This window comes from Prunus persica, chromosome G3 (assembly GCF_000346465.2).
Source record: "Prunus persica cultivar Lovell chromosome G3, Prunus_persica_NCBIv2, whole genome shotgun sequence".
In the NCBI taxonomy this organism is placed as follows: Eukaryota; Viridiplantae; Streptophyta; class Magnoliopsida; order Rosales; family Rosaceae; genus Prunus; species Prunus persica.
Genome location: NC_034011.1, coordinates 27,131,090 through 27,265,824, shown reverse-complemented (window position 1 = coordinate 27,265,824; position 134,735 = coordinate 27,131,090). Strand labels below are relative to the sequence as shown.

At 37.9% G+C, this 134,735-nt stretch overlaps 25 protein-coding genes across 44 annotated transcripts in view; 7 read left to right on the top strand and 18 right to left on the bottom strand.

The window, feature by feature from the left end:
* LOC18783674 (eukaryotic peptide chain release factor subunit 1-3) lies at window positions 1,847–4,506 on the bottom strand. 2 transcript variants are annotated; one of them, XM_007215341.2, is made up of 2 exons: window positions 4,293–4,506; window positions 1,847–3,669 (listed from the first exon to the last, which is right to left on the bottom strand). In XM_007215341.2, the coding sequence occupies exon 2, from the start codon at window positions 3,657–3,659 to the stop codon at window positions 2,346–2,348; it is 1,314 nt and encodes a 437-aa protein (XP_007215403.1). In that variant the 5' UTR covers window positions 3,660–3,669; window positions 4,293–4,506; the 3' UTR covers window positions 1,847–2,345. The 2 variants fall into 2 exon arrangements, with proteins under 2 accessions (XP_007215403.1, XP_020415967.1); XM_020560378.1 differs by lacking the exon at window positions 4,293–4,506 and adding an exon at window positions 4,032–4,255.
* LOC18783739 (acetyl-coenzyme A synthetase, chloroplastic/glyoxysomal) lies at window positions 13,236–20,160 on the bottom strand. The gene is made up of 18 exons (XM_007216970.2): window positions 19,595–20,160; window positions 19,322–19,465; window positions 19,085–19,240; window positions 18,772–18,894; window positions 18,523–18,691; window positions 17,989–18,071; window positions 17,706–17,807; window positions 17,543–17,631; window positions 17,327–17,417; window positions 16,490–16,603; window positions 15,930–16,006; window positions 15,769–15,847; window positions 15,488–15,556; window positions 15,202–15,377; window positions 14,953–15,009; window positions 14,629–14,719; window positions 14,414–14,512; window positions 13,236–14,037 (listed from the first exon to the last, which is right to left on the bottom strand). Exons 1-18 carry the CDS (start codon window positions 20,054–20,056, stop codon window positions 13,852–13,854), a joined length of 2,367 nt encoding a protein of 788 aa, XP_007217032.1. The 5' UTR covers window positions 20,057–20,160; the 3' UTR covers window positions 13,236–13,851.
* On the bottom strand, window positions 20,896–23,814 carry LOC18782285 (pentatricopeptide repeat-containing protein At3g26630, chloroplastic). Of its 5 annotated transcripts, none has more exons than XM_007217037.2 (2): window positions 23,307–23,722; window positions 20,896–22,811 (listed from the first exon to the last, which is right to left on the bottom strand). In XM_007217037.2, the coding sequence occupies exon 2, from the start codon at window positions 22,760–22,762 to the stop codon at window positions 21,428–21,430; it is 1,335 nt and encodes a 444-aa protein (XP_007217099.2). In that variant the 5' UTR covers window positions 22,763–22,811; window positions 23,307–23,722; the 3' UTR covers window positions 20,896–21,427. The 5 variants fall into 5 exon arrangements, with proteins under 5 accessions (XP_007217099.2, XP_020415203.1, XP_020415202.1 ...); XM_020559614.1 differs by having other exon boundaries at window positions 20,896–22,888; window positions 23,307–23,721; XM_020559613.1 differs by having other exon boundaries at window positions 20,896–22,866; window positions 23,307–23,721.
* LOC18784510 (WD repeat-containing protein LWD1) lies at window positions 23,916–25,756 on the top strand. Its single transcript, XM_007215546.2, has one exon. It carries the CDS (start codon window positions 24,231–24,233, stop codon window positions 25,299–25,301), a length of 1,071 nt encoding a protein of 356 aa, XP_007215608.1. The 5' UTR covers window positions 23,916–24,230; the 3' UTR covers window positions 25,302–25,756.
* Window positions 28,073–30,478, top strand: LOC18784386 (glyceraldehyde-3-phosphate dehydrogenase A, chloroplastic). The gene is made up of 5 exons (XM_007217821.2): window positions 28,073–28,287; window positions 28,539–28,655; window positions 28,931–29,235; window positions 29,388–29,632; window positions 29,745–30,478. Exons 1-5 carry the CDS (start codon window positions 28,246–28,248, stop codon window positions 30,245–30,247), a joined length of 1,212 nt encoding a protein of 403 aa, XP_007217883.1. The 5' UTR covers window positions 28,073–28,245; the 3' UTR covers window positions 30,248–30,478.
* LOC18781754 (OTU domain-containing protein DDB_G0284757) lies at window positions 31,089–37,076 on the bottom strand. Of its 3 annotated transcripts, none has more exons than XM_020559617.1 (10): window positions 36,547–36,657; window positions 35,800–35,997; window positions 35,299–35,372; window positions 34,549–34,603; window positions 34,387–34,461; window positions 33,792–33,865; window positions 33,595–33,643; window positions 32,423–32,507; window positions 31,531–31,587; window positions 31,089–31,417 (listed from the first exon to the last, which is right to left on the bottom strand). In XM_020559617.1, exons 1-10 carry the CDS (start codon window positions 36,553–36,555, stop codon window positions 31,371–31,373), a joined length of 723 nt encoding a protein of 240 aa, XP_020415206.1. In that variant the 5' UTR covers window positions 36,556–36,657; the 3' UTR covers window positions 31,089–31,370. The 3 variants fall into 3 exon arrangements, with proteins under 3 accessions (XP_020415206.1, XP_020415208.1, XP_007217757.1); XM_020559619.1 differs by lacking the exon at window positions 36,547–36,657 and adding an exon at window positions 36,356–36,516; XM_007217695.2 differs by lacking the exon at window positions 36,547–36,657 and adding an exon at window positions 36,695–37,076 and having other exon boundaries at window positions 31,090–31,417.
* On the bottom strand, window positions 37,190–39,716 carry LOC18784336 (DEAD-box ATP-dependent RNA helicase 41). 2 transcript variants are annotated; one of them, XM_020559608.1, is made up of 4 exons: window positions 39,522–39,716; window positions 39,279–39,363; window positions 39,057–39,153; window positions 37,190–38,932 (listed from the first exon to the last, which is right to left on the bottom strand). In XM_020559608.1, the coding sequence occupies exons 3-4, from the start codon at window positions 39,124–39,126 to the stop codon at window positions 37,380–37,382; spliced, it is 1,623 nt and encodes a 540-aa protein (XP_020415197.1). In that variant the 5' UTR covers window positions 39,127–39,153; window positions 39,279–39,363; window positions 39,522–39,716; the 3' UTR covers window positions 37,190–37,379. The 2 variants fall into 2 exon arrangements, with proteins under 2 accessions (XP_020415197.1, XP_020415198.1); XM_020559609.1 differs by lacking the exon at window positions 39,279–39,363.
* Window positions 39,793–41,187, bottom strand: LOC18782244. The gene has a single exon (XM_007217641.2). The coding sequence runs from the start codon at window positions 40,637–40,639 to the stop codon at window positions 39,950–39,952; it is 690 nt and encodes a 229-aa protein (XP_007217703.2). The 5' UTR covers window positions 40,640–41,187; the 3' UTR covers window positions 39,793–39,949.
* Window positions 41,931–43,718, bottom strand: LOC18783871. The gene is made up of 2 exons (XM_007215496.2): window positions 42,877–43,718; window positions 41,931–42,803 (listed from the first exon to the last, which is right to left on the bottom strand). Exons 1-2 carry the CDS (start codon window positions 43,465–43,467, stop codon window positions 42,279–42,281), a joined length of 1,116 nt encoding a protein of 371 aa, XP_007215558.1. The 5' UTR covers window positions 43,468–43,718; the 3' UTR covers window positions 41,931–42,278.
* On the bottom strand, window positions 44,019–48,642 carry LOC18782468 (probable magnesium transporter NIPA8). 4 transcript variants are annotated; one of them, XM_020559612.1, is made up of 15 exons: window positions 48,260–48,552; window positions 47,914–48,058; window positions 47,639–47,804; window positions 47,247–47,334; window positions 47,074–47,135; window positions 46,825–46,910; window positions 46,624–46,697; window positions 46,161–46,263; window positions 45,938–46,066; window positions 45,708–45,843; window positions 45,505–45,624; window positions 45,290–45,380; window positions 45,135–45,204; window positions 44,543–44,639; window positions 44,019–44,454 (listed from the first exon to the last, which is right to left on the bottom strand). In XM_020559612.1, exons 3-15 carry the CDS (start codon window positions 47,729–47,731, stop codon window positions 44,233–44,235), a joined length of 1,371 nt encoding a protein of 456 aa, XP_020415201.1. In that variant the 5' UTR covers window positions 47,732–47,804; window positions 47,914–48,058; window positions 48,260–48,552; the 3' UTR covers window positions 44,019–44,232. The 4 variants fall into 4 exon arrangements, with proteins under 4 accessions (XP_020415201.1, XP_020415200.1, XP_007217235.1 ...); XM_020559611.1 differs by having other exon boundaries at window positions 47,914–48,055; XM_007217173.2 differs by lacking the exon at window positions 47,914–48,058 and having other exon boundaries at window positions 45,744–45,843; window positions 48,260–48,642.
* LOC18784279 (syntaxin-22) lies at window positions 51,669–54,778 on the bottom strand. Its single transcript, XM_007215743.2, has 7 exons — window positions 54,334–54,778; window positions 54,060–54,153; window positions 53,780–53,913; window positions 53,558–53,644; window positions 52,995–53,152; window positions 52,777–52,877; window positions 51,669–52,079 (listed from the first exon to the last, which is right to left on the bottom strand). Exons 1-7 carry the CDS (start codon window positions 54,504–54,506, stop codon window positions 52,014–52,016), a joined length of 813 nt encoding a protein of 270 aa, XP_007215805.1. The 5' UTR covers window positions 54,507–54,778; the 3' UTR covers window positions 51,669–52,013.
* On the bottom strand, window positions 55,087–62,367 carry LOC18782967 (ATP-dependent DNA helicase At3g02060, chloroplastic). Of its 2 annotated transcripts, XM_020559698.1 has the most exons (15): window positions 61,288–62,367; window positions 60,943–61,168; window positions 60,530–60,775; window positions 60,168–60,302; window positions 59,924–60,048; window positions 58,895–59,034; window positions 58,499–58,569; window positions 58,054–58,215; window positions 57,752–57,838; window positions 57,326–57,499; window positions 56,759–56,803; window positions 56,159–56,515; window positions 55,858–55,997; window positions 55,583–55,749; window positions 55,087–55,509 (listed from the first exon to the last, which is right to left on the bottom strand). In XM_020559698.1, the coding sequence occupies exons 1-13, from the start codon at window positions 61,950–61,952 to the stop codon at window positions 55,896–55,898; spliced, it is 2,535 nt and encodes an 844-aa protein (XP_020415287.1). In that variant the 5' UTR covers window positions 61,953–62,367; the 3' UTR covers window positions 55,087–55,509; window positions 55,583–55,749; window positions 55,858–55,895. The 2 variants fall into 2 exon arrangements, with proteins under 2 accessions (XP_020415287.1, XP_020415286.1); XM_020559697.1 differs by having other exon boundaries at window positions 55,583–55,997.
* Window positions 63,047–64,357, bottom strand: LOC18783676 (lipid transfer-like protein VAS). Its single transcript, XM_020559404.1, is given in 3 exon segments — window positions 63,047–63,221; window positions 63,223–63,322; window positions 63,611–64,357. Coding segments are annotated over 3 exon segments (579 nt in total). The 5' UTR covers window positions 64,014–64,357; the 3' UTR covers window positions 63,047–63,145.
* Window positions 64,539–70,225, bottom strand: LOC18782601 (potassium transporter 4). Its single transcript, XM_007216972.2, has 9 exons — window positions 69,762–70,225; window positions 68,462–68,702; window positions 68,114–68,359; window positions 67,513–67,563; window positions 67,107–67,367; window positions 66,837–66,889; window positions 66,365–66,479; window positions 66,020–66,274; window positions 64,539–65,931 (listed from the first exon to the last, which is right to left on the bottom strand). The coding sequence occupies exons 1-9, from the start codon at window positions 69,810–69,812 to the stop codon at window positions 64,844–64,846; spliced, it is 2,361 nt and encodes a 786-aa protein (XP_007217034.1). The 5' UTR covers window positions 69,813–70,225; the 3' UTR covers window positions 64,539–64,843.
* On the bottom strand, window positions 72,803–75,995 carry LOC18783983 (nudix hydrolase 12, mitochondrial). The gene is given in 6 exon segments (XM_020558736.1): window positions 72,803–73,144; window positions 73,146–73,421; window positions 73,542–73,691; window positions 73,893–73,976; window positions 74,084–74,198; window positions 75,412–75,995. Coding segments are annotated over 6 exon segments (738 nt in total). The 5' UTR covers window positions 75,483–75,995; the 3' UTR covers window positions 72,803–73,102.
* LOC18783637 (calcium-binding mitochondrial carrier protein SCaMC-3) lies at window positions 82,615–85,784 on the bottom strand. 4 transcript variants are annotated; one of them, XM_020560678.1, is made up of 5 exons: window positions 85,343–85,779; window positions 84,550–85,056; window positions 83,440–84,228; window positions 83,235–83,325; window positions 82,615–83,133 (listed from the first exon to the last, which is right to left on the bottom strand). In XM_020560678.1, the coding sequence occupies exons 2-5, from the start codon at window positions 84,977–84,979 to the stop codon at window positions 82,956–82,958; spliced, it is 1,488 nt and encodes a 495-aa protein (XP_020416267.1). In that variant the 5' UTR covers window positions 84,980–85,056; window positions 85,343–85,779; the 3' UTR covers window positions 82,615–82,955. The 4 variants fall into 4 exon arrangements, with proteins under 4 accessions (XP_020416267.1, XP_007217350.2, XP_020416269.1 ...); XM_007217288.2 differs by having other exon boundaries at window positions 84,550–85,052; XM_020560680.1 differs by having other exon boundaries at window positions 84,550–84,748; window positions 85,343–85,777.
* LOC18783436 lies at window positions 94,802–98,555 on the top strand. Of its 2 annotated transcripts, XM_020560131.1 has the most exons (7): window positions 94,802–95,331; window positions 95,456–95,662; window positions 96,209–96,731; window positions 96,868–96,987; window positions 97,078–97,925; window positions 98,105–98,125; window positions 98,350–98,555. In XM_020560131.1, the coding sequence occupies exons 1-5, from the start codon at window positions 94,909–94,911 to the stop codon at window positions 97,899–97,901; spliced, it is 2,097 nt and encodes a 698-aa protein (XP_020415720.1). In that variant the 5' UTR covers window positions 94,802–94,908; the 3' UTR covers window positions 97,902–97,925; window positions 98,105–98,125; window positions 98,350–98,555. The 2 variants fall into 2 exon arrangements, with proteins under 2 accessions (XP_020415720.1, XP_020415719.1); XM_020560130.1 differs by lacking the exons at window positions 98,105–98,125; window positions 98,350–98,555 and having other exon boundaries at window positions 97,078–98,081.
* Window positions 99,082–103,642, top strand: LOC18782280 (nodulation receptor kinase). Of its 2 annotated transcripts, XM_020560135.1 has the most exons (9): window positions 99,082–100,273; window positions 100,851–100,857; window positions 101,019–101,068; window positions 101,156–101,364; window positions 101,629–101,755; window positions 102,002–102,073; window positions 102,291–102,477; window positions 102,657–102,789; window positions 103,147–103,642. In XM_020560135.1, the coding sequence occupies exons 1-9, from the start codon at window positions 100,222–100,224 to the stop codon at window positions 103,408–103,410; spliced, it is 1,101 nt and encodes a 366-aa protein (XP_020415724.1). In that variant the 5' UTR covers window positions 99,082–100,221; the 3' UTR covers window positions 103,411–103,642. The 2 variants fall into 2 exon arrangements, with proteins under 2 accessions (XP_020415724.1, XP_007216792.1); XM_007216730.2 differs by having other exon boundaries at window positions 100,180–100,273; window positions 100,851–101,068.
* Window positions 103,675–105,514, top strand: LOC18781989 (UPF0496 protein At3g19330). Its single transcript, XM_020560134.1, has 2 exons — window positions 103,675–104,071; window positions 104,195–105,514. Exons 1-2 carry the CDS (start codon window positions 103,957–103,959, stop codon window positions 105,391–105,393), a joined length of 1,314 nt encoding a protein of 437 aa, XP_020415723.1. The 5' UTR covers window positions 103,675–103,956; the 3' UTR covers window positions 105,394–105,514.
* On the bottom strand, window positions 105,479–111,699 carry LOC18781651. 3 transcript variants are annotated; one of them, XM_020560132.1, is made up of 16 exons: window positions 111,616–111,699; window positions 109,612–109,706; window positions 109,333–109,446; window positions 108,980–109,084; window positions 108,758–108,829; window positions 108,455–108,567; window positions 108,082–108,216; window positions 107,797–107,865; window positions 107,503–107,596; window positions 107,291–107,362; window positions 107,097–107,197; window positions 106,842–106,959; window positions 106,451–106,510; window positions 106,207–106,317; window positions 106,019–106,090; window positions 105,479–105,916 (listed from the first exon to the last, which is right to left on the bottom strand). In XM_020560132.1, the coding sequence occupies exons 1-16, from the start codon at window positions 111,662–111,664 to the stop codon at window positions 105,872–105,874; spliced, it is 1,425 nt and encodes a 474-aa protein (XP_020415721.1). In that variant the 5' UTR covers window positions 111,665–111,699; the 3' UTR covers window positions 105,479–105,871. The 3 variants fall into 3 exon arrangements, with proteins under 3 accessions (XP_020415721.1, XP_007215281.2, XP_020415722.1); XM_007215219.2 differs by lacking the exon at window positions 111,616–111,699 and adding an exon at window positions 109,879–110,003 and having other exon boundaries at window positions 105,479–106,090; XM_020560133.1 differs by lacking the exons at window positions 109,612–109,706; window positions 111,616–111,699 and having other exon boundaries at window positions 109,178–109,412.
* LOC18782618 lies at window positions 111,452–117,828 on the bottom strand. Its single transcript, XM_007214863.2, has 10 exons — window positions 117,438–117,828; window positions 116,278–116,683; window positions 116,042–116,178; window positions 115,337–115,450; window positions 115,151–115,234; window positions 114,777–114,953; window positions 114,423–114,579; window positions 113,650–113,810; window positions 113,430–113,556; window positions 111,452–113,269 (listed from the first exon to the last, which is right to left on the bottom strand). Exons 2-10 carry the CDS (start codon window positions 116,593–116,595, stop codon window positions 111,923–111,925), a joined length of 2,622 nt encoding a protein of 873 aa, XP_007214925.1. The 5' UTR covers window positions 116,596–116,683; window positions 117,438–117,828; the 3' UTR covers window positions 111,452–111,922.
* Window positions 120,228–121,266, bottom strand: LOC18782461 (N-alpha-acetyltransferase MAK3). Its single transcript, XM_007215908.2, has 2 exons — window positions 120,730–121,266; window positions 120,228–120,596 (listed from the first exon to the last, which is right to left on the bottom strand). The coding sequence occupies exons 1-2, from the start codon at window positions 121,132–121,134 to the stop codon at window positions 120,384–120,386; spliced, it is 618 nt and encodes a 205-aa protein (XP_007215970.1). The 5' UTR covers window positions 121,135–121,266; the 3' UTR covers window positions 120,228–120,383.
* Window positions 121,388–123,462, top strand: LOC18782473 (cytochrome b-c1 complex subunit Rieske-4, mitochondrial). The gene is made up of 2 exons (XM_007215736.2): window positions 121,388–121,821; window positions 122,502–123,462. Exons 1-2 carry the CDS (start codon window positions 121,647–121,649, stop codon window positions 123,143–123,145), a joined length of 819 nt encoding a protein of 272 aa, XP_007215798.1. The 5' UTR covers window positions 121,388–121,646; the 3' UTR covers window positions 123,146–123,462.
* On the bottom strand, window positions 123,622–125,592 carry LOC18783638 (protein COFACTOR ASSEMBLY OF COMPLEX C SUBUNIT B CCB1, chloroplastic). Its single transcript, XM_020559747.1, has 4 exons — window positions 125,016–125,592; window positions 124,747–124,865; window positions 124,179–124,331; window positions 123,622–124,032 (listed from the first exon to the last, which is right to left on the bottom strand). Exons 1-4 carry the CDS (start codon window positions 125,433–125,435, stop codon window positions 123,843–123,845), a joined length of 882 nt encoding a protein of 293 aa, XP_020415336.1. The 5' UTR covers window positions 125,436–125,592; the 3' UTR covers window positions 123,622–123,842.
* The window catches only part of LOC18782141 (histone-lysine N-methyltransferase, H3 lysine-9 specific SUVH4), a 6,698-nt gene continuing 1,462 nt past the window's right edge, over window positions 129,500–134,735 (top strand). The window contains exons 1-13 of the mRNA XM_020559746.1: window positions 129,500–129,883; window positions 129,980–130,090; window positions 130,190–130,258; window positions 131,000–131,054; window positions 131,245–131,354; window positions 131,618–131,794; window positions 132,529–132,627; window positions 132,801–132,899; window positions 133,337–133,386; window positions 133,480–133,568; window positions 133,969–134,128; window positions 134,260–134,365; window positions 134,486–134,668. Of these exons, the coding sequence (XP_020415335.1) occupies window positions 129,500–129,883; window positions 129,980–130,090; window positions 130,190–130,258; window positions 131,000–131,054; window positions 131,245–131,354; window positions 131,618–131,794; window positions 132,529–132,627; window positions 132,801–132,899; window positions 133,337–133,386; window positions 133,480–133,568; window positions 133,969–134,128; window positions 134,260–134,365; window positions 134,486–134,668 (1,692 nt within the window). The remainder of the gene's footprint in view (window positions 129,884–129,979; window positions 130,091–130,189; window positions 130,259–130,999; window positions 131,055–131,244; window positions 131,355–131,617; window positions 131,795–132,528; window positions 132,628–132,800; window positions 132,900–133,336; window positions 133,387–133,479; window positions 133,569–133,968; window positions 134,129–134,259; window positions 134,366–134,485; window positions 134,669–134,735) is intronic.

The following is a 134,735-nucleotide window of genomic DNA, read 5'->3' as shown; positions in this document are numbered from 1 at the left end:
ATGCAGGACAGCGGTTGCCCAGTGACCCAAACAATCCAAAAATACAGAGAATATAAAGATAAAGCTGTAGAATTGAAGTTGGAACAAAGATAATTGAGTTCTAAGGCAAAATTCCCAAAGAAAGCTCTTTATACTAAAGTCTGAAATTATATTGATAAAAACTTAATACAATAGCCTTTTAATATCCTATTTATACTAGAGTACATCAGCCTAGGATTAAACCCAAAATGGGAAATTAAACTAAATCCTAGTAAAAATAGGAAAACAATTAACTTAATAATTTAATATAGCTAAAACTTAGCCCTTTTTTGCTAGGATGGATGCTCATGCATCAAGAGGTACGCATCGGAAAGAAGAGGCATGTGAGATCGAGGTGGGGCTTGGTTGGTGGGAAGGTGGCTGGGGGCTGGGTTTAGGGTTGATAAGCGAAGGAAGGGGAGAATAGGGAGGCAGCTAGGGGATGGGTTTGCTTTTTTCTTTTTCTTGTTTTATATATATTTTTAAAAAATTAAAGAATTGTTTATTATTTATTTTACCCACATGTAGTCCACATCATTAAAAACTAGGACCCATGTATTCAGGGACGGATCCACATAGGAGCAAGGGTGGTCAATTGACCCCTGCAACTCCAGAATCCGCCACTAGAGGAAGAAAAATTGACCCCTGCAATGGCTGGATGGCTGGGCAATTCATGCCCGCCATCTGTTCGAGGAAATGCCTCAAAGGGTTGCAGCAACTTCAACTTCAGCGCAGCAAGAAGGAGTGCACGCAAAGCGCTTCCTTTTTTTCGTCCAAAAGTCCCTCTTCCTAAAGTGGATATCAGCTTCTTGCTCTTTGCAAAGGGTGGTTTGGGAGAACAGTGTCATTGGGAAAATCAAAGCTTTGCCATCGAATTTTACCATGTGCATCTTTCAGAACAAGGTTGCCAGAATTCAAAAGCTCTGCTCTCTCAACATCAAGGCTACTGGAGTTGGTGCTGGTCTGCCAGACAGTTGCGCCATCCACATCGGTCTCAAGACCAATGAGCCATCTTTTCGAAGCGAAACTCTGGCGCCAAGGCTATTGACAGTTTTGTCTCTGTTAGCCATCCAAACAACTGTTCTGCTTTTAGAGTTTGTGAACCCACATGTGAAAGACTCATCTGGGGAAGTTACTTGATTTAATATGTGTTTTCTCAATTGTTTTCTCAATGAATTATATATGAATGATAATTTATCGTTTTATTTTTATGGGATGAATATTGATGTTTTTCTTGATTAGTTGTTGAGGTTTTTTATTTTATTTTTTTCCAAGGATGTTTAATTTTGTTTTGTTACCTTTAGTTTGAATAAAGGATTTCTTAATAATAAAAATATTTATAGGTATATTTTGTAGAAATTTTTTTTAACCTTTTAAAAGTTGACCCCCGGAAGAAAAATTCCTGAATCCGTCCCTGCATGTATTAAATTACAAAATCACTCTTGCCACGTCATCAAAGTCAACATACTTTTTTATGGAATTGATGACATGGGACAAAGTGGGTTAACAAACCTTGGTCAATGAGGGAAAGTTTTTAAATCAATCAAATGTAATAGTAAAAGCAAATTTAAGATAATAAGCATAAAGTGTTAAAAGTTAAGAGCCCTGGGTGTGTTGAGTACAAATCTGGGTGTGAATGAAAGCTCCCATGGGCATTGAATCAGGAGGATCAAGTTGTAGAATCATGGTTTCTTCTGTTCGGTAAGTTTGACTCATGGTTAACAAATCATGACTTCCTGAGGGCGGTTGGACCCAAAGGCATCTAACATGGAATGAGGTTACACCGTAACAATTTTGTAGAGCCAAAAGCCTAGGCGAGATCGAGATGTAAGGTAACCCCATCAGATTAATTGACTCGACAAAATGTTTGCTAGTGAAAAGGAAAAAATTAAAAAGAAAAGGGAAAATTAATCCTTTATAGTTCTAATATTTCTCATTTTCACAAAATAATTATGAGATAGGGAAAAACTAAAAAGAAAGACACCTGACAGAAAGTTCCAATACCAACGGGTATTTTGATTGAGCCAACTTCAAGCAACCACTAAAGATACACTCTGGTCACGGAATAAACTCATGACCACCTCACAGTTTTCTATGGCAAAACCTGTGAGGAAGTCACGATACATAGCAGGGCCCAATTACTTCAAAAGATGATAAAGGTAGAACGGTGATGAAAGTGAGAGAGAAATATTACCGGAAACAATAACCTATCCCCTGGATGCAGTTTTGAAAGTATGAAGCCATCAAAACTTCAATCCCCAGTAGCAGCAGCAACAAAGATACGCCATACTTGCTAAAGCCTCCCACACTCGGCAGCACCAACAGTTTTAATCAGAATCCTCATATACTTCGCCATCATCAGATAGCTCATCAAATGATCTTATGTCAAGCTGGTAGCGAAGGATGCCTCCAATCCCACCGAATCCTCTGCAAAACTGGGACCCTTCTTGGGATTTGTTGGTTACAAATTCAAGTGTGCAACCAAAGCGCTTGTACTCATTCGCAAACCACTCAAGCAACGGCATCTTATCCTGAACTTCCAACTCCGCAGAGGTATCTGGATCCCGAAAATTGCTCTGGTTGGCTTCTTGCTCTTTGTTCAAATGCTTTATGATAATCTCACCAGTTGCAATGTTTTTCAGCACATACCTAGTGATATCCAGATTTTCCCACACAATTAGGATTTCAACAGCACCCATTTCCAAAGCCTTCAATGTGTCATCTACACCAAAGACATACTTTCCCGTATCCTGGCTGATTTCTTCAAAATACTTGCCAATCAAGCGCTTCTCCTGTATGAACTTTACATTAGATAGAATCTCTGCAGACAGCTCGATAGCTTGATTGAACCCATTTTCTCCCCCATAGGAGACATCAACGACATTCAATATCTTTGCTTGTAAGCGAGGATCAAACATATCCGACTGGCTCAGCTCAGTCTTGAAGTCGGCTGAACCAGCAAGTATGAGTCCAGAAACATTAGGCTGACTGGTGGCAGGGTTGATGAAGAACTGTGTGGCAAGTTCTGCAGTCTTTCTCACATAGTTATGCCGCTTTTCCATCCGAAGACGGGCAAAACGCAAAGCTGACTGCCCTCCTCTTCCATGCTTCTTTGGTAAGTCAACAGTGAACTTGTGTAGCACCTCTCGTGTGTTTCCAGTTAATGTCCCAAAGAGAGTACCATTTCCATCCATGACAATAAAACCAAACTTATCATCAGATTCTAAAAGTTCATTTAGAGCTTCTGTGTGAAACTTGTTATCACATAGATACAGAGAGGCATTTATAGGCCTGAACGGTTCAAAGTCAATTGTCACCTTCTTTTCCTTGCCATCTTCAGTAACAATTGTTCCTGTATAAAGAACCAGCCCATTGGGAGGAACCTTATTATACAGCTTCAGCCTCTGTTGAGCAGAAGTAATAGCACCCAACACGGACTGACGGTTGACCCTGCTTTTGATGTTTGAAGCAGTTCCAAATTCATCACCCAGCATCTTAGTGACCCGAGAAATTTGATCACGTGGAGGCATTATAAGAGATATCATACTGGTGCCATTGCCTCTTGCAGATTCCAATGCCTTGATCAATTTCTTGATCTTCCATATCTCAATGTTCTTATCTGATTCATGAGCATCTGCCATTGCGAGTTTACTGTTGACAGAACAAAAACAACAATATAGCCAACATATATCATTCAATAGCACTCCAATTGAAAGTTAGTTCAAATGAGAGCTCTAATAAAATGAGACAATAAGAAACTTCTAATAATCAATAAAAAAGAGTAAACAAAAAAAGACATAGAAGCATTTTTTTAAGTTCATGTAGCCATATATATTTACTCAAATTATGAATTACCATACTCCAACTTCCATCCTATATTAAAAATAAAAAAAGCCAAGTTTCTTAACATGAACTGAAATTACCACTTGAGTGAACTACAAAAATTAATGTAGGACAGAACCTCAAAAATCAAACATATTGGGTCTTGTTTTGGACCAAAGGACAGGAAATACCATTGTCCAAATATTGCTCCCAACAGTTCCGTCTCAACCTAACTATCTAACTTTGTTTCAATTACGACCTAATGGCATTGTAAAAGATGTTCCAAAAAAATCATATTTTAGAAGATGAACTGATAAACTCTCTGAAATCGAATCGTAGTTGAAGACAACTATGAGAAAAAGAAACTCTCCCCAACACAATCAACTACCATTTAATATAGAGAAATCGAGCAGTGAAAGAAGCTATGGTGATAATCGGTAATAAAAACGAACCTTTTTAAATATTGCGACCGAAAGTTCTATGGCGTCTAGGGTTTTCGCTTTCAGTTTTTGGTCTCACTTTGACTATTACAAAGGCTTGAGGCTTCTTCGTGCCCGGTTTCGTCTGACCAATGATGATGTGTGAAATAATTCCAGGGCAGGCTGTATTTCCTCTTGGTTTTTAACTTCTTTTTAGTCCACCGTCCATTCATGCTGCGGTAACTTCAGTCAAACAATAGAATACGTGTTTCATTCTCCGAAATGAGGTATTTATAATACAAAGTTAAAACCCTAAGGGGTCGTTTGGTACACAGGTTTGGCTTGGACTGGCTTGGACTAAATTTAGTACCATGTTTGTTTCATTTAATTCTAGTCTTAGATGGGATTGCTAATACCGGGCCCACCAAAAACACCTCCTTAAGAAGAAACTACTAATCCCATATAGAAAGGGAGGATTAGTTAGTCCTATGTTTATCAATGTATGAGATGCATATATTATATTGTAATACTAAACATATATTACTATTATTATTATTATTACATACACATATACTATAATGTACATATATACATGTATATACACATATACAAGTATATATATACACATATATACATATATAATATATATAAATACATATAGATATATACACATATATTATTATTATAATATACTCATATACACATACATATTAATATTATAATAATAGCATACATGTATACATGTATATATGTAACATATATTATATTATATATTAAGGTACATATATACATGTATATATATAAACACATATATACATATATAATATATAAATACATATAGATATATACACGTATATTATTATTATAATATACCCATATACATATGCATATTAATATTATAATAATAGCATACATGTATATATGTAATATATATTATTATAATACATATATATAAGTATATATACATATATGTGTATATATTATACCCATGTATGTATTATAATATACATATACACACGTATATAGATATATACATTATATATTTATACTGTATATATTATAATAAATACATATATACAAGTATATACATGTATATTATTATTATAACATACCCATATATATTATCTATTATAATATACATATGTATATGTATATGTATTATACCCATGTATATATTATAATATATAGATACACCTATATACACATATATTATATACATGTATATACGTATATATATGTATATTATAATATATAATATATATACATATATTATACATATATTATATATACATATGTATTTTATAATATATATAATATATGTATATATACATACATATATAATATACATATATACACGTATATACATGTATATTATTATTATAACATACCCATATATATATTATATATTATAATATACATACATATATATAAATATATGTATATGTATTATACCCATGTATATTATAATATACATATGTACACCTATATACACTTATATATATGTATGTACGTTAATATTATTTAAAATATATAATATTATTATAATATACTTATATACATATATACATATATATTATATATATTATAAAATACATATATATATATTTTTGAAAAAATAAAAAAATTATAGTCCTAGTCCAAGCATACACCAAACGCAGGATAAGTGTTATCCAACTTAGACCAAGTCAAGCCAAGCCAAGCCAGTCCCTAAGCATAGTCCATGCCAAGACAGTCCTGTGTACCAAACGAGCCCTTAGGGCTCGTTTAGTACATCGTATTAGACTTTGGATAGGAGTAAATAGTCTATGTCAGGTGTTTGGTGTCAACTTGTATTATTTAATTACCCGACTATTTTATACAGGTTGGGCTTTTAATACTCTCCTTACCTGACTAACTAATACAACTCACACACCCCGGTTTAGATAATACACGCTTAATTATACTGCTAGAAAAAAAGAACACGCGTTCTACGAAAAAAATCAGATGCTCTTTTCATCTTCTTCTCCCTAGGGTTGTTCTCTACTATCTTCTCCACATGTTATTTTCTTCACTCTTCTCCAGGTATCCATCTCTCACTCTCTCTTCTTTTCATACTCTCCAATATGCTTTATATATTTCAAATTTTTAGTGGAAATTAGGTTATAAATTTATTTTTTTTTGGCATTTTTTTTAATCGAATGTTTTCTTTGTATGTGATATAGTGATTCGACATTATGGGAATATTTAGATTGTTGGTATTAAACAGAGTATTGCCAGTTTTCGTCCAAAAACAAACAACTGTGCTAGTGTTGGTAGTTTAATTGAATACATACATACCTGACGACTAGGAGAGCAAAATTACAAAATTAAAATTGTATGAACCTGAATTCTAGGAACCATTTTTTTCTTTGTCAATTGCTATTAGAAAAGCAAAGATGGACTTGTCTATTAATGACCAAATTAAGGCACTACGGCTAATTTTGGAGAAAGCAAGTGATGAAAAAATATTCCTGACAGGCTGACATTGGATGATGCTATGAGAAAAGCATTTGTTCTTCTCTTACTTGGGGTGAGGGAGTTGAGATTCACTATTTGATGTAGTTTGGTTTATAAACAACTTTCTCGTTTGCTCTTATCACCTTAATATGTGATCACTTTGAATTATACATTATTTGGTACCGTTTTTATTAACGTATGCGAGTATGTTGGAATTTTTATGAGATATTACAATTATGATAATGGGTTATATGAAAAAAAATCTTGGCAAAAACAATTGAAAAACAAATCTTGTCATATGAATCTTACCAAAAAAAAATTTGTGTCATTTGAATCTCAATTTTCATTAAAATTATCAAAGATTTTTTATTATTATTTTATTTATAAATAGTCTGCTCTGATGTTATCCGAAACATCACAAAATACAGTATAACTTAGTCATATTATTTATCCGGAACAGCACCAAACGCCTTATAATATTATGGATAAATAGACAGTACTCTCCGAAACAGATTAATACTATCCGACGGAAATTAGTCAGTACAGTCCGACGTACCAAACGAGCCCAATAGGGTTATACTAGGACATAAGAAAAAACCTAATTACATAATATCTATATAAAAAGGAAATAAATAAAATCCTAATATAATAAGAAAGAAATTTCCTAATATGACTAGAACATCTGGTCAACAACACTCCCCCTCAAGTTGGAGCAAAAACGTTACGCATGCCCAACTTGTCAAGCGAATTGTGAAATATACTAGTAGAAACAGCCTTCGTAAAGACATCTGCTAACTGATGAATGGGAAGGAAACAATCTCCGCATCCAACTTTTCTTTAATGAAATTTTGATCAACCTCCATATGCTTTGTACGATCATGTTGTACAGGGTTATGAGCAATTGCAATCGCAGCCTTTATCGCAATATAAATCCATAGGCTTCTTAGGCCCAAAGCCAAGATCTCTCAATAATCTCTTCAACCACAGTAACTCACATACACCATGGCCCATTACACGATACTCGGCCTCAACACTAGATCGAGACACCACCTTTTGTTTCTTGCTTCTCCAAGTAACAAGATTACCACCAACAAACGTAAAATACCCAGACATAGAACGCCTATCAGTAGCTAAACCTGCCCAATCAGCATCTATGTATCCTTCCACATTTGTATGACCATACTTGGAAAACATCAACCCCTTGCCAGGAGTTACTTTGAGATATCTCAAAATACGCGTCACAGCTCCCATATGATCTTCATTATGTGCGTGCATAAATTGACTCACCACACTTACTGCATAAGCAATGTCAGAACGTGTATGAGCTAAATAAATTAGTTTTCCCACAAGTCGTTGATAGCGCTCCTTATCAGTAGGAACTTGATCAGGATATAACCCCAACTTGTGATTCTGTTCACAAGGAGTATCAATTCAACATTCCAAATTCTGTAAGTAAATCCAAAACATACTTCTTTTGAGACAAGAAAATATCATGCTTAGATCTGGCCACTTCAATCCCGAGAAAGTTCTTCAAGTCACCTGATGATTTCATCTCAAATTCGGACGCCAGATATTTCTAAAGACTCTATATTTCTGCCTGATCATCTCCAGTTACCATCATATCATCAACATAAATTATTTAAGCTATCAATTTACCTTTGCGACGCTTCAAAAACAAAGTATGATCCGAATGGCTTTGTACATACCCAGAGTTCCTCATAGATGTAGCAAACCTCCCAAACCATGATCTTGGAGACTGCTTTAATCCATATAAGGATTTCCGTAGTTTGCAAACCATACCCTCCTTAGAGGTTACAGGGATACCCGGCGAAGGATCCATGTATATTTCTTTCTTGACATCAAATTGTAACAGAGGCCAATCATGATTAGCAGCCAAGGACAAGAGTACGCGTACAGTATTGAGCTTTGCTACTGGAGCAAAGGTCTTTGTGTAATCCACTCCATAGGTCTGAGTATAACCTTTTGCTACCAATCTTGCCTTGTAACGGCCAATGGAACCATCAGCCTTGTCCTTCAGAGTAAACACTCATCTGCACCCAACTGCCTTTTTTTCCTTTTGGTAAAGGGACTAGCTCCTAAGTGGCATTCTTGTTTAAGGCTTTCATCTCAACATGCATTGAATCTACCCATTTTAGGTTTGATAGAACATCATGCAACTTAGTTGGCACACATACACTAGATAATTGACACAAATATTATGCATATAACTTAGACAGACGATGAGTCGACACATAATGGTTAATGAGATATTTAGATTTGGCATATATATCAGGGGAATATTGCACTTTAGGTTTACCACGAGTAGTGCGTAGGGGTAATGAATAAGTAGACACATCATTAGAAAGTACCTCATCATCATCAAAAGTTGATTGGGATAGTGGCAGGGTAGAGGGGGGTCTTATATCGATCTCATCTTCACATGAGTCACCAATATCACTGTTACATTCTACTGGCAAAGGGTAAATCTCATCAAGGAATTCAACTGACGACCGGTCGTCACCTTCTGGGCGATTGGTCGGTTTTACACAGACTGTCGTTTCCACTGTACTGGGCAACCGGTCGTCACCTTCTGGGCGACCGGTCGGTTTGCACAGATTGTCGTTTCCACGCAGTCATCACGCATCGTACTGGGCGACCGACCGTCACCTTCTGGGCGACCGGTCAGTTTTGCACAGATTGCTTGTCGACTTGTCGCGTCCTCTAACCGACCGGTCGTTGGCACTCCGTCAGAGATTCGTTTAGATGTCTCTGTACATTCAAGATTTTTCATTTTGAAATCCTTCAATTCACTCCCTCTCTCTCCCTGAATTGGAGAAGAGGAAGAGACATAATACGATACTTATTCATGAAATGTGACATCCAAAGTAACATGTACCTTCTGTGAAGGAGGGTGGTCGCACTTATAACCCTTCTGAGTGGTAGAATAGCCAATGAAGAGGCAGTGGAGAGCACATGGGTCAAGTTTACTCCGTTGATGGGAGTAGACATGAACATAAGTAACACACCCAAACACCTTCGGATGTAGCTTAGAGACCGAAACCGAAGGAGTATGGGCACATAATACATCAAGCGGAGTCTTGAAATCCAGATCTCGACTAGGAGTACAATTAATCAAATAGGCAGCGGCCAAAACACCATGTCCCCAAAGATGGTGGGGAACAGACATATCCAACATAAGGGAGCGAGCAACTTCAAGTAACTGACGATTCTTACGTTCAGACACACCATTATGTTGAAGAGTGAATTGAGTGGTAGTTTGATGAATGATATCTTGATCACGGAAGAACTGGGTTAAGGTATGATTCACATATTCACCTCCGTTATCAGTTCGAAATACTTTAAGACTGGCATGAAACTGAGTAGACACCATAGCACAGAAAACAGGAAGAATAGAGGCAACATCATGTTTATGCTTCATCAAATATACCCATGTTAAGCGAGTGCAGTCATCAATGAACGTGACAAACCAACGAAAACCATGAGAAGTCACACTGGCAGGGACCCACGGATCAGAATGTACTAACTTAGAAGGCAATGCAACTTTATTATTACTCAAGAGAAAAACAGTACGGTGGCTCTTAGCCATTACACAAGTCTCACATTTGAAGCTAGACTCATCACACGAACTAAATAATGAAGGAAACAAATGCTTAAGATAACCAAATAACGGTTGTCCTAAGCGACCATGCCACAGCCAAAGTTGTTGCTTGTCTTTAACACTGCCACCCTAGACTTTATTAGCTACACACCTATTCATAAGACCCGACCCAAATTTCACTTTGGAATCCGAGCTGGACCATGTGCGTGTCCGACACCTGGCGGGTGTCGGGCATGAATGACCTAATTTCCCTTCCTTACAAAGTACGATAAAATAACAAGGTTGACTCCTACTGAAAATTCGGCAGAGTCTCCCCTATAAGTGGATCAATTCCTAAAATTTACACATGTCAAACAAGCAAATATACACAACCAACTGCCAGCATACGTATATAAATACATTCCAACAGTTAAATTCTAATTCTATGGCAAGTTATCAGAGCGACTACTAAGAATTTACAAAATGAGTCAATTCTTTTACAGAAAAGTCCTACATCAGAAAAAAAAAGCGCGGAATGTGGAAAACGGCCCGGTGGTGGATCACTGTGCACGCCTACTGCCTGGGGGCGCAAAATATTGAAAAGGTGAGTGGACCCAAAAACAAAGTTTAGAAAATACATATGAGGTGAGGTGTGGCTGTGGCTGGGTGGTTATGGAGGTTCGGCTGGGGGGTTTTCTAACCAGGGGAAGAAGAGATCGCGGGGAGAGAGAGAGAGACTGAGGTAGAAGAGAGAGAATTAGGGTTTTAAAATTCTGACTTTTTAAATTACCATTGTGCCCTAGGAGTATTTGACCGTATTTTTCTTCGTTAAAGCTCCAATTCAAGCCCGCTACGTGTCTACGGACTCATTTCGTCGTGCTCTACGCAACGGTGTGTGTGAAATTGTCAAATTCTGTCTCGATCAAAAAGTCAACTTTTCTGTACTAAATTATTCTAATGACAAAATTGTCTTTAGTTCTAATAAACTAATAATTAAATATTAATTAAGGTTTGGGTTATTACACCTATGAATTGCTGCAACCGGTAACTGTAAGTAATACAATCCCCTTATCCGTTTACCATGCCCATGGAAAAGTTTATCGTGTAATTGCTATAATTGACCTTAAAATTCCTACTTCAATTTTTTTTGTACATGCTTATATGTGACTGTGTGCATGCCCAGTTGCTTGTTTTTGTCAATAAATCAGTGTTATTTAATCAAGCAGGATCTCATTTACATTTCATGTTACTTGGGAGAGTTTTGGAGTAAAGAATAAATAAATTTAAACTTTCATGGTGACTGAAGTAATGAAGTTAAGTTTACAGGCTTTATTAAAGAAAAAAGAAATATGATCACGACACGAGAACCACTAAAAACAAGAATGGTGATTTGAAATCATTATTTCTATGATATCTAAATCTCTATCAGAGAGCTCATATAGATTAACATTTTCTTTTAACCGTGAATAATGTTATGATTACATTTTGAGGTATGGAAGCATGTCAATTTATGAGACTGCAAGTTCCATGACAAATATATAGATGAGGGCATGAAAATCCCCCAAACTGAACTTATTATTCACCAACCATCTGCGTACCTAGACTCCACCTGGAAATCCCCCAAACTGAAATTCCTTGGCTAATGTTCTTTGCAGATATTCAAAATCTGAAAATCCCCCAAACTAAACTAATTATTAACTCTCTACATTGGAAATGGACCTTACATTTTATTTGTGTTTCTTTACCCATAGATAACACGCAAATATGAGGAAATGGCACCTTTTGTTGTAGGAGTGAAGCGGAATTATATATTTGGTGGAATTTGTAGCATTTACAGCAAATGCATCCATCAAGGTTTGTACCTTCTATGAATCTTTTGTTAGATCATTCGAATATATATTATATATTTAAATGTATAGCAAGGCGGCTATATTGCAATACATGGTAGCCTTTTTCGATTACTTTAATTAATAATTATGTTTTAATTATTATTTTTTAGTGAATAATTAGTATTTAAATATTTTACTAATTTCATAAATTACTGAATTAATTTTAATTATTTTTGTGGAATTATTTTTTATTTTTTTAACACAAAATTAGTTTGTTTAGTTTAATATTTACAATTAAGTAATATCTTAGCCTTATTTAATTATATTAATTATTAATTATGTTTTAATTGTTCTTTATTTAATGAATAATTAGCATTTAAGTTTTTTAATTAATTTCATAAATTAACCTGGGCTATAGTCTAGGTGACTTGATTTTTTACACCCGACACAGGCACACACTCCCATCCCACCAACAGAAAATCTCTTCTTTTTTTTCTTTAGTTAACTAACCCCACAAGTCTAATAGAAAGAAAAACATAAACTAACCTCACACATGTGACACATGCCCCTTTTTAGAAAACACTCATTTCATTCCCTCATAGAAAATTCTTTACCTTGGCTTGAATACCTTCTTTTCATTTTTATTTTTCAAGTTGGCTTGAATGGCTAGATGGACTAAAATGTTTCAATTTTTTTTTTCTTCTTTTGTAATGGATAAATGCTTTCAATTTTTTTTTCCTTTCAGGGAAAAGTGTAATTGCTATAATTGACCTTAAAATTCCTACTTCAATTTTTTTTATGTTGCTAGATTTACATAGGTTTATTTTTTTAAAAAAAAAATTAGAAATTTGGAACTTCTTGTTAACAATGAAATTCACTTGTACAGTCAAATTTTTTATCTTTCAATAGGTTTGTATGTAAGATAAATTTATCCCACCCTATTTTCAAATTATGGATTCATCCCTGTGTGTTCGAATTCCCACATCCAACATCGCTTGTATACAAACTTATAAAAAATATATAGAGAAAAAGGAGAAGGGCATGTGTCAAAAAAAAGGGGCATAGAGGAGAGAGTTTTGCAGACAGGAAATCCGATTCATGTCGTATTTTCATTTTCACCCATCTCTGACCAAATTTATTCCTCTCAAATCTCAACTTTATAAACTTTCATTGTTCTACAATAGCTCATCCTTATTTCGTAATAAGTTTCACTTCTCGAAATTCCAATTCTATAAAGAATTTGTGTTGGCTTTTTATAGAAGAAGAGCAGCTAGCCGACATAGACTACCCACCCATGCCATCTTGGTGCTGAGCCATACCATGTCCCCGGACCCCGTTTATATTAAAGCCCAATCGTGCTTCATGTTGCGCAGGCATCGAGGTGCAGCAGAGTACAACATCGCTATACTATAGCACTTGACGTGCTTCTATTAAAAACGTTTCTAGCGAAGGCGCTTATAAGCAGAAATACATTGCTAGAAACAGAAATACTTTCTACATAAGCAATTCTAAACGTGGCCTGTCCATAATCCGTAGTTTATCGAAACATTAGTTAAAGGAGGACATTCATATAATGTGCTGAGTACGCTGTAAGAAGTTATGGGAAACAGAACCTTCGTGCATGATTTTTTTCTACTGCCTAATCTGATGCAATTGATCATTTTTGGTGAGTGCGTGTCCAAACCAGAGTCTACACATCTGCGAGAGCAATAAGTTGATCGACCACATTTGGATCTGCAAGAGTGCTGGTGTCACCAAGCTCATCTAACTGTCTAGAAGCAATTTTCCTCAGAATCCTCCTCATTATCTTCCCACTCCTTGTTTTTGGAAGGCCAGGGGCCCAGTGGACTTTGTCCGGTGCTGCAAATGCTCCGATCTGAAAAATGTTTATAAGAATTTTACGTACTTGTGGCTACTCATCAATAGCATATGGAAGATACATCCAAACAAGAAGACTGAAAGTGCGATTCATTACAAGGTTTCCAGGCTGAACGACATGTCAGCCAATTCAAATATAGTTTCAGAAGATATCATTATCATTTGTGAAAAATACCACCTTTTTAAAAATAAATTTATTTTTATCTGCATAATCCTGATACCATCCAGGGGTATGATGGCATGGCACAATGGGGTAAGAATAAGTCTTCAAGAATTCTACGCAAGTGTACAAAGTAACCCTAATACCAGCTGGAGTGCCGTAGCATCACAAGTAACAAGATGCAGTAAACTTAAATGCAGAACTAGATATATACCTGCTTTCTGACATTCAGTATAAGGCTTTTCCGGAGTTCTTCGCTGTAAGGTACACCCTCCACAAGAGTAACAAAGGCATATAAACCTTGTCCTTTAACCTACAGCAAGAAAGCAATTTTGTTCAGACATACATACTAGCCACAAGCATATGCTGTTTTTAGTCTGTTCGCTTCAGTATTTTCCCTTTTCTCTTCCTGGGTTCTGCATCACATACCTCATGCTCAACGCCAACCACAGCAGCTTCAGCACACTGGGGATGTGATACCAGAGCAGATTCCACTTCTGCTGTACCAATACGATGTCCACTGCACGCATTATGGTATTATTATTGAGCATAGGCAATAAACATCAATTGCAGTCTTCGAAATTACAAGAAGATGCAAAGATACTTGCGTAGAGGAAGTTAAGGAGGGGAATATCATAATTTAAAATCCTTAAAAATCTACACATTAACAATCCTATTACTACATTTAGCTCACTCATACACATAAAACGTAAAAAAATTATATGGGCAAAGCTTATGGAATCCAAAAAATACCTGACATTGATAACATCATCAACCCGTCCTGTAAGCCAGTGATATCCATCTTTGTCCCTGAGGCATTGATGTGTACAACTTAGCATGTCTTGCACCCCCATATAATATAAAAAACACTCCTAATAAATCCTAACTTATAAACACAAAAAAAAATAAAATTCAAATCTTGTTTTGGAAACAAAAAAACTTCATACATAACTCATATTAGCATTCATGCTGACAAAATTGAAGATTGACGCTATTACTTACCTGCTGCATCCATCACCACTAAAATAATACCCAGGGAAAGGTTTAAAGTAAGTAGTTTCGTATCTTTCATGATCACAGTAAAGAGTTCGGAATGCTCCAGGCCATGAGCTTTTTACACACAGATAACCACTGCACTCCCCTTCAATCTCAACACCCTTCTCATCCACTATGACAGCCTGCAGTTACAAGGAAAAAAGTTAATATGATGTAGATCTTACAGATTCAAAAGTGTAAAAAGAGAACAGTATGAAGATGATGATAAGTATCCATAAAAAGAATAAAAGACCTGAACTCCAAAGAAAGGGAAAGTAGCAGAACCAGGCTTCTGTGGCCAGGCACCCGGTAATGGAGTTATCTGCCAGGTAAAGAAGGTGAATCATTTCAAGTTAAAACGTCAGACCGATGGAAGTCCAGGTGAATGCAGGTATTTATTGGGACATGTGGGGGTGGGGGAGTGTTTAACAAGTAAAATCTCGAGAAATATTCTGATGCCAACAATTACAATTTGCTTGAACACCAGTTAATGGCACAAGAGATAAAAACCATTTAAGAACAGTACTAGAATACCATAAAGCCACCAGTTTCAGTTTGCCACCAAGTGTCAGAAATAGGACATTTTGAATCTCCAACCAGATTGAAAAACCATCTGTGCCAAAAAGGGCTGAGTTAATAATTCTTTTTTAGTACAAAATGCAGCTTTTGGATCAGACAACAAAAGAAATGAGAACCTCCATGCACTTGGATTAATAGGCTCGCCTACACTTCCAAGGACCCGTAAGGATTTCCGCGAGTATCGCGTAACATACTGCATGAAAAAGATGAAGTAGAAATTCAATACACATATAATAAACTTTATGTAAGTGGAATCTTAACCTGATCTAGACAACAAGACCACCATAGACGTATGAATACAACTACTATGTAAAATGGACACTCTTGCAATGCAGATAGTAAATAATGAAGATTATACAGAAGGACTAATTTCTTGATAGGTAATTCATTAAGAAACACCAACGGCAGGGCCACCCAAGTAAACCAGATATGTAAGATAGAGGATTGGCTTTGACAAAACAGAAGGATAAAAATGAAACACGGAGAAAATGACGAGGAGCTTATGGCCAAAAAATGCAGACAACCTAGAACAAACAAATAGAGTAATGTGTTCTTTTCGGACTCTAAATAGCTGTGAACAGCCATCACGAACTTATAAAATTGTCTTGATCAATAACAATATATTAAAAATATCACATCCACATAAATGGAAGTAACGACAGGTTAAATATCTTGCCTCGTCACTATCACGCATGAGGGACCGCACTAATGTGGGGGCAGTATAAAATATGGTCACTTGGTATTTATCAACAATATCCCAACAGCGTCCAGGATTAGGATAATTTGGAGCCTGCAATATATACATGGATAGTAACTACTATATTAAAGGCCAACATTGGAAATCCAATTCAGCAAAAATGATACTAAGCGTATGCACTAAAAGTTACATCATAATCAATACACTGCAGCACTTTTAAAACATGAGATGCTCAGGCATTATCCACATATTGAGATACAACTAGTTGGTGTTCTAACTGTTATTATGTAGTTAACACTAAAAAAGTTCATTTCATGCAATAGTATAATGTAAATAAGTATTTAAGAATTTATATAGATCATAGACAGTGATATATGATTCTCACCATAAGGTAAATTAAATGTTATATTCACAACTAGCCAATTGCAGTTTCATATTTTGCTTCTTCAGGAATTTGAGTCCAAAAGTTAGGCTATACAAGAGGGGCTACTCTTCTTACCAGAAGAATCTCCCCACCCTTTAAGGTTCAACTACCAACAATATTATAAGTCCAACCAAAAACCTTTGGCTAAAGGGGAGAGGTACCAGTAGGCTATAATGCCACTGGGAAAGAAAAAACATACCTTTAGACCTAGCTTTCAAGCTTCTTTCTTGTATAGTCGTTTTTCTTTTCCATTTTTGCCCAAAGGCTTCCAAATGCCAGAGTAGAGATTTTGGCTATGTGCATGCAGATGAATAATTTTCTTTTGACATCTATTTTATGTTTTTGTCGTTAATGTAAACAATAATCTGTGTATTAATCTATCTATCAATTACCCCTTCAAATATGACAGCAGACGCTCCATTTAGCAGGGGTCCATATGTGACATAGCTGTGCCCAGTGATCCAACCACAGTCAGCTGTACACCTAAAACAGAGATAAAGCTTTTTTAGTGACAAAGAAAAAAGTGGGGGGAATCAGCATAAATCAGCTTCTTTAACATGAGAAGATCAAATTAACATTAATGATAAGCACAGGGTTTTTAAGGATACCAGTAGATGTCAGATGGCTTGTAATCAAATGCATATTTAAATGTTGTTGCAGTGTACACCATATATCCTCCAGTTGTGTGGACAACTCCCTAAAGAGACTAATATTAGAAGAAGCCCAGAAAAAAAGAAGGGAAAGATGAATTAAAGTATGGAACATATATACCTTCGGCTTCCCAGTGCTCCCACTAGTATAGAGCAGAAAAAGTGGATCTTCTGCATCAACCCACTCCACTGCACATGTAGTTGGATATTTAGGTATGACATCCTGGAAGATAATCATGAGTCATCAGTCACAACGGTCCATAAAACAAACATTCAAGCCATTTAAAAGCATATGATGAAACACTAATATAGGAAGAATACACAACAGAGCATGCATGTTACAGATAAAAGCACTCTTTCTTTCATGGAAATCTGTATAAAGAGGTGCTAGTACTACTACTAACCTGCCACCATACATCTCTTTCTTCTTTCCATTTGGTACTTTCCTTCTTCATAGCCAATTGATTTTCATAAGTTAAGCATACATCTGCTCAAATAGGGAATCATACATCCATTATACTAAAAAAAGAAAAGCAAATCAATCCTTGGTCTTAGAAAAATATATACATATATATATATATAGAGGATTGGTCTGTTATGGTTGATTACTGTACTTATGGAAACGATTTTTGCAAATAACGTCAGATCCAGACAATCTTAAATCCAAACCTGCCACTCAATGGATGCCCAATAGAATCCTAACAATTTTCTCAACTTTCAGTAAGTTCAATTTTTTTTCTCGAACTAAGTTAAGGTTTAATAAAAGAAACAGGATACCACTACCAAATACATTTTTCAGAAAAAATGAAAAACTAACATAAGGGAGACAATAAATAATATAATGAGGAAACTGTAAAATTAAATTTATCCTATCCTGAGACAGAAGTAATTAGATAGATGTGTGCATAAATCACATAGCAATTAGCAAATTTCCATACCTATAGAAACCCCACTTTGGGATGATTCAATAAGGGCAGCATCAACTATATCTTTCAGGTGGATGACCTTAGAACCCCTTTTAACAGCATTGCAAGTGATTACAACTTTCGGTTTGCAATCCACAATTCTTTGAGCAAGAGATTCTGCGGAAAATCCAGCAAAGACAACCTGAAAGAATGGAAAAGGCTAAATTAGAAAAAAGGAAGAGTTGTGGATGTTGGAAAGCAAAGAGTAACATGGTGCAATACCGAGTGAACTGCACCAATGCGAGCACAAGCAAGCATTGTGATTGGAAGTTCCATTAACATTGGTAAGTAAACCACAACAGCATCACCCTTTTTAACTCCAATATCTTTCAAATAGTTTGCCAGCTGCGAGCAGTAGGGGTAAGAGAAGGTGAGACAATTGATTAGCAATTGACAGAATGAAGACCCAATCTCTTGTTTTCTATTCTCGTTGTTTTTAATGATTAAATTTTGTATTGAGTTTTATGCATGCGTGGGAGTGTGTGCGAGAGAGAGAAAGAGAGTGATAATGTAAATGTAAGGAATAATGATAGACCTGGCAAACGTTGTGGAGAAGCTGGATGTACGTTAAAGTGGCATCAACACCAGGCTCATTGCCTTCCCAGTATAAGGCAATTTTGTCACCAAGTCCAGCTTCAACATTTGAGTCAAGGCAATTGTAGCAGATGTTGGTGATACCGCCCTTGAACCACTGCTCAAAACACAGATGGTGGTCAAAAGGAAGAGGAAAACGAAATCAAAGGGGGAAAACGAAATCCACCACGCAGATCACCTCAATTCTGATATCGCCTTTCCTGACATCGAGATTCTCCAAGTAGACTTGTTGGCCCCATTTCTGTTTCCAATAGAAGCTGGAAGCAATATCCGACCAAAACCCCGCGGGGTCCTCGATGGACCTCTTATACATCTCCAGATACTGATGAGGACGATGATGATAAATTGATAATGGTATTGGTTAAATCAATAAGATTAGATGTTATTGTATGTACAGAAAACGAACAAACAAACAGAGAGAAATGAAAAGAGAGAGCGTTGCAGTAGTTACCTTGCCGGGAGAGGGAACATGAGCCTGGCGGGAAAAGTCGTCGCTGGGGAAGATGAGATCGTTCTCTTCAAAAGCGAGTGCTTCTCCCAAAACGATGGCGTTGAGGTGGGGAATGTTTCCAGCGCCAGAAGGCATTGTGGCCATGGACTCCACATGCCGCAGATGATTGGTTGTGGTAATGTTGTTGGCAGATGATGATTCCATGCCCCAAATCACCTTATTATTACTAGTGCTCATAATGCTGCTGCCGCTACTGGTGCCCCAACCCCAGGATTTAAATCTAGATCTTCCCCACAAAGAAGAAGAAGAAGAAGTAAGACTAAGAGGAGGAGGAGTAGGAGGAACCGAATTTGGAATTGACTTTCTTCTCTTGAGCTCGGAATACGACGTTAGTATGGCTACCGGAGGAGGTTCAGCAACAATTATATTATAATAATTCGTATTGTAATATTGAGCGACCATTCTCCCTGTCTTTCTTTCTGCCTACCCTCCCTCTTGCTACCTTGCTTGCTCAATTATTATAATGAGTTACGAATTATGACTTTTTGCCACCTTTATCTTTTTTTTGTTTTCCACCCCATCAGTCAGCATAACGGATGGTGGATGCTTATCTTCTTTTTTGCCATTCCATTTTTCCAAAATCTTCTCTCTCATCTCATGATTATTAAACAACATTAACCTAAAAATAAAATAATAATAATAATCTATATATATAAAGCAAAAGGCAGAGAATGGTGAAATATTCAAAATACCAGAAAATGTTTTTAGTTAATGCAAACATTAAGAATTGAAATTATTAATTAAATGAGGATAATATGGTAAATTCATAATTTTTCGTATTAAAAAAATTAAAATTAAAAGAAAATTCAGATAATGAGTCCTATTTTTATAGAATACAAATATCCATTATCTTTTTTAATTCTAAAATAAATTTAAATTTTTTTAAAAAAAAAACCTCTCACATGCGCGGAAGAGCGTGCAGAAAAGCTAGTAATAATAATATACTAAACTAAACAAACATTTGGGTCAGCTTTGGCTGGCAGCTTCGTCGTGTCCGCCTGTTCGTTCAATTTGTTCAACTATGCAAACTCAGAGAGTCAGACTCTATTAACAATTTTAAAATTGAAAATTAGAAAAAAAGTGGAGGAGGAAGGGCGGTTTTGTTGGACATGTTTAAAAGATGCGAACAACCTTTTCCTGGGGTGGGCACTGGGCACAACAAGACGTCAAAAATGACGAACGAGGAAGAAAAATAAAAAACAGAGTCGGGCCCTTTGGAGATGTAAGGCCCTTTAGTAGAATTGAATTCTAAATTCTTGACTGTATTAATTTTGTTTTTGTGGGCGAAGGTCCATCAACTACAAACAAACACTCAATTCAAACTGGAGCTTCCCCCACAAAAACAAAATTTTAATTGACTGTATTGATTTAAGAATGGAACTCTCTGTTCAACATTTACCATAGTCTCTTCAGTTCAGAAAATTACTCTCTTCATTAGTACTACAAACTAATAAAGGAAGGAGCACTACAAATCAACGAGGAAAAATTTCAAGATCAAGGAGGTCAAGCCATTTCCGTCCAAACACCTGGTCTCGGTCTGGTCACTTGCAAAGCTTAAGCTTATCATTTGCCAAATCCGTAACCATGAGATGAGAGTCTGGTTTCATATCTTTTTTCAAGGACAATACCTTGTCCTTGGTCTTGGTCTTGGTCTTGCTGTGGCACACATATATTGTTACGTAATCAAAATCCAGTCATTTATCAGTCAGATAGTCAACCCAGATCATACTTGAAGCTCTCAAGTGCAGATACCAACTCAGACTCTTAAGCAATCTAACTCCTCTGCACGAGTGAAAGATGATTGTCGTTATCCTCTGCTTTATATATGTTTTGCTTTACAGGCATGGATTGCGCTAATTTGCATACCTCATCTAACATATCAGCACGGCTATATAGTTCAATCATGCAAGTGTAATGTTCTAAAATAGGCGTAATACCATAGTGTTTACTCATGTATTTGAAATACATACAACCAGCCTCCAGATTATTTGTATGCAAACAAGCAGATAAAACACCTACGAAAGTGATTGCATCTGGCCTTACGTTCACCTTCTCCATCTCTGCGAAAAGGGCAAGTGCTTCCTCTCCAAACCCATGTACACCCAAGCTTGTGATCATTGCATTCCATGTAGCCAAGCTCTTGATTCGCATTTCGTCAAATACTCTCCTCGCGTCCTCTAAACTACCACATTTGCTATACGTATCAATAAGAGCTGTCCCAAGGAAAACATCAAGTTTAAATCCATTTTTAAGAGCAAAGTCGTGAATCCATCTACCCAATTTGAGGCTCCCCAATAGGGTACAAGCTTTCAGCAAGCTTACCAGCGTGAATTCGTTTGGCCTAACATCACCAACCTGCATTCTCCAGAACAGCTCAAAAGCCTCTTCAGGTTGCTGATTTCTAACATACCCATTCATCATTGCTGTCCATGAAACAACATTTTTAGCTGGCATTCGCTCAAAAACTGCTCGGGCAGCATGCAATTCCCCACAAGCAACTAGCCCCGAAATCATGGTTGTCCATGAAACTACATTTCGTACACGCATTTTTTCAAACACCCTGCATCCACAATCTATTTCTCCACACTTGAAGTAGAAGTCCATTAAAGTATTTTGAACAAACATGTCTCTGGAGAAACTATTTTTTATGGATAACCCATGAACCACTTTTCCTTGCTCAAATGCGGAAGAGGCAATGCAAGCTTTGATAACAAACGGAAAGGTGAACTTATCGGGTGGAAATCCTTGGTGTATCATAAGGCTATACAGAAGGAGGGCTTCTTGTGAGCAGCCGTTGATGGTATAGGACATGATCATTAGATTCCAAGTAAAAGTAAGGGGGCCTTGGATTTGATGGAATATGAGATTGGCATAGTCCATTTTCCCATAAGAAGAGCAAAGGTGAATGAGTTTCCTGATAAGTAACTGATCGTGAGAAAGACCATTCCGGATAATCTTAGCATGGATTTGCTTGAGATGTTTGAAAGTGGCGCAATTTTGGAGTAAGGTGAGAGCTTCCTGAGAACCGAATTTGGTTACCCTAGAGCCGGTGAATAGCTTACTTTTGGGGAGAACCTCGGGAGTACATGAAAGGCGTGCAACCATCATAACAGAATTGTCTTCTTTTCGGTACACAAACAAACAGAAGCGTGTCTTTCTGCAAACGCCGAGTGTTAGACCTTTAACAACAGTTCGACCTGCCGATTGCCTGCCTGAGAGTGTGAACGGCAGGAACTATATGAGGTATCAAATGAAGGAATGGAAAATGAATGAGAAACAACACTTGGCTTGAAAAGACTCAAGCAAATTATAGATTCAATATGGTTCCCTTTGAGCTTAAGATCCTAGGCTCCATAATATATCAATGCAACTAATTCTTGACAATTAGATTGGGAGAAGTAAGGTGGGATCTGTTGTACAAATCACAGAGGTAGGGTGAATCCCCTCCCATATCCCATATCCCAAACTCAGAGGTGGGTTTTTGTTTGGGGTTAATGATGCATAGCATACTAATAACTATACTAATAAAATCTTACTCATTCCTCCCACGTCGTTTTCTGAGATCTAAAATGAATATGAATTTTCGGTGAACGTTGGCCCTTATAAAATGTAAAGCTAAAAAGAAAAACAAGAAGAAAGGACAGAATGTTACCTCTCCTTCCTCTATTGCCCAATAGCAAAATCAATTCCAGACTGGGAACTTGGGAAGAGGAGGATAGAGCTCAGTCAAAGTAATACTCGGCTTCAACTTTCGTCTTCCGCTCTATTTACTTTACATACTGCAGATTGCAATTGCATAGCCTTATATCATAATTCATCATCAGCCAAGATGTCTTTTTTTTAACTGAATCTGCATGGCCCATAAACACCATCACCCTCTCTTTTTCTTTTTTCCCCTTCCCCTTAACGAAAACTGACTTGGCCAACCCAGAAAGTGAAACCCGTCCTCCTCTTTCTCCGGCCGGTATTGGATACAGCAGCAAGGTCTCCTTTAGCCGTTTATTTAAAACGCCTGATAATTCTAGGGCCTCTCTCTCTCTCAAGTCTCGACTAGTAGAGATAGCGGCATCATGACCTGTATCACTTAACACGTGACCCATCCGACGAAATTATAAAAGTAACGACATATCATGAGATGCCGTTCAAAGGGAAGGGAGAGAACAATACGTCGTTGAAAATGTAACGACAGAAATTGAAACGATAAGAATTAAGAAACGGCACATAACTTTATTGGTTTTTTTTTTTTTTTTTTTTTTTTTGCTTTTTAGTAAAATTTATAGTCTGAAAAATATTGAGGGATAAGATGAAGAAGGAGAAGGGAAAAATTCGCGACGGCTCTCAGTCTCAGGGCAGAATCAGATAGGTTCTTCCTCTACTGAATTAAAAGTCCAAGGTTAATTTTGCTTCTTTCTGGTTCTGGAAGTCCAAGATAAATAATACTATCCGCAGGAGGAGGGGTTCGGTTAGGCTTCAGGTTTGCAGTTGTTTGGGTGGGGGGCAGGGCAGGGTTGGTGATAAATAATAAATCGGAAAATATTATTATTGGGGAGAGAGAGAGAGAGAGAAAGAGAGAGAGATGGGGGCCAGTAGGAGTAGCGATCCGAATCAGGACGGGTCAGATGAGCAGCAGAAACGATCGGAGATCTACACGTATGAGGCGCCATGGCACATCTACGCCATGAACTGGAGCGTCCGTCGGGACAAGAAGTACCGGCTGGCCATCGCAAGCCTCCTGGAGCAGTACCCGAACCGAGTGGAGATCGTGCAGCTGGACGACTCAAACGGGGAGATCCGGTCGGACCCGAACCTGTCGTTCGAGCACCCGTACCCGCCGACCAAGACCATCTTCATCCCGGACAAGGAGTGCCAGAAGCCAGACCTGCTGGCCACCTCGAGCGATTTCCTCCGCGTGTGGCGCATCTCTGGGGAGGACGAGGAGTCTGACTCCTCCTCCTCCTCGTCAGTGGAGCTCAAGTCCCTCCTCAACGGCAACAAGAGCTCCGAGTTCTGCGGGCCCCTCACCTCCTTCGACTGGAACGAGGCGGAGCCCAAGCGCATAGGCACCTCCTCTATCGACACTACCTGCACTATCTGGGACATAGAGCGCGAGGCGGTGGACACCCAGCTCATCGCCCACGACAAGGAGGTGTACGACATCGCCTGGGGCGGCGTTGGTGTCTTCGCCTCCGTCTCGGCAGACGGCTCCGTGAGAGTGTTCGACCTGCGCGACAAGGAGCACTCGACCATCATCTACGAGAGTTCGGAGCCCGACACCCCCCTGGTCCGGCTGGGATGGAACAAGCAAGACCCCAGGTACATGGCCACCATCATCATGGACAGCGCCAAGGTGGTCGTCCTGGACATCCGCTTCCCGACCCTCCCAGTCGTCGAGTTGCAGAGGCACCAGGCCAGCGTCAATGCCATTGCCTGGGCCCCTCACAGCTCTTGCCACATCTGCACTGCCGGAGATGACTCCCAGGCTCTCATCTGGGACCTCTCCTCCATGGGCCAGCCGGTGGAGGGTGGCCTGGATCCCATTCTGGCCTATACGGCCGGGGCCGAGATCGAGCAGCTGCAGTGGTCCTCTTCCCAGCCCGATTGGGTTGCAATTGCCTTCTCGACCAAGCTTCAGATACTCAGAGTATGAATATATGAGCTGTAACATATGACCACTGACCAGGCAGGCAGGCATTCACTTCACTAACTGCTCCAGAGTCCAGTTCGCCATGAATCCAATATCATTGCTCAGCTCAGCAGCTCTTCTGTCTCAACCGTCAGTCAGTAGTCCTCCTTCCTTCCTAGTTCCCAGTTCCCAGTTCCTAGTCATAATTGGGATACTACTGCCATGCCTTGTTTTGCCCTTGCTCCTTACTTTATTGATGATGATTGATGTCACATTAGCTGAAGTTGAAGCCATATATGCTGCTAGTATTAACTATTGCATTTCATGCTCTTTGCCTTCTAAATTTCTAACGAATATGCATCCTGGTTGATGGTAGTCTTAGAATCCTGCTAATTAAATTTATTGAATTCTAGCTTTTGTTCTTCCGTCTGTCATCTAGATTGCTCAATATTTATTAAAAAATACTGTCATTTCCCCCATTTTGGCTATGCTTTTGTTTCTCTTTTGCCTTGCCTTTTTCATGTGAGAAAGAAGAGATTGCGCGCCTGGGGTAATTCAGACTAAGAATATTTATTGGTAGAAAACTTTATATTGAATAGATTCTGCCTGCAGCAACTTATCTTAAACATTAGCTGATTTGACCAAGCAATCTGTTTTAATGAGTTATGCAAGCATGACATGACAAGTTGCTAGTGAGTTTGTTTCTTCCATTCAAGTGCGTATTAATTTGTGTGGAAGGAAGGCTTCAATTTTTCACGTTGTAGTGTAAAATTACATTCCTACCTTCCTATATACCGAATCGAAGATTAAGTAATTGAGAAATGGAAGATGATTTTGTAAAAGATCTCATATTGATATTTTTTTTTTCAATAGAACATATTGACCATCTACAAAGTGAAAATGAAAAACAACAATTTATGAGGGTTGGGTTAGTAGTTTGAATTTCTGAGTTGGATTAGGCTTAGCTTAGTTGAATTAAATATTTTTTTAATTCAAGGATCTACAATTCTTCCAAGGTTGATTTGTGAGTTGGCTGCAATTTTCATTGTAGACCTACTTTTCAGCTACATTGCTGTGAAAGATGGACATTTTCAAAAGAGAAAAGCAGAAAAACTAATTGGCATCTGCCCTGGACCATACTAAATACCTTTTGAGTCTTTTAGTTCTCTGCTTCTTCGCCTTAAGAAGCTGGAGGCTTGTTTAATTTATGTTTATTTTTAGTCAAGAGCAGCTCAAAAAATTTAGATTGACATTCCTGTGGTCAAGGTCATTGTTGGGTCCTAGACTAATGTGCTTTCAGAAGCTATGTGCTAGAGTGAGGTTACATTATTCTAGATGCAATGAAGTAACGCTTTCAGTTAGTAGAAAACAGTATGTAAAGCTTACTTTCAGAAGCTATGTGCTAAAATGAGGTTATGCGAGCCAGTTCTAACTTTCTAACTATGTGGTGTGGTCTCTGTTGTTTACGGAATCCAATCTATGCATGATGCCTAGGGATTTTCGTCTTTTATGTTGTTGTGATCATAAGTTCAATACAAAAAACCCTATTTTGAATCTCAAGAAAACTCTCTAGATGGATCTTCCGATCTCAATCGCTTTAACTGTCTAGAAAACTGGAAATGCGCCAACAGTAACGCTTTTTCATTGCTGATGCCTTTTGATGTTAGTTTCATTGATACATGAGACAATTACTAGTTCTGTTCAATTATAATTATCAAGTTTACGACGCATTTATACTGGTCTCATTCTGTAATGTAACATGTTGATACAACTTCTGATGGGTTGGGTTGGGTCGATAATTAATATTTGAACTCTATTTCACATAGGCAAATTCGGGAAAGAAGATCTGAACTTTATTGAAGAAAGAATCTATTACAAAGATGTATTTGTTTGGTTACTCACTCTGTTTAGTTGATCTACTTTAATATCAAGTGAAATAAGGTGCCCATAGCCATTGCCGGGCCATTGACTATCACAGTAAAAGTAGGGTCGCAACCGTGTTCGCTGAAAAACAAATGGATGTTTGAAAGCTACCCATCGAAGAGCAAATGGATGTTTTGGAAGCCACCCACTGAAAAACGAATGTATGTTCGGAGACTATCCATAGAACGATCCTCTTTTCGTTTTGGAGTTAGAATTTGTTCGGTGGGAAGCCACTAAAGCTCTATTGCAGTTTCAGTGACCAAACAGTTAGCAAAATCCGTATTGAAACGAATGAGGGTTTGTTGAGGAAAATGTGTTGCAGCTGTCTTTATATTTAACAACAGAACACTGTTAGCTTAAATTATAATAGCCTAATAACAATTAAAAATCAAAACACCAATGATACTTTTCTTTTTCTTTTTTTTCAAATCTTACGCTTTATCTTCTCTTACTCTTTCTCCCCACTTCTCTTCTCCACCTCCGTCGCCAATAGGCCCAACGCACACAGCGTTTCCCCTCATCCGCGTTATTAATGTTTGCCGTTGTATGTGTATGCCAAAGCATAGGAGGGGCAATGCATGGATCCTGACTGGTAGACTTTTTCATCCTTGCAGCAGCTTTATATTCTTTGTATATGTAAGTTGGGCGACTAAGAGAACCAGGCTCAGGCCCAAAGGCCCAAAGGCCTAATGTCCAACATGAGTACAAAATGAAAGAAGAAAGTGAGAGAGAAGATGGGAAATGCAAGGAAAGGAAGAGTGTATAGAAGGAGGAATAGGAGTGGAGGGGAGAGGGGGACACAAACACAAAGCTTTAAACCTCAGCCATTCGTTGAATGATAGGCTATCCATAATCTCATCCCCTCTTGGTTTTATGTCAGTCACTCCCAACACTTGCTCTCTCATCATCTCTATCTTATTAAAATGAATATATAATGACCTTGCAAATTTTCTGACTGTCTTGCTACCACTTCTACTACTGCTTGCTTAAGCTATAGGCTAGCTAGCTAGCTCCATATCCATATCCTCCATCCTCCCTCGCAAGGATGGCTTCGGCTATTCTTTCTGTGGCCAAACCATCTCTTCAGGTTCATGCGGCTTCTGATTTTCATGTGTCACTCATTTTATGAATATATATATATGCATATGCATGCAAGCTCTTTCTCTCTATCTATATTCTATATAGATATATACATAAGTATACATGTATGTCTATGCAAGTGAAGAGTAAAATTAAAGCCGTACCGTCCTTCTTGTGCATTCATTGCTAGTGTTTTATATTGTTATATTGTCATCAACAATCATGTGATGCTCAAATGATAAATTTCTCCATTTCCAGGCAAATGGAAAGGGATTTGCAGAATTCTCAGGTCTCCGGACCTCATCAGCTTGCCTTCCTTTTGGAAGGAAGACCTCAGACGATTTGTTTTCAGTCATTTCCTTCCAGACCTCTGCTGTGAGTACTCCTTTTCTTGTCCTCTTAATTATCCCACCGTCCATTTATCTATTTATTTACCATACCAATATATATATATACATACACGTTTCCATGATCATAAAAAATACTACCACTTAAATAATTATATAACGTTTTAGCACAATGGTTGGTTTGGTTGACCACATTTGACATGGAAGGTTGACTAATGTCATGTCTACTTGTAAATGGTAAATGGTAAATGGTAAATGTGATTGCGTGCGTAATGTGTCCTTGTAATTGGGAACGAATTGAAGGTGGGAAGCAGCGGAGGATACAAAAAAGGGATAGCGGAGGCGAAGCTAAAGGTGGCTATAAATGGATTCGGAAGAATTGGAAGGAACTTCTTGAGGTGCTGGCATGGGCGCAAGGACTCCCCTCTTGATGTCGTTGTCATCAACGACACTGGAGGCGTGAAGCAGGCCTCCCACCTCCTCAAGTACGACTCTACACTTGGAATCTTCGATGCTGATGTCAAGCCCGCTGGTGATAATGGCATCTCCGTTGACGGCAAGGTCATCAAGGTCGTGTCTAGCCGCAATCCCCTCGACCTGCCTTGGAAGTAAGTCCTCCTGTTCACCTGGCTACGAGCTTTGAGCTTCGAGCTTAGCTAATAAACTTGCTAGCTAGCAAACACTGCCACTGCCACTGTCTTTGTCTTGTCTTGCATGATATATAGAATGACGGAATGAATACAAATTCACTGCACTTCAGGGACTTGGAGATTGACCTAGTGATAGAAGGCACTGGTGTGTTTGTGGATAGGGAGGGTGCAGGCAAGCACCTACAGGCAGGGGCCAAGAAGGTGCTTATCACTGCCCCTGGAAAGGGCGACATCCCCACCTATGTGGTCGGGGTCAATGCTGACGCCTACAGCCCAGATGAAACCATCATTAGCAATGCTTCTTGCACCACCAACTGCCTTGCCCCCTTCGTCAAGGTCCTCGATCAAAAGTTCGGTAAGTTACTTTCAATTCACACCACACCACCGCCAGTATGAAAAAGCATAATCAATCAATCAATCAATAGTAATGTTAGGCTAGCTCATGCTTGAGTACTGTACATGGACAGGCATCATCAAGGGCACCATGACCACCACACACTCGTACACGGGTGACCAGAGGCTACTTGATGCCAGCCACCGCGACCTAAGGCGTGCACGAGCTGCTGCTCTGAATATCGTTCCCACTTCAACAGGTGCAGCAAAGGCCGTGGCTCTAGTCCTTCCAAGTCTAAAAGGCAAGCTAAATGGCATTGCCCTGCGTGTGCCCACCCCAAATGTGTCTGTGGTCGATCTTGTTGTCCAAGTCACTAAGAAGACCTTTGCAGAAGAAGTGAATGCTGCTTTCAGAGACAGTTCTGCAAAGGAGCTCGCAGGTATCCTTTCTGTTTGTGATGAGCCCCTTGTTTCTGTCGATTTTCGGTGCACAGATGTCTCCTCCACAGTTGACTCATCATTGACAATGGTCATGGGAGATGACATGGTCAAGGTCATTGCTTGGTACGACAACGAGTGGGGTTACTCACAAAGGGTCGTTGATTTGGCTGACATCGTTGCCAACAACTGGAAGTGATGATCAGATCATCATTCTAATTTTCTACTCGTCATTCCCTCATCATCTCTATGTTTTTTGTTTCTCCCTAACCTCTGCCTTAATTTCTACTTTTCTCTTTTCTTTTCCAATTTATATTTATAATGAGAATATTGTTCAAACCATTTTCTCTTGCTTGTCATCATGCAAGATCGTGTTGATGCAGATGAAGTTTCTAAGCGTGTACTCTTGCTGGCTTCATTATTTTCAAAATCTGTTTCTCTTTCGTTTTCCGTTGCTGAACCCAAAGGTGGCTTTGGGTCGGAGTTGAGTTATGATTTTGAGTCAGCAAATCAGGCACATAAAACAGTAAACATCATAAATATATTGAAAACTAATGGCTGTTTGATAACAAAGGAGAAATATACTTATATTATATGTCCACCTGTTATAATATGAGCGGAGTATGATGTTCATATCTCCCAATCTTATGATTTAGTATAACAAATATCCACTTATATTAAAACACGTGGTACTCAGGTGATACTATATAATTAATCTTAACAATGATCAAAATTGAGTTAGCCATAATAACCCTGAGAATTTTGATTTCTGCACTGCATGTACCTTAATCTAAGTAATCCACTCAGCTTATCAGACTAACGAAGCGATAAGGTGCACATACCCCAAAACAATTAGCAAATGAATAAATTCATCTTAGAGGAGCCAAACTGTTGTAAATTCGTCCTGGCACCAGCCAGGGTCCAGCTTCAAACTCATTTTTGATATTGTATATGTATAGCCACTAATATAAAATACGAAGGGCTGCCCGAAGAATATACTCTGGAGATTCATTGAACTCAGAGCTTCACATATCTGGGTGGCGAAAAACAAACATTGAAAATTCATAGTGAATACTGATCATCTAATTTCACATATAAATCCCCTTTGAAAGAATAATACATCATTGGTCTTACAAAAGAATTGAACAAGAATAATACATCTTCAAAACACTACAAACCGTTTACAGCCGTAATGGCCTAAATAATAATACTAGTATGTATATAAAGTTTCTAATTGAATTCAACATCTTCGGGAACATATGCACAGTGCTAAAATCTTTGAACATCCTGACTGTCATAACTTCAAAAATCACACTAGAAGCCTAGAACAACCAGTGTTTCCTCCTTGGCTTCTGTTGAATTGGAGCATCTGCAAAGACGACACACAACTAAGATATAATCAAAGCCATAGTCCCGCACTTGACCCCTATAAAATGATATTTTTACTGCAAATTAAAAAAAAATTTGAAAATAGAAAAACACCTCGGATTTCATATAGTGAATTGTAATGAACCTCAGACCAAAAACTCAGCCACAGTTCTGCATAATTTTGAAATTGTCAGAATTTGAAATTGAAATAGATGAAAGAAAAATATTGGCAAATGAAAATCCAACAGCCAGTTAAAGAATGTACGCAAAGTTTGTTGATAGAAATGGGAAATGTGATCAAAGGAATTCGAAAATTAAGTCCAATTCCTTGAAGAAAAAAGTTGCCCAACGCCCATAGTTTCATGGCTCTTTCTTGTTATATATGTATTTCCTTTCGTACAAATTAGATTTAAAACATAACTCTTATGCATTAAGTCTTTTCTTGCCATACATTATATTCTCTCTTGCTCGGTCACACCAAGTATCCTAAAGATAGCGGAGATCTTGGTTGATAAAAATTTTAAGCGAGGTATGCATTCTTTTGACACTGATACCATATTTAGGATTACTACTTAGCCTCCTAGAAGACCATAATATGATTCTAAATGTTTCCTAATTCCTTCAGTTCATTTTTTTTCAGATAACTTCCTCCCACTATCAGCCTCTCTTCAGTGATAATTTCATTCAATAAGCTAACATCTTTGATCATGAAACTCTCAATCACCACAAGCAGTTTCCAGGGTTTCAGCCTAGAGACACTTTACATATACATGCCAAGTTTCCACAATACCATAAATTAATGCCTGAGCCATCCTTTTTTTATCAAACCAAAGTAGTTCTAAAATATGAGTCAAAGCCCACCTGTCTCCATAATAGGCAGCCCCTAATCTCAGAACTGGACAGTGCCAGGAGACTAGCGAGTCTTTTATTTTTTATTTTTCTTTTCGGTGATGCAATATTAACCTAATACTATGAGCATAAAAGAGAAAAGATACTTCCATCTTACCACGTTTTGGTGGCTGGTACTGAGGCATAATTTCAATAAAGCAAGTATCTCTGAATGATGTCAAAAGGCAAATCTTCGCTTCAAACTGCATTCAAACAAGCAGGATTACAGAACATCATAAACTACAAGAAAAGACATTGAACAACATGACAACAAGACATTTGAGAAGTTATCGGCACTGATGTATATGTATATCTTCCTAAAATGATATTCTCTAATAATATTTGTACTATTGCATCATTTTCCAATGCTCTTTTTTATTTGTGACTAAAGATTCAATATAATCAAGTTCCATCTCACAACGAAATATTTCCTGTTAAATTGCAAAAGTAACTTGATGCCATCATCAATAAATTTTGATAGATACCAGACATCATATAATTTGGCAAGATATATGCCACATTAACCTACAACCAATATCTATTAACTAATTAGGTCTTTTTTGAATAACCCAAAATACAATGAACCACAATTAATTAATAGAACTAAGTCAATGCCACCACATTCACTCTCTAAAGTAACACAAATGAAAGATTCTTTTTTTTTTCCCATCCCTAACAACATTAAGTAACAAAAACCACAGTGACGCTCTAACATTAAGCTTTTGGGATACAATGGCATCAAAGTTTTGGTTCCAAAAAGGCTTGCGTTCAAATCCTTCATTGGCCACAAGTCATCGTAATGCAGAACAGAGCTGCACATGAGGGGGTGCTAGCTTGATATACAAACTGTTCTCCCATAACTCAATCTTTTGGGGTATAAACAACCTACATATTAGAAGACCTCAACATTGAGAATGAAAAAGCAATGAACCCAGTCTATATTCAACTGTATCAAACCATTGATGAGAGCCTGTGATGCAGAGCCAAGTTTAAAGTGAGACCAATAAGCCAATCTGAGTACCAAACACCACATTATTGAGTCATTGTACTCTTCTTTTAATTAATGCTCTTCACACACGTACTATAGGCCTATTATTTTAGAATTTTATATTCTTCTAGACATTATACAATAAGCTTTGTACTCTTGAGGAAAAAAGAGTTATGACGGATAAAATTACTCATGTTTGAGTGCAAATCAACCAGAATTGAAAATAGAAAAATATTATAAGAACGATATGCATATGTATCTACAGAAAACAATTTCAACCCATTGGGACAACATTAACGGACCTTGTCAGCTGCTGCTTGTAAGGTAACATGATCCCCCCATTCACCAGATCTGTATCATGTGATAAATTAAAAGTGAATACAAATCTCCTCCGCCAGGAAAAATAGATGAAACTAAACCAGCAATTAAATTCATGCATACTCGCAGAAGCTTATTTTATCAAATAACAGAACTACTGACCCTAAACAATTTAACATACTTTGCCATTTTCTTGTAATAGCGTTTGTACTTCATAGGGACATAGCCTTCATACAAAGAATGATAGTCTTTGAGCTGAAAACAGGAAAAGTAGTGCAAGATAAGCAAACTCAAATTAGCCATTCACTTTTTTTCACCTTATAAACTAATGAAAAAGTTGGTGACAAAATGTTGCACTGAAAGGTCATTATAGGATATAGATTCATCATGATAATTATGTTTGTAGAGAGAAGGAACACGGGAAGCAGTGGTTGTCAGCAAAAAACAGTAGCTTTGGAATCCAGGGATTACAGCAATGGTAAAGGTTGTGATGCAAAGGTAGCAACACTGGTGGATGAAGTTTTAATTTAATCAAATATGAACAGCCACAAATAGCAGTGATAATTTTTTTAGTAATCTCTGATTTTTTTTTTTCATTCAATTTCTCGTAATTAGTAATCTCTGATTTTCTCCTCAGTTTCAGTAATCTCTGGTTCTCTCATTAATTGATCTTTCATCTAATATCAATGGATCTCCAGCCCAATTTTCTAAATCCAAATTCACCTTTTAAATTTTGTCCCTCTACAGCAATTGGGTACTTCATAATTACACTCTACCTGTTTCACAATCTCTTTCCGGACATGCTTGTGATACTCTGGAGACTTGTACATTTGATCTGAAAGTGCACGAAACTGCACCCAAAAAAAAAAACAAAGAGAGAGAATAAATCAATATAAAACAAAGGATAATATTACCTATTACTTCAGAAATGCAGATACCTGACAGTTTCCATCACCAGAAACCTTTACTTCGTATAAACCATAGACATGTAACCTGTGAGGAAGTAATAAGAGATTCACTAAACTATCACCCAAGAAGAAGTTAAACAGACGTATATAGAGTGCAAAACAGATATTCTAGTCCACTAAGATGCTGGACTGAGAGTTGTATATCACACTCAATGCCTAAGCCCACAAGGTACATGTGTTTTTCATGTGGGGTAACAAGTCTGGGCTGAAGTTCACTCCAAATGTGGTTCATATCAGAATATCATAATTGCATAAATGAGACACTCAAACACCTGTTAACAAAAAACAAAAAAAAGTAAAAAGAAAAGCAAAAATAAATTCATCTCAGAACTTCCATGTTGAGAATAGTTCTAACTATTATAATACAAGTTTGATTTTTGTACGACCATCCACCCACGGGTAAACTACCCCCTACATTAGCAACAAACAGGTTAAGTTTTAGCCTCAATACATAATATTTACGACTATCATTTGCAGTACTCATGTGGTTTTCCATGAGTTACAAATATGCTTATTTACAGTGAGGTTTTCCAATACCTCCGGCCATTTCCAAGTGTGTGCTTTTACGTTGTTACCTTTGAAATTTGACTTCTTTTACTTAAATTATTTCTCACCATCAACCAAAACGGAAATGATAAAGAAGCTATTTCAATACCTTTAGGAAAGTTCTCAACCACGAAATAACCAGTACATAATTTTTTTCGGAATCATAAAACATACCTCTGGAGAAGCCGTTGATGGTCCAAACTAGCATCACTAATGTTGGGGATGTAGGAATTTATCCGAGGAATGTGCTGTAATTTTAAAAACATAATAATACCATCACATATTAAGACGAGCACCTTTTCCTTATTAAATGGAAAAATTCAAAAGAAAAAGAAAAAGTTATTCCAGCTTAATGAAGTTCTTAAAGACAACAATCAAAGGATGTAGCATGCAATTCTAATTTCTAAAGAAGAATGATTCTATACCGTGAAAACTTTGCTAGCAATAACTTCATAAAGGTGTATTACACTCCATACGTCAATATGCTAGATGCATTAGAGAAATAATATTTTTGGACTCACTAATTGAGATTAAGTTCTAGTTGCGTACCATTGGAGACATTTTGGTAATATTAAATTAACCTATGAATGAAAATAGTGATTTTGGGGGGGGGGGGGGGGGGGAAGAGGGAGAGGAGAAGGGAGAGAGAAAGGGAGAAAAGGAGATTTTCATTACAGGAACAGGTGCCAGGTTGGAAAGGCGTCTAGCAACTGCACCATCTAACTTAGCATACTCTTCTGATAGTACAACAGCAATCATGCAGTCATCCTCAACATCCTGTTGGCTGCTCAGGGAAGTTGAGCTAGAACATTCCCCCACACTGTGAGTCCCGTTCATCATAATGTCGTCGTCTGTTTTCAAATTCTTATCACACTGAAAACAAATACTAGAATGAGCTTATATGCTGAGTGTGAGTAGCCAAAGTTGAAAAGCTGAAAAGAGTCTACAATCATTCAACAAATTTGAATGCTAGGGTTGTGCGTAAGATTGTTGTTAAATAATTGCTATTTATAATAATCGATTGGGCACAGTGTACTGTCAAGTAGGATGGGCATATAATATAGGAGCAAAGATGCAAAGAAATCTTCTTTCTTTCATTTTCTTTTTTCCAAGGTAGGACAAATACACGGTAATATGCCTGGGGATAATCGTGCAACCACAAAGCAGAGAAGAATGAAGTAAAAGAAATGGCTGAATGTGGCTTCTAGGATTAATCCTCAGAATGTCTCACCTCTTCCCGCAATAAAAGAAAGGAAAAGAAAAAAGAAGCTGAAACATACAACCATGGCAGCCACCACGCGCAGATTTTATCAAAATCAATCAACCAAACAAAAAGACTTCAGTATAATTACGCAGAAGCATAAATTGAAACTAAATACGAACATGGAAGGCGAAGAAACAAGAAAAATAAGTTTGATATACCAAATCCATTAAATTAATAATTGCAATCAGAAAGTCAAACAAGTTGGAAACTTTGATCGTCAATCTTGAAATTCTGAGACCAACTGCAGTTCCGATTTTGTTTGGCGTAAAGGAGGATTTGAAACACAATAACCATCAAAATAATTACCTGATGTTGTTCGATAATAAAGAGGGCCCTATCCAACTTCGCTCTTTCTCTCTCGTGAGGGTTGTTGGTTGGTCGATTAATGTACCTTCTTTTTATTATGGCCAAGGCAACTTTCAGAAAGAAAAGGAAAAATTATGGCAAAGGCTTTAAGGCAGAGGCAGAAGAAGAGGATAATACAATATATCTATTCGACTCGTATGCGACCATTTGACAATATAAATTATAATATGCGAATCGATACGAGGCGAGGGTGGGAGAGAAATCTAACCAACCCCCACTGGAACTGGTCACAGGCGAGGCGAGGTCCGATCACTACGCGTCTTCTGTACACACGGACTCCTACCCCCACCCACACCCACCCAAAATACTTACTTGCGATAAAGGGCATACTTCTTTTAGTTAATTTCGATGCTATCCTCCGAATTCTGACTTATGTCACTTTGGTCCCTTTTAATTCCATTTTAATCTCATGATCAGTAAACAATAGTTGTTGAATTGAATACAAGAATTTTTTATTTTCAGTTTGAATTAGCATGAATGACAGAGTCATTCCCATTTCTCTTTCTTTTGTATGTACATAACCGCCAGGACTATACTAACTTAACCATGCCCTGAATTCAGGGAAAACTATTCTTTGCCTTTAGTACACTTATCCAGATACGGACTAGAAGAACATTAGGAAATTTCATTCATGCTTGTGCTTCCTCTTTTTCTGGTGGCCTCCGCCATTGGAGAATGGGCGTGTCACTGTCATATACCGTGAATTAACAAGCTCCCGAGGTATAGCTGCACCAGAAGATCTTAGAATCTCAACCAAATCTGGAAACAAGTTCTTATTCTCCTCACTTACAAACACAATTGCTGTACCCTCTTCTCCCAGTCTAGATGCCCTACCAATCTGATGGACATACTCCTTCATGGAATTGGGCATGTCAAACAGAATTACCTGTCTTACACCCACAAGATCAACTCCACGGCCTAAAATCCCAGTGGCTACAATAACAGGAACCTCACCCATTATAAATGACCTCATTATATCTCTCCTCTCCTTCATGGACTTCTCCCCATGGATTGATAAAGCTTTCACTCCAATGGTGACTGTAATTGCATTAGATAAGAGATCGGCCCCCAATCTTGATCCCACATAAACCACCACAGGTGGCATAAAATGCTGTTTGCTCATCAATATGTCAAACAGCTTTTGCTTCTTTTGCTTCGACTCGACCCAGATAGGTAGTTGCTTCACAACCTTATTTGGCCTGTTGGGCTTGCCAACGGAGACTACAACAACATCTTTTGCCATAGAGCTTACCATATTCTCTATATCTTGGGAGACCGTTGCAGAATACAGTAAAACCTGGGGTTGTGATAGAGCCCTAAATATCTGCATTACCTGATCTCGGAATCCCCTTTGAAACATGCAGTCCACCTCATCAAGACCAAAAATCTTTACATCATCCAGTTGTATATCATTCTTCGTTAAAAGATCAATTAGCCTGCCTGGAGTTCCCACGATGAGCTCCACTCCTTGCTGAATGCGGTGAAGTTGTCTGGCCATCGCATCACCACCAACCACAAGTGCTGTTTTAAAAGGCAAACCCTTTCCGAGCAACTTAGCTTGCTCCTCAACTTGTATACAGAGCTCTCTGGTTGGTGTTAGAACCATTGCTAACGGCTTTTTCCGGTCTCTAAACTGCTCAAAGCGAAAATTTGCACAAAGATAAACAATTGGAACCAGAAAGGAAGCCGTTTTCCCAGACCCTGTTTCAGCAGACACAAGCAAACTTTTTCCACTCAAAGCAGCTGGGATTGCTTGCATTTGGACAGGTGTTGGCATTTCAAAACCTGCAGCCTCTATATTTTGGAGGAGCTTTTGAGGAAAATTACATGAAGAGAAGGACAAGATAGGTGGCGGAACTAAGTCTCCCTTCACATGAATTTCAAGTCTGCTTCTAAGCAATTCAGTCTGGTCACTAGAGAAGAATACAGATCCTGATTGACTACCAGAATCTCGAACATAAAAGCACTCATCAGTAGCAGTTAATCTTTTGGGAGGTGGTAGGTTGACTGGCAATTGGGTGTTGGCAACCCTGCAGAGGACAGTCTGTTTACACTCCAAACTGCAAATGTCATCATCTGTCTGATCGCATATATACTCGCCATAACGGTTACATATAACACATTTAGGCTCCCCTGGAAGAGGTTCTCTTTGGTCTCTTGACCTTTCTTTCACTTTATCTGCAGCATCAGAGAATTGTAAGCAAAAAATGGGGCTTAAATAAGAAAAGAAAGGGGTTGTGCAAGTATTCATGATTTTATTGCAACAATGAATCATGACTACTATAAAGCTCAAATTCAATACCAGTAACTTGATTCCCATATGTTACTACCACTGAACTCTTGCATTGGTCATCATTGCTTGGGTGTTCCATTGTATAAGCTTGATAATCACATGGATGCTGCAATGCAAACCCCAAAATATTACGATTGCAAAAGGATTATTTAGGATATCAGAACAAAACCAACAAGCCATACAAATGTTATAGATTGAAAAATCACAAAACCATGAGATAGGGTTTAGAACCTTAATTTCGGTAACCACAAACTAGGACTTTGTCTTTGTGAGTAGTAGCCAGGCAGTACTAGTAGACTAGTTAGCCCTAAAGCCTCTAAAATCACAATCCAACATAAGAACTAACTCAACCACAATTAAGAATAGAAACCCTAAATCTAAAATCAAGTAAATAAACCAGTATTAAATCAATACAACTCTTTATCAAGTAAAAATATGTAAAGGGAAGAAGAGAAGAGCAATCAACAGGCATACCTTCGCTTTGGCCTTTGGTGGAAATGGAAAACACCAAAGGTTGCTTCATTCATCTACTATGGCCGGATTCACGGTGTTGATTGAGCTGGTTGGTTTGTTTTTAAGAAAGGTTGCTTCCCCATCTTAGTTGGGCCGGCTTCTAGGTAGGGCCTCTAGGCCCAACCTTGTTTCTCTCTGTTTCTATTGGACTCAGGCCCTCCTTAATAATTTTAAAAATAATATTAAAGAATATTAAAAAGTTTAAGTAAAAAACAAACAAACACACACACGCTTCAAGAGGAAATTGCCACTAGGCCCAGTTCATACGATTATATCACATCGTATGAGATATGACGAAGATACACGAGAAAATTACTTTCAACCGTTAAAAAAAAAAATTTAATAATAATGAAAAAAATAGGTGGTTGGTGGCGGCCATGTCAACCCCGTCACTGGTGCCTCTTGCTCTTGAAGGAGTGCTGCTTCTGAATTGTGATTTGGCGGTGGACCCTCCTTATGAACAAGTCTGCCACGTGGTCTATGTCGTCCTCCAGACTGAATGCCTGCCCAGCCTGTTGCTTTGAGTTCTTCACAATATCTATCACAGATTCGAATTGATCCTCCTCTTCACAATATCTATCCACGTCAAGGTGATGATCCCCAGCTTGAGCTTGAGCTTCTACCAAGTGGTGCAAGTACCCATGATCAATATCATGATCAATATCAATATTATCCTCCGAATCCGCCGTCATGTGAATGTGATCATCATCAGTTGGATTAATAATAAGATCAACTGGCTGGTGCTGGTGGGATCTGTGGGACACGACAACATTAATAATATCGTTGTTGCTGCTGCTTGGGTTGACTACAAGTGCGCCGGCTTTGCCCTTGCTTTGGTCTTGATCTTCCTGATGATCATCATCATCAGATTCAGGGTAATGGTGTTGCTGCTGCCCTAGCAAAGCCTGGAGCTTGTGAGAGATGGAGCTCATCACAAACCTCCTGTTCAGCAACGAGAATATAATGATTCGAGTCTTTATGGCTCTGGTTTTGCTCCTAAGGGCCAGAGTTTTATTCTTCGCAATTGAGCTCACTGCAGCTATTATCTGCTTCACTAGTGCAGATACTTTCTTCTTCATCTTTCAATATTAATTTGGTCTTGCGATACTAGCTAGCATTAATCCTTGATATTTCTCAAAGCACAACCCACAACCCAATTGAGACGAAAAGAAACCTCCGATGGGATTCGGATGGAGAGATACAATTGCATACGTCTGGTTTAAAATTTCGTACTTTAAATTCAAACCAAGGTCTACGTGCGTACAAAAGAAAATCACAAATATTAATTAAGATTAATACAGAGAGAGAGAGAGAGAGATGGGAAGCGGAAATTTATCTATTGATGCACTTGATTTGTAGGTAAGTAGTAAACAATGCAATACATATATAATAATAATAAAAAGTAGGTAGTTTGGACGAACGAGTAGATGCAGTACGCGCAAGGGTTTATATAGCAATGGTACGAGTTGCCTGTCCTACCTCTACCGTCCATTAGGGCTAGGCAGAAAGCATCTCTTTTTCTTTTTCCTTTTGGGTCTGGAGTCTGGACTCTCTCATTTTCTGGAACAGAGAGAGAGTGGGAGGAGTTGAGAAACAAAAGCAACGAAAAGAGAGAAATTAAAGATAAAGAATATTATAACGAAAGTGAAAGTGAAAGTGAAAGCGAAAGCGGTTAAAGTTATATATAGACAAGACAAGTGGCTCCATTTCATGAGTGAGTAAAAAAAAGCTGCAAAATCCCAATGTATGTTTGTATCTTAATTTCTAAGGAAATGGAAATCTTGATAAATAAGATTAAAAAGGGGAGCCGATCGAGAGTCGTAATCATACAGGACCATCTAGATTAATAATATCGCAACTTTAGCTCTATTAGTGTAATGACAAAAATATATGCATCCAAATTATTATTTGGCTTTTGCATTTGTAGGTGGGGTGGGGCGTATTTCGACTAATAACACAATTATATATAAAATAATCTTATTTATCAAGAATAGAATAACAAAATAATGATATTTCCGTCTTACATAAGTTGGTGTGGTGTGGGCCAGTGGTGTTGACCAAGGTTAGGTTTAAGTTGGTGGTCCGCCCGTCGTGGGCACTCAAATTTTGTCACACTCCAGTTGCTTAGTCTGGCTGTGTTCCAAACTTCAATGTTCTTTGTACTTTTCCGAAACAACGCGTTTTTTACTTTTGGCTTGTGCGAAACTGAAAATGAGATAAATAGATAAAATGACAAAAAAAAAGACGGAAAAGAGAGAGAGAGAGAATGAGATATATAGGAGGAAGGCACGCGCATGCACAAGCACAACAGCATTTCAAAGGTAAAGAGAAGAGAAGAGAGGATGAGAATTGAGGACCATTAGTTAGAGAAATACATTATTTAAAGGTAAGATCTATCGAGTAGGGTAGGAGGACCATTAGCTGGGTAGTGCAAGCATGGTTGATACAAAAGAAAAGGACGGCCATCGGATGGATGGAATTAAACGTTGCCTGCCGTTCCCATCTCAGAAAGATATTGAGATAATATAATTTATAATTTTATAATTAATATGCACTGATGATGCATGGACGTGAGTGAATTGGGGGGGCCTTTGGGAACATTGTTAATATTATTACATACCATACCACTCCCTCCGGCAGCCAGTCCCGGCCTGCCAGGATTTCAAGTCGATCTATTCTCCGGTATTAATATATACATATATATCATCAAACTAATAATTAAAAAAACCCATGTTCATGTCCATGTCCATCTCCATGTGGGCGTCGTCGAATCCCAGCTGGCGGGCTCCAAGGACCGTAATCATGGTAAGGATGGGGTGGCCATGGAGGATGGACCATCCCATGGCCGGGTGGAGGAGGGTGGTAAGGGTAAGATGCCATATGATCCGCCATGAGCGGGGGAGGTGGCGGTGGTGGTGGCGGTGGATGATAGGTGCGATGACCTGCTACTGCTACTGCTACTAGTGGATCATAAGGATGATGATATTGTGGTAGGCAGCTGCTGCATATTTGTTGATGATCAGCTTGTAACTGTGATTGTGATTGCAAATAATTATTATTATGTGCGGGCGCGGGCGCAGCTGATGATATGTTTGATGTGTAATAATATTCCTGCTGCTGCTGGGATCCGGAACTCGTAATATCAGAATTAGTGTTGTTGAACTTGTGTATAATATCATCATCGTCATCTTCTTCCAAAGTAATTGTGGGGTATTGAATACGCGGATCATCAGTACCTGCACCCTGTCCAAACCAAATTATTTATTAATATATAACCAAATTATTTATTAATATATGATCACTAAAGTATAAGTACCTTAATGAGTAGCTTCAGCTTGTAGGAGAAGGTCAATATCCCATTGGGTTTTTCATCGCTAGTCCGGACCTGATAATTCACATACCTTGCCTGCTGCTGCTGCTGCTGCACTCCTCCAAGTCCAAGTCCAAGTCCAGAATTATTCGCCGGCGACGGTGGGATATGTGGGATCATCAGATCATTCAAGGGAACACGAACCTCTCCTATACTTCTGTCTCCGATTCCCAATATTCCCAGACCCTGATGCCGCAGATCAAAGTGAATCAAGAGCCGTCCATCCTTCAACTGACGATGATCATCATTATGATCAAACTCAAACCGCATCTCGTGATTCCATTCAGGATTTCCATCTCCTTCCCCATCAGTTGGTGTTTTTTTAATTTGTTGCTCCACTACCTCTTCATTCATCTGCTCTTCTGCTTCTTTTACTTTCTTCTCCGCATCATCGCTAATTACCTTCAGCGACACAATCGCATAAACTGAGAGTTTCTGAAAGAAGTTGAAGGCTTTCAGATCTTTGCACGACATGAGTTTGATTTCTAACACCCAATAACGTTGTCTGCTGGAATACTCCATTGATCTATGCTCCATGAATACCTAGCTCAGAGTCAGACCAACCAAATCCTTTCTTCCTTCCTAAGAACTGTGGACTAGTGGATCGACCGATCTCAATCAAAATTATTGTGATATGAATTCATTATATGTAATACTGGTTAACAGTTGGACAATTCTGAATTGACAACATTTACCGCTCACCACCCCTCTAATGCAGGGTATTAGATGCCATCCAAATACACTGGTGGGATCACCTCTCTCAATAAATGTGGTACAAATAGCATTATTAATAATGTTAATATATTATATTGGATAACTGAACTGAATTAGTACTATATTGGTTAGCAGCTCAGCTCTTTATTTTCTCATCTTCTCACCTCAGCTATATGAAGAGTATAGGCATAGATTGCAGAAAAAAGCTCATAATTATCTCGTAATTTTAAGCTTGTAGCCCTCCCAAACATCACGCTCTACCTCCAAAACTGCCAGCGTCTTTAGGTAAAACGTTGTTCCCGCGTCTTTACTACCACAAAACGTTGTCTGTTTGCTAGACTCCTAGACCTCGACCATTTGGAAAGCTAGCGCTATTAAGCATCCGTAAAGGAAGATACTCTCATTTCTTTCAAATATGCGAGTAAGAATATACAATAGCGTGACGAATTACACCTCATTGAGAAAACAGCAATGCCTGAATAAGCGGAAAAATAATGAATCCTAAACATTTGTATTTCTACAAAAGACAATAAAATGGATATAATTCCCTCCTAATAATAACCAATTGAATGCATTTTACTACTCCTATCAAGGGCTCTCAGGAAGCACAGGGCTTGTCTCTAGCATCTTTGTAGCATCTTCATCCATAGAGATCTTAGTCCAACCAGAATTTTTCATGGAGAAAATCTTCGCCCGGTCAAACCCGTTTCCTCTAAAGCCCGTTATCTTTGATGACACCATGGGCATCACAAGGACCGCAGATGCATTAATTGAATCCTCTCCAAATCCAAGTGACAACGCACAAGCAGTCTGCAAAAGGATGCAAACTCATCTCATTAATAGTCAGTCATACCATAAATCTATATATAAGCAAGTTCAACAAGCCAGTTTAGAGAACCTTTGCCTTCACTATTGTATCTGAAATCTTCACCAGGATTCCTTGCACAAATGATCTTGTGTCTCTAATTTGTATATCTTCAGATGGAACAGCTAGCCTGTAACGTAGACGCCGGTATCAAACAGTGGTGAAAATCACAAACAAACAGAATATTCATCCGGCTCAGATTCCAATGAATATGCTACAACAGTGAAATCATATAACGAAAACTGTTCAACAAATAAGGAACGCTGATATATGTGGTCATACAAAAACCTCCCCATCATATTTTGTTGTTCATTCTATTATATTAATATCAAGACAGTGTAGAAATGATGAATGAAAGGCCAGCCTAATGCAAGGAGATTCCTGCCAAAGCAGGGTCTGGGTAGGCCAAGACACAGGCAGCCATACCCCTTTTTTGAAATTGCTAACGGCAAGCCATACCACTGCACCAAGGCATACTCACTATAATCTATATTATAAACCTTGAGTATTGAATCATCATTCAAAGGTTTCCTAGGTGCTTTATAAGAACATAAAAAGAACATAGATAGCTTGAAAATTCAAATTCCATTATTTTTTAAACTGCGTAAAAGAGTGTATTGTGTACCTGCCCGCGTCTTTTGGAATGGTTGAAGACATCACAGAAACTAAAGATGAATTATCTTTGACTTCAGCACCTGAAAATTTGGAGTAAGTTCCTGTCTTGATATTCTGCGTATTTAAAAGTCTTTAAAAAAATTAATAAAAAGCCCATCAAAATACCTTTTGAATCATCAGGTGCCAGCAAAGAAATGCCTACGAACACAGACATCATGCCCAGTATGAACATTGTTGTCCTTAGTGCATTTAATACCTGTTTTAACAACAACAAATAAGATTTCCACGTGAACTTAAACATATTCCAAAGGCAAAGGATAAAAATGTTGGTGAGAGAGAGAGAGAGAGAGAGAGAGAGAGAGAGAGAGAGAGAGAGAGACCTGGTATTCTTGAAAATATACAAATCCTGTACAAATGGAAAAGAATGTCCAAGCAATCTGAAACATAGGAACAATAAGGATTGCATCGAATAATGACAATCCTTCATTCAACCGGGCCATCTGCAGAAGTAGAAGTAAAAAGTATGAATATATAAAAGCTAAATAAAGCACCATCTCCCATGCGATTGCAGCAATTTGCAAACCATGAAATTGAAAGTTGGCTCTGCAATAACTGATACCCAAAATCCAGCTGTACTTAGAAATAAAAGGAGCATGGAGTATGTGAACCAGCTATGTAACTGATAACTGCTAGACATGGCCAAGCGTAGCAGGTTAGAGCTGCCAAAAAAAAGAGGAATTAGAAACAGAAGGCTTGGATGATTTCACCACTTGAGTCACACAAGGAAGACAATATCTTGGCAAGCTAACTTACAGAGATTTTGCAAACAACACTGAGAATGACCCAACAGCACCTGAAACTATAGCATAGGAAAAAGGAAGTAGCATATGCCAATAGGGTCTTAGATCCTGTCCAGAAACAGCATGCAGAAGTTCTCCTCTCCTGTATATCCAGAGATTGGATGAAACAAAAAATAAAGTGTTGGAGGCTTACTAATAAGAATGAAGCAGTCAGCACTTAGTTCTCAGAATCTCACCTGTAAATGGAGTGCTGTAAGGCAACAACTAAAACCAAAATTAGGCAGTAAAGAAGGAATGCAATGTTGCTGTATTTCTCGGCCAGCTGTTCTGGTGTGTATACTGTAATAAAACAAATCGAACATACATGAGTCCATTACTTGTGGATATAATATATTTCATGGTCCATGCTCATCTTCTTTCTATATATTTTGTGTTTGTGGAGAAAGTTTATTGTGCAGCCTTTATATACTACAGCCCTCTCCCAAACATGTGAGGGGTTGGATGCGAGACAGCTGTTGTATACAACATTTGCAGGGAAGATTGTTCTACTTGTGTGGGTGTGTGTGAGTTTGGGATGGTTGCTTCTTGCCACAGGTAGGACCAAAATACAGAACAATTGATCAGATATTCAGGGATTTGGCACAATGCAATACACTAATGAAACTGTAAGCAATTGTGAATTGAAAATGAATCATGTACCAGGTGATTGGTGGTTGCCAAAAGCAACAAGAAAAATGTTCCCAAGAACAATAAAGGCTGTGGCAACCATTACCCTGCAAAGAAAGCTGTCTTAATACACGGATGTACTTAGAAATAGTAAGGTGATAAAGATGTGCAAAATGGATGTATAAATGGTGTTACAGTTATGAAAATCTATTCTCACTTCATATTTTAACGTACTTAACAGTCACCATTTTGTTTAACACAAAGTAAGCAAATGCAATGTTGGATATAAACTGAATAGAACCCAGTGCCGCAAGAAGTGACTGCACAGAAGAATACAAGAAATAATTAGAAAGAACAGAAACAATAAACTTATACAGATAAGCGTCCAAGCTTGTAGCAGATGTTTTCATCTGAGTACTTATCAGTACTAATCTTACTTTCCAGTTTCAGATAACAAGGCTACAAAATTTAGTTTGTACTGACCTGAGCAGCATATCCGAAGGATATGAAATTTAGGCAATTACCAAGAACGAAAAATAAAAAGCCTGCATGTGAAGAATTATATAATATTTAAGTCCGATGTCCATAATCCACCGTGTGAAATAGAATATGAAAAACCTTTGGAACAAATGAAGCACTGCGAGACAAGACTGTACCAACTCTCCATGTCTGAAAGTGTATAATAGGCTTCAAAGGAAGCTTTCCACTTGCTCCTTCACTTTCTAGTATTGAATGTCTCTCTCTCTGCCAAAACAGAAAATAAAAAATCCGACGCTTGCATCATGGTATGAATATGGGGATAAATGCTGTCACAACAGAGTATTCATTCTCTCAATGATTTGTGTCAGAGTAGAAACATTCATCAGTACTAAATTGCTGCAGATGAACACAGGTTGCTAAAATTTGCATTTTCAGACTAGGTACAATAACATTGAGGAAGGAAGGTTATAAATTTGTTTAGTGATAGTTATGCAAATCACAATTTCACAATGGTTCCACAAGAAGGAACACACACACAAAGGAATAGAGTATAGAGTATAGAGTATACCTCATTATGCCCCAATTTCAGAAGGTTAGTTCCAAAGTTGATGGCAATGCTGCCGAAAAGGTTGATGAAAGCTCCAACGACCCACTCCCCCATGGATTAGAGAGAGATGTGAAGCCGTGGCTGCATGCAGTTGAAACCGGAAGTTGACACTCAATCGTTATAAAATCTGGCACAAGAAGAAACGTATAGCGATTGATTAGCAAGAGTAATGCTTGAGGAATTCCCATGTATCGGTCAGTGTTTGAATACAATCATCAATCGCATTGCTTACTTACTATAAAATTTAGAAATGGCTCTGGCATGGATGGAGCTATTGAAATGGAGGAACCTTTATTAAAAGGTAAAGATAGAGAGGAATTGGAATTGCAGAGGCATAATTGAGAAACACCCAAAGGTCTCAAAGTAAGCAAATTAAATCTGCTGGTGTAAAAGATGGCAGATCAATGATCAATCCCGGCGTCGGTGTCGGATGAAATGATTAATATAATCGGCATTTAGCATCAATCCGATAGATCGGGAATCATTATGCGAAATCATGCAATTATTTATTTAAAGAAGAAGAAAACAAAAACAAGAGAAAATAAAAGGTGAAAAAACAAAGTTTGGAGCTCGGGAGCTTACTTGACCTTTCTCGGACAAGTTGAAATTTCGATCGAGGCTAATATTCACAGCGGATCCAAATTCTGAGGCTTGTTTTCTTGTTCGTGTGTTGCTTTCCTCCTTGGGTTGGGCTGGGCGGATGGGGCGTTTGAAATTGATTCCAGAAGATAATCAGACAGATGTGAGATTGGGAGATTTGAGGTTCAGGGATTCCAAGAAAGAAAGAAGAGATCAGAAAGGGCAAATGGGCAATGAAAGAAAGAAAGAAGGAAGGAAGGAATTATCTTATTTTCATTTCCTACGGATGGAAGAAGAAGAAATGAAAAGACAGAAAGAAAGAGTTGTCCGGTCAATAGCCAAGGCGTGATACTTCAGCGCACGCTATTACGACCGTACTCTTCAACTGTCGGCTAAGGAATCAGCTACGCTGAGGCATACAATATAACTGCTGTCATCTGACCGTTGATCATTTTTAAACTTTTGTTTGAGGGGTGGGCTCCACTAACTGTCATATGATTTCGTTTTGGTTCGAGTTGAAGTTGAACTAGGCACCTATTAATTCCATTAAAACCACCAAATTAATTCAACGAAAATGAAGTTCTCCCCCCTCACAGTTTTTATAATTGGAACATCATCATGTAGGTCCTATAAAGGAAAGACATCAGACTTCCTTTTTTTTTTTCTATTAATAATAATAATAATTCATTGCATAGTATGATGTGATGCATCAAATAAGAGTGACAAATTATTTTTAAATCATGTACCATTAATGTGAACACATAAACGCATTCTTAATATGAAAAGGTACACCACCTTATTACAATTAATCATTACGGAAACACTATAAAATTACTCAACGAAAATGAACTTTGCTCATAAACAACTTGAATCCAAAACAGAAAAATAACAAAAGTAAAACAAATTAAGGAAGATAAACAAGGAAAAACCACTCCCTACACTGAAGTAAGATTGTGGAACGGCTGATGAAGTCAGTAACTCGAATGTATCTGTTGAATTTTTTTTTTTTATAAAAAAAACAGCTAAACTGTCAATAACTACATTATCTCAACCTTGGGCAACAGAAACAGGGAGGATCAGAAAATGAGAAGCCTACAGACCTGTCTGCTGGAAAAGAAATATAAACTGTCAATAACTAGTTGTTGTTTGTTGCAAATTTAAGAAGAACAAAAAAACGTCGACAATATAAATGTGAAGAAGTGTGAAAGACAATACCCAAACCCAGACAGAAGTACTAATTAACTATGAAGCAGCACAAGGAGATGGTATTAACGCGTGTATAATATCAGCATATAATAAAATGCTGTCTCATACGTTCTATTCTAGTTGACAACAGTAGATGTAAGAATTAACTGTAAAAAAAATAAAAATAAGAATGTCAGCTGCGATGAGGAACATCAGAATATGATGGGATAACGCGTGTATATATATATATATATATATATATATATATGTGCTCTAATGTCAATGTGTAATAAACTAAACTAAATTTGTAACTTGTTGGTCTGATCTGATCTGGTGTCGCATATTTTATAAGTAAGATGAAAAAAACAATGATGGACTTTGCTGAAGCCTGCAAATGGTAATGCTTTCATGACTGGGTCAGCGGCGCTAGGTAGCTTCGCTTGCAGTCTGTTAAAAGCTGGAAGAATATATATGCTGCATGTACATATATAGGTACCCCAAAATAAATTAAAAAACAATTAAAAAAGAATGTATATAATAATAGCTAGTACTAGTGAGAGCATTTGTGTTGTGAACTTGTGAGTGTGCACAGTGCATGCATGATCAAGTTAAGATGAGTGGCGTCTCAGTCTGCTGACTGCATGATTACTTACTTGGTTTAGCAAATCAAAGATGCTATTTACTATCAATATTCATGCCATCATGCCATGCTAATCCAGTCCTCATTTTTCCTCCATTTTCATCGTCGTCGTCGTCGTCATGGCTCATGGCTCATGCCTCATGCCTCATGGGAATTAATGAAATGAATGGTGTCTGTCTCTTCTTTTGGTCAATCGTGGACCTCACCTTACTGGTGGTGGTCAATCTTGATACAATGGTTGGTTGGTATTGGTAAACCCTTATAAATTCCATGCTCAATTCAATTCAATTCTCAACAAACGAGGAAAATTCTTTCTAACACCACCACCACCTGGGACTGGATTGGAGTATTGTCTTGTCTTGTATACCACTGGACTGGTTTGGAGTATAAATTCCATGTAACACCATATATATACTAACTATATAATGTGGTACTAGTCAGTCTGTAAGGCAACAAAAAATTTCAGAAATAAATAAATGGAAAAAAGAATTGTTTGGTATCGGGTATTCATCTATAACATACCCACTGGATTGTCAATATATAATATATATTAGGTACCGTACTTGTACCAAATACCAGCCAGTTATACTTCCCTGCCCGTTAAAACGTAATGAGTATAAAACTTGGGGTGGTATAGAGAGAAGCCAAACTTCATCTTAACACCCCCCTCATACGCTTACGATTACCTATCTTCTTTCAGTTAGTACTGTAAGCCTATGAGGGAGAGAGTTAAGAAAAACCTCAGACGTCTCGTATATTAATATAAGCCATGTAATTTGTAAACATACACACAAAACACATATATGAATCATATCCCATATATATGATATTGCATATATAGATACATAAATCTCTGTTTGCAGAGCTAGCTAGCTACCCTAGGTGATGAAGCGAAAACAGAAGAGGGGCCGGAAAAGATGAGGAAGCAATTGATGGTTTATATACCGTTGCTGTCCATACAAAATAAAGCCAAAAGATTCATGCGTGGTGTGGATTCCGAGCCAATCAAAATTGGGGCGTTATTCGCAAACCAGCTGAAATTGGCTGAAACCTTCGTGGAAAAGTAGGGGACACTTCCTGTCAATCCCCATGCATTGTTGAATAAATCATAAGTCACACAATATTCCTTTTCTTGTTTTGTTTGTCTCACTCACACCATAAATCACACAATATTCCCATGCATTAGTTGCAACGGAAATAACACTGTTTTGCTATCCCAATCAATAATGTTATGCCACGTGAAAATGTTGTTGCGCTTGTAAAGACAGGAAGGATATGAAATGGATATACAAAAATGTTATTTAAGTATATATTATATTTTATACACTCACTACCCTAAACCTAAACGCAGGCAATCTCAATCATCCTCTGATATCCTCATCCTCCTAACTAGGTCCTCAGATCCTCAAACGAGCCTTCTTCGGGTTTTCCACAATTGAATCATATGACGTATATCTTTCTATTTTATTTCATTTTATTTTATTATTACTATACAAATAACTTCATTGAATCGAACATGTTATATCAGACAACAAATAAGGCAACACATTGCGTACCCATTGTGCCTATCTCTCTTCTCACATGATGTGCACAACCCAAGACCTTGATCATTTCACTTGAAACCAGACAGACCTAATGGAATAGCTGGAAAAGACATCCATCATTTTAATATACACAAACAGGAAAGCATAAACCAAACCGAGAGAAAACCCGCTCTAAAAAGCGAATGAATTACAGAAGCAAAACCCAACCACCATAATACAAAAACAACCAAAATCAGCCTTAAGACAAAAGGCAATCAAACAAAGAGGTATTCCACTCTAATACATGTAAATCTCAACTAAAAGCTGGAGGACTTCAATAAACAAAGAATCCATCACACAAACTTTCTCATGCAGAGGCACATCGTGACTGTATATATGTACTTGCACATTATATGATAAGGACGATGAGGACGACTACGACCACCACCACACAAACCGCCACCACCCACCAACACTGCAATACACAAACTTTGCAGATTTTATACAATTCTACAGACAACTTTGATAGGAAATAAAAAATAAGGGATTATTATAATCAACTTCTAAGAGAACATGGTAAGCTCAGCTCTATAACCTGCAATTGAGTATTACAGGGTGGCCTTGTTCACAAAACTACTCTAACATGTCCCTCTGCTATTATAACAGACAGTCTTCTTGCCACACTAGACAAAAATGAAAGTTTGTGTTTGCATGTAGATTCCTTTTCTCTTTGCAACCTAACGTCTTCTTTCTGTCCATTATGTATTAACCACTAGGCTTCGCCATACATACAGGAAACCTATCATAGGTGATCCACAGACTAAAAATTGCCAACGTAGTATGTATCACAGTCAAGATGGCATGATGAGGGCGTGCTAATTTCCTTTTGTGATACATGAATTCTCTTACAATTTTTGTTATGGCACATAATTCCTGGGCTCATCTGAAGCCTTTAAGAAAATACATGCAGATTTTATTTGAATATAGACTGAATTATTGTGATAGATTATCTGACTTCAAACACATCTTTTTCCTTCACTGAGCTAGCATAACTGCTAAACACCCTGTATTCAGAATGATGGCTTACCAGTAATGTGGCAAGTCAGAAGCTAACTTCAGGTTTTCCACAATTGAATTTGATAGGACGTGAAAGTATACTACTAAGTACTTACCCATGATGATCTGGATTTAACTCCTTTGGAGGCCTTAGCTAGTTGAACTCTGGCTTGGGTCGTTGCAGCAGAAGAGTTGTCAATGTTAGAGTGAATGTCATCTGTAATAATAGAACACTTTAACAGATAAATAAATAAGAGCAAAAAGATCCATGAATGGAAAGTGAAAGTGAGCGATACAATGGAAATAAATCATCTGCTGGGTATCTGGATGCTACCAATGACTACACCCTGCTCATGAACGAGAACTGCAAGGTCCTTGAAAATTTCGTTAGCTTGTCCGATTTGTTCTTCTATCTCTCTAATACCGTGTTCCCTCTCCTCAATTATGGCCTCATTGAAAGAAATCTCATTGTCAAGCAAAAGTACTTCCTGCCTGCATGTGTTTGTTAAAAAACAAGGGTCATTGTAATTCGTCTATGAATATGTCAGACCAATCCATGTATATATGCATGCGAAGATGCTCAAACTATATATGGCCATTGGGTAGCCTATGTTAAGACTCTCAATGTACAAGGTTCATGGAAGCAAGTTTCGACCTTCACCCTCTAAAAAGAAATGAGAAAGCGAAGGCGAAGGCCATGGGATGGGAGCTCCAAGCAGTCCAACGATACAAAAGTTAAATAACCCAATTGAAGAACGCTGGGAACTATTCATCCTTTCTCATAGTATGAAAAGCCAAAAATGGAAGGTGAAGGATGGTTTGGAATTAGCAATGACAGATGAAATAAAACGAAAAGAACAAGCAATGATGATTGAATGCAGATAGAACATTGATTACCTCTTTTGCTCCTGAAGGAAAGGTTGGCGGTGCTGATCCCTGGTGCTGGTAGGTTCCAAATGTTCCTCAGAGGCAGAGGCCGCAGAGCTATAGTGAAAGCACAAAAAAGAAAAACCAGCCAACAAGGTATGGAGGTAAGTCATACAAAACACAATCAGAAATTAGGAAGGTGAAAAGAAAACAAAGAAGATTGTGTTCTTTCGAAAGAGTAGAAATATATACGTTGCTGCTGCCAATGGCAAGGAAGGCATGTAAGAAGACTCGCGCTCAGAGGCGAGCTGCTGAACTTTCTGGAATTCTTGCAATGTTGTTTGGAAATCCCTTGCAAGCTTGGCATCTTCTATCTGCTTACTGGGCTGAAATTATCAACAACAAAAAGATGGATTTTTTTATTTAGAAATAAATAAACGTCAGAAGATGCAGGAAGAACAATGTTAATAATTGCAGATCAAGATTCAAAAGCAGTGATGAGACTGAGAGGGAGAGAGAGAGAAAGACGTACATTGACATTGATGTGGTGATCAGATTCGCTGAGGGCTTTGAGCTTGGCAGACGTATCTTTGACAAGCTCAAGTATGCGTTGCCTTGTGTTGTGTCTGCCATTAGATTAGATTACATTAGGCTCATTGTACTCATTAGTAAGTAAAAATCTTGATTTTTGAGTAGCGAGTGTGTTAGTATAGCAGTCTAACAAGAAGTCAGTGCCGATGGGAGTTTGAAATTTGTGTGTGGGAGAGACGAGAGAGAGAGAGAGAGAGAGAGAGAGAGAGACGCACAGCTTTTGGCGGTGGTCGGGAGTGTCCTTGGCAGTGCCGATGGCATCGACCAGTCGACGGAAAGTGGAAACGGCAGTGTTGATCTGGAATATTCCGGCAGCCACCGCCTGCGACGGAGACGCTGCTGCCTTCTTTCCCCTTCCTCCGCTATTCTGCACATCTTGAAAGCTCATTTTTTTTTCTTTTCTTCTTCCTAATTTGTTAATAACATCACACCTTATTTGAGATTGATGGAATAATAAATGGAATTAGACCACAAGGAGTGGGATGGGATCTACCACGTCTTTGTATGTATCTGTAAAGCAAGTCTGGTATGGTAGCCGTTCCCAAATTTGTTTAAAGAAACTGATGAGTCTTACTGGAGAGAATTGGGCCGACCTTCATGCGGGTCCAGAAGAGTGAGTAGACTGTAGAGCTGCTGCTTCTTTTTTTTCTTTTTTCTTTTTTTCCTAATAAGTTCGAATTTCAAATTCCTCCCCAAATAAAACTAAAAATTTTAACACCTAACCAGGAAGCAGCTATAAGGCTGTAAGACCTCCTTTGCATATAAAAAGAAGAAGAAAAAAAATAGAGCTCTGGCAAATTAATTTGTGACTTAGTGGTAGGCCTCATTCTGTAATTTAGGTCCCAGCTGTCAATTTGGGTACCCGCCAGTCAATGAAATAAGAACCCCTACATACAGAGAAAGACTTCCATCAAACAATGATAGCATTATTTTACTATCTCATTGAGACGCGTGATAACACTTCCACATAACATAACATTATTAGTATCCACATTGCAACTAAATTTTTCTCCTACATACAGGCCCATCCAACCCCAAAACAGAAAGAAGAGAAAAATAGTTGATTTTTAGCTCATTTCTTAGGAACCGAGAAAAAATGGGGAAACTCAGTTTAAATAATTTGTCTGCTGAAACTACACTACAAACACTATACAGTTGACGGCCTTCCTCATGGCTAACTACTTATCTCTTTCAACATTACATGTCAAAAAGCGGGCGTCTTGATTTACAAGCAAGACAGCCATAGTATTAGACTATTAGTCGGACATATGATCCTTCCTTACACAAATAGGATTTGCGTACGCGCATGCGTATGCATGAGAATGGGAATTTCGCTGCCAAATCTGTATCCCTCTTAAAGAGCCACTTGCAGCAGCTATTTCACAAGTAACCTGCCAATGGAACTCAATCAGAAGCACTGATGATGATTTAAACAAACGAATTTGAACAGTACGGTTGAAATACCTCGGATTATTTGCCACTGAACTGCAGACTTGATCAGAACCCAACCCACCAAGGGAAGAAGGAAAACAGTTGTAATACATTCATTGCTCGCATCAATCTGTGATGACTTACGTGACTCGAGCCAGGTCATCTTGGTTTTGCAATACCAGGGAACTACAAGACACGACCTGGAAGCAATGGAAACTGAGACGGATTGTTGGGGCCCATTTTAATACCCAATGCTTATATGCGAGGTTCAAGAGTGGCAAACAATAAGCAAATCCATGATGCAGTACCGTCATTAAAAAGAATTGGAATTATGACCGCTACACAACTAATACTTTATCAGAGCAGGTAAGGAAGCATGAAGTTCAGCCAAACATTGAAAGATCCAATTTAGGAGTTGTTCTCTCGGTAGCTCTAGGAGAAGTTCTGCCTGCAAGAGAAGAGACAAAGACGGAGAAGAAAAGAAAAACGTGATGATCTGTTGGGGAACCGTGTGTAAAAAGCAATAAAAGTCTCTTTTCCAAAACTTCGCACACCTGTCTAAAACTTAAAGAAAACAAAAAGGAACATAAGGTGATGATATGTTATTACCTTGATCTGATCACCCCCAAAAACCAAAGAATTTCGGTGAACATCAGAAACCATTGAATCTGTAATCAGCTTGAAAACCTTTTTATTCATACTTGTTTTCATAAAAACCATCTTTCCTGAAGCATATATCTTGGTTATTCCAAGATCGGCTGCCATCCTCCTCACATACAGCTTCTTTAAAAGAATCTCCATGGAGGGTGGCTCCTTCCCATATTGGCAGCGCAAATTCTCAGCATATTGCATCAAACTCCAGATATCTTTCTCAGCAGCTTTCTCAGCTTCCTGAATTATCTCCATGGGATTCTCCAGATAATTTATGTACTCAGAAGGGAGATGAGGATTTATATTTATATCAATCTGAAAGTACATAAAGCACACCCTGATAGTCAGTCAACCAACGTAATAATCATATACAACTACAAATCCATGTTCCCATGCGTATTCTGGACCATTTGTCAATTTTACTTCAAAGAGCCTTAACCAGAGATACTCATTTCAATCTCTTCTAGGAGTTACAATATGATCTGTTGGAAACTAACCAGCATATATCTTGTTCAAGTGTTTATTTTAAGATGGTACAAAAAGTGATAGTAGAAATACCTCAACGGACCAGTAAGGAACTGAAACTACACGGTGTTCATCAACCTGGCATCAAATAAGAACAAGAAGTTTAGAATTAGTAGCACAATCAAGTTTTCGTCCAAAAAAAAAAAGCATCACATCAAGTGCAAAACTCACATTCCAGACATCAAGTGGGCCTAATGAATAAACAGTTATTACATGTGTGTGTTGTGTGTGTGTGTGTGTGTGTGTGTGTGTGTGTGTGTGTGTGTGTGTGAGAGAGAGAGAGAGAGAGAGAGAGAGAAAGAGAGAGAGAGAGAGAGAGAGAATGTGTGTGTATTGAACACGTAATCAACAAAGTATACTAACTAGGCCCATTTCGACATTAGAACTATTTTGAACCATTGCCATCTAATACATTTATATTTTATACAGTTAGAGCACTGAAGAGATTGCAAAATACAATAGTTAATTTAATAAATTAGCCAAATTGCATGTAAAAATGGAAGCAAGAAGCTAGAAATGATTCACAAAGGACACCTAACCATGATGCACCTTTTAATAAAAGTATAATATTAAACAAGTGGGTCATGAACAAGAAAAAACCTTGGACAGGCTCTCAAAGAGCATTTCAAAGAAGAGATCAATGCCAACATTTCCAACATCCCCTGTTTGTTGCTCACCAAAGATGGTACCAAAGCCTCTGATTCCCATGTCCCTCTCTGCAAGTTGGAAACCTTGCCCGAGTTCACAGCATTCCTCAAGAGCTGCAAGTCTCTCCTAGAGCATGACCACAATGAATGATACTTTAAACACTCTGAAGTAAGAACCAACAAGAATATCCAGAACACAGTACCTAATGGTCTTTAAAGTGTATCTAAAATAGCAACCAACCATGAAAAAGTAGTGCTACATATCATGAAGGGTAACACAAGCAGATTTAAAGAATATACAAAAGTTATTCTCGTGCATTTGAGGATCCATTGACTACTGTAATCAGTAAAACATCAAAGGTCAAAAAGAAAGAAGTACCAGTGCTTGATCAGTTAGTAGTGACTTCTCCGGGTAAAATAAGTGTGCATGAGCTTCCTTATCTGCCCGCCCTACCCTTCCACGCAACTACTACCATTTAATGAAAAGAAAAAAACAGAGAGAACAAAAACTAACAGAATAAGTAAAATGGATAAGGAGTTAGAAAAGCTCAGATACCATTATATTCCCTTGTTTAATACATGAAAGGATTTGAAGTAACAAAGATAACAATTTTAAATGTTAGTCTTCCATATATGTTGCACCATTTGAGAAATATATGAAGAAAGAAGAAAGAGCAAGACCTGATACAACTGTGCAAGGCCAAATTGTTGAACATCTTGAATGATGATGGTGTTTGCATTCTGAATGTCAAGCCCACTTTCTACTATATTAGTGCATATAAGAATCTTGATTTCACCTTGTGCAAATTTCTCCATGGTTTCCTCTAGCTGCTTTGAATATTGCTGAAAAAAATGCAGATATCAGTATAGAATGAAGAGAAAGAAACCCAACTGAGCAGATCCCATCCTAAGCTGTGAAACTTGACGCATATGATATCCTTTTCAGATCCTGATGTATCCTCAATTTTCCTAAGGTTTAAATTTCATCACAAACATTATAAAGTTTAGTTCATAACTCATTTCTCTATGTTAATTGATTATAATGGTTTCACATTAGGCGTCTATATTTGATCTCATAGTAGTTCCCTTTGAGAGATATCAAATGCTAAAGAAAGGAAGAAAGTACCTTCCCGTGTGCAATAGCTATTTCAACATTGGGAAATGACTGTTCAAGAAACTCCATCACTTCTTCAAGTCCTGCAACATAAGAACAGATGTGAAAACAAAAAATGCTGTGGGAAAACCAGCCTTGACATTCCTCTAATTAGCTGTTATTCAGTAATGGAATTTCTCTTGTTCTTTTGACATGTAAGCCAAATGAATCAAAAATCATGAACATGACAATCCTCTTTCACTCTACAGCCTAAAAAAATAGTGATAAATGCATTTGGTCATTAATAACAATGAAAGAAGCCATACAGAGACTCAACGCATAGTTACTGCCAACACAACTGCTACCAAGCAAACACCATACAAATAAATCTTTGTGCTTGACTTTTGTACGAGTGATCAATGAGGTTACCTTTAATACGAGGCAATACATAAAACACTTGGCCACCTCGGTCCAGCTCATGCTTAATTGCTGATAAAACCTTTTCTTTACTGTATGCAGAAAGATGGGATTTGATAGGGACTCTCTCTGGTGGTGGAGTTGAAATCAAACTGAAACAAAGGAAGGACTCATAATTACAACAGTATCAGATTAGGGGACTGGCGAGTTATATAAATCACATCATTATGTAAGACCTACCGTGGAGTAAACTAAATTTCTCTGTCTCTTTTCCACTGTCTATGATATTATTAATTTGACCACCTTTTATTTTACATACAACTCAACAACAAAAAAAGACTTAACCCAACCATTTCAAATTGGATGATTCTCACTAACAAATAATAGTCACTGACAGTGATGAAATTGTGACTACTTATAATATTATTCAGAAAATTCTAATAACAGATTCTTACAATTGATCCTGTACAAGTGCAGCGTATAGTTATTTAATAGACTGGCTTTCCTATACACACATGCATATATATCAGTCCCCTTCTATCGAGGGATCCCTCAAATAATTTTATTTGAGGGGCACCCTTTAGGGTCTCCTACGAATTTTTTTTCAACGATCCAAACGATCTATTTTTTAAGTCTACATTCATAGATCATTCTTGCAAAAAATTAGACAAATCAGAAACTATTTCAACATCCAATTGTGTCCTACAAAATCAATGAACACGGTGCTTCAAGAAAGTACTAAAATTTCAATAACTCAATTGAGTGGTCAAATGATATCGGATTCAAGTATTTTTTGTAGAGATGATCTTTGAATGATTATCTAAAAAATAGACGGTTTGAATTAGTAAAATACAATGTGGAGTGGCCCCTACAAGGGTGTCCCTCAAATAAGCTTCTTTGAGGGATTCCTCAATGGAAGCTATATGTGTGTGTGTATAATGTAATTCGTTAACCAGCCTTGTTCTGAAATTTCCAAAAAGAAGAATTGAAATGGGCATCTAGATCTAGAGATGTTTATAAGTTCAATGACAAGTTCATTACCTAGCATCACGGAAGCCAGTCAAGGCCAAATACAGGGTACGTGGTATAGGTGTTGCAGATAGAGTAAGAACATCCACTGATGTTTTGAATGAAGCAATCTTCTCTTTTTGTTTGACGCCAAACCTCTATAGAGCAGAAAGAAAGTACATGCTTTACGAGAAAGAAAACTATGTAGGTCACTGTAAGGCAACTAGGAGATGATCTAATCTATTGTAGATAGCAGAAAATAGATTCAATGACAAACCTGCTCTTCATCAACCACAAGCAAACCCAGATTATTATACACAACACGACTTCCAAGAAGTGAGTGAGTCCCAACAATTATGTCCAAACGACCATTTTTAATCATGTCCAAATGCTCCTCTTTCTCTGCTCTAGTCTACATGCCATAACAGTTGTGATCAGTCTCAGACTAAAAGAAAATAGCAGTTTGAAACATCTAGGGTGTTTCAGAAACAGAACAAAAAAATATAGTTGGGCTTCAAAATAAGCTAACCAATACGATTCTGAAGTTCAACCAATTATATGATGGTCCTCCGTTGATTTGCAAATTACAAATTCCGGAATGCATAAGATGTATATCATATGTAAGAAGACTTGGCGTACCTGAAACCTGCTCAGAAGTCCAACCTTGATATTTGGGTAGACAGAAAACCGGTCGGAAATAACATCAAAATGTTGCTTGGCTAAAACAATAGTGGGTGCGAGAACCATAGCTTGTTTCCCTGCTGAAACTACACAAAAGATGGCACGCAGGGCAACTTCAGTTTTGCCAAAGCCAACATCTCCACAAATTAAGCGGTCCATTGGGGTTTCTCTCTCTGTCAAATCTTTGTGAACATCAATGAAAGCCTGTATAAGGTGCACGTAAATGTGTAAGAGGAAGAGTCCAGAGAAGGTAGTTTGAGTGATGTACGGTTGGTTGGCAAATGGAAGGATGACAGCAAAGCAATAAGCAAATAAAAAGGCAGGGTGTGCATGGGTGAGAGTTGAGAGATGAGAGTAGTAAGAGGAAAAACCTGTTTCTGATCAGGGGTGGGCTCATAAGGAAACTGAGAAACAAAGTGAGTCATGGCATTAGTCTTTGGGTAGGGAGGGCGTCTTTGTTTGAGTCTATGTAGATACAACTCCATCAAATCAACAACCATTTTCTGAATGGCAATCTTGCCTTTGGTCTTTCTTTTCTCCCATACACTGGTGTCGCTCAATTTGCTCAAAGTGCGGGGCCTTTTGGTTTCGTTTGGGCTGAAAAAAGATGAAAACTTAGATGATAAATTTGATTCTATTGTTTTACATATTCCAGTTTGTTTGTTCTTTGTTGAATGAGTAGAAAGAATGAAAAGGAAGAAAATAAGGAAACGTACAGACTATAACGATAGAGCAAGCGAGAGGCCTGCTTAACAGGAAGCTTAGCCATGCCATCGGCATACTCAATGAAGACGTACTCCGCGGTGGAATTGGAAACGTCGAATTTAATCCCAACGAATCGACCAATGCCGACCTTCTTGTGAACGACGTAGTCCCCAGAACGAAGAGTGTAGGGGTCGACCTTGTAACTAGCATCTCCTCTGAGCTTCTCAAGCCCCCTCTGCTGCTGTTGCTTCACCAACTCTATGTACTTGTCCGCCTCCTCCGAGTCCATCACCGTTCTCGTTTCTCTCTTGCTCTGCTCCCGCCTAATCCTCTCGTTTACAAAGGATATGGCGTCGCCCACTGCCTCCACCGCGTCCCTTCGCTTCCCCTCAGCCCCAGATTTCGGTTTCCACTGCGTCTGCGTCGAGCCTCCTCCTCCTCCTTGTTCACTACTTTGGGTGTGGGAGGGGGTGTACACAGCATTGGGCACCCAGCAGCAAACCTGTCCTCTTCTTCTTCCTCTAATTTTGGCATTTTTGTAGGGATGAAGGCTCAAGAAGACTCCCCAGAGCGTGCTCCCGGGACGCGACCACACCCTAAACCCCGGACTAATTGCAGTTGCCTCTTCCGACCACCTTGAATTTGAAGGGCCAGGGATTGGAAGGAGCAGAGCCATCTCAGACTCCCAGTGGACTGACTGACTGGATAATTAAACAAACAATCAACAACCCAAACTTATCACGTTTGAGGTTTTGGAGGGGTTTTACTTTACTTTCACTATTCCTTTTCACTTTTTCTGCTCTCCTTTGTTCACTTGCCTGCCACAGTGATGAGAGCACGGGTGAAGGCTATTTCGTAGATATTCATATTCCTCTCTTTTTTTCTCTTTTTTTCTCTTTTTCTAAATCTTATAGCATGAAATGAAGCCTGGAAGCCTGATAGCCATGTGGAAGATGCGTACCCACCCACCCAACAGATATTTTTCTAATATGAATATGGGGCTTGGGCCTGCACCGTTGTTCGTATTGGACGGTCCCTTTAGCTTACAACTTACAAGTCGATGCTTCTTTTATCACTTTTCCCTCTTAAAAACTTTTAACCATTCTCCATTAGTAGTGGACTGGGGTTTTTTCTTCTTTTTTATTTGTATACGAGGTATAAACTATAAGGAAATACGAGAGTTTTATTTGTTTTGTTATTGTTTGATTTTTTTAAGTTTTATTTATTTTTGGTTATTTTGAATTTACACTTTTAATTGGATGTCTATGCTAGAGTTTCTTCGATCTTATGTGATCATTTGTGGAGGAGCCCAAGATTGTCTTAATTTTAATATTAGATCGCTCCATTATTGTAATAGCCCTTTGTGACTAGGCTTTTTGGCTGAATTATAAATGTAATTCTAGAATTTATCAACAACAAAAATAAAAACTACAAAAAGATGGGGTTTCTCACACACATATATCATTAGAATTCGAATATAAAATTATTGATCTGCAAGTCAATATATTTTTCACTAGGCTATAGACCTCATTGGCATCAACTAAGATTTTTTAGTTAAATTGAATTTTTGGTCATTCTTCCGTGAACTTTATTACAAATTGTTGAGACTGAATTTCTTAAATTAGATAACCGTTAAATTATTAAACAGACATATTGCGTGTTTGGTGCACTAACTTGCCCCAAGCCAAGCCACACCCATCCATCACATGCATTGATCACCTTTGAGCTTTCATGATCAACGTATTAATTACATTTAGGAGCACTGATCCCTTTGTAATCTTCGAATTTGTATTGAGAAAAAGAAACCCGATACAACTAACAAGAGACAGAGAGAAAGAAGAAGAAAGTGTTTGATTATTGCAATGTGAATTAATGTCTTCCGTCCATGAGGCGGTTAATTGATCGAGAAACTATATTGTATTTGATGCCAGTTAAATATAAGATGAAGAGACAACGATAGAGTTGTGGCCGCCATACTTCCACGAAAGAGCAACGAAAAGCTGTTTGCAGAATTTGGAACGGAGTTCTTGGAATCATTAGGTGAACCTGCAATCAAAGGCAATAACATAAAGCTTACTTATAACTAAAATATTAGTTCAATTATATTGTGTTGTACTACATATGATATGAGTAACTCAATTTGGAGTAAGGACGCAGACATAGGTTTAGTCAAGTTGGTTAGGGCAGACTTTTATTCTGCACCGAGTTTGAATTATCGCTTATATAGAATAATTTGGAGAGGACAAACAGATAAAAGGATATTTATATTGATGGTGGTGTTGATTAATCAGAATGACTATTATAATTAATTAATGTTTGTAATGAATGAATTACCATTACTTGAAAGGCAGACGAGTGGGTTGACACGTTGGCCACATCTTCCTGGCAATTCCTGAGCCTCATTGACATTGATGCCGGCTTGCTCAGCTTCATTGGTGCCTCGGTTGCTTATCATACGACACAAGCATTCAGGATTGGACTTGATCACCCATTTCAGAGGATCGCAACAATTGTCCGGTGGGTGACGGGTTCCATTAAGGTAGTTTAGGCAAGGCGCAAGCCGATTGAGGCAAGACGTGTCGACTTCTTGAGCAGCCAACACTAGTATTCCTTCCTGCGCCACAATGCCGGCAAACACTAGCACCAATAAAGGTGCTACTACCACCCCCGGAACCCCACGGCCGCCACCACGGCATGCCCCTCCACCCTTCTTATCCTCGTCGTTCCTGTTACCCATATCTTATTACTTGCTTTTCTAAGTTTCTTTGTAGTGCGTACTTGTTGTTGTGTCTATTAACAGGTAGTTGAGTTTGCTATATATAAGCAAGCAAGCAAGCAGCTCTCTAGTCTCTACGTACGTACGTACATAGGTGTCTTACTACGTGTGTTTGTGTAGACGGGTGGGTGTACAGATGAGATACAGATGACGACGCTAGCTAGCTTAACTACACCATCGATGATCGATCCCTTAATTCAGTTGGTAATCCAACTTGTGGCTCACTAGTTGACTCTAATTTAATTCTAAATTACAAGTCACTGGCGTGTACGTAGTTACCAAATACACCTATGCTCCTGGCTGAGGCTGACATTTGATGGAAGGCGGTGGTGCTGGTAACTGGCCATTAGATTTAGATATATGTAGGTGAAGCCACTTTTCCAAGTTGGAACAAGAACAAAACCCAATTTTCATAAATAAATAATTAAGCTATTTGTTATATTAGCACAAGTAAAATGGGGGGGTGAAGGGGTAGAGGGAAAAAAATGATGACAAATTTCACCGTCGAATTGAAGTTATGCATGCAGCATGTTGAAAGCCCAAGTGAGTTGCCAAATAATAATGACGATAGATTTCCATGTTATTCATCTATACACGTTACGTTGGAACAAAAGCGCAGGCAGGCAGGCAGAGGCAAAGATGCTTCCAAATGAAATCTGCGATGCGACCAAATATTATTTAGTCCTAGCCTCTGCCTTATAGCATACTTCTCCCATGAGCTTAGACTAATAAGAGACAGCTCCCTATCCCCTAGAATCTCTAAGTAACGAATTCCTTCAAACAATTAGGACTCAGACATAGTATATCATCCCAACTTCGATAAGACTGATGTGAGGAATGTTAAGTGCCACAGCAGGTCCCCTGCAGTTCTTCCTAAGAAATGAATACCCCATATCAATCACAAGCTTCTTCAGATACGACGATGATCTCCTCGCCTTCACATATGAATGCCCCATTATATAAGCCACCCCTGCTTCCTTGGCCTGGATTAAATCCATCAGCTCTTCCCTCACTGCAGGATCCATACCTGGGTTTGAGGGAAGCTGAAACCTTACTTGGCGCCTCCTGATTTGTGGGTTCTCATCATCATACACTGATCCTATACTCTGGAGGGTCAAAGATTTGCTGCTTTGGATGGAGTCGCTCACACCAAAAACCTCTTGCTCATTCGCTATTAAGCTCGAACTCGATTGCCCCGTCCTGGTGCTTATCACAGCCATCCTTCCATCAAATGATGCGCTCTCAGAGCTTGAGAACTGTGGTTCCACTGCTTCCATCTGGATGAACTCTGCTATGCTTTGGATGAGCTGGTTCTCAAAGTCTCCATCATCCCGTTGAATGTCCTTGTACCCATACCTGACGATGCACCTATACATACGGTAAGGCCTTGGACAAATCCGGCCAATCAGAAATCGCTCTTCAGGTGAAACACTTGGAACTGGAACTGATTTTACACAAACAAAAACCAACACCTTGTGAAATGCAGGAAGATTTGTTACAAAGTGAGAGAATATTGCAGGAACTCCTGTTGCCAACTCTGAGTATATGAGGCCTATCCCAGGCACGCGGACTATACCGAGGCTGGGGCCAAGGCCAAGTAACCATTTTAATGAAACTTTGTTGTGCAGATCGTAGTTATACTTCTTCCGCGTACCATAATGCCAGACATACATAACGATCATAAAGATGAACGAGAGAACAAAAGGGACCCATCCTCCCTGAGGCACTTTAATGAGTGCTGCTGATAAGTAGACTCCCTCAATGAACCAGAAGAAAATCAGAAAAACTGCAGCCAGAACCACACTTTTCTGCCAAACAAAGACTATTACAAGTGCCATAAGGAACGTCGTGATAAACATAACCATCATGCAAGCAAGTCCTGAGAACCAAAAGTGAACATTTTGTCATCCTCACTTAATTGTTGAAGGGGGAAGACAGAAAGGACGGGATTCAAAGAAATAACGTACCATATGCATTTCCAATTAAAGTCGTGTCTTGGAATCCAATAGTTATCGCAAGAGTGAGGATCATAAGTATCCAATTAATTTCTGGGATGTAGATCTGCCCATATATATGTTTTGAGGTGTGGACAACTTTGACTCGCGGGAAGCAACCAAGGGCATGACATTGCTTGATGATGGAGAAAGTAGCGGTTATAACAGCCTGGCTCCCAACAATTGTTGCAAGGGTAGCAACAACAAAGACGGGCCAAAATACAGGCTCTGCCAGATAAGGGAGGACAGAAAGAAAAATTACCAACTCAGATATAGAATAAAATTCTGAAAGCAATATAAATGTCAGAATAAACTAACCAGGTATTGAGTCATAGAAACTGTAACGAATGCAGTTGGGATGTTTAGATAGGAAAGCAGCTTGACCCATGTATTGTACTACCAAACAAGGATATATAATGAATGCAAACGCAAGCTGCAAATGCAAGAAAAAACATGCATAATCACTTGCAATATTCCACATACCATTAATACATCATAATGAACAAGGCCTACAAAGTTCGAGTGGTTTAGAGTAAAAATCCTAAATCTTATACTTTCCAAATTTCCGAAAATATGAAACTTTTGATTTTGGAAGGGCATGCAAGATTTCCAAAATTTAGAATCGGAACCGGATTGCATTTTGGAATTCCAAAAGTGAAAACTCTTCTGCATACTTTTATTCAATTGAATTCATTCAATAATCGGCCCTGCGTACCCATAAACCATAATCAACAATGCAGAGCTGAATGTTTTCATTTTGTGCAGAACACAAGAAAAATTATAAACTTACCCTTATCGATAAGGCAGTGAAATGTCCAAGATCTGCAAACATGGCTTCAGTACCTAACAAAACATGGAGATGCCTAACAGTTAGTTTATTTTAAAAAGCAAGCATGCAAGACTCAATATCGAAATTCACGGTTTCAATAACTTCTCATTCCTGAAGAGCTAAGATAAAACTCCAAGAAAAGGGGTTTCATGAAAATAGTTGCAGCAATACAACAAGTAATTATATTATGTATATGTAACAATTTTCCCTCAATTTCCAGATTTAGCATACCAGTTATTGAGAGGAGAATCCCACCAAGAGAAATCCAACCATCTTTACCAGTTTCACGGAAAAACTTGACAATATAGTGGGGCGACAATGCACGAACAATAGCTGGGTTCCAATGTATTGTGTTGTACAGGCCAATGGCAAATATTGATATCAACCAGATTATTACAATAGGTGCAAACAAAAATGCTACCCTGTGGGTGCCACAATGCTGCAGAGCAAACAGGCCAACCAATATGACACAGGCAAGCAAGAGGAGTTCACCTACAGATAATAAATAGCATATTAAAAGCAAAGCAAATAGATGATATGCTGTGAAATATACAAGTATTAATAGGCATCATGAGTTTATACTTTTCATTAAAAAGGAAAAATAAAAAGCAAGGGGTAATAAAGAGAAACTAATTACCATCAGTTAATTTCTCCTCTGTAACTTGTAACCCTGATACTGATGACAAAACTGCAAGTGAAAAAGAAATGCTCAAAGATTTAACTCCTTAATCCATGCAAGTGCGAGAATATGATTTAAAAAATTCAATAATCTGTGTTTGTCTGGAGAAGATGTTTTCATAATGTAGAGCTTACTGCAAACTTAACAGAATTTGAGCAAGTAAAACAGTCACCGTATCAAGAAACAACAGAAAGAATGGAGGATATTGTTTTATGAAGTGGCTCTACCAAATGAATGGTCTGAACATATTTCAAACGTGAATTGTATGTAGCAGACAGTACATGTAAACATCAGGGATCTCACATACAAGACAACTGATTTAGTATTGTCTCAATTTAATTGGATGTCCACAAGAGGACTAGAAAACTTAGTAACAACCTTATCATAAGGGTTTTTTCTTTTCTTTTTATCATCTGTCCCGAGGTTCTGGAAAGGGCATTACATGATAAATACATATTTCTATTCAACATCGACAATTATTGGACAAGAAAATGGCATATGGAGAAACTTTGACTAATATCGGTTTCACAGCACCAACCTTAGTACGGTAGTACCATACCTGAAATTGCTGGAGTGAGCACACCATCTCCTATGACCATGCAAGCTCCTAATAATACCACCACTAGTAGGGCTGTCCGTAACCTTTTATGCTTCTCCAAAAATCTTTTTAATGGGGAAGAGGCTACAACCTGTGATGAGGGACCGTATTTGTAAGCTGTGAGCTCCTCATCAGCTGCTTGTTGGTTGGGAAGTAAACTAAACTTTGCATGGCGGCAAAGCAATGAGTAAAGAGCAAATGTCCCACCTGACATCAATTAGAATGAATATGACCCCCTAGAGACTCAATAAAAAGTAAAGTAAGAGAGTTCACACAAAGATTATATTCAAACTCCAAGTCTCACCACACCTTCACCATTATCGTCAGCACTCAATAGGATGAAGACATACTTCAGCAAGGGTATCAGTGTAAGAGTCCAGAAAATTAAGGAAAATGCACCAAATATCACTTCCTCATTATTATGGTTCTGCAACTTCCCTATGAATGTGCTAGTATAAACATAGAGAGGAGAAGTACTCAGGTCCCCATAAACCACGCCAAGGCTTTGATAAGCAAGTATTAGATTTCTGGAGAGATTCACCCATGAAAGCTGCAAAGCAACAAGAGTTTAATTGGTTAGACTAGCTGGTATCAAATGAATCACATTCTAGCCCAGGGCAGAGGAGAAGAAATCCATATCTAAAATGATTTATGATTAAATCCTTAATTGGAGAACACAAACTATACTCGTACGCCTACTAGTGGATATCAAAGTGATTGACTGAGATAGCATTCCATCAGTTTTCCTCCTGTTCAATACTCAATTAGGCATACACTTGGGCAGAGATATCCACTGATGACAGAAGTTACATGAATAACAAGGCCTACGCTGGTTTACAACTCAGAACAGAGTATATGCTTTACATATATTATTTATTTCAGATTAAGGCTAGAAAGAAACACCAGTCCATGTCAGGAATGTAAAGCCACTCTACAAGTGCTGCTAGTACAAGCATACAAGAAAGGAGTCGGGGTCAATCATGAGGAATAATAGTTCAAAACACGAACCACACTAGCTATTCAAGGGGAACAAGAGAGACAGAGAGAGAAGAAGTAACAAGTATGCATGAGCAATCAACCATCAAATTCAGAAGACTAAAAAATGATATCAAAGTCAAAGTGAAGCAGGGTCAAACCCAAATAATAGATAATGTTTAATTGTAAGAAGCGAACATCACCGGCCAGAGAAATAGAAAATAATAATTGTAATTTGTAAGAGGCCTCAGGCCAGGACAGAGAACACACAACAAGTTGACCAACAGAAAACAATGTATCACCAACCTACCATCTACAATTACAACTATAGCGAAGAATTGGAACTTGAAATTGAGGCAGAACCTATGCGGGAAACAGTAAGAATGCCTAAGATCTCTGAATCACATCTAGTTACTGGTTACAGAGAAGCAGCACATATTACATAAGAAGAAATAAAAAAAATTTGTGGATCGACCAGTGCCCAGTGGAACAGAAACAGAAACAGCAACAACAACAACAACAAAAAGAGAGATTTTGGCATGAAATGAAATGTTTGGATGCGGGAGATATATGCAAAGTAAAACTGAATGTAAAGAAAGCAATGAGTTGTAGAGAGAGAAGAGATAGATTGAACCTGAGGAGGAGGATTGCGGGAAGGCGTCGAAATTCCAGACTCGGGCTCCATTAGCTAATCTTATCTAATCTAATCTGAGATTATCTAAAAGCCTACCCTTCTTCAACTCAACAACTCTCCCTCAAGGCTCTCAAGGACCTCATCAGCTCAACACCTCCTCCCTCCGCAGCTCTCCTCTGTGTGTCTTTCTGTGCGTGCGTGCGTGCGTGCATATGTGAGCCCTGGCTCTTCAATTAAACGCTTATTAAAACTGAACTTAATAATCGCTCACTATTATTATATCTTATTTTTAACGTATTATTTATTTATTATATAGGTGAGGAGAAGAAAGCATTTTATTTAGATTTGAGTAAGAGCTATAGGTAATAGTAAAACCAGAAGAAGACGAAGAAGAAGAAATGAGTTGAGTTCCTCGCTCCAATTCCCATCCAAATCCAAATTGCATCAATTATTATAACTAATCAAGCTTAAAATTTGGCATTCCTTTTTTTCTCATATATTAGGGAGAGGTGAGGTGTGGTGTGGCCTCATTTGACATTTCCCTCTCCCACTCCCTCTGCGCCACCTATTAGTATTACTGCAAGACTATTAGGACGCGCGTTTGGCGCACGTACGTCTGTTTCTTTCACAAATCACACCTGTGAGAAAGACTTCCATGAAACGGGTGCTATTTTTGGTCGATAACGTTATAACATACGCGATAATATTTTCATATTCATCTTCATTTCATACCATACGTCCCAAAGAAAGAAAAGATAAATATATGATATGATATCATCCACAACGGAAGGAAGAGGAAAGGAAGGAGCTCGGCATCTGGGGATTGGGTCAAATCTTCTGTTCAACTCGTCATAATCATTCATAATTTATTTCAGTGATGGAATCATATTCCTCCGATTTTTGGATGTTATGTATCTTATCTATTCAGTACTTATTCACACCCCCAAATTCAAAACGCACATTGATGATGATTTGTCTCTAGTAAAGGGAATTTTATTGTCACCCTTCAATTATTGGAAGGAAATGTTCACAGCTTACCAAAATTAGCCTTTAGTAATTGTCCACCCACCATTCTCAACACAACACATAAACTCCTCCCCAACATGTAAAATCCCCCATTGTGAATGGTGACGGGGCTAGAGAACACGATGGGCACGACAACTGAGCTCCATCTCTCTCTCTCTCTCTCTAGAGAGAGTGCCCCTCTAACGCCTACCAGGCACTTGAGAGCATACAACAAGTAACTCTTCAAAAGACACAGACATGTGAGATATCATCAAAAAAACCACCAGAGAGGGGGAAACCAAGAAATTTCAGTATTCGACAACAAGGTATCCAATATTTTAATATTCGGCAAGAAGGTGATGCTTGGGTTATAACTTGTGCCTCCAAATTTAGATAAATCGATCTAGTTATTGTCTGAAAATGACATATAAATAACTCTTATGTCACTCATTGAGAGTGACATTAAACAACTCTCGTGTTACTGTTTGACAATGACATAAAAGTTATTTTATGTCATTGTCGGACAATAACCAGACTGATTTGTCCAATTTTGAAAATGTCGGATTATTTTAACATTTTATCTTGTGCAAATGACTTTTAATTATTTTTTGTAAAAGAAATTAGCTTTTCCATATTAAACATTTAAGAAGACTATCTTCAATGAACGAAGGGTGGCAATAAAATTTATCATATAATAATTGGTTATGGATATATTCATGATTGGGTCCACACCACACCAATATTATACAGGCCCTATTTTCCCTTTTGTAATTATACGATGCCCACCACATTAACAACATCAATGGGTGGGGACTTGTTATTGACCCATTTGTCCCTATTTTTCTAGGGAGTTCACACCATGGGGTAATAAGCAAATAGTAAACTGTTGCCTAGTTGAGCCTTACGATGAGAAATTTTGAGAAGTGACCAAATATATAACATGTTACATTCCATATTGGTATTGCCCTCTTTTTTGCATTCCTCATTCATAAATAAATAAAGTCTAGAGTAATATATAGGTGATGAGATCATGGAAGGATGAATTGGGCAGATAGACATAGATGAGCGTGAGATGATTAGTTGGAACTATGACGTGGCGCCCCCCCACTCCTAGAATTGTAAGAGAGATAGGATCAAACACGTTTTGGACGCGGGAGAATCTGGTTGGTTGTATGTGGATTCCAGACGCATTATAGGAGCGTGAAGTAGACACACAGGTCAAGTACGCACTTTGAAGTTTGCACCAACAAGAGAATTTCCAGGAAGAGGGAAGGAGCTGACAAAATTGAATTTTTTATGCGTATCCATCGTCATCAGTTCAGTGCAGTTTGAGTTTGATACTTACTTGGATTCCCTTGTAATTAAATTCAATTTCAATTAATTACGCACACTATCTAAACAAGTAACGAGTGTTAATTGAATTGCCCCAGATCTTTAGTGCGCTACTAAATAATTTTTAGTTCAAATTTTCATGATATCTGTGTATGTGAATTTTCTCCCTTTCCAATTCATAACTTCGGCAAAAAACGAATTAACTGGTGATTCGCCAAAAACAAAACAAGTAACTAACGAGTCAAAGCCACTCGCACATGGGCCCGCCTGACTATCTTCTTTTCTTTTGGACTGATGTGCTGATGGCCCTATGTACACAAAATCTGTTGTAGAACTCGTCCTGGCCCAGATTGCAGGGTTCATTTCTTCTTTGTAATGAATTCAGGGAAATGCAACCCATCAGCATACCCTATATTATCTTACATCTAATCTTTGACTACTCTAGGCTAGCTTCACCTTCAGTCAAGGTAACAACTGGTCCAGGCTTAGAAAGAGGAAAAAGGAAACTATGGCTCTGAATCTGAATCTGATCACTTCATAGGCTCTTAGTTGTTGGTCCATCTACCTCAAGAGTTGGTTCTGTCCGATGATCATCATCAATTAGTCACTCATGATCATGAAGCTCTTTATAGGAGCTTCTGAAGCTAATGGTTAGTTGCAAACAAATTAGAAACTTCACAGAGAGAGAGAGAGAGAGAGAGAGAGAGAGAAAGAGCTAATATACATATTAAGGTGATCAGGGATATCGAAATGTAGCTTACATTTATACATAAAATACATATTTTACATCAAGTTGAAGTTAGTTTGCATCTACATACTACATATAAGAAGAAAAAGAAGAAGAATTTAAAAGCTGATAAAAATGAGATGGTTTCACCAAACATTTATGGAGTAGACTGAGATATTGAAGGGGCTACTGGCCTACACTACTGGCAATGGCATAGAGAGATGAGAGTTGAAGCCCAGCAGGAAGAAAGGATGTGACCATGATTCATGTCAATGACTCAATGGCAAACCCCTTGAGAGCCAGGTGCCATGACAATGAACTGATATGACCAGTTGTTGACTAGTAGAAGGCGGCTTTATCTCTTTGCAACAGTTTGAGGACACTATTTGACATTCAGCCACCACATGATGATCTGTCACAGCAGGAACACTAGGCATGGCATTGACATTGGCAGATGCCTCCCCTTTCTCTTCTCCTCCTATCTCAATTTTTCCACCCTCATCATCATCAGAAACTTCCATAACTCTCACAAACTCCTCCAATGCTCTACACATCCATTCGTACCGGCACAGTCTAAATGCCTCCTTTATGTTTAGCTATACATCATAATAGAGTAATTGAATAAACGTACACAAATTAAATCCCTGTGAAATGAATGTGTTCATCTAGAGTATAAGATAGATAGATGTCAGAAACAGTTAATTCCTCCCACTAACCCATTTTCTATCACGGTTTTGCTGCTCTGGCCAGCTCTCAAGCTCTTCAGTGACCTCTAATGCAAACATGTACCCTCTGCAGCCTCCTTCCAGGCTTTCTATTTTCTGGCTACTTTTGCTTCTGAACTCCCAAACTCCCAGAGGAGTTTCCTGAACAAATTAGAAATCCCCCGTGTAACGTGTTAGCTAATTGAAAAAACAAACAAATGGCGAATGAATAATATGTTAATTCTCAACTTTAGGCTAGCACTATACTATATACGTTATCAGTGTTACGTTTTTTGAGACAGAAGAGGCTAGCTAAGTTAAGTTACGGAAAAAAGAACAAATACTTAGGTTAATGGAACATACTCTTAGTGTTCCTTTCACCCCTGCTTCCTCAAAGGCTTCACGGCAAGCAGCTTCTAAGACAGTCTCATCATCCTCCCATCCGCCCTGATCACAACAGAATAATATATAAAAACATGGGCATGAATGCTTTTCAGGATAAAGAAACAAGACCAGCCAGCAGATCATGGGATGGGAAATCAAAGTACACGTACTTTTGGGAACACTCTGTCATCACGGTCTGGTGATGAAACCATAAGAACTTGTATCCTGTTTTCAATATCGCCGTTGTGATCTTCATCGTCTTCTGTCATCCGGTAAGGAATACATCTGTTGCATGCATATATGTACAAGGTGCGTATATGAGTCATAATTCATTTGAAGTAATTGTATAATAATTCAGCCCATAGCTACAAGTACTAGCTAGAAGGCAATCAGTTGCAGCAGCCCAACACAAGCATGATACGTATGTACGCCTGCCTGCTTCTATACATACAATTAGTTTAGACAAACGTCGAAATGCAGCCTAGGATCCAAGTATGGTTTTCTGTACGTATAAATACTTGTAGAAGATCCCAGTTCCTTCCGTTCCTCGTACCATATACGTACCATTGCTGCTTAATTTTAATCTTCAGAGAATTTTTCGTTTAACTATAAGATAGATACTCTTACTGAGGCAGCATTTGGACTACAATGAGACTATGATCCATCGATCATCCATGACGTCTTTGTTTGGTTGGACTCTAACATCCTTTTTCATATACTTAAATTACCTTTCACATGATTTTATTTGTGATCAACCACCAACCACAAACATCAAGCTTTCGCAGACAACATCATCTCTCTTTTTTATAATTAAAAAATAAAATTAAAGCAATGTGAATATATATGATCATAAATTCCCACATAAAGCTGGCTGATCCTGGTGTCCTTTCCGAGGAGAGAAAGGCCAAGATAATGTAATGGGTGATTATATATATGTAATTATCATAATGATTTAGGGATTTAGAATTCTATAAATGAGACAAAATATATCACTCAAATCCAAAAACTTTATTTAAGAAATTGAAGTCATGCTGAGAGGGATTGTTTTGATGTCATCTGTGTAAAGAATAAAATGCAACGCAATATTCTCATATGAGAAGAAGAAGACAATTAATTTACATCATAGAACTTGCCACCTGGAGATGCTTCTCCTCCTCCAGGCTCCTGCACAAAGTCAAGTACGCTAGTGGTTTTGAGACCAGGGATAGGAAGATATCTTTTATTTATTTAAACTTTTTCTTTGGTGATGAGTAAAAAAGATACCTTTTATATTATCATTAAGAAATTAAGAGGAGCCTGACAAGAGATTTTAAATTTGAAGGCACTCGAGACAAAGAGACAAATGGAAAATTGGACTAATGCTGCAACTTATTAAACAAGGAACGATGAAAAAGCATGCCAACAGTAAAGATAAACAATAAGCCAAACTAAAGTGCCCCAGAAAAAAGAAAAGAAAAGAAAAAAAGGATAAAAGTTAGCATGAAAAAGAAGGGCATACCCAGAAACAAGGCGAAAATTGTTCTCGTAGCGTTGCCGATGCCGCCCTGTTCGTGCTATCACAGATGACATGATATTGATATTCTTCTATACACAAACAATCCTTTAAAACGAACCCTGGTTTTGTATGGATTCTGAGGAAATAGAAGCAGCAGTATTATTGGCTTTCATAATATAACAACAAAACTCGATCAAGAACAAGCAACTTCCTAGCGCTCTAAATAACCCCGAGACCAATACACACACATACACACACACACACATATAGGTATATATGTTGTATGCCAAGGGTTCCAACTTCCACAAGACAAGAGCTTCTTCAGATAAGCTAGCTTTTAACGCAGAACAATATTGTTCTAGGGTCCTATCCTATCTGTTATCTATTTATCCTAGCTCTTTTTTCCTCCCACTCACAGAGGCGCGGCTAGGCCAGTTGCCAACTGAACCCTGTTAAATTTATGTATGTATCTTTGTGTCAGGGAAAGAGAATCTACAGCAACAAAAAGAAAAGCAGCATTCTTTTAAATGTTGGTAGAAGAAGAATACAGATAGAAATAATGTCTAATTTCCAAGAAAAAGAAAACAGAGAGACCTGAGGGCCAGAGAGGTTTCCGCGGGACCAGAGCGACGGCATCCATTTATAATAAAACCGTGCCAAGTTCCTTTCATAACGTCCCAACTCCAAACCCTTATTTTTATTACTTTGTTGTTAAACAAATAATTAAATTAGTATGGCGATTGTCATGTGTCCTCCAACTGCCACCTATTTTATACGTGATAACTAATAACTGGTAATTAAATCGGTAAATATATCCATCTTGCCAAGGCAGGGCAGGGAAGGGAAGGGTTTTCTCTTCTGTCTCTCAATCTCAATATGTTTTGTTTGGATGGCTTCGTAGAAACTCTCGATTGTGTTGTGAATTACTTGTACTCAAGAAGAAGTCACGAGGAAATAACAGGACTATCCCGTTCCGTACGTGGTATACAAGTTTTTCTCTTAATTACTTTTCATTTGTTGAGCAGATACAGATTTCTTTGGTGTGACAATTAACTTAAAGTAAACTGATATCATGATGATTAACATCTTCTCCCTCTTTAATTACTACACTTGACAACAAACGTGCTTACCCCTCAAAACCAGGTTTTAGAATTCATTCATGCATGTAATGTGAGCCAAATTCGTAAGTAATAGTATCTGTGCCTGCCTCTCATGCAGATGCAGCATAAAACACAAGGCACCCCGAATTAAAGTTATTAAACACATGAATTATATATATGCACTAATGCGCCTTTTTCCACTTGATTATTTATTTTCCTTCACGAGCATGACTTTGTATGATGGGTAAGCTACGCATGAAGCATCTTCTATTTTGGCTTTAATGTGGAATTTTGGAAAAGGGGAACTTAAAAGTCTAGCTAAAAGCATGCATGGATGATCTAACTTCTAACTTTCTAATGTGACATTTACTATATTCTATTAAAAAGTTGTTAGGCAATAGTAAATATGTTTTAAATTTGGCTTGAAAGAAGAAAAATGAAAGACGAAGCTTCCCTTGTAGCTACTCAAAAGTATCGTTTATTTTCCTTAGCTTTAAGCCTTTAGCTTTAGCTCCTTTTTTTTTGGTCAAGTAGCTTTAGCTACTTAACAAATCATTCAAAGCCTAATCAAACAACATCAATTTATTACACTAATTTTTTAACACCAACACACAATTTATTATTATTTTTGGTATTACTTTAAAATTAAATGGGAATTATTGAAGAATATTTTCAGCCCAAAAAAAGAAAAAAGAATAAGCCCATTCCTCATTAAATTTAAATGTGACAATGACATGATCTGATCCCCACATGTCCATGTGGGGAGCCTGCAGCTCACTCTCAACATTCAACATTCATTTATATATGCATCTTTTACAAGTACCAAATCTGCAAGTTCACCGGCTCAAAGAAAAGATGGGTCTGAATCCTGATTTCAATAAGATATTACAAACAAGGATGAATAGCAGAAAAATACTAAAGAAATTAAACAAATGGCGTCATAATTATAATTATATATTGATGATTGTATTCATTATATATGTACATATGTAATACACACAATAACTCGTGCTAGTTAGATATAAATACTAACTAGTAAGCATGCCTATCTTATATAAGCATATGGGGTGCTGGCGGGTAGAAACTAGAAAATGCTGCTGTTCTTTCTCTGTTATATACCCCCTTTTCTAAATTTCAAATAAGTATCATCATGAATATAGCATTGGAATTTTCAGTGATGTTGCTGGCAAAACTGAATAGCTTCCAATCAAATCAAAGGCATTGATTCTTTTCCGCTGGCTTGTGTGTAGCTGCTTTAATTTGGCATCGATTCTGATTCATCTTCTTTCACTACAACAAAATGTCTTGTGTTGGAAAGATTAGTCGGGACATGTCTATTCCGACAACATTCGTCGGCAAATGTCTATCCCGACAAATATTACATTGGTCGGGAAAGTATATTTTTTTGAGTAGTGTTTATACATAAAATAATAATTAGTAAGAATATGAGGCGCCTTCCATGCTACTGATCTCTATATAGGCTTCTTTTATGGGAAAATAACATATGTATATGTTCGTCAGGTTTTGAACACTGCGATGCTCCTGGCCACTAGTAGGCTATACGTTGGCAGCTAGCGGTTGCTTGTTGGTGAAGGAAATGATGCGAGAGAGATCCAAGCCCTGGAGTGGGCTCGAAAGCTGTTCTCTGGTGATTTGCGATAGGCGTGCCACTACTGGTGATACTCTTCCAGTAGAAAGAGGGAGTGAGGTGAAGATTAAGCCTATTAAAGTGTTGCGCTCTTGTTTTCTTATCTTCTAATCAAAGCCGTTGTGCTCTAAAGAGGGGAGTCTGGCTTTAGATAGGTTCTTTTCTATGCCTCAACGAAGAGAACTTTAATATTTCACCTTTTATGGAATAAAATGCAAGATGGATGATGATTTTAGACTATCATCGGACAAAGAGTACAATAACAAGCCTTGCATGAAAAGTGTTTGATGGATGACATAATATCATGAAGTAATTATATATCCAACATATGCTTAATAGTGGGTACAAATAAAAGTGAAGTTGGTTCCAACAAAACTACAGGAGACTCATTGGACAGAGACAAATTCCATCGGACATAATTGCAATCTACTTGAGACAATGCAGAAGGTATGTCCGATGAGAGTTTGTCAAAATATCTGCAGTCAAAACTTGTCCTAACCATAGATAGGAGTTTTGATTTAAGTGAGCAGGAAATCGAGACCAACTATCAAATCATACCAAGCAATGCTGGCAGAGCATATAGGTTACAAACAATAGCAATGCAATTCCAATCAGGAGTTCTCAACTGGGAACTCAAAGACACGGAGAGGATTTGATTCAAGACTTGGCTTTGGTCTGCTGTGAGATGTTTTGCAAGAGTTTGAGTCTGGGTTACTTCGAGGTTGTCAAGAGTAAGCATATTTTGAAGGCTGTTCAAAATAGGTTTGATTGATTCGTTGTTGGATCCTTGATACTGAGTTTTCTTCCTCTATTTATAGGCTTCAAGGTCTTCAGAAAAAGGATGACTTGATGGGTACTGCTACTTCAAACCATAGAGAATTCACAAGATAATGTGTGATGCCTTTCAAGTTGATTAGGGGAGGTGCTCTTTAATCTCGAACTTTGGGACTGTTCTGCAAGTGGCGCTGCAATAGGCCAGCTCTGAGTTTTTTACCATTCTTTACCTATCAGAGACTGAATATTCCCTGTCGAAGCAGACTTCTTTATTGCTTTGCTAGAAATTAATGCGCGCCACCTATATAAACAAAGCAGTTTGAATTGTTTTTCACCCAAAGCTCAAATTGTTGTTTGTTTAAATGGACTGTAATTAACAACCATTTAGATTGGTTATTAATTCACTTCAGTTGGCTTTAGTTGTAACCTCAGACATTTTCTGTCCGAAATGGGACTATAGCATCAGACATCTCTTATGTCCGAAGAGGGACTGTAGCGCTTGTGTTTGAAACCATGACTATGGCGTCGGACATGTCTTATGTCTGAATTGGACTATAGCTTCGAACACTTGTGTCCGAAACAGTGAATTGTAGAATCAGACACTTGTGTCTGAAGCGCTATTTGTCTCCGAAGCGCTCGTTGACCAAGCGTTGGTCAATGTTTGCAACTGGCTTGTGTCCAAAAGGCTTTTGGGTATTTCTGGTTACAATTTGGGCTTTCGTAGATACTGAATAAGCCCTTAATGGTTTGGGCCTTCAGTTATTTAGCCATAAGACTAGCTTTTTAACTATAAGAATTAACCTGTGTTAATTTTAGGACGAACAGTAGCATGTCATAATTAAGTAATCGAGAATGCTGATGTAAAGCAAATGATTTTATTTCTCCAATTAGTCTTTAATTATAGAGATATTTAGTCATATACCCATTCTTATCACTAAAACTATAAATAAACCCTACACCATTTAATTTCTTTAAACAAATCCAAAAAACGACAGCTGACCCTATTGAATTTAATTTTAATTATTAAATTACTTTGATGCCCTATTGAGTGATTTGGGTTTTTTTATGAGGTTTTTGGGTTGAGTTTGTTTTAAGAAATCAATGGCAGTTTTGTAATTTAAAAGAAGTTAAAAAGCCTTTTTGTTATGTTGTAAATGGACTTTTGGTGTGTTTCTAAAGTCCATTTTATATAGGTTTTTTTTTAAAAAATTTGGGCTCATATATTGAGTATAAAGTGAATCTCCCTTAATTATACGCAAAAACGCAAAAGATTTGATCCATGCACATGAATGAATGAATTGATGCATGTATGTATCATCAACCACTTCTTCCAGTCAAATTATTTAGGGGAATGCTAGCTAACCTTCTCCTTATGACATGCGTCAATTTCATTACACTTAAAACAATATCATTATGAGCAAAGGACCCACTAGTGTAGTGGTTTGGAGTATTTACTCCCTCAGGCAAGGTCCTGGGTTCGAGTCCTAGCATCGGTGTTGTGTGTGTGAGTTTAATATGCTATCGCCCCTTTCAATAGGAAAGGACCTCAAAAAAAAAAAAAAAAAAAAAAAAAAAAACAAACAATATCATTATGCATCACACAAGCTACTTTTAATTTTTCAAATTTACCCTTATTAAATGCATTAGCTTTTTTGTTTCTTTCATTTATCCTATTATTTTGTAACTATTTTATCACCTAAAAAATTAAATAATTAAAAAAAACGTCAGTTTTATTTGAAAAAAATATGTTTGTTTTTTAATTATATAAAAAATGTATGTTTTTCTTTTCAAGAGAGGACGTCTGTTTTTTAAACACAAAAAGATTTTAGACAACTATTGATTGATACTGCTAAGAACATGCTCGAAGGATGATTTTTTTGCACTAAAACAGTCAAACTTGTCTAAGGCGAAAGCTGCACATGTGATGCTTACATAGCCATTATCAATGACCAATAGAAACAAAGAGAAAATAGGAGTTTCATTTCTCTAGAGAAAACCACACAAAAAAATTGACTTTTTTTTATTTATTTAATTTTTTAACAAGGTGGTAAAAAAATAAATAAAAAGATTAGCTTGTTGTAAACTAAAACAAAAGAGTCAATATATTCAATAAGGGTAAACTTGAAAAATAAAAAGTAGCTTGTATGATATATTAATAGCATTGTTTTAAGTGTAAGAAAATTGACATATGTCATAAAGAGAAGAGAGAATATCCAAAAGAGAATGTTAGAGAGAAGATTGCTAGCATTCCCCAATTCTTTATTTAGTCAATATCCGAATGTCAAGTTAACATTACAACTCCCCACCCCAAAGCCAAACCAAAGATTGAAAACACAGGAGGCTGGTATGGAGCCTTTCTTCTTTCCCATAGTCATAAAGAAAAGAATAATCCACGACTTCTATCGTGGCACGCGGATTAGATAAAACATGCTGATGCAGCATTTACTAATAGGGGCAAATCCCAATTGTTTATTTATTTACAAATTAATAGACGACCTATCTTAATTTATCAGACCGACTAATGTAGCTGTGTATCAAAGGAACCAGATGCCGAAGCAACAGCTACTTGCTTGCTAGTAGTGAGTGAGCATATAATATCTCATCTGATATTATGCTAGATAGATACTTACTTTGTTTCTTCTCATTTTTTTTAACTTTGATTATAAAATAATACGGTTACATGCTATATTTTATACACATGTTATAATATAAGTGAATATATTATAATATAAGTACATTTATTGTCCATCCATATTATAACACGTGTACAAAATATATCACTACGTAGTTATACTATCATAGTATTCTATAATTTATCTTATTCCTGTGTTTTTTAATGTATTTATATGATACAAATATTAGTAAGGCGTGTACTTGAGTCAAGTGTATTTGGACGCACTCCGTGGAATTTCATTATCTCATGGCAAAGGACATTTGTTTAAAGGCAGGACACAGGTGACAAAACCATTGCATAAATATAGACGTAAAAGGCAATGAAAAAAAGAAAGAAAGAAGAAGAATAGCGTAAAATCAGCATGGGCCGGGCTATTGTATTAGCCTAAAATAAATTTTGTATAAAAATCGCTTAAACTAGTTTATCAGTTGTAATCTAAGGGCATGCCGTTTGTTGCCTACCAAAAGTGGGCCAACATAATCCCCCCACTAATAGAGGCTTTGATATCATAAAACTAGGCTAAGGCCTAATCCAATTTCCCTTCCCAAAATATTTGAGTACCAATTGTGAACTCAAATTGGGCTGCAAACCTTTCCAGTGGTGTCATAAAAATAACGACAATGGTAGTCTTGTAACCAAAAACAGAAAATCGTACCATAATCGCATGTCGTGAATATCTATAAAGAATCAGGCAGCAGTATTTTCATATCAGGTAGGAGATGGAATGATAAAGATTTCAAACTAGAACACAAGGAACATACAACTATACAGAAGAAAGGTCTGAGAGCTGATTTGAAGCCCAAATATAGATACACAGATGTCTAACAAACAACACTAACAAGTACGAGGTGTTAACCAAGGCAAGGCATCCAGCTGCCACTCAACTCAAGCAAGAATGAGATGGCAGTTTCCCAGCCTGATCGATGAAACCCTGAAGTGGCACAAATGGCTTCTTAAACCTACCATTTAGCTAGCTAGCAGCGGGTGACAGCAGTCTTAAAAAACCATCCTAATCAGTTACAAAAATTTTACATAAAATGGGCAAATGGTTATAACTTATACCAGAGGTATTACAATATGCTCAAGTTACACTATACTTTCAGTGTTACAATACAACAATGCCCCATTGCATATGCATATAAGGCTTAATATAAGTTTTGGGACACCCCAAATTTACGGACAAGCCAATTTTGCCCGTTTAAGAAATCTAATGCTGGCACTATTATTCATGCTATGACTCAAAAAAAATGATTTGATCTATTCAATTAGGAACCTTATTCAACATCTTTATCACGATACCATTGTCAATGTGTCAACTCTATAGTCAATTATTTGGAGCTGCATAATGCTTTTATCCCAGATCCAAACTCTTTTTCATGGACTCATAAACCATATAAGTAATACTTGCAGATGGAACTACTTTAAGGAGATTTGGAAATATTCCTTTGTAGAATCCCCTTAGCCCTTCATGTTGGAAGGTTCTCCTGAATACATCGCCCATTCCTTTATATGCAGTGTGTGCTTGCATTCTGAAAACAAGTAGCAGAATTAGTGTCTGTTTAAAGACACTAACTTGAAACAAGTATCATAAAAATCAATGCATCAAGATATTGTTATTTCCAAAATGCACCTTGTCCTGACAACCTGCAATGGGTACACACATGTTGCACCAAGAGCTCCTGATACAGTCCCACATCCCAATTGCACAAGAGGACCAGGTTCTACAAAAAAAAAATTAATAAATTAATAATACAGCACATAACAGAATGACAGAATTGGGGCAAGACAATAATTAAAGGATGATGTGCAAGCTAATTTACAAATGAACTCCTTACCACCGTCATGCAGAATATATTTCTTGGACATATCTTTCAAGGTTTCATAAGCAGCAAGATCAATGCCAGCATAAGGGACAATCCCAAGTAGAGATGGAACAAGGCCCCTATAAAATGCCCGGGATCCCTCCTGAACCCATATTTCTCTAGACAGATTTCCAAGACTTGGAATTCTTCCACCTTCGCCAGCATAAGTTTGGATTCGTGTTTTAACAAGATCCATGGGATAAATAACAGTTTGTGCCACAGCACCTGCTAAGCCACCAGAAACAAGGCGAGTTGCAGTGCCAATATTAGCCTGATCTTCTTCACCATTAGCATGGACAATAAAATTTTTCAGCATTTCATAAGTGTAGAACCTGATGGCACTTTCAGGAGCCACTTTCAAGACATTTAAACCATTGCCACGGAAAAAGCCCAATAATCCCCCTTCTCTAAATATATCCCTTATTGCTGGCATAATGCGAGCTTGTTTTGTTTGTACTTGCAAAACAACCTTTAAACGATCAAGAGGAGCAGTAGCTGTGCGTGATGTTGCTCCTGCTACTGCCCCAGCAATCAAATATCTACTTGCATGGACATGCTTACTGATGACCTCTGGGATTACAGTCTGCTCCCCAATATCAACAAGGCATACCCTTTCCAAATAATGATAAATATTCTCGATGGTTGCCTCATGAGGGAAAAGCAGAAGAAAATCTCTCCATTCTTCAAATGTTATAACACCATTATTATCCTTATCAACACGCTCAACAAAACGAGCGAGTTCCTCATCATCAATTTCAATTCCTGAAAAAGAGGGGCTGGTGTGGCTTATAGAAGGAAAATAATTTTTGTGACAAGAGTTATATTTGAAGTCTTAAGGGATACGATATGTTCCTAGAAAACAAAAAACACTGATAAACTGAATTATACAATCAGAGAAAGATAGAGGCTATTTACGCTTGACTAGACGGACGTCTTTAAATTTAAGAAGCACAAACATTCAAACAAGTAGATGAAAGGCTTAGTCATGAGAGCTTGAAGGAATGAAGATATAGTAAAAATGAAGAGTAGCAACAGCAGTAGTAGTAGTAGCAGTAACAGAGTCAGTCAATTGCATGGAAATACCTGCCCTTACAAGTGCATCCCAGAGCTCTTCAGGGAGAATGCAACCATTATGTTCGACATCTATGGCTTGAAAGATGCAATAGAGCTCGAGCTCTTTATCATCCATGTAGCGCTTAAATTCTTGGTAATCGACACGGCCATCTTGATTGGCATCGCAGACATTCAACAAATCCTTGGCATACTTGTACTCGGAGGGTATCTGGAGGGCAGAGAGGGCAGCCTCAATCAGGGTGTAGTCCAAATAGCCAATACTTGCGGTGTCAAAGAAGTTAAAGAGACTACGAATTCTGAGCTCCCTCTGTTCCTTGGTCTCTCCCAGGGCCAAAAGCACATGATCCATGGACACAGGGCCACCCTTCGTAACCGGATTGCACCCGTTCCTTCGGCCTGCCTTTTCCTTGCTTTGCATTGCCTCCTCCTCCATTGGCATAACAACTAAACAACACTACTTGTACGTCTATGTCCTTCAATCTCTCTCTCTCTCTCACTCTCACTCACTCACTCTGTCTAATGGAAAGGAAACTTAAATTAAATACCCAATACATATGTATTTCATCCTTTAGTAATAGTATTCGTATATAGCTATTGTTTCTATTACTCTATTATTCTTCTACGGATTAGTTGAGTGAATTATCAAACCTTAGAACCGGTGAAATGCAGTTAAGTTGCACAGAAAGGATGAGGAAAACAAATTCGAATTTGATGGAATTGAAGAATCAAAATTACATGCATAAATGGAAAAGGATTTAGGTCAAAAAAAAATATATCCAACGCGAAGACGACTGAGAATTACCGAGTAGGCAGGCAGAGACGAATTTTCAATGCCGAGGTGAAGGCCCTACGCTACGCCGAATGTGCATAATCGACCGGACCTCATTGCTCTTCTTCAGATGGCCGGGGATCGTCAGCAGCAATATCAGGAAAGAAGAAGCTGCCCATCACCATCGCACCCTCAGATCAGATATCATACGATTTTGTTTCGTGTGTATTCCAAAATTCTACTTTTCTTTCTCGCTGATAAAAACAAATACAAAAATAAAAATGAAAACGAAAATGTGATTGTAATCAAAATCAGACAGACGAAGAACAGAAGGTTGCTAGTGCAAAGCCAGAGAGGATATAGGACTTTCTATTTTCCTGATAAATTTTCTATTTGTTCTTTCCTGAAAAGAATTCTTTAATTTCTTGGGTGTCCACTGTAGCGTGAGTTTTACGCTGAGCATCCCAACGAAGGTGTCAAATACAAAATTCTAAATTTGAATTTCATCTCCCCTGCAGCAATTTGACGTATAATTTCCTACCCCCCACCCCGCGATATGTCAAAAATTAATATTTTATATTCTTTTCTTTTGTAATATCTAATATTTTTAGCTTCTTTGTTACTTTAGTTTTTTATTCAGAGATTTTACCGTTCAAATAGTATTACTCTATGTTTACCCCCAAAAAAGATATAATGATATTACCTTTCACACAAAATAATTATGTATTCTGTAAAAACTCGTTAATCTTTTAAATATAACTATTATCGGGTGAATTCTTTATTCTTTCTACAAAACTAACGTTATCCAAGACAACTAATTCAATTACGTCACAAGGAGTTTATAGGTTGATCAAAAAAAAAAGAAGGAGTTTATAGGATTTTCGGTGTATTTTTTATATTTTTTATATATTTATTATGAAATTTAAAAGCTAAAATCATAGAAAAATAATAATAAATTAAAGAAAATGATACGCGGCAGCTACATGTGCCATCAGTTTTTGTGACTTGTGTCAGTTTTTCTTGGGTAATTCATTTTACACTTTAAAATATGAATGCGATTCAATTGGTGAGTATTGAATTGAGATTTTAAAAAATTATTTAAGGATAAATAAGTCATATAGTATTTAATTATAACTTTTAAATAATTTAAATAAGTTTTTGATATTTCATTAAGATTATTATGATTTTTAAAAGAGAGTTGCGAAATCTATTGATATTCAATTAAAACTTTAAATAAGTAACAAAAAGTTTTATGGTATTTAAAAATTTATTAATTTCACATGATTTTTTAAAATGTGAAATTCGGTGGAATTTTTTAGTGGGAGCTATAAATACCAAGCCCTATCTTAAATCTCACCCTAACCCATCAAACTTTTCCTGTCGAATTTTTTTTTTCTTGTTCGTTCCTCACCTTGATCTGAACGCAAGCAGTTGTGCAGCCATGGTGACCAAACCACTAATGACAACCACTGAGTATAAGTAATGTTCTTTCCTCACATGATGACGAAACCACCAATACAGAGAGCTATCTGCTATTGGGGTAGCCACAACCTTCCTTCCATCCCCATCTCCCTCTGTGTTGCATAATCTTGTGAATTCTCCATCACCTTCAACCCCCCAATTTAAACAGTTGTTTCTCATAGAATTGAAACAAACAAGCTTCTAACATATGTGGAGCAACACACATCTGTTCGACACAATGTCCCAAAGGGCGTGGCTGACTCTAGGTTATACTGTTAAAATAGATTTGATACAAACAAAGGATTTTGACAGATGTGAGAAGTAAAAGCATTGAAATTGTTGGCATTCATCGATGTGATGTATCATGTACTGTATATAATGAGGTCTCAATCACCTCATCAGAATCAAACCCACATTTTATTATCCTCCTTTCAACACTCAGATCACCATATCCCGAACAAGCTCTCAAAATGGAAGGGAATATAAACTTGTTCATGCTGGTTACATGGTGTAACATTTTGTGGTAGAGTGAAATGGCTTCTTGAAAGTAGTGATTCCACAAAAAGGCACTTCACAAGCACACCACATGAAATCATCTAGTTTTGGGAAGGTTTCAAAAGCTTGAGTTGAGGATTGGAGGGACCCGTTTGGGCATAAGATTCGATGAGTTTGGTGGGAGCTTGTGGGTCCTTGTGGAAACCTGAAACTACTAGGTGGGCATGGAGTTTACTTGCAAAATCCATACAAAAGTGCAAGGGTGGCTGCCAAGGGTGAAGATTGGCTTTGTTGGTGTCGGGCTGAGGGAAGAAAGAGTAGTGGGGTGGTGGGCTGCCAAGATAGAAGACATGGAGGGGCATAGAAAGAGTTTTTGTTTTTGTTTTTTTGTTCCTGATCTTTTAAGAATTTTAATATTATTTCTTAATTTTTAAATTATTATTTTTATTGATAAAGATTTTTTTTTTAAAGGAAATAATATTAGCATTTCATTTTTATGGGCCTATTTTTTAAAAAATAATCTTATGTTGACCTTGGAAGAAATCCATGTGGCCCTTTCAAATCTTATAAATCCTATCATAAAAATCTTTAAAATCCATAAGTAAAAAATCTTGATTAAAGAAATACATAAATAAAGTTATTACATTCTACTTAAATCCACTAGACTTTTTTATTCCTAAATAGTATTCTACTTAAATTCACTAGACTTTTTTTATTCCTAAATAGTCTTTTAAAATCTCAATTTAATGCACACCCTTAGTTTCTCTATATATTTCTTAGCTAATTATCTTTGTTTTTGTCGACTTTTGAGTCTTGATAATTGTTTTATGCTTTCGCTAATGAATTTTTGCATTTGGCGTTTCATTAATGAAATTTCGCACTTTTGGAATTCACAAATGAATTTTCACATTCCAAGATTTCACAAATCAATAATCACACTTTGGGGTTTCACGAATGAATTTTCGCATTTTAGTCTTTTGTTAATGAATTATTTTGGGGCTTCATTAATGAAATTTCACATTTTGGGGTTTCCTAAATGAATTTTCGCATTATAAGGTTTCACATCATGAATGAATTTTCACGTTTTAGGGTTTCGCATGAATTTTCATATTTTGGAATTTCATAATTGAATTTTTGCCTTTCAGATTTTAAGGAAATCCCAAAATACGACAATTCATTAGCAAAACCCATAAATGCCAAAATGTATTCGCGAAACCCAAAAAAGTACACTAAAATGAGACAGTTCATTGACAAAATCCAATTTGCGAAAATTAATTAGCGCAACCCCAAAATGTGAAAACTCATTATTTGTTTTTGTTAGTATAAAATTGTGTTGGCATTTCCTAGAACTTAGTATTGGTTTGGAAGTGTCGTTAAGCTGTAGGGTTGAAGCAAAATTGTTGTCTCTGATTTTCAGAAATTGCAGGATTAAAACAGCTCAGCAATCCCCAAATTCCAAAATTGTGACTTAACACCTATGAGCCATTTCATCTGAAGGGTAAGACATGTCATTTTTCATGCACTTATAATATGAACATTTTTTGGAATCTAATATGACTTTATTTCCTTGATTTTAATCAATTAGAATCCATTTAGGAGTGCATCTCATTTAAGCATATTTTGCAATATCTTTTTACTTATTCTTTCTTTCTCTTATCCATAATAAGTTACTTATCTTTTAAAGTAATTTACTTGCAAATCAAGTTGTAATCAAATCACATTATTAAAGGTGTTGAGATATTCTTGGCAGTTGACCTAAGAATATTAGGACTCCTTTAATGGTGGGATTATCATAAATTTCCTTTATTTGGGTTTTTACTTTCTTATTGTTTTGGGCTTCACGTGTGATCTATTGACGTGAGTCTCCTAATTAATCAAGGAGATTTACTTCCATGATTAATTAAGGGTTTTACTTTCCTATTTTTATATAAGTGATAAATCATTATACAATTAGGAGATACTTTCCTAATTCTTGATTATATCTAATTCTTTGTAAAACCCTCATGTAAACTCCTATATATACCTCCTTATGGAGAAGAATAAAACTCAACCTAATACATTCAAACCATATTCATATTTTAGCATAGTATCAGAGCAATCGATCCTAGGTTGCCTCTAAACCCTTATCTCAAATTTCTCATATTCAAATCCAAAACCCTAAATCAAATTTCTCATATTTTCCCCCAAATCCTCTTATCAAAATCCCTAAACACATACCCTCAAATCTTATACACATACCTCTCAAATCCAATTCCTCCATCAAATTCATACATCCAATTCCTGAAATCAAATTCCTCCAAACACAATTATTCACATTTTCATATTACATCTTACTTCTGCTGCGATGTCAGGAACCCTACGATTCTCCCCTTTATTACAGACTCACAAAAGCATGCGGTCAATCCTGTTAACCCGACTACCCGGACTCATGCTTTTATCGCTATAACCAAAGGTTTTACTTTTCATACGTCCTCTCAAAAATTCGCATGGATTATTGACTCGGGTACTATGGATCACATGATATTTGATCTTGGCCAACTTATTAGAAAAAAATCATCCACTTCATCGGTGGTGTCTAATGCTAATGGATTCTGTATTACTTGTTCTATCTTTGAACCATAACTTGTTATCTGTTGCACAACTTACTACTACTTTATGGTGTACTGTAACATTTTGGCCGAATCATTATGTTTTTCAGGACATCCTCATAGGAAAGACGATTGGTTGTGGTACTCAGAGGGGCAAACTCTACTACTTGGATTGGGCACCGGATAGTGAGGACAAGGTTGGTCAAACTTTCACAACCAGTGGAAATCGTTCTGAGGGGGCGAGAGACAAAATTTGGTTATGGCATAAATGTCTTGGGCATGCCTCGTTCGATTATCTTAAGAAGTTGTTTCCATCATTATTTTTCGGTCTTGATGTTTCCAGCTTCCAATGTGATACGTGTGATTTGGCTAAGAGCCATCGTGTCTCGTTCCCATTAAGTTCAAATAAGAGTTTGGTTCTATTTTCTCTTGTTCATTCTGATGTTTGGGGACTTGCTAAAATTGCCACTCCTTCAGGGGCGCGATGGTTTGTCAGGTTTATAGATGATTGCACACGCATGACTTGGGTTTCCCTTCTCAAAACTAAAGGGGAAGTCAGTTCCAGGTTTCAACAATTTTATCAAATGGTGGAGACTCAGTTTCATGGCAGAATTCAGGTTCTTCGTTCTGATAATGGCGAAGAATTTCTCAACCATAATCTTAACCAATTCTTACAAGATCATGACATCATACATCAATGCTCATGCCCTTACACTCCCCAACAGAAATGGGTGGCTGAAAGAAAGAACAAACACTTATTAGAAGTCGTTCGTGCCTCTCTCTTTGGTGCCAATATGCCAATATCCTTTTGGGGCGAATCCGTTATTTCTGCAGCATACCTTATCAATCGGATTCCCTCTAGTATCCTAAATTTTCAAACACCACTTCAAACACTTCACCACCATATCCAAACACCTCCCACCCCAAACCTGGAACCCCAAATTTTCGGCTATGTTGTATTTGTCCACTTACATGATCACCAACGAAGCAAATTGGATCCCCGAACAAAAAAGTGTGTTTTTATTGGCTATACACCTCATTAGAAAGGATACCAGTATTATCATCCACCTAGTCAGAAGGTCTTTACCTCCATAGATATTGAGTTTCGGGAACATGACACATATTTTTCAACAGCCCATGAGGAGAATTGAGAATCCACCACTGCTCCAATTCTCGATTTTTTCCCCAGGATGTTACTCTGCATCGAAGTGACCTGTCGCCAATGGAAAGCAACCAGTCGCCTCCCCTTAGTTCTTCAACTACAGAGACCCTGCTTCAAAATGACCAGTCGCCAGCACACAGAGACCGGTCGCCAGAAAAAAACGATCCATTGTCTCCACGCTGTCAAAATCATGAGGAGGAAATTGAACCGTTTTATGAGATTTTGCCCACTTCAGCTCCAGTACCGCACTAATCACCTGCTGAGGAAGTCATTCAGGTAACATCTTTTCCTAAAACTGATAACACTAATGAAATATCCCATGATGATTTGATTTTAGAAGGCACATAGCCTACATATCAGCTTTCAGAAAGGAAGAACCGTGGAAAACCTCGAGTACAATATGATGCAGATCTTAAAGCCAAAGGAAAATACCCCATCAATAATTATATATCTCTTAGCAGATTATCAGAGTCACGTGTGCACTATGTAAAGCAATTGGCTGACATATTTGTCCCCAACAGTGTAACTAAAGCATTAGAAGACCCAAAATAGAAAGAAGCTATGAATGAAGAAATGTGAGCTCTCCAAAAGAATGTCACATGGGAACTCGTGCCATTACATCATGGAAAGAAGACAGTAGGATGCAGATGGATTTATACTGTGAAACTCAAAGCAGATGGATCCGTTAAAAGATATAAAGCTAGATTGGTGGCGAAGGGGTACACACAGAGATATGTGATAGACTACGAGGAGACCTTTGCCCCAGTAGCCAAGATTAACACTATTGGAGTCCTATTGTCCTTAGCAGCAAATCTCGATTGGCCACTACATCAGTTTGATGTCAAAAATGCATTCTTACATGGAGACTTGGAAGAATAAGTATATATGGACTTACCCCTGGGATGTAATTTAGCTCCTGACAAGAAAAAACAACTTTGCAAACTCAAAAAGTCATAAGCAATCTCCTAGGGCATGGTTTGGCAGATTTACTAAATCTATGAAGAATTTTGGATATATACAGAGTAATTAGATCACACTCTGTTCTTGAAGCGTGATGAAGGAAATGACGCAGAAGAGCAACTGAAGTTGCAAAAGTATTTGTCTCAGGAATTTGAGGTGAAGGATTTAGGTGATCTGAAGTACTTTTTCGGAATAGAAGTAGCAAGGTCAAAAACTGGTATATTTCTGTCTCAAAGGAAATGTGTAATGGATCTACTCACTGAAACATGAATGCTTGGATGTAAGCCTGCTGACACACCTATTGAGATAAATCACAAGTTGTGTGAAGACATGGACCAAAAACCAATCAATAAGGAACAGTACCAACGCCTTGTTGGAAGGTTGATATACCTGGCACACATAAACCAGATATTGCATATGCTGTGAGTGTGGTTAGTCAGTTTATGCATTCGCCCAGTGTTTCTAATAGGAATGCAGTTGATCGGATCTTAAGATACTTAAAGTCAGCCCCTGGGAAAGGATTAATGTTCTCAAAAAATGGAGATTTTGAAGTTATTGAATATACAGATGCTGATTGGGCTGGTTCCAATCCAGATAGACACTCTACTTCTGGTTACTTTACATTTGTGGGAGGTAACCTAGTCACTTGGCGGAGTAACAAGCAAAATGTGGTTTCTCAGTCTAGTGCAGAAACAGAGTATCGAGGAATGGCTCACGGAGTTTGTGAATTATTGTGGATCAGAAGACTCTTGACAGAATTGAGTTTCAAGCCAGAAAAGCCAATGGAGTTGCATTGTAACAACAAGTCAGTTATCGATATTGCCCATTCAACATGATCGAACCAAACATGTTGAGGTGGATAGACATTTTATCAAAGAAAAAATTGAGAAAAACATCATACGCCTACCATTCGTAAAATCAGAAGATCAACTGGCAGATATCTTAACCAAAGATGTTTGTGGAAGAGTATTTCATGACTCACTTACCAAGTTGGGTATTGGTGACATATATGCACCAACTTAAGGAGGAGTGTTGACATGAGTCTCCTAATTAATCAAGGAGATTTACTTCCTTGATTAATTAAGGAATTTACTTTCCTATTTTTATATAAGTGATAAATCATTGTACAATTAGGAGATATTTTCTTAATTCTTTATTATATCTAATTCCTTGTAAAACCCTCATGTAAATTCCTATATATACCTCCTTATGGAGAAGAATAAAACTCAACCTAATACATTCAAACCATATTCATATTTTAGCATGAGCATCATTAGAATAGGAAAATATCTTTTTGATTTTATTCAGATCGTGCAAATCAAGTAATTTGATTTTCAACGTGTTTTCTTTCTTGAAAAGAAAAAGTCTATAAAATAAGACCTTTGTCTTTTTTGTTTGGAGAGCTTTCACGATCATATTTTCAGTCCATAAACTTTGGAAAGCTGAGTTTTTATTTAAGATAAATCATCAAGTGTTCCATGTTTACTTGGTGATTTATCAAATACCTTCATAATTCATATTGCATTGATTTGCTTGTTTGGTGACTCATACGGTTGAGGGCTCCCAAACCGTGGTGGCTGTTTTTCCTCCGGCGTGCTTGAAGCAATTGTGACCAATATTGCATTCAACATAAGAAGTGTCGAAGATCATCCCGTGACAGAAATTGAGTTACGAAGAAGTCGGTAAACATTATATAGAATGTGTCTTGGATAAGTGTGTGAGTACTTCTTGTAATCATCGTTCTATAGTATATTTATGTTGGACTGAATAGTCCCATGGATTTTCCCCAGAGGTGGGGTTTTACCACAAAAAATAATTCTTTGCGTGTTCCTTTATTTTATACACAACACGTTTCAGGATTGATAAGCCATATCAATCCTCCTACCGAAGTTTATTTTTATTTATTGATTATAATTTGAAATTAGCCTATTCTCCATCTATGAATTTTTAGTCATCCTACATGTTATTTCAGTTTTCGAATGAATTTTGTACTTTAGGATTTTCACTAATGAATTATCATATTTTGATGTTTCACTAATGAATTTTTTAATTTTGGGGGTTTAGAAATGATTTTTTGAATTTTAGGCATTTGTTAATGGGTTTCATTAATGAATTTTCACTTTTTTGAGTTTCTCTAATGAATTATCACATTTTTAGGTTTCATTAAAACCCAAAACCCAAAAAGTGAAAATTAATATTTGAAACTCCAAAATGCAAAAATTCATACAAAACCCTAAAACATGAAAGTTCATTCATGAAACTCTAAAATACAAAAATTCATATGCAAAACCCAAAATACGTAAACTAACGAAAGGCTAAAATGCAAAAATTCATTCTTGAAACTCCAAAATGCTATTATTCACTTAAAACACCAATGACTTGTCTGGAGCCCACCACGTATGACTTTTAAATTTCTTTTGAGCCGGTCAGGCGAAATGGTTTTTTTTTTATTTTTTCCTAGAAAAAAAAGGGGGGCTAATCGGCCTTTTTTCCTTAAACCAAGGGCGTTTGAAAAAAAAAACTAAAAACTTAATTGCAAAAAGAATAGCCAAAGTCTGATTTTTTTTATAAATATAAATAATAAAAAAATAGTCAAATAGTGTTATTTCATTTTTACGGTTTTTATCCATCGATGGCGGTGAAACAGTAAACAGTGAAAAAGAAAAGGAGTGAATTATTGGATGGGATGGTTCCGCTTTTACTGTGAGCGTGCTTGGCAAGTGTTGCCACGCAGACATAACACACTTGATTTGACTACTTAGTTGACTTTACTGACTGTATGTCGGGGCAGAAGCCGGGAGGGGGGGTTTATGTCCAATTTCCAAAAGCAAAAGGAAATTTGGAATTGAACTTTATTTTCGTTTTAGTTTTTAGTTTTAATAAGAGGGGTAAAGGAAGAGACTCGACGGCGACGGAGGGTGATCTGATCAACGATGATGGCTTCTCCTTCTCCTCCTCCTTGCGGCCCAAGCCCTGCCGCTGCTGCTGGTTCTCCACCTCCAGATCCAGTCCATCCTCCGTGTACCCCCAGCCCCTCCAAAAGAATGCGCTTCTTGCCTCACATTGATCCCACTTCCACCGACATAGAGACAGAAGCAGAGGCAGAGGCAGAAGCAGTCTCATCCTTCTCAACATGCTTCCACTGCAAAAGGCAAGGTCATTGGGTTAGAGATTGCCCCTTCAAGTTCAATCTCAATACACCCACCGCATCCGCAGCCCCTCCCTCTCTTCCCAACGTCTGCCATCACCCTGAGATTGAATGCAACAACGGCCACGGACCTTGCACTGCTAAGGTCTCCCGAAGCCTCAAGAACCCTGGAAGGATCTATTATGCTTGCCTTCACCTCCTTCCCAATGTGACTCTCAACTCACTTCTTCTTCTTCTTTTTTATATTCATTACTGACCATATGATGATCATTTCTTTTTTATATTCTTCTTCTTCTGTTACTTCAATTAAATTTGAAAATTTGAAAATTTAGGGCTGCAAATGTGGCTTCTTTAAATGGTATGATGAACTCAAGACGAACAAGAATGGTAGTGGAGGAGCAAGTGGACGCCCTCTCAGTCTCAGTCTCAGTCGTTCCGAATACCCCATGTGTTCTTGCGGTGCCGGACTCTGTAGGTTGATGCTGGAGACGTCTGAACCAAATGCCGGTCGATTATACTTTGTCTGCCCTATCACAAAGGTATTATTATGTACACACCATACCCTACTTACTTACCTTCCTACTACTTCACTCATCGTATTCTTCTTTCTTTTCCATATAATATAATTTATAAGCAAGCTCTCTCTTTGTTCATCCCTTTTTGAACTCATTTTTTGTACCTATTTTACTGCATCACATCTCTCATTATTAATCTCATGCCTGCCAGTAATGTAATGTGAAATTATTAACATGGTTTATTTAACTTCTGAGGGCTTGCGTCCGATGGTGGTCGCATCTCTGTTTGGGTACATTTGCGTGGCAAAACTGTGTAAGTCGGTCTTGTTCGGTTCCAAATGCTCTTTCTCCCATGGATTAAGATAAAAGTAAGCATGGAGGTCTGAAACAAATTCATTCATCCGCGCAATGCAACCTGCTATCTGTTCTTTAGTTCTCTAACCTGCTATCTGTTCTTTAGTTCTCTAGTTCTAACTCGCGTAGCTTTTCAGTTTTTGAGTTTTGCATACTTCCGCTTGGTTTTTGTGTTTATCATGTATGGATGTGCATTGATTTCTGGCTCTTGGACAGGGTCATGGCGCTTGCCCTTTCTTCCTATGGTATGATGGTCAAGCAAATACCGGACTCACTTCTTCTCTAGATGAAAGCGAACATGATGGATCTCTCAAGCCCTCTTTGAATTGTCATGAAGTCGTTGAGACTGTAAACTATGACTTGGACGAGAACGATGAACTAAGTTTTGAGCATCCAAACAGGATGACGTTTGAGTCTGCCAAGATTGACAACCCTCAACCTGAACCAACTTTCAATTTTGTACCTTTTGGCCCATCAGAGATTGAAGAAGAACCTCTGTTATGGAGAGAAGAACATGATGATACTTCAAATATGAAAACCTCAACAAATTTTTCAAATCTACAAGTTGTTGTGAGGGAGCATCTCCACAACCTAGTCATGCAGGAGGAAGGTTTATTGGATCCTATAATGGAGAAAGCATCCCATGTTTCTCAGAAAACATCCATGCAGGCTGAAATTCATCATCAACAGATAGAGTTTTGGAGACACAGTTCTGTTGCTGGAGATACACTAACGGGAGGTATCTTCTTCTATATTTCTTTGTTGGAGTAGCTGTCCAGTATTAACATTCTCCTTCTGTGACTTTCTTTTGGTAGAAATTATCTTCCTGCTGTTACTGCTGCATTGTCATTCTGATTTTTCTTTTTCCGGATAAGGTTGGGGGAAAGATGGTACCCATCAAATTTTAGATTTTCAGATATTCGGTTGGTTGGGCCGGCTTGCTTTCACCCCTTCTGGATGCTTAACAGTACCTCCATCCAAGCCTAAGTTTTGTTGTAAGTATGATTGTACATACCGTTTCTCTTTTTATCTTTTCTTCTCCACTTGTCATCTTAGGTTCTGACTCCAGTTCGAATTTCTAATAGGTGTTTTCCCCTCACTTGATCCTATTTTCGTTCCAAAGGAGACATATGGGTCTCATTCGGAAGGGTTGGTTGACCTTCCTCATAGTCCTTCACATTCTAATTTCCATTTATCACCACAAATGTCTAGTGAGGATGATGCTCGGCCTTTGAGTGGTGTACTTTTCGAGCTTTCAGGCATAAAAAATCTTTTGGATCCATTACAAGATAGTGTTGTAACAGGGAAAATTGTGGGGGCACTTGAGCAAGCAGCCTTGCCTATTCAGAATCTGCTGCTCACTCTTCTTGAGTCAATGGATCCACTTCAGCATGAATCCATGACATGGGCAGCGGAGTGCACCTTTGCTGCTTTGGACCATCTCTCTGTTGACTATAGACGTTTTTCTGAGCGTGTAAGGAAGTTCATTGCATGTGCATCATCACTTGCTGAAGTAGAACGGTCCATTCATAATGACCTCTCTTCCAAAGAGCTCATCAAGGTGTACCACAATGAGGTAGATAGGTTTGATAATATTTCGCGCACCCATGGTGATACAGTGGGTGCTTTTACGACCTCTGATCATCACCTACAGTCCCTTCGTAAGGAGGCTTCCCGAGTAAAGGAAATGCTGCTTCAAATTGAGAACCAGCTGTCTCTTTGTGAGGTTGAGACGTCAGAGCTAAAGACTCGAGTGGACGAGACAGCTAAGGACATGATTGAGACTGAAAAAAGGTTGCAGTCTGCAGCTCAGAAAGCTGAAGCAGCAATGGAGCTTTGTCATCAGAGGGAAGTAACTCGAAATGCGTTTAAGGCAGCATTTGAAGAGGCAAGGGTTAAGCTCCGATAGTATGCAGTGATGCTTTACTGCGAGGTTGTATTTCGAGGTCATATTTTATGTATGAGCGTTTCACATTTTGTAAATTATGCTGCTTGGTAATTGTAGAATATAATCAGAAACATATTTCCTCTGTAAATTATGCTTTGCTTATCATCTTCTGTTTGTTGATTTATGTTTTTATTTTTTGTCATGGTCGTCTTGGCTTGGAGAAGGAGGATTGCGGGGACTAACTGGTAAGCTTGTTTGTAAATTGTATATGGCCGCTCAAGTTTAATCGTATACATTACCATTGAATTCAAGGCCTTGATTGATTGTGTTGTCTGTGAGGTCAATAATAGATTAGATATCCACACACAATCATCCGTCCCTCCCGCCCCGTGTTTCCAATTGATAGATAGCTCAAAGCCGCCTCTTTCCGACCCCAACTTTCGTTTCGTTTGCCAATTGTGTCCTGCAGATGGGATCATGTGATGCGCCATTTTTTATGGGACTTGTGGACGCTCCCAACCCAGTGGCGTCACTTAACTTGCGAGATCATCAAGAGAAACACGAAGTGACGAAGGAGCGAGGGCAAACTCAAAGCTTGCTATTAACAAATTATTGAACCGCAATAATTTTAGACGTTGACATTAAGAGATGAAGCTTCCATCTATGGTTCCTCCCTCCTGCATTATCAATATTATCATTATTAATTGATTTAATATCATTGCCATTTTGTTTGGTGTCACATTTTCAGTCGAGGAGATTAAAGAACCTCCAATCATACTCATACTATATAAAATGCAACAAACAATTGCAGCTTCTTCTCTTGGATTGGATATTTTGTTTTTTGTTTGTTCAAGAAGACAAGACAAGAGCCAAGGAAAAATAAAATTAGAGAAATTTGTTGTTTTTTCATATGTAAAGAAACTGAAGCACCGCAACTGCAACAATTCTTAAATAATATTATTAGTAATCATCATCATCATTTTAATGATATTGGTAAGAGGAATGAATGAGAATCCGAAGAGCTTCCATGAGCAAAATAATTAAAAATAAAAAAGGTGAAAGGTGAAAGGGGCAGGAGAGGCGTATAGGTTACCTTTGCCAATGGTTTGTATGTATTTGATTTAAAAATAGTTATGTGTAGGCCTTATTTAATTGTTCAGTAGGAGCCATGTCAACATAGCTGATAGCTGGCTGGCCGGGATAGCAACCCCACAAGACAAGCCCCAGCCCAGCTGATTCTCTCTCTCTCTCTCTCTCTCTCTCTCTCATATTCTTTGTTGAATGCTTTTATATGAAAAGATATATACCGACTGTATATTTGGGCAAAACTTTAACTAACTTCTTGCTGCAGTCAAGCGCTATTCTTTTTTGTCTTTTCTTTTCTGTGTATGCGCTGCTTGGCTTGTGGGTTGTTTTTGTTGTTGTGCCACTGCCACTAGTCTACCAGCAGCAGCAGCAGCAGCAGCAGCAGCACTGTGATTTGCAAATCTGTTTACAGCCAAGATGCCCTGTACTGTACACGACACAAACCGAATGAAATGAAAAACCCTCTCTCTCTCTCTCTCTCTCAACTCAACTTGCAGTAGCAGACAACTATTATTCTGCTTTACAGCCCACACATAAAAGAGAGAAACTAAATTCATTTTAAAAAATTATATAAAAATACAAATACACGCAGATTGACAGACACACATACTCTCTCTCTCTCTCTCTCTCTCTTCTGTTCACACTTCATTTTTATTCTCTTCCTGCTTCAAAATCAACTTTGCTTGCTTGCATGGGGTTTTCTCAGTCTATTTCAACTATCAAAATAATATAAAGGGCTTTATTTTCTATTTAATTTCCTTGTGGGTCTACTACATATAAGTTTATATTGATGAAGTTAAGTTGGGTGGTTTGGTAGAGGGGGAAGTAGTAGTGTTGTCGGCGCAAGGTCACTTTCTGTCGGCATTGTCTGTATCCAACGATGATCAACAGACTGCATTTCCCATTAATTTAATCAAAAATACACCAGAGATAGATGCTTCTCAGCTTCGATTCTGTTTACATTTTGATTTCGACCTGCATATTCATGCCTCTTTCTTTATACTAATATCAACTGCAACTCTTGATCATAACTGGGTTTCTTTACTTTTGATGCCTGCCTGCATATCCTCCTCTTTAGTTGTCCTTAATTTTATTTGGGTTTCTTATCCTTTCTTGCTGACTAACTTTGATTTCCTTGCTGGGGTCTTACCGCAAACAAAAGTATTCCATTTCACTTTCCATGTGGGAATGTGATGAAATTTCATTTGGGTGACAACAATTGTACTGGGAGGCTCATTCGTGTTGTCATTGGCAAATGAAGCTCGAGTTTTTAGACATCTGGCTGGGTTACTTCTCTGGGAGTGCAGGTTTGAAGTTGACTCAGATCGTATTTCATTAATACCGTTTCTATCTAGATTAATCTTCATTTAAATCAGATCCTATCCTAATATGCATGTTTTTCAGTCAATCCAATACATTGTTTCCAGAGTTTGCCAAGTGTACTGCAATTCTATTGTCTTTTGAATGTATATGACCTTATATACTATTAAATCAGTTGGCATGCTATTTTATTTACTTTCAAAGGCTTTAACTTTGATTTCAAAATTCATTGCATTTCTGCCATTTACTTATTAGTCAGGTGCTTTGCGATTTTATTGCTTTAAACTTTCAGGTGTAATTTGCTTATTCTAAAAGACTGCTTTGTGCCTTGCTTGATTCCATTCAGAATATTTCCGAAGAAATTTTACACCCTAGGTTCTCAATCCCAGTGTTAAAACTTGCTGCCCAACTTGTTTTTTAGACATCTGATGGTGGAGCAATAATGAGGGAACAAGAAAGAAACTAGAAAAGAAATAGATATCTAATGGATATAAATGTCGCTTTCTATGCATATCTTCCCCCTAGATTATGATATTCTGATTTTTTGTATCCTCTGTATTCCAGGTTCAATGTATGGTAATTCGTTTTACAATAATATTACCACGCATAGTTGAAGTGGTTCCCATACCAAATGTCAGCGTCTCTTGCAGCAATATTAGGAGGTGCTGCAGGAGCCGTGACTTTGGTGGGCATAACTATCATACTCATATGGTTCTGTCTATCTCACAATAGGAGTGTATCCAGAACTTCAGAAACAGGTTCTTCTGATCCATCTGTTCAAGGTAACTATTAAATCATGTATGTTTTCTAAAGGAAACAAACTTAGTGTAAAGAACAACCTTTTGATTATCTGTTTCGATAACTTGCAGTGGGAAGACATGCTGGGGTTGAGTTGTCAATGCGAGAAACAAGGCGTTTTCAGATGGAAGAATTGTCTCTAGCCACAAAAAATTTCAGTGATACAAACTTGATTGGGGAAGGAAAATTTGGGGAGGTATACATGGGTTTTCTTCAAGATGGGATGCTTGTAGCCATCAAAAGGCGACCTGGAACACCTAGTCAGGAATTTATCAATGAGGTAATAATCACGGTCCTACACTTACAGGTGAAAAAAAAAAATTGTTAATAAAGTGTTTGAAGTGGATTTACAAGTTCTGGTGGCAAATTCTGAATAAGTTTTTGTTTTGGAACGTGTTTTGTCTTCCTTACCAACTTTTCTCTCCTGATGAATTTGATGGACTGGTTATGCTTTAGTTTATTTTCTCTCTTTGAATTCCTATTTATGTTTGTGCACTGAACATTGTCTCATGGGTTGATCTAACTAAACTGATTATTATATCAGGTACACTATCTCTCAGCTATTCAGCATCGGCATATTGTTACTCTGTTGGGTTACTGCCAGGAAAATAATCTACAGTTTCTTGTGTACGAGTATATTCATAGTGGAAGTGTTTCCAGTCACCTGTATGGTAACCCTCTATCCAGTTACCATTTTTTATTTTATGAGACAAAATTATGCTGGTGATATAAATCTCTGCTTAGCATATAAATGTTTCTTTAACTTCATGTGATATGCGTGTCGATTCATTATACATGAAGTATTGTATTTCGTACAAAACCCTTCCATGATTTTGTTGTTACCTTAGAAATTTATGCAATTGCTGCATCTATAATGCTAAAATTGATCATGTGGCTATGTAATTTTTCCTTTGCAGGCACTGGTCAGCATTCACGTAAAAAGCTAGAATTCAAGAACCGACTATCAATAGCTCTAGGGGCAGCTAAAGGTGATCCTCTGCAAAATCAGTGAGCATTTGTGGCTTTCCTGGTATCAGGTTTTCATCTCTTTAGATAAAATATCCGAATATCAGTATTGGTCCCTCAAATTCTTTTGCCAGATGCTGTAAGACTTTTAATTGTTCTAAATTTCCAGCTTCTGATATGTGAAGTCTGGAAGCAATGCTCTCCTATTTATTAGGACTCATTGATCTTCTCTGTTTGCAGGTTTGGCTCATCTTCACTCTTTGAGTCCCCGTCTGGTGCATAAAGATTTCAAAACAGCCAATGTTCTTGTAGATGAAGATCTACTAGCTAAGGTTGCAGATGCAGGAATCCGCAATTTCCTTGGAAGAGTTGATATTGCAGGCCCATCTTCTCAAGTGACTGCTGATGAGATGTTCCTTGCTCCAGAGTATTAGTCTCTCTCTCTCTCTCTCTCTCTCTCTCTCTTTTCTTTTTCTTTTGGAGAAGGTTGAGGTGGGGTTGTGGTGAAGGGTATTGATCTTTTGATTGTCCGTGTTTCATATAACCTTTCAAGTCCCCATAAAGGAAAGTTATCAGTTTTAGCCAGATTTCCATTCACTTTTGCAGGGTGAGAGAGTTTAGACGATTTTCGGAGAAAAGTGACATATATAGCTTTGGTGTATTCCTTCTGGAGTTAGTAAGTGGGCGAGAAGCAGGAGAATTGGCATCTTCCGACTCAAACCAGAACCTGGTTGAATGGGTATGTGCTTGCCTTCACGAAATGCTATTTAAGTGTTGGAATGCCTAGTCACATGATCCTATGCATGCAATTTATGCAATTATATTGGCTTCTCTTCTCTAGATCATTAGTGAAGGACCAAGTTTGAGTGCGAGTTGGTTGCTGGTATACTAGTCATATGATCCTATGCATGCAAGTTATTTACTTGTTTCTGCTGCTTCAAAATATCACTGTTTGTTTGTGTTTTTTTTTTCTTTACTTAAATAACCCGTTATCAGCAATGTTTTGAAAAAGGCTGCATTTTTTTGGTTTGTGAATTGTTGTTGGATGTGTGAAAATGTTAAACTAAGTCGTTTTATGTTTTTGTACTGTATGAAGGTGCAAAACATCCAAGATAATAGCAATGTTTCGTGCATCATCGATGAGAGATTGGGGAATAGCTTCACAGGTGAAGCTATGGAAGGGTTCATACACTTGATTATGCGATGTTTGGAACCTTCAAGTGAGAGGCGACCAGCCATGAGCCATGTGGTAATGGAGCTAGATCGAATACACGAGAAAGAGATTAGCTTGACAACAATAATGGGGGAAGGACCCTCCACTGTGATCCCAGGAAGTCAGTTATTTAGAGCGACAAAATAAAAGACATTGTGTTTTTTTTTTTCTTGAAAAAGAAAAGGGAAATTGTATTACTTGTTTTTATTTTTTTTCCTTTCTGAAACATTAGAGAAGAAGAGATTCAGCTGTTTGATAAGTGTATAAAGAATGGCTGTCATTAATTTTTTGATTATTTTTACTTGATATAAATGGATGACAAGCGTTGTTGTATAATAAACCATTATTTGTTGTTAATATACATTACATTGGAATTGGATTTTTGATGGAGGTTGGGTTGAGGCTCTAGTTACATTTGTGTTTATTATTATTTTTTTACCGACAAGAAATCATAGATAAGAGTCATAAGACTGAAGACTTGAAATGGAGCAGGGTTCAACCCTAGGTTGGCTTGTGCCTTTTTTTTTTTGGTCGGAGGCTTGTGCTTGTTCAGTCAATTAGAATTTGGGAAACACAACTTGAAGAGCAAAAGTAAAGCTTTTCCCGTTCAGTAATTTAAATGTTTTGAGGAGAGTCCCTGTAAATTGTAATTGACGAGAAATCGCGATTCATTCCTTCATTCTAATTTCTAATATGCTGCAATGTCTCTCTCTGAAATCATCGTCGTCAACAACCTCAATCTCACCAGCTGCTGCAGCTGCGGCTCCCGATATCCATTCTCATCCTCCCCCACCTCCCCGATCGCAAGGTACCAACTATCAACCAAGCTCTGGGCCTTGCAATTGCTTTGCTTGCTGCATTTCTACTTGATATAATTTCTTTGTATGATTGGTCGGTACTTATTCAATTCAATTTGGTAATTGGTATTTAGGAGGAACGAGCTCTGAGGCCTCGCCCTCCGCCACTCTCACCCACGAGTACAGGCTCGCCGTCCAAACCCAGTCCTACAATGAGATTTGGTCTAGGATTCATGAGGTCCATGACCACCACCACCACCACCATGATGAGGTGGAGGGGGACTTGGATTCGAACTCGGACTCGGACTCGGAGAAAGAGAACCAACATGAGAGGCAGAGGCAGAGACAGCGGCTTCTTTTGGAGCAAGTGCTTCAGCCCAACCGACAGTGCGTGGAAGAGGCGCTTCGCCAAGCCAAGCCCAACTCTCTCACCCGTCTGGTCTCTGACTACTTCGACCAGAGCGAAAACACCACCCAAGTATGCCTCATGCTCCACCGCTACGTCTATCGAGCGCGTGAGCTCTATGCGCCTCTCCATCAACTCCTCGACGTTGTACAGTCGGAGGAGGAGTCTCTGAGCCTCAACCTCAGCCAATCCCAGTGCAGTCGGGCCTTGGAAGTCTTTCTCCAATTCGACCGCCACGACAACCCCTTCCCTTCCCCTGACGACTCCGACTCCCACAATTTCGACGACATGCTCCGCTGCTTCTCCCAGCTCAAGCACCAGCTCGACTCCCGCCTCCGCTCCTCCCGCTCCAGAATCCGACTCCTTCGCCGCGCCACTCTTGCCTCTGCCATCTGCTTCATTGGCACTGCCCTCGGAGTCGCCGTCTCTGCCGTCGCCATCACTGTCCATGCCCTCACTGCCGCCCTCGTCGTTGTTGCAGGGCCGCCTTTGTGCTGCACTCCCACCGCCACTGGCAATGGCAATGGCTCTTCTTGTTGCAGTTGCAGCAGCAGCAGCAGCATGATGACTGCCATTGAGAAGAAGGAGGTTGCCCATATGAAGCAACTGGATGCTGCCGCCATGGGTACTTGTGTCCTCAACAATGATCTTGCCACCATTGACCGCCTTGTTCGCCGTCTACACACGGCGGTGGAGGGAGACAAGCTTCTGATTCGCCTTGGATTGGAGAGGGGCTCTGTCACTGGAACTGCCACCGACAAGCATCCGATTCAGGAGGTGCTCAAACAGCTGAGCAAGAGCCACCCCAATTTCCTCCACCTCCTCAACGAACTTGAGGAGCATATATGCCTCTGCTTTAACACCGTCAACAGGGCCAGGTCGATGCTTCTCCAACACATGTCTAGTCTAGTCTACTCCTCCTCCTGAGTCCTAAGTTAACTAACCCCCATTTGCTCCGATCATATCAGTTTTCATTTCTGTTTGTACATAAAAAAATGACTTAAATTGCATCTGCCTCAAGTGTCAGCCTCTGCCTTTTCTATTGATTCTTAAAGAGTACAGACTATAACAATCTCTCTACAGACTACACTCAGACTCTGGAGGCTTTGCTATGTGCGTTCGGAGATGTCAATTGTTTACAGAGCAATTTCATGGACTCTGTTTAGTAAATTCATTGACTTTTTTTGATTGAACCGTGCAAAACCAGCCAGATGGGAAAAGAACGGAATAATTAACTAAACTCATCCTTCACAGATGATAGATCTAGGGCTGTATTTATTAATTACTTACTACCAAACGACCAATTATTCCAAACAAGGAAAGAAAAAAAAAAAGACAAAAAAAAAGAGTTAAAATCTTCCATCCATCTCATCTGAGAGACAATACAATGATCTAGGATTGTAGCCTACTGAAGACAAGGGCTGTTTTGAGAAAGCAGAATCATCATCGCCTGCAACCCAAGTAACTTGTTCAGTTTGCCAACATGACAAGAATCAAGAATAAAGATTGATCAAGCAGTAGCAGTGGCATCTTGTTTTGCCTTAAGGACAACCTCCTCAGTGGTGGTGCCAATGATCTCGTTAGCACGTTTCAGCCCAACGCAGTTATACCGTCCAAGGGTATCCTATATTTATTTAAGCAACCATGGTAAAAGAGTTGAGGAGCGGTAATTAGGGTTCAAATGGAATATGTTTGATGATGAGGAGGAGGAGGAGGCCATAGCATAGGTAGGAGCCTTACCCGAGTAACAATTCCCAATTTCTCCAACTTCTGAACCGCATCGTCCACATCGAAATTACAGTGGTCGTTAAACTGTTCTTTGATTAGTTCTTCACACCACTTATCCAGATCCTAGAAAAAATAGTCCCCAAATAATAATATTATTATTATATTTCTTGCCTTGCAATAAAAACAAGAAGTAACTCGGAGGTTGACAAAATGTTAAGTCGGACTCGGAAGAGACATGTAAGAGAGGGATGCATACTGGTAAAGTAGCTTTCCCTTGTTCCATTAATATATAAAAAGAAATGATCACCTCCTTCACCTGCACGCATATACAAAACTTAAATTCAAATGGAGTACCAGTACCAGTGATTCATAAATCCATTCCTGGATCTGAACTGAAGCCTGCATGAATTCTAATTTAAAATCTCAAATCAAGTTTCATTTTTATCCGTTCAGTCTTTGGAGTAGATAGAGGGCACTGACCTCCTATTCTATATATTTGTATAATGTATGTATGCATGTTATGTATGTATACATATACGTAGGTGTGTGTCTCTATCATTTTCAATTAGTTGCATCAATAAAAACTATTAATTAATGTCCATTGAAAATTCACAGAAAGAGTTTCTCAAGCTCGCTGCTTTGCTTACTTCCTGTTGAATCACATCGTCGCACAAGTGAAGAAGAGTACCCCTTCCGCTATCCAGTTGTTTTTCATACATGGACTGTGTTATCAAGTTCTGATATTGAGCCAAGTTCTGCTGAAAACTACATACAGATTATGAAACAAAACTCCCGTTAGTATTGTCATGATCAATGGGGACAGAGACAATCATCGATCAGGTTCACTTGCCAGAGAAAAATGTTCATATCTAAACAGGAAATATAATAATAAGAGACTTCACCTGAAGTATGTCTTAGCACAGTAACCAATCACAGTGGAAATAATTGCAAAAATGACCCAAAGATCAACTTTAGGCATTTCAAGCGAAGTAACAACAGCAACCTGTACGTACAGAAAGAAGCATTTCTACAAAATTTAAAATTGACAACCAGTGCACCAAGACTCAAACAACTTCATTGCTATCAATAAACTGACCAGCCCAACTACAGCAGAGCCAATGAACGTGAGCCAGTCCATTGGCGTTAATCCTGGGTTCTTCTTCTCAGGCTGTAAAAGCCAAAAGGTTTCATGCACTAGCTCATTAGTTTAGTTGTCTATGTATACTTCAACCGGAAAAATATAAAAGAAAATGAACAGAAGGCTAGCTATGAGGAGTACAAGACCCAGAGGCAGAGAAAGAGACTCACAAGAACAATCTCCATATCAGCCATTGGAATATGTTTGAAATGTTTAACATATATTCCTCGTTCTGCTTGATCTCCGGATCCACTATTTGCTCGCCTGAAACAGTCATAATTTAATTTGATAGAATTATAGTCGTATCAAGCAACGAGGAAGGAGACTACACGCTCATTTTAAATAATTTAATTTAATACTCTCAACATGATATGCCCAACCTTGTGACAAGAATATCACCCAAATTGAAGAAAATTGTTCCCAAAAACAATATGCACAACAATAATTAATTAAAAATAAAGTACCTGTAAACAACGATAATCCTATCAAAAGTTGGCTCTTGGATTGTGTTCTTGCTCAGCAAATTTGGAATACTGAAGGACACAAGGTGGCAATAATCACCATAAGAATGAGACGAGAAACTCAACTCAAATCGAATCAAAGGCATGTTTGCAGGGAAATCAAAGACATGTTTCCAGTCATTATTCTTATCCATGTTGAATTCATGTGGAATCAGTTGTTTTTCTTAATTAAAGAAAAGCGTAATTTCTGTTGTACTGTGCTAACAGAGGGAAGGCATGATAGTCAACCTTAGTTGCATTTTTTCAAGACGGATTCGTTCAACAAACAAGTCCTCTTCATCTTGTTCAGCGATAAGATCATCATCCTTTTTTGGATCCTTCTCGCATTGTACACTTGGCCTTTTCGAAAAAAACTTTTCAGCCCTGCGAAAATAATAACACCATTAACTATTGAAATCTCTGTCAGCTATGTGAACAAGAGTGCTAGTAATGGCAATCACTAATAATGCAATAGATGATACTTCAAATTTAGACTCATTTAAATTACTTAAAAGTTGTTCACAACTTCACTATTCTCAATTAGAAATTTCAATCATAACTTCCAAAAATATGCATATTCCAGTGAAGGTGAACAACAGACCACGTTCGGAATTGCACTTACTTAGTTACTCGTAAAAGATATGCCCAGAAACGTGCAATGATAATGTCCACTTTCTCCATGATAAAGTAATCGGTTGTCTTATCTAGTCCAATTCCGCGTCTGAAGATAATGTACTGAAGCGAGAAAAAGACTTTAAAAAAACATCAAATAAGGAAAAGGCAGACAATTGCAATATGTGCAGCAGTAATTTATGCTGCATGATCAGCAACTCGAAATCTTAAGAAGGCTATCAGCAACTCGAAATCTTAAGAAGGCTTTAAAACTTCCAAATGTTTGCAGATTTTTAGGCAACATTTGAGATACCTTATCAGCAAAATCTGGCATGTTTGGGTAAGGATGGTTGTCAAAGTATTTCTTCAAAAGATGCTTGTCAAGCTACATTCAGCAGGAACAATATTATAATGGGATCAGCAAATGTGAAGGCCGCTTACAAAACAAATCAAAATTACATTAACGCATATAATATTGAAAAAGCATCTCACTCACTGAATTGAAAGTTACAAATACATTTTAGTAAGTGCAAACCTTAGACTCATCAACCACGATGGGAAGATTTAGAAGATATTGCCCTGACTGGGCAACCTCAATTTCTTCATTAGTTGCAACCTTAAAATTACTCTTTTCCATCACCTGTATAACAATGGGAATTCTAAAAAATTCATACTTGCTGCTATAGTTGCAAATACTGTTTAGCTATTATTATACTTTCAAAAACAGATTTACCCTTTTGAGGATTGTGTTGTGACAATAGCTCTTGTTTCTCTTCTCTTTTTCTTTATTTTTTTTTTCCAGTTCTTTCGTGTTACTTTCGGTTGTTGTATATGGGGCAGGCATATAAGGGGGGAAAAAAAAGGAATAAGGTGAAGCAGCCAGAGAACCTGAAATAAGTACTTGAGGAAATTTTGTTCAAGTACATCAATTTCTTCAGGAGAAAGCTTCTGTTGCTCCAATTTCTGACTCCCGTGTACAGGGTCAAAGAGGGAATATAGTTGCTGTAAAGACAAGACGTGTTAAATAAAACTTAATTTGTGATAGTCAGTGGCACAAAAAAAATAAAATAACAATAATATTAATAATAACATGAGAAAATAAAATGAATCAAATTCTATATATGAATGTCTGTGCGTCAATAGGGACCAGAAAACATGAAGGCTTACCATCAAATCTTCAAATTGTAGGAGATACCAAGCCCGAATTGTGTACTCGACTCTCTTGCAGAGCTTTAGAAACTCAACCCGGTCAGAACTTTGTTCTGCAGAATATGGAAACTTGAGTTAAGTAGCATGATCAGCAAAGCTATTGTTTAGCAAAGATTACAAAAGTAGCAAGGCAGGCAATGGCATGAACACTGCCACAGTGGCTGCCACAACAACAAATATTTGAAGAAGAAAAGCAAAGAAAGTTGAAAAGGAAAAAGTAGGAACCGATGAGGTTGGCCAAGGTCATGATGAGTTTGGGCTTGAGAACTTGAATCACGGATTCACGCTCTAATCGAATCACCTCTTTCTTGTTGCCCATCTTCATCTTCTTTTTTTCTTTTTTGTCCGAAATGCCAATGCCGACGCACTCTGCCCCTTACCTTCCTTCCTTCCCTTAAAAGAACCTTAACTCAAATCAAATCCTATCGGAGGGAGGATGGTTGGTTTGAGCCTCTGTTAGTATCATTAGCCTAATACTTTGTTTCATTCAGTCAGGCTTTTTCACAAGCACAGTGAGAGAGTGAGAGAGTGAGAGTGAGAGTGCGAGAATGAATGAGGCCAATCCGAAACGCACAGAAACTCAATACAATGAAGGAGGAAGAGAGGAGCAGATGACAATATTAGAAAATCAAAGTATAACTGCCGCATCTTTTTTCTCCGCAGTGACTCTGTAAAATTCGGACCCCTAAAATAATGCATCTCTCTCTCTCTCTCTCTCTCTCCCCCCCCCCCCCCCCGGTTGTTTTAGTCGTCATGTCATTTTGTAAACTTATGCATGCTCTCTCTTGCGCGGGCGGGAATATCTCTTATCTTCATAGGACGACAATAGATTATGTTTCATGTCAACCCGTCTAATTCGAAGAAAATACATTTATTAATCATGTTCTATTCTGTTAGTTTCTTTCTTCAATATAACTCCACAATTAATAGGATCATAACTTACTTGGGAGTTTTTTTTTTTTTTCTCTTCCTTGGAACTTATTTGGGAGTTTGTACCCACATAAATAAATACGTTAAAATTTTAGGTTTGCAACATCTTTTTTTTCTTCCTTAATAATAAGATGTTTAAAGTTTAATTTTAAAGAAGATAAATTTGTATTAATTGAATTTCAACATAGACCGTACATGACATAGGTATTCTGCTAGCAAATATAGGTATTGTGTTGTTGTCCTACTAGCTGAGTCGTTGGCCCTTTCTTTTATGTGTATTTTCTATATTATCTCTCATCGAAGTTTTATTTCATACATTTCTCGTCAAAATTGTGTATGTGGCGAATCGAAATTCAATTTATACGGACGTCGGCAACGCTACATCACAAGGATAGCAGCTCCCTTACGAACCAGAAAGAACTAATAGGTACAAACAATGCCTGCCGAATTTTGCAATAACCCATTTTTCATCTTTATAACTTTTTTTTTCTGGTGAAATCAAATCCAAATGGACCAAAAACAGAAACGGGTTCGCTTATGCTTGCGGGCTGCCGGTTGCTGGTCTGGTAGGAGGGAGTGTACTTCCTTCCTCAGTGTTGGATGCAATCCATCCATACTTGATACACTTTCATAGATGATAGAGCAAAAGCCAAACGTTTCAGATTTCAGCCACATCTTCATAATTCATTTTCATGTGTTTACAGCTTGGAATCCAGCATTATTCAGTGGAATTTGATAGAGTTTCTTGGAAGTTCATTGTTAAAAACACTGCAAAACACTAGCTTCAGAAGATGATTGGTAAAAGCACTCAACATTCCACAAGAGAGTGGGGAAGCGAGGGAGAGAGAGTTTGGAAATGCCCACGACCAAAATAATGGTATTCAAGAGAGATTGATTATATAAAAGCTTTTGCCTCTAAAGAAACTTAAAAGCCTCCAAAATTATAGAAAAAGTTCTCTCAAGAACACAAAAGGATAAAGAAATCCCAATGAAAAATAAAAATTCAATTTATAACTAACAAATTTGAGATACCTGGAATTGTCCAATAATTCCATGACTCCCCTGCTATCTGTCTGCCCATCTAACATATATACATGGTGTAGAGTTGGCCCTCGTATAGGTATGTACAAAAACCTATCACCAGCTCTGCCCTTTCATCTTCTGTGAATCTCCAGTAACCTCGCATCTCTTGCCCCCCAACGGAATCTCAAAATATTCCGCACCGTATAGCAAGTCACCTTTCCTTTCTACATGCATCTGGTATTTGACAACTCTTGTCCCGCCCTGCCACTGAACCAAACCACATATTGGAACTCTCACCCAATATGGCAGAACAATGTCATTGGTTCCACGACCTCAAGAATGGCTTCCCCATTGGATCACGTAAACCAGAGTTCTGATGAGGTAAGTTCATCCATTGCATCCCATCATGCATCATCGAAGTAGTTGCCTCACGCCCACCCAAGTAATCAAGTGCATGAGCTGCTTGTGGTAAAACATTTCCAATCCTCGGAGTAACCCCACCCGGCATTCCATAGTTCCTAGGGGGAATGAACTGCTCAGTGGAGGCTACTGGATGATAAGGGCTACTTGAACGTAATTGGTTACAATGAGATAGAACACTGAATAAGCTCTGATCTGCATTAGTTCCACTCCCAATGCTGTGACTTGCGACACTAGTACCACCTGATGCAGACCATCCACCATGAACTTGATGCTCTCCAGAAAACCAGTTATGGCTCAACATTTCTCCCCCATCTAAGTGAGATTGGAGGGGTCCTGGAATACGAACACTATTGACAGCCCAATCCTGCGCATTGATTGGAGTCAGATGTTCCTGCCTTGAAATTAAGTATCTACCTCCATCAGAGTAAATGTTCTCAGGTAAGTTTTGCTGCATATAAACCTCACTCTCTCTCTTATGTGCCTGCTCCAGAGGCAGTGACTGGTGTTGCTGCTCCTCAAAATGCCCTCGAAACTGACCCTCTCCCGTAAACACATTGGTTGGTGGTCGGAAATCCAACCCAGTCTGTTTCTGCTCATGATCATAGGGTAACATGCTCTGGCCCTTAAAGAGAGATTGAAGCAATTCATTTCGATCTTGGTTTGGGTAACTGAAGGAACCATTCTCTGATTGTCTGTGCAATAAATCTTTCCCAGTGTCTCCCACAGGCAAGTCAGACTCCAGAGCAACCAAGTGTGTTCGTTGCTCTTCATTAACTTGTGGATGCGCAAGTGATAACTCACTGGTAGATGAATATTCATGGCTTGCAGTAGAATCATAGTAAGAATGTGGCATGCTAACTGGCTTCCAGACATCTCTACGAGTACGTAATTGGGCTCCCTGACTTACCGTATCATTTGCAGTATTCAGATTCTCCGCGTACTCAGATAAATTAGGAGGGGAATGACCTGATTCTGTAATGATATGCTTTTCTGAATCATTATCTGATTCAGTACTGGAATGTTCTTCTGAATCCATATCTGTGGGGTTGCACTCATCACCACTAGTCAGCTTCTGCAAAGACTTGTCATCATCTTCCATGTCCATGGGGTTGCACTCATCACCCTGTGGGAAGCCAGGTTCAGACATGTCATCGTCTTCCAAGGGAGAATCATGGTCTTCTGCTCCAATATCTATCTCACCCTGAAGCAAGCTCTCATGGTTCTCATCACCTCCATCATCCTGAACATCCCATCACAAACCAGCACATTAGATATCATGCAACAATAAAGACACAGGGTAATTGAGAAACGCATGGATGACCATCAGGTTGATAAAGATACATCCACTCAAACAGAAGAGAGGAGGGGTAGGGGGAGGACAAAAGGGCAGAATCACAAACCTCCACCAGGGACTCTAGCCTCCTTTTCATGTCTTTCTCCAAAGACTTTGTCATTTGCCGCCTCTGTAGATGCATTTCTTTCCAATTTGCATAAGCTGCTGGGAGATCTTTATTTGCCAATTGCAACCTATATAAACCAGACTATATTTTAAGGAGGGCAGACAATCAAATGTTTCTCCAGAGTCTTAAAATATATGTGTTTACTTCACAAGACACTAACCAGTGCTGATGCAACTTTTTCTGCTCTTCTTCCACAAAGACTTCATATGGTTGTACATCAAAGCTATCAAGGTTACCTAAAACCCGGTTAAGAGACCTGGACTGAATGCTTTTGCCAGACTGCTTCATACTCTTAACAATTTCATACTGTTTTTTGCTAATCTGAAATAGTTAAAAGCGCACAATCAGCAAGAGCATCATAAAAATTAGAGCATTCTATATTATGACCCAAAGTAACAAGTATAGAGCAAAAGGATGTCTTTGTGTGTGCACAGAGAGAGAGAGAGAGAGAGAGAGAGAGAGAGAGAGAGAGAGAGAGAGGAAGTGTCTTGTAGCTGTACTGGGTTAAGGAAGTAAATATCTGCTAAGTTGTTGTCAGTTATGCAGAAATTCCCGTCCAAATAAACAACTTATAGTCAATGACTTCTAAAGAGAACAGTGTTCAAATCCTAATACCTGAATATTATGCAAGAACTTTATTCTAGTTGAGTTCACTTATTTGTCCACTTAACAGGAAAAATTTGACAATTCTATGTCTCTGCTTAGTAAGCCGCATGTGACAATCCTGTCGAGTCAGAGACTCAGAAGCCAGAAGGTGGGAGTCTGGACATCTAAGTTTTCTACAGGATCGCTTAAATAAATCAACAAGGTCATTTATAACCTGGAAACTAGTGATGACTGATCCTAAAACTCTAGCCTAGAGAGAGGTGACTGATTAGGCTACTGAGGCATCATCCATCAAAAAAATTTACTTATTACCAAAGCAACACCAACCTTAACATATGACATGTATTTAGCACCATCGCTACTGTAGAAATTACGCTTATGTAGCCTGTCTCCTGTTTTGGATCTTGCTCCTACATTAACTGCCCTGTCTGCTGTAACCAATACATTTCTACCTTTGTCCTTTACGAAGCCTTTCACGTAGATCCTGAGACAGTAGCAACCTATAAGATTCTGCATGCCAGTTCAAAGAAAGTAGATGACAGATACACTAGCAGAAATCATCATAGAAACTACAACCAGACATACAGAAAGTAGCCAAGTAGGTATCCAATTTAAGAAAACTAAAATGAACCTGGGGCACATAGATGCGCTGGTATGACTAAACGTAGAAAGCTGTATTACCTGTTCTGAAGTTTACCCCCTTTGACCACTGAGGAAATCTGGTTATCACTACTACAAGCTTTCTCATCTGCAACCCATGAACAAGATTCAGATGTAACTGTGGCATTTTCCTCAAGATCGCGGAATCTGGATTCATTCGCGTGTGAATATATTTTTTTTTCCATATCATTTCTTGACCTGCATAATTTATAACACCCATAAGATAACGACCAATCAGTCTGAACAAATAACTGTTAGAGAACAGGAAAAACACAATTCGAAGAAAACTTTCTCCTCATTACTATATGGTACTTGCTTGTGCATGTTACGAAGGGAATATTTTGGCATCTACTAAACTCAAAATAAGAAATTAAAACAAAACAGTGAGCATCAACCTCCATATTTTCTGCACAATTTCCTTTTCAGGATCCTTACAGCTTGCACATCTCTCCTTCAACTTCAGTAAATATGCAATCATACTACCAAAAAACCATAAAAACATTGTGACCGTATAAATTAGCCCAAAAGCACCTTTCAAAAATGATATATATTAAACAAAAAATTGGGAAAGCTTCACATACTCATTATGATACTTCTGCAACTCCTTGTAGTATGCTTTCTTATCAGTATTTAGACACTGTTCCCTGCGGAGAATGGCATCTGGGTGGAAATCACCTGAGCAAAGTGAAGCACCCCTGAAAGCATATATTTCAGATAAAATCATCAGCACACTATGGATTTAACTTATCAACACTAAAAGGAGCTATTTATCAAAAACTCATAAAACTACAAAAGAAGCTCTTTCCTTCATTCATGTTAGACGTCTAAAATTGAGATATAGTACACCCACAACCCGTGTTTGCAAAAATAGTAACAAAAAGCAATTTGAAAAAGTTTCTTGTTTTAAATTCCATGATCTAACAGAATCTAAAAGAATGGTACAACTATCAGACAGTTCTCAACCCCATGTATCCTATTTTCTTAAAAGTAAAATGAAATAATTAAATTTTTTTATTAATCTAAAAAAAGTAATACTCTGCAGTGCAACATTTATTTAATCTATAAAAAAAAAAGAGAAACGAAAAGGTTATACAAAACTACATACAAATCATCCACATCTTCTTGTTTTATATTTCATTACTTGAATTTGGGCTGAAGCAGCCACTTTCGAAGTAACAGAAATAAATAATGGAGAAGAGAAGAGGAAAGGGGCTGCATGAAGAACATGTGTTTGTGTGCGAGCGTGAAAAAAAAGTTAAGTCACTTTATTACATAAAAATACATGCCATTTAAGAAAAGGGTTTCCAAAGTCAAAGTAATCCCCAGAAAGCAATGCTTGCACAACTTGCTCTGCCTCTGGTCCTCTAGGAAGAAACTGTATCAGATGCTTTCTCTCATTCTCTGACAGATGAGTCTGCCAAACCTGCATCATTGTTTAAACAAAAAGCACATTACATGCATCTATCAGAGATAAAACATAATTTAGATACATAATTGTGGATAACAATAAATTTATAGCTACCTCATACGAAAGCACATCTTCCAAATCTTCCAAATCATAGATTCCCTCAGGAACGGCAAAAACATCTGCCAAAATATTGTGGCTATTGAAAGTAGAATCAATAAATGGCCTCAAATCTCTCCAGCTTATGCCAATTTGATCGCTTTTGGCAACCACCATTTTCTGATTTCCATCCCACTCAAGAGAAATATGAGAATTTATGTCTGAATCATCTTTAAGTAAGCCCATATTTTTCTTTTTTGCTTTATGTTGCTCCCTAGAATTGCAGCCGATGATGCTAGCACCATTTAAGCGCTTTCTCCGTTGATCAGCGGCCATTGGCACAAGATGTCAAAAACAAAAAAGCTCCCTCAAAACATTATACCCTCATATATTACTAACACATGTCGTCCGTTTTTAATGCAACCTGAGAGAAAATATCAAGTATTTGCAAGTACATTATAATCCATAATTACAGAAGGCCTCATAACTTGACCCAAACTGTGAACAAAATCAATACAACTGGAGTCAGTCTATGAGTCTGAAAATGTGCACGTACTTTTCATGTAAATTGCAAAGCACTTAAGGAAGTAAGCTATGCTATCCTGATACAGTCAACGTCCAAACGCAATTTATTAATAGAAAATTTTACCAAAAATAAGAGGGTTGCATGATTTACTTTAAGGATTTAATCCTCAGATACCACAATGCGACTCAAACACCCTTAAACTGTACCTAATATTTTTTATTTTTTATTTAATAGAAACTTTATAAATTCAAAAGAGATAAACAAAGAAACAAGCAAGTGGATAAGGAATCCACAAGTGAAAACAAACAATTAAACTAAGGACTGCACTGCACACGAAGAAATAAAGTAAGTAACTGCACGCATATGAGATAAACGTACCTAAAATCCATACAAATTAAAATAAAATAAAAAATTAAGAATATTACGACAGGAACTTATGAATGGAAGACACAATCCGCGAACACCCATACAAATTTGCTGACAATCAGAAACCCACTTAGGCATCAAATCATAAGTGAAAAACCAACCTCATATCAAAATTTCAAGAAAAGGGATAAATATCCCAGAAACGTATTCAAGCACCTTCTGTCGAAATAGAAAACCGGAACCCTAACAATGAAGGCATAGAGAAGGGAAAAGAAAAAGGCAATACCTGAAAAATCTGGTTACTTTGGCCTCAATAGAAAGCCACGAATTAGAGCTGCGAAGGTTTGCAGTAAATTCACAGTAAAAACCCCAAAGAAGATTGGGAATTTTGCGCTAAGAATACTCTATTTAATGCGGGGAGAGAGAGAGAGAGAGAGAAGAGAGAGAGAGAGAGAGAGAGGAGGAGAGAGAAAGGGAGAGCGTTTCGTATTATCGGATTGGGTTGAGGAGTTGAGGGGAGAGAGACACACGCCCACACAGCTTTAGCATATGGAGAGAGGAAGGGCAGAGAGATAGAGAAATATCAGACGAGTGTGGTTTCGCGGAACCGTTAATTTCACATTGAATGGTTCATTCGCGCGCTTGGGCGCGGCTTGGCTCGAGACTCAGCTTGTCCGTTTGCTCCAAGGTTACGTCGATTCCTGATCTAACCTGATTGTTGCATTGCAGCCAGCAAGGGTTAGAATGGAACAGTGATATTGTGGCGAGTTCACGAGTAATAGCAGGAAGGGTCAGACTTTTTATTTCGCGGCACCCGGGTCCCAATTCTCTAGAAAATCCTTTTATTTCTATTTCCTAATATATCTTGTATGATTTTTGTTAATATTATAATTAAGTGAATTTTTTACTTTTTATAAGTAGTATGTAAGTGATTGCTTAACTAGAAACAAAGTGAAGTTAATTTATAATATATGCGGCTCTCTACTCCAACACAACACAATTTAGCAAAAATAAGTGAATTAGTGTTTAATCTTCCATTTATAATTAAATAAGTCATATTAAAACGGACTATAATAAGACATGAACATAAAATGCAATTACATATAAACAACTATCACCCCTTGTAATGCATTTTTTAATTAACATATATAATACATTGTTATACATTACAGCCACCAACTCCTACCTTAAAAAGAAAAATTAGTTACAAACAATCAACAAGTATGCTTAATCAAATTCACCAAATACACTAAAAAATTAGTTAAATACGTTTAATGAAATAATATGTATTTTTTCTCTCATTCTTTATACAAATGCAATTATTATATGTTGTCGTGAGTCAACTCTCCTAATATGATTAGGAGATATTTGTGATAATTATTGTACAATCAGGATTTCTGTCATTATTAAGATTTCAAACCCTATTATTTGTTTTATCTTCATGTAATCAATAACTGTAAGTTATACATATTAACAATTCATCTCCTAATGGTATAGATTAACAATTTAACCCCTTTAACATTATATTATGAAGAGGCATAATAGTAAAGCTAAGGAAATAAATGAGTATGAATACATGAGACAAGTATGTGTTAGAAACTTTGGATCTTTTTTTTTTAGAGAAGAAACTTTGGATCTTAAGTAAATGCGTGAAGTAACCCCTGTTGGTGTGAGTTGTAAATATTATTAAGAGATTTTTTTTATTTTTTTTATTTGACATATTTGAGTAAAATTATAAATTAATTACTTCTCTTGTAACCTACCCAATGTGACTTCATAATATTTTCAGTTATTCCGTTAAAATATAAATAGCATGGATTATGCAAATGAATGGAGTGGCCCTCCGATTATATATAGTCATCACCAAATTTAAATTTAAATTCCACACCTAAACGAATTATTAGCAAGTTAGTTCACCTTTTTTTTGGATCAAAATTGGGAAATTTTTTTGTTGCCTCATCAAAAAAAGTAAAAAGGATTTTTATATTTATGCACCAAAAATAAAAGAAACGTACATTTGTTTATCAGAAAACAAACAAAATTAACAATGATTCGGATTTTGATGCTTTTTGGGCTTCGGCTTGGCTGCAGACAGTGAGAGCAAGCCGTTTCGAGTTGCCGTCAAAACACAACTAGGAACTTGACGGCAATGTTTGGAATTGGTGGTCTTTGGTTGGACCCCGTGGACTTTTGGCCCTCAAGTAAACGTTTTATCCTTTTCTTATATATATGTAACTCTTCCTCTCTTTTTTGGAGAGACATGTACCCCATTTAATGGTTAAAAAAGAAAATGATATGTACGAGATATTAATATCATTATTCTATGTATCATATTCGTAAGCAATTGGATTTTATAACTTTCTTTTCTTTTATTTTCTCAAATACATATGTAATGATTCTTGAAAGATAGAAAGATAGAAAGATAGAAAGACGACGATTAAGTATTTAATATCTTCTGATGTTACCCTTATATTGATATTTCTGGTGTCGAAAAATATGCACTGGGACTGTAAAATTTGAGTCACTTAATCACAAACTAAAGAAATTTATCTTTTATTCTTGATGGTGGGAAGGGAATTTGGATTTTTTAAAGGTACATTATTATGTGTTAAAAAAGAGTCTGGTTGATTGAAGATTTGAGTAAACAAATTCCATGCATGTCAAGGGAACAGGGATGATGTGATGATAAGTACAGGGAAATACACTTCCTAAGCAGAGGATCAAGAAAGAGACTATAGAAACAAATTATAGCTTTGCTGTGATTAAGATCTAATCCTAGCATCTGATCTGATGTAATAATGCAGGTTGATCACCCGATCCCCTCTATCATTCTTTACAACCCTTGACATCACATCACATCACATCACAGCAGCAGAGGATTTGGAGCTTTTTCAGGGTGTTTGTTGTTGAATGGCATTGCACGAGATGAGATGAGCAACCTAAGTTACATCTTGCTAATAATAATATAACCTTCCTTTCCTTGCCCTTGTAAACCTAAACTTGGTCCTCAAGCTTTGAATTGCTTGATCAAGTAGCAAGCAATTGGTTAATCTAGCTTATCACTTAGCAAAGACAATTTGGAAAAGGATTAAAGAAGTGAAATGGTACTTCTAGTAATGAAGATACATCTCATCTGAAAATTCAAATGAAAGAGAGAATTCCAAAACAAGTTAATAGAATACAAGAAAGAAAGAAAGGAGCTTATCCTGATGTGTCAAAACTGAATCCAGGGTCATTCATGTAAATTGCAATGTAAAGGTGGGGAGGACTGGGACTGGGACTGGGACTGGGAGAGTAAGTCTGGGCGGGGGGGAAACAGCAGCTTGAGACGGAAAGCATCAACCCCGTTCAAGTAGTACCGGAAAAGCCTTTTTGCCCTGATAAATCCAAGGCGCCCATACAACGCCAGTGCTCCTTTATTTGTCACTTCTGCTTCTAGTGTTACCTGAATCACATTCATTCGTTAAATTCTAGCGGAAAACCCTAAGCCCCAATTTCTCAAGAACAGATTATGAAATTAATTACACACACACACACACACACACAAAAATGAAAAGAACAGGCAGACCACAACGTACCTCTTCACAGCCTGATTCCATCATGACTTGAATAGATCTGGTAACTAGTTGGGTAGCAATGCCTTTTCCTCTGTAGGGCTTGATGACAACAAGCATGGCGATGTAGCCTCTGTATGTGTTGCGATGCTCTCCCATCTTGCACACCACCGTCCCCACGCATTTGCCTCTGTGGAATGCCAGAAAACACAGCTGCGGCCACAGATACACGAAGTACCTGTACGTGAAGATGGAGTAAGGTTCGCTCAGTTCTTGGTCCACCAGCCCCATTATCAGCGGCAGATGATCTTCTCCTTCGTAGCTCACATACTCTATCTCCGATGCCGATAAATTTACTTTCCCACCACCTCCACCGATGATGTCACTTTCTTCTTCGTTCCCACTATTTCCTTCCATTTCCAATTCCATACTCTCTCTCTGTTACCCTTTTTTCTGTGATGCTTTGCTTTTTGTTTGCGAGTCTGTGCCAAAGCTCAAAAGTCCTCGACGACGGAGTGACAATCAGGGATTTGAATTGAGCCCAAACCTCTATCTCTCACGCTTTTCTTTGAAGATGACTCGGCCCAATCCAAGTCTTCAAAGTAATTATTAAATCAGAAATATACTTGAGCCCAAAAACAAAACAAAAAAACGGAGTAAATGTGATGATGACGTGCCAAAATCAGGGCCACCCGCCAAATAAATCGACCACACGGTCAATTTTCATTTCCCCCATGTTCCCAAAATCCCATCGCCTGGGAAATTTTGGTTTGCCTATTTTATCCCCATCCCTCTCTCTCTCTCTCTATCTCTCTCCACAGTACTCGCTGCATTTGTTGGGCTAACCCAAACACGACCATTTCGCAGCGCAAGGCTATTAAACCTTAACCCAGAATCAGAATATTAATAATAATAATATTAATAATAAGAAGAAGAAGAAGATGTTGAGGGTTGCGGCGAGGAGGCTCTGTTCTTTGTCTGCGTCGCCATGGAGGCCCAATCAGGCCGCCACCGCCTCCTCCTCTGTCCTGTCTCGGAATCTCATCGACGGCCGTGACTCCTCCGATGACCTCAGATCCATCTATTTCACTACTGACTTCTATCTTCCTTCCAGAGGTTAGGGTTTCCCTCATTCCTCTTCCCTATTTCTTGGCAAATGCTTATTTAGGGTTTCCCCCATAATATCTATCTAGGAATTCATCAAAATTTTATCACTTCCTTTTGGGCGTTTCGATAGTCTGGCTTCCGAGAATGTGCAATTGTGTTTTGTGCTTGATATTGTGCTTGGGTTTGTGTTTGTATCATATGTGCATTCTTTCTGAGCTGAACAATAAATATGTTAGTTTATGTTTAGCTCCCATGGATTCTGAATATAATTTGCTACCTATAATGGATTGATTCATTAGAGTTTAGATTGCCTTATTTTGATGTTGGTTGTTTGTCAAACTTGTGTTTAATAAGAGAGTGAACTTTGAAATTATGTAGAGTATCTTCTAGCTTTCTTTCTGTAAGAGGTGCATGCCTTCACAAATAATAATGTATATTGGTCTTTTGATCTTGAAGTTGCAAGTTACGTATTGGAAAAGAGAATAAAAAAGAAAAGAACAGGAAGACCAAGAAAAAAGGTCATGAAGCGTCAAGTTCCAGTCTGAATGTTAGTGGCTATTTGAAATTTTTAATAGCTGTTCTAAAATTTACTTCTTTAAGTAATGATTTAAGTCTATATTAAACCATACATATAATGCATGGCTTTCTATGTCATATTGCTTTTGTTCTGAATGAATTGGTTGCTTCAGGTTTTGCTTCTGATTCACTGACCCCATCGAAGGACAACAATTTAGTTCCAGATGTTCCTCCAACTGTGGCAGCTGTTAAGAATCCTACTTCAAAGATAGTTTATGATGATTACAACCATGAGCGTTACCCTCCAGGTGACCCCAGCAAGCGGGCATTTGCCTACTTTGTCCTCACAGGCGGTAGGTTTGTCTATGCTTCTCTGATTCGTCTGCTTGTCCTCAAGTTTGTGCTAAGCATGTCAGCCAGTAAGGATGTTCTTGCCATGGCCTCGCTCGAGGTTGATCTCTCCAGCATAGAACCAGGTGCAACTGTGACTGTGAAGTGGCGTGGAAAGCCAGTCTTCATCAGGCGCCGAACTGACGATGATATCAAGCTGGCGAATAGTGTAGATGTTAATTCTCTTCGTGATCCCCAGCAAGATGCTGAGAGGGTCAAAAACCCAGAATGGCTTATTGTTGTTGGGGTCTGCACACATCTGGGCTGCATTCCCTTGCCAAATGCTGGTGACTTTGGTGGATGGTTTTGCCCATGCCATGGTTCCCACTATGATGTTTCTGGAAGGATCCGCAAGGGACCAGCACCATACAACTTGGAGGTACCCACATATACCTTCTTGGATGAGAACAAGTTATTGATTGGTTAAAAAACCTTGGGGTTGTTCTCTAGCAAACCGGTTGTTTCTGGGATAAGGTTTTTTTTTTCTCGTAATTTAATCAGATAATGTCGAAGATTTGTTACAGACATTTTTGTTTTTGCCCTCTTCCCCCTTTGGGATGTCTGGAAATATTATGTAACTGGGATATTTAACTCTTGCTGGGTGGTGTTGCTATGGATTCTCAATAAGTTGCCTTGGCCTTTGCTGAGCATGAACTGTATCGAAAGTTTGAAACTTTGCTGAGCTGAGGATGTTTTTATTTATTTATTTGGTTATTTATGAATCGAGGAAACTTTATTTAGTTATCTGTTGAGGCTTATTATTGTTACCAAATTGCATTATGGCGCTCTCTGTCTTGTTCATTATAGCATTAGGGGGTTGGGCATCTGATCTGAGGATATTGATAGAGATGTTTGTACCATAATTTGGGCGACTCCTAAAAGCCTGAAAGGGGATTGGATAGAGAGGGGTTTCAATTTTTCCCTTACTAAGCGGATGACATAATTTGTAATCCAACTGAATAAATCTAGTAGTAGCAGCTCACAGCTATATAATTGGTCAAATTTTATGGTTGTGTATACATCTCAAAATCTTTAAATTAGGATCCAAGCCAATAGAAGAAGATCCTCATTTCCTTTCAAGTAGTAGTCTACCTCTCTGAGCCCGAGCCTGAGCCACACGGTTATTATCTCTCGAATATGCCCTTAACATACACCATGCCTTTCTCACTGAGTTGAAGCTCCTTTCTCATTTGCTCTACTTGCTGGTCATCCCCTTGAACGATGATCTCTGACTGTGCACCGTCGTCATCTATGACCATCATTTTGACCTTGATCTGCTCCTTTCTGGATGCCCGTTTCCAGTAATATGCTCCCCTGTGTTCCATTTTTAAAAGGGAACATTAGATGCGAGAGATTTGACAGAGAATTCCTTAGCCAAAACCAAAACCAAAAGCATTGTATGAAGAAAAAAAGCGAGAGGAGGAAGAGTGTGGGTGGGTGACTGCTACTGCTGCACTTACGCCAAGGGACTTAAGGTGGTGATCCAAAACCAATTATTGCCGACATCTGGAACAGTTATTGTAAGGACAAGAGCTACGCTTGCCAGGCTGATGCAGGTGCAGAAAGTAAGCAATGCAGCTTGGCCTCGACTTGGAACCATCATGCCTTCAAACCTTCATTCAAGATCAACAGAAAAATTGAGCATATCAATAGATGTCATGTTAGTACACAACTCCTCCTTAATTAGCAAGCAAACAACAACAAATTTAAACATCTATCTATCTTAGTTGCAGGCAGGCAGGCAGGCAGGCAGGCTCCTCCAGTTCCAAACACGGCTGGCGTTCAGAATCATCTTCATTCGACTCAGGATTGGAACTAAAATGCAATGAGTATGTTCTGTTGTTCTGTATCAACCCATCAGGACAGGAGGAGGAGACTATATATAATTAATTACTGATATCATTATTCAATATTGCATAGATAAGATAAGATAGCCATAGATAGTGATCTTAGTAATAGTATTAGTATGTATGAGAGTTGAGAGAGAAATAATTGAGGAGGAGGAGGAGGATAAGGTGGGTGGCTTACGTGATGGTCTCTCCTCTATCAGTGACCACAAAATTGTTTCGAGTGAAGAATGACAAAATTTCACCTGCGACCTGACTCGGTGCCTTCTTCTCTTCACCTATAAATGTCTTCTGCACAACCTGAAACACATATTTCAGGCTCAGCATCAGCCCAAGTCCATGATGGTTTGGTTTGGTTTAAGTGGAAAAATTGATGGTCCAGGCACATATATAATATAATATAATATAATAATTGATGTAAAAAGTGAAATTGCAGCTGAAATGGCGTACCTTGGATTTAACAGAACGTTTGATGAGGGACCAAAGGCCTGGAACAGAGAGGACGAAGAGACCCAAGGAAGTGTAGTAACTGGCCAAGGAATAACCCACGCTGTCTGCAGCAACCACAAACAATGATGATGATGAAGATGATGGTGGTTCCTGCAGCAAGACTAGTAGAGAGGAAGTAACAAGAGACTCGCAGTCGTGGAGGGAGGAGCTCAAGGCACCAACAACCTGCAGCTGTCTCTTCTTGTTGGCTCTTGTTCTTGAGGAAACTTGACTCAGCAGCCACCATGGCTGCTTCTGCTTCTGGGTTACATCTCTCGTGGCTTTGGCTTGGAGTATTTTCAGAGGACGAGATGATGGATAACTGTGAGGATTTGGGTTTAGCTGTGGGTGCGGAGGGGACGATAACACTTTAGCTGCCATTGGTCGCTCCACACACACACACACATAGATGGAGATAAAATACTAGAATTGATTGAGTTTACTGTTTACTATCTGAGGCCCGAGGAGACCATGGGCCTTGAGGTCCAACTCCAACAAGTCGAAATTCAAAATTTCAATTACATGTGAATGTGAGACTGATGGCCACCCAACCAATTAGATAAATGGCTTTAAAAAACGACAGCATTGCGTTGTTGTCTTGTACCCATCTCAGACAATATAATACAATCAAAGCAAACAGGTAAATCCTCGTTTGTGGAAACATGACGCCCAACAAACAGGTAAATCTAGATTGGGTTAGTCGATCTAAGGTAGTAAGTTCGTTCTATTTTATATAAATTCGAATTCTAGTTTTTCGTAGATTAGATTTATTTAGAATAGTTTAAACAATCGTTTATATGAAATAGTTGAAAAGAAAATAGTTTTGCCTATCTCAGAACATCCCTAATAGGCTCCTTAAATCATCTCATTAAACAAATTTTAGAGAGAAATTAGAAAAATACAACTTCAACCATGCTCCATATCCACCTCCTAAAATAAGGAGATCTCTAAGAGCTCCTAAGAGCATCTACAATCATGCTCTCTATTTTTTTAGTTAAAATTTAGTTTAAAACACACAAAAACTATTTTATGAGCTCTCTATAAAATTTCAACTTCAATCATACTTTCTAGTTTATGGAGTCATAAATGCTATAAATTTTTTTAATTCAATGTAAATGGTCAATCTCGATAATAATAAAAAAATTCATATAAAAAATAGGCAATATTAATTAAAGGTTTGGGAAGTCCATTGTGAATGCTCTAAATTTGAAGAGGAAAAAAGGACTCCTCCCAGTGACTACCTATAATTTAATCATGTGTTGTTTTATGCATATTTTAAAATTTTAATTAATATTATTTTATTTATTTATTATTTTTTTTTTATAGAGATTGACTAATTATATTAAATTAAAAAATATTTGTATATTTATGACTTCCTATATTAGAAAGTATGGTTGAAGTTCAAATTTTATATAGAGCTCCTAAAATAGTTTTTGTATGTTTTTAGTAAATGTTAACCAAAAACGAGAGAACATAATTGTAGATTTTCCCATTCAATGAGAGTCTTCTCTTTATTTTTTTAATTCAAAATTCAAAAAGTTAGCAAAATGTCCGCGTGGCTCATTGAATGAGTGAGTAATGGTAGCATAAGTGTATGTCACTAACTTTGACCCTAATTTATTAAGAGCATCTCCAACAGTAGTAACAAATAAAATTTTTGACGTTTGTTGACCTATATGACAATTTGAAAAGTCTTATTTGCGACTTGAATAATATTTGCTTCAACAAACTCGTCAATTCAATAAATGTAATACCATGAAAAAGAATGAAAAATAAGAAGAAAAAAAAGGAAAAAATGTCTATGTATTTATTATATGAAAAGAAAAATTGCACGTTTTTAACATTTTCAAAGTAGGTTTCGTTTTTCCAAAGTAAAATTAAATGTTTGAAGAGCCAAAGTCGACTTACCAATCCTGAAGAGAGAGAAAGATGTTGTCCCCTTTGGGCCCCCCTCTCTGCCATCACGGTTTTGTTTATGGGAGCTTACGAGCAACTTCCCAGTAGGTTACCCATCCTGGGATTGCTCTAGCCCCAACTCGCTTAACTTCGGATATCTCATGACTCCGAAGCCAGTGGGCTCCCAAAAGGCCTCGTGCTAGATGAAGGGGGGCATGTACATATAAGGCATATCACCCCCTCTCTGTTTGTTAATGTGGGATGTTACAATCCACCATTCTCAAGGGTCAGACATCCTCGTCGGCACACTCGCACCACACGGTAGAGTGGCTCTGATATCAAATTGTCATATCCCGGGATCGGCTCCGCCGTAGCACGATATTGTCCGCTTATATGTACATGCCCGCCTCCATCTAACACAAGGCCTTTTGGGAGCTCACTAACTTTGGAGTTATGATAACTCTGAAGTTAAGCGAGTTGAGGCTAGAGCAATCCCAGGATGGGTGACCCACTGGGAAGTTGTTCGTGATCTCCCAGAAACAAAACCGTGAGGGTAGAGAGGGGGGTTCAAAGCGGACAATATCGTGCTACGGCGAAACCGATCTTGGGATATGACAATTCACCCATCTCAAGAACCCGACGTCCTCGTCGACACACTCGCACCACACGGCTTAGTGGCTCTGATACTAAATTGTCACATCCTATGATCGGCTCCGTCGTAGCACGATATTGTATGCTTTGAGCCCCCTCTCTGCCCTCACGATTTTGTTTCTGGGAGATCACGAACAACTTCCCAGTGGGTCACCCATCCTGGGATTGCTCTAGCCCTAACTCGCTTAACTTCGGAGTTCTCATGACTCCGAAGCCAGTGAGTTTCCAAAAAGCCTCGTGTTAGATGGGGGCAGACATGTACATATAAGGCACATCACCCCCTTTCCGTTGGTCAATGTGGGATGTTACAATAGCTTTTGGAGATGTTCTAAGTGTATGCCACCAACTTTTACCCTTGTTCTATTAAATTGTTGTATTAGTTAATCTATGATTTTTTATTTCTTCAGGTAATATTTCACAGTTTGATGCCTCAATCTTTATATTAACTAGCCTCATGTGTGTGATGATTGATTTTGTCTTCTTCTTATCTTTTGCATGTACATTTCATTTTAGAAAAACAAGCCTCTCCGCATGCGAGAGGCTTTTTTTTAAAAAATTTAAAATTATTTTAAAATTAAAAAAGATAATAGGTAGTTGTGTTTCATAAAAATAGGATCCATTATCTGATTTGTTGTCTTTTAATTTTAATTTTTTAATATGAAAAAGTATGAATTTACCATATTATCCTCATTTAATTAATAATTTCAATTCTTAATATTTGCATTAACCAAGGGAATCTTCTGGTATTTTGAATGTTTACCATTCTCCAACTTTTGCTTTATATATATAAATTACTTTTGACACTTTTTTTAAATAAAAATTTTAATTTGTATTATTATATAAATATTATTTAATTAGTGTAATATATAGACATAAAAAAAAGGAAGAATATGGGTGTAGTGGGGAGAGGGATGTGGGTGTAATGGGCAGTAAATATTTTTCCTAGATTACTTAAATGTAATTTGTTTTATTAAATTATTATTTTAAATACTATTTCCTCATTGTATTTAATTGTGGTGTTCTAATATTTTTGTTAAGTATTAACATTTTCAGGGTTTTTGATATGAGATAAATATGAGTTTCTACTATACCCCTTAATCCTAACTCTCTTACATAGAAAGTGTGCCCTAAATATGATTTGAGATAGTTGAAGAAAAAGTGGAGGTGTATTTGCAGGAAATATTTTTGCTCACCATTTTTATTAAATGAATATCTTCATTATCATTCTCAATATTTGACATGTGTTCATAAGCATATAACCATAGTTAATTATTTACTTTGTATTTGTGAAACTATTGTTATGTTTATAGGCATAAGTTAAATGTTGAGAACAAGGATGATGCTGGTACACTTAAAGTGAGCAAAAATACTATTGTAGGGTTGATTTGGTAATCTCATTTCCTTTCCTTTTTCCGAGGGAGGCTGATTTCGTATTTTTATTTTGCCAAAAACCAATTTACAAGTAGGCATATGTCCAAAAATTTACATTACGAAATAAAAATATATCTAAAACCGGAAATGGCTATCTGGTTTTTACTAGCATACCCTTCCACCCTCGGAAAGGCCAAAACCAAATCTGAGGAGCGCTCAAGCCTCAAAAAGTGAAAGCGAGTGTGGGAGGAAGAGGGAGGAAAGGAAATGGAGAGAGAGATGAAGAGGCGAGCGCGGGAATAAGGGCCCGTCCGTACTCCTTCAATACCAGCACTCAACAGTCCACAGTGACGCAAGAGAGAACCCACAAATACACCCACCCACCCACCCACACACATCCACACACACTCTTTTCTCTCTCTCTGCTCCCAAGCCAGGCCTCCCAACATTTTTTGTATATTTTATTTGTTTGTGTCTTGCAGTTTCTGAAAAACCCTAAAACCACCAGACATTTGCAAGGGTGGAAAATGGTTGTCCAATCGTTGGTTCAGAGCTCCATAGATGCTCAAGCAGACGCAGACGCTGAGATTTCATCGCCTCCGCCGAGGAGGGCCAGTTCTCGGCTTCAGGGGAAACCGAGACCCCAAAAGGAACTCCTGGTCCGTCGCAGAGTGCAACTACTTGATGAACACGAAGATGGAGACAGAGAAGGAGGTGGCCTTAGCAAAAGAGCCAATGTTTATGGTAGAAGAAGGTCCCATGCAGAAAATGAGGCCCAGGAGGCTAGCTCTAATGGCGCTTTAGAAGGTGGAACCGGCAAACCCTCTGATCCTTTGGTCGAGAAGAGCGACCACGTTAAGGTCAAAGAGACCCTGAGGTTGTTCAATAAACACTATCTATATTTCGTACAGGTTTGTCCTCTTGAGGCTTGAGCTCAGCTATCACCCTATTTTCATGTTCAAATGTGAAATGTCCAATGTCTAATGTTTGTTTAATGTTATTCATAGGAAGAGGAGAAGAGGTGCAGAAAAGTGGAAGCTGATAATAAAGCCTCCGCATCTTCAAAGAAAGCCTCAAAATCTTCAAAGAAAGCCTCGAAATCTTCAAAAAATTCTAAGGTCAGTTTCTGTTTAATACTCTGTGCTTAACATTCTTGTGGTCTTGAGATTAATCAAATCGGTCCTTAATATGTTTCCCTAATGAATAAATTTCTGCAGAAAGAGGCTTCCTCGCCAGACACAAAGGTGGGAAAAGCAAAACGACCGGATTTGAAGGCATTAACTAAGGCAAGTAAACATCTTGCCTCTCATGAAGCTTGGCATGCATTGCCTGGTGTTGTTTTCCCCACTTTATCACATTTATATGCAAAATTTCCTTTGTGTTTTCGTAATGTCATATTTTGAATTCAGACGAATTTTTATGCCATACTAAGCCTTTCCAAAGATAAATATGTGTATCTTAAGGTGATTTAAAGTTACAAATGCTGTTCAAATTACATCTATTTTGTAAGGAGATGCTGAAGTACTGTTCTTAGGTATTCAAAAGTATATCAATGCTGGTGTCAGTGGTTGTGTTACGACTATTTTCTATTGGTTTGCAAACTGCTATACATATGATTTTTATTTTTTGGGGTACTAAGATCCAATGGTGTTCCTGCTCAGTTGGAAAGTAATAAGAGGTTGTACGAGGGCAAGGAGGAGGAGGTGGATTAACTTCGGGATATAATTAAGTTTTTAGCTTCTCTTGGGCATCTTTGTGTAAACATTTTAGAGAGTTTCCTTTTAGTCATTCTTATTGATTGGAGGAAAGCTTTGATTTGAATGTAATGTGTTTTTAGCCTAACCTGGTTTTGGTGGACATCTTGTTCGGCTATCCTATTTGTACCTTTTCTTTATTAATAAAGTTTGCGTTAACAATTTAAAAATTGATGTTCCTGATGGGAATGTGTTGATTAGTATTTGTGGATACAAGGTCTGATGTAATCTGCCCCTGTTTGTATCTGGCTTCAAACTAAAAATGTCTAGCAGATGTTGGAGAACAAAGAAATTTTGCGAGGCACTAAAAGAATTGGAAGCATTCCAGGTTTGTGGCTCTCACTTGGTTAATTTTGACTATATGCCATGTGCTTTTGTTGGGTTTTGTAGACTGAAATACATTTTGGTATTATTTTGATATGTTTATGAGATGATAACTTTGATTAAGAAATATATATGTTTGATTATTGTTTTCAAAGCTTTTAATTTGCGGGTGCTGAAATTTCCCTGGATGGCAGGTATTGATGTTGGGCATCAGTTCTATTCTCGGGCTGAAATGGTTGCTGTTGGTTTCCACAGCCATTGGCTGAACGGGATAGATTATATGGGGCAATCCTACAGTAAAGGGGTAATGCATCCTTTTTCTCTTCGGACTCAGACACTTAATAATGAAAACTGCAGTTTTCTTGATTATAACTCAGATATTATTTCTTTATTCGTGTTTTGTTGTTAGCGGGGTTGGGGGGAGTTGTCCTTAATGTGATTGGTGGTCCAATATACCAAATAGTCCAAAGGGATTGATGTTAGTCCTTTTTTTTCTCTTTTATGATGTTCTAGTCTAATGGAAGAAATCAAAAGGCAACTTCAGGTTTCCCCTTGTTGATAATGCAGGAGTACAGTAACTATACATTCCCACTTGCAGTGGCCATTGTCATATCAGGCATGTATGAGGATGATTTGGATAATGCTGAGGATGTTGTGTATACCGGTCAAGGTGGCCATAATTTAACAGGTGATAAGCGTCAAATTCAAGACCAAGTTTTGGAACGTGGTAATTTGGCGCTCAAGGTGTGTAGTCAAAGTCTTCTAGTTTCTACTTTAATCTTCGTTTGCTAGTTGGATTGGCATGTTTACTTGCATGGAATGAGCATTGGAATTATTCCAGTTATTGACTTCCGTGTGTTTACTGTCACATGGGTATTAGAATTGCTTCAATTCTTGATTTCCCATGTGTTTACCAACACTAAGGAATAAAAATACTGTCAAATCAGAGATGATCCAGTGATGTGGACTGTCCCTTTTTCAGCCAACTTTGAATTAGCAATTTGATTATCTTCATTATCAGAGAACCGTTGACAAAGATGACCTTGTTTAACATCCTCATTGAAGGTCCCTATTAGAGAAGGACTCATATATGCATATGCATAGTTTTTGTTCACTGCGGGCTCTTGTTTTTGCCTGATAAAAAAACTTTGCAATGCATCCACAGATGAATAATATCTTAATTCAGAATTGATTTATTTGGCAAAAGTCTAGCCTTGAGCTTCCTCCCCTCCCCTCCTAAGAAATCAGCTTAAGAGATTAAGAGTCAAGAAAGGAAGGATGGGTACACTTGCATATACGAGACACTTAGTTTTAAATGATCTTGGGTCACATTTGTAATTCCTATTTTAAACTGGTTTTTCCATATATTAGTTTTCTTATCTCCTGTATAGGTCTCAATGAATGACCACAAACACCTGTTTATAGGTGTGGGTGTGGAAGTGTTATCTAAGGCTTTCATATATTCTCACAAATTGCAGAATTGTGTGGAGCAATGTGTACTTGTTAGAGTAGTTCGTGGCCATGAATGTAAAAGTAGTTACTGTGGAAAACTTTACACTTATGATGGCTTGTACAAGGTAAAATCATCTGAAGCATGTTCTTTAAGATTTACTTCCTATGATGTCAACAAACTATTGCTTTCACTTTGAATATCTTAGTTACTGCTTGTTTATTGGTATTCTGCTGGATTTATTCACTTTAATAATTGAGCTAGTAGATTTATCTGTTCGTTTTTATTATCATTTTACAGGTTGTTCAGTATTGGGCAGAGAAGGGTATTTCTGGATTTACTGTGTTTAAGTATCGTCTTAGGCGGGCTGATGGACAGCCAGCGTTGACCACAAACCAGGTTACACATAGAACATCATTCGAGGCCATATTTGTGATGATTTTTATTTGAATCTTATGTAGAAAATCTTGTGTTAGTGTTCCAGTTTGTCATATTAGTTATAGAAGGAGGAACTAGTTTGTTTCATCATATAGTCTATTTTTTTTTTCATATGCTGCCATTTATAGGTTTATTATACTGGATTAGTGTATTTTCTGGAAATATATGTCTTTTTGAAAACTCATGATGCAGAAGAGATTATTAGAGCTAACCAAGTCTTATTTCTTATATATCTTTCTTTGGGTTTGCAATATATCTTAGTTGGCTGTTCCTCTTTTCAGATCCTAAATCACATCTCATTTTCATTTTGGCATACTTTTGCATGCTTAACTAGTGAGCAACTGTTTATGGGAGATTCTTTTTTCTTTCTTTAATATGATTCTTAACTCCTGTGACAGGTTCAATTTATTAATGGGCGTGTACCGCAGTCTCTTTCAGAAATACGCGGGTATATGAAGAAAAAACAATTAAAATGTTAATGACTTTTAAACTGAATTGCAAATTGAAAGTGTAATTACATTCTATTGTTTTATTGGGTAAGGTTGGTCTGTGAGGACATTAGTGGGGGTCAAGAGGATGTTCCCATTCCGGCTACCAATTTGGTTGATGATCCACCTGTTGCACCCACAGGCAAGTTGTTGATGCTCGATATTATCATTAGTGTTATTACTTTTGGGATCAAAGAGTAAATATGGGCAATTACTATCAAATTTTAGAATGTTTGCGATGCCTTGGACATACAATGCACATTGGAATTTTTTTAATTCCCTCAGAGTCATTATTGACTGGTCAATCACAGTTTTTTTTTTCTGTGTATTTTTGTTATGTTATTTTTTTACAATCTCATTAATCATCTCATTTCTATTACATACACGACCGTGTCCTCTTACTATCTGTGGCGATTGAAGTTTTTCATAGATTTTTGGTCTCCTTTAATTTGTTCAAGCAGTCACACGAATGATTTTATGTATGATTAAGTTCTATATTATGGTGAGTACAATAATCTGGTCTTAAATTCTTAAAATTTTAGGTTTCATGTATTGTAAGTCTATGCAAATTGCGCAAAATGTGAAGCTTCCTACAGATGCCACTGGATGCAATTGCAAAGGAACTTGCATGGATCCCAAGACTTGTGCATGCACCATGCTTAATGGCTCTGACTTTCCATATGTGCAGCGTGATGGTGGCAGGTGAGCCATGCATCAAACATGCTGCTGTTTCTACATGAAATTTTGATATTAAATGCCTATAATAATTTTGGCCGATTTTATTAGTTTATCTTCTTACTTGAGGGTACTCTTGTTTTTGTTGTACCTTCCAGATTAATTGAAGCCAAGGATGTAGTGTTTGAATGTGGCCCGAAATGCGGCTGTGGACCTGCTTGTGTCAATCGTACTTCTCAGAGAGGGCTGAAGTATCGATTTGAGGTGATGCTGTCCTTGTTACTTTTTTTTTGGTCATTTGGAAACAGAGACACTTGATTACAGATTTGTGTCAAAGTGGTACATGTTTAAAATATGAAGGTTCTGAATGATGGGTGTCAACAGGTTTTCCGTACGCCAATGAAAGGGTGGGCTGTTAGATCATGGGATTTTATACCTTCTGGGGCTCCGGTCTGCGAGTACATTGGAATACTTAGGAGGACGGAAGATGTAGATAATGCCTCGGAGAATTATTACATTTTTGACATTGATTGCTTGCAAACGATGAAGGGTCTTGATGGAAGAGAGGTATTGTCACTGAAGCTGTATTCATCTTTGCAATGTGATATGCCTTGTCATTGCCAGTTTGGAGTCT

Excerpts from the sequence above, each read along its gene's own strand:
- LOC18783674 (XM_007215341.2), bottom strand. The coding sequence starts at position 3,659 with ATGGCAGATGCTCATGAATCAGATAAGAACATTGAGATATGGAAGATC.
- LOC18783739 (XM_007216970.2), bottom strand. The coding sequence starts at position 20,056 with ATGGTCGCTCAATATTACAATACGAATTATTATAATATAATTGTTGCT. Across the intron at positions 18,895-19,084 it reads TTCTCCACAACGTTTGCCAG|CTGGCAAACTATTTGAAAGA; the intron begins GTCTATCATTAT and ends TACTGCTCGCAG. Across the intron at positions 14,038-14,413 it reads TACTGAATGTCAGAAAGCAG|ATCGGAGCATTTGCAGCACC; the intron begins GTATATATCTAG and ends AACATTTTTCAG.
- LOC18782285 (XM_007217037.2), bottom strand. The coding sequence starts at position 22,762 with ATGATGGTTGCACGCCTTTCATGTACTCCCGAGGTTCTCCCCAAAAGT.
- LOC18784510 (XM_007215546.2), top strand. The coding sequence starts at position 24,231 with ATGGGGGCCAGTAGGAGTAGCGATCCGAATCAGGACGGGTCAGATGAG.
- LOC18784386 (XM_007217821.2), top strand. The coding sequence starts at position 28,246 with ATGGCTTCGGCTATTCTTTCTGTGGCCAAACCATCTCTTCAG. Across the intron at positions 29,236-29,387 it reads CCCCTCGACCTGCCTTGGAA|GGACTTGGAGATTGACCTAG; the intron begins GTAAGTCCTCCT and ends ACTGCACTTCAG. Across the intron at positions 29,633-29,744 it reads GGTCCTCGATCAAAAGTTCG|GCATCATCAAGGGCACCATG; the intron begins GTAAGTTACTTT and ends GTACATGGACAG.
- LOC18781754 (XM_020559617.1), bottom strand. Across the intron at positions 34,462-34,548 it reads CTGGTGATGGAAACTGTCAG|TTTCGTGCACTTTCAGATCA; the intron begins GTATCTGCATTT and ends TTTTGGGTGCAG. Across the intron at positions 31,418-31,530 it reads TTCACTATATGAAATCCGAG|ATGCTCCAATTCAACAGAAG; the intron begins GTGTTTTTCTAT and ends TCGTCTTTGCAG.
- LOC18784336 (XM_020559608.1), bottom strand. The coding sequence starts at position 39,126 with ATGGAACACCCAAGCAATGATGACCAATGCAAGAGTTCAGTGGTAGTA. Across the intron at positions 38,933-39,056 it reads ATATGGGAATCAAGTTACTG|ATAAAGTGAAAGAAAGGTCA; the intron begins GTATTGAATTTG and ends CTGATGCTGCAG.
- LOC18782244 (XM_007217641.2), bottom strand. The coding sequence starts at position 40,639 with ATGAAGAAGAAAGTATCTGCACTAGTGAAGCAGATAATAGCTGCAGTG.
- LOC18783871 (XM_007215496.2), bottom strand. The coding sequence starts at position 43,467 with ATGGAGCATAGATCAATGGAGTATTCCAGCAGACAACGTTATTGGGTG. Across the intron at positions 42,804-42,876 it reads AGCTGAAGCTACTCATTAAG|GGTGCAGGTACTGATGATCC; the intron begins GTACTTATACTT and ends TGGTTTGGACAG.
- LOC18782468 (XM_020559612.1), bottom strand. The coding sequence starts at position 47,731 with ATGGGGGAGTGGGTCGTTGGAGCTTTCATCAACCTTTTCGGCAGCATT. Across the intron at positions 46,698-46,824 it reads AACAAAATGGTGACTGTTAA|GGTAATGGTTGCCACAGCCT; the intron begins GTACGTTAAAAT and ends CTTTCTTTGCAG. Across the intron at positions 45,381-45,504 it reads TATATTTTCAAGAATACCAG|GTATTAAATGCACTAAGGAC; the intron begins GTCTCTCTCTCT and ends TTGTTAAAACAG.
- LOC18784279 (XM_007215743.2), bottom strand. The coding sequence starts at position 54,506 with ATGAGCTTTCAAGATGTGCAGAATAGCGGAGGAAGGGGAAAGAAGGCA. Across the intron at positions 53,914-54,059 it reads ATCACCACATCAATGTCAAT|CCCAGTAAGCAGATAGAAGA; the intron begins GTACGTCTTTCT and ends TGATAATTTCAG. Across the intron at positions 53,153-53,557 it reads TTCCTTCAGGAGCAAAAGAG|GCAGGAAGTACTTTTGCTTG; the intron begins GTAATCAATGTT and ends AAACACATGCAG.
- LOC18782967 (XM_020559697.1), bottom strand. The coding sequence starts at position 61,952 with ATGGCTCTGCTCCTTCCAATCCCTGGCCCTTCAAATTCAAGGTGGTCG. Across the intron at positions 57,500-57,751 it reads TACTAACTGATCAAGCACTG|GAGAGACTTGCAGCTCTTGA; the intron begins GTACTTCTTTCT and ends GTCATGCTCTAG. Across the intron at positions 55,998-56,158 it reads TTGGGGGTGATCAGATCAAG|GCAGAACTTCTCCTAGAGCT; the intron begins GTAATAACATAT and ends CTTCTCTTGCAG.
- LOC18782601 (XM_007216972.2), bottom strand. The coding sequence starts at position 69,812 with ATGGAGCCCGAGTCTGGAATTTCGACGCCTTCCCGCAATCCTCCTCCT. Across the intron at positions 68,703-69,761 it reads CCCGCAATCCTCCTCCTCAG|CTTTCATGGGTGAATCTCTC; the intron begins GTTCAATCTATC and ends GTTGCTTTGCAG. Across the intron at positions 66,275-66,364 it reads TTTCTATGACTCAATACCTG|AGCCTGTATTTTGGCCCGTC; the intron begins GTTAGTTTATTC and ends CTTATCTGGCAG.
- LOC18783637 (XM_020560678.1), bottom strand. The coding sequence starts at position 84,979 with ATGCCAATGGAGGAGGAGGCAATGCAAAGCAAGGAAAAGGCAGGCCGA. Across the intron at positions 84,229-84,549 it reads GGATGCACTTGTAAGGGCAG|GAATTGAAATTGATGATGAG; the intron begins GTATTTCCATGC and ends CCTCTTTTTCAG. Across the intron at positions 83,134-83,234 it reads TTGCAGGTTGTCAGGACAAG|AATGCAAGCACACACTGCAT; the intron begins GTGCATTTTGGA and ends ACTTGTTTTCAG.
- LOC18783436 (XM_020560131.1), top strand. The coding sequence starts at position 94,909 with ATGATGGCTTCTCCTTCTCCTCCTCCTTGCGGCCCAAGCCCTGCCGCT. Across the intron at positions 95,332-95,455 it reads GCCTTCACCTCCTTCCCAAT|GGCTGCAAATGTGGCTTCTT; the intron begins GTGACTCTCAAC and ends TTGAAAATTTAG. Across the intron at positions 96,988-97,077 it reads ATCCAAGCCTAAGTTTTGTT|GTGTTTTCCCCTCACTTGAT; the intron begins GTAAGTATGATT and ends AATTTCTAATAG.
- LOC18782280 (XM_007216730.2), top strand. The coding sequence starts at position 100,918 with ATGTCAGCGTCTCTTGCAGCAATATTAGGAGGTGCTGCAGGAGCCGTG. Across the intron at positions 101,756-102,001 it reads TGTTTCCAGTCACCTGTATG|GCACTGGTCAGCATTCACGT; the intron begins GTAACCCTCTAT and ends TTTCCTTTGCAG. Across the intron at positions 102,478-102,656 it reads GAGATGTTCCTTGCTCCAGA|GGTGAGAGAGTTTAGACGAT; the intron begins GTATTAGTCTCT and ends TCACTTTTGCAG.
- LOC18781989 (XM_020560134.1), top strand. The coding sequence starts at position 103,957 with ATGCTGCAATGTCTCTCTCTGAAATCATCGTCGTCAACAACCTCAATC. Across the intron at positions 104,072-104,194 it reads CCCACCTCCCCGATCGCAAG|GAGGAACGAGCTCTGAGGCC; the intron begins GTACCAACTATC and ends ATTGGTATTTAG.
- LOC18781651 (XM_007215219.2), bottom strand. The coding sequence starts at position 109,978 with ATGAAGATGGGCAACAAGAAAGAGGTGATTCGATTAGAGCGTGAATCC. Across the intron at positions 107,597-107,796 it reads AGGATTATCGTTGTTTACAG|GCGAGCAAATAGTGGATCCG; the intron begins GTACTTTATTTT and ends TGACTGTTTCAG. Across the intron at positions 106,091-106,206 it reads AATTGGGAATTGTTACTCGG|GATACCCTTGGACGGTATAA; the intron begins GTAAGGCTCCTA and ends AAATAAATATAG.
- LOC18782618 (XM_007214863.2), bottom strand. The coding sequence starts at position 116,595 with ATGGCCGCTGATCAACGGAGAAAGCGCTTAAATGGTGCTAGCATCATC. Across the intron at positions 116,179-116,277 it reads AAGATGTGCTTTCGTATGAG|GTTTGGCAGACTCATCTGTC; the intron begins GTAGCTATAAAT and ends ACAATGATGCAG. Across the intron at positions 113,811-114,422 it reads AATACATGTCATATGTTAAG|ATTAGCAAAAAACAGTATGA; the intron begins GTTGGTGTTGCT and ends TAACTATTTCAG.
- LOC18782461 (XM_007215908.2), bottom strand. The coding sequence starts at position 121,134 with ATGGAATTGGAAATGGAAGGAAATAGTGGGAACGAAGAAGAAAGTGAC. Across the intron at positions 120,597-120,729 it reads TGGAATCAGGCTGTGAAGAG|GTAACACTAGAAGCAGAAGT; the intron begins GTACGTTGTGGT and ends AATGTGATTCAG.
- LOC18782473 (XM_007215736.2), top strand. The coding sequence starts at position 121,647 with ATGTTGAGGGTTGCGGCGAGGAGGCTCTGTTCTTTGTCTGCGTCGCCA. Across the intron at positions 121,822-122,501 it reads CTTCTATCTTCCTTCCAGAG|GTTTTGCTTCTGATTCACTG; the intron begins GTTAGGGTTTCC and ends TGGTTGCTTCAG.
- LOC18783638 (XM_020559747.1), bottom strand. The coding sequence starts at position 125,435 with ATGGCAGCTAAAGTGTTATCGTCCCCTCCGCACCCACAGCTAAACCCA. Across the intron at positions 124,332-124,746 it reads GATAGAGGAGAGACCATCAC|GTTTGAAGGCATGATGGTTC; the intron begins GTAAGCCACCCA and ends TCTTGAATGAAG. Across the intron at positions 124,033-124,178 it reads ACCACCTTAAGTCCCTTGGC|GGGAGCATATTACTGGAAAC; the intron begins GTAAGTGCAGCA and ends AATGGAACACAG.